This window comes from Sesamum indicum, linkage group LG2, assembly GCF_026168435.1.
Source record: "Sesamum indicum cultivar Baizhima isolate 11 linkage group LG2, ASM2616843v1, whole genome shotgun sequence".
Classification (NCBI taxonomy): domain Eukaryota; kingdom Viridiplantae; phylum Streptophyta; class Magnoliopsida; order Lamiales; family Pedaliaceae; genus Sesamum; species Sesamum indicum.
The window spans coordinates 20,283,151-20,398,777 of NC_142658.1; the positions used below are offsets into that span (position 1 = coordinate 20,283,151).

At 45.1% G+C, this 115,627-nt stretch overlaps 5 protein-coding genes and 1 pseudogene across 10 annotated transcripts; 3 read left to right on the top strand and 3 right to left on the bottom strand.

Moving 5' to 3' along the window:
- Positions 1–57,175: 57,175 nt before the first annotated feature.
- LOC105156728 (stemmadenine O-acetyltransferase-like) lies at positions 57,176–58,315 on the bottom strand (annotated as a pseudogene).
- Positions 58,316–62,671: 4,356 nt separating this feature from the next.
- On the bottom strand, positions 62,672–67,651 carry LOC105156335 (sec-independent protein translocase protein TATC, chloroplastic). Its single transcript, XM_011072430.3, has 4 exons — positions 67,263–67,651; positions 65,624–65,931; positions 64,439–64,729; positions 62,672–63,182 (listed from the first exon to the last, which is right to left on the bottom strand). Exons 1-4 carry the CDS (start codon positions 67,525–67,527, stop codon positions 62,973–62,975), a joined length of 1,074 nt encoding a protein of 357 aa, XP_011070732.1. The 5' UTR covers positions 67,528–67,651; the 3' UTR covers positions 62,672–62,972.
- A 1,600-nt stretch (positions 67,652–69,251) lies between these two features.
- On the top strand, positions 69,252–74,195 carry ORC4 (origin recognition complex subunit 4). The gene is made up of 16 exons (XM_011072431.3): positions 69,252–69,485; positions 70,029–70,119; positions 70,242–70,298; positions 70,426–70,473; positions 71,193–71,243; positions 71,326–71,369; positions 71,474–71,537; positions 71,636–71,722; positions 72,014–72,105; positions 72,193–72,274; positions 72,667–72,752; positions 72,836–72,945; positions 73,164–73,256; positions 73,324–73,388; positions 73,480–73,623; positions 73,863–74,195. Exons 1-16 carry the CDS (start codon positions 69,376–69,378, stop codon positions 73,896–73,898), a joined length of 1,260 nt encoding a protein of 419 aa, XP_011070733.1. The 5' UTR covers positions 69,252–69,375; the 3' UTR covers positions 73,899–74,195.
- A 1,418-nt stretch (positions 74,196–75,613) lies between these two features.
- LOC105156338 (Pentatricopeptide repeat (PPR) superfamily protein) lies at positions 75,614–82,249 on the top strand. 3 transcript variants are annotated; one of them, XM_020691772.2, is made up of 6 exons: positions 75,614–75,896; positions 75,979–78,109; positions 78,252–78,314; positions 78,618–78,686; positions 80,327–80,417; positions 81,260–82,249. In XM_020691772.2, the coding sequence occupies exon 2, from the start codon at positions 76,071–76,073 to the stop codon at positions 78,081–78,083; it is 2,013 nt and encodes a 670-aa protein (XP_020547431.1). In that variant the 5' UTR covers positions 75,614–75,896; positions 75,979–76,070; the 3' UTR covers positions 78,084–78,109; positions 78,252–78,314; positions 78,618–78,686; positions 80,327–80,417; positions 81,260–82,249. The 3 variants fall into 3 exon arrangements, with proteins under 3 accessions (XP_020547431.1, XP_011070739.1, XP_011070737.1); XM_011072437.3 differs by having other exon boundaries at positions 75,614–78,158; XM_011072435.3 differs by having other exon boundaries at positions 75,614–78,109.
- A 1,222-nt stretch (positions 82,250–83,471) lies between these two features.
- Positions 83,472–90,582, bottom strand: LOC105156339 (CDP-diacylglycerol--serine O-phosphatidyltransferase 1). Of its 4 annotated transcripts, none has more exons than XM_088877415.1 (13): positions 90,104–90,582; positions 88,825–89,020; positions 88,480–88,545; positions 88,307–88,366; positions 87,229–87,319; positions 86,639–86,693; positions 86,395–86,474; positions 86,171–86,284; positions 85,979–86,063; positions 85,593–85,684; positions 84,151–84,404; positions 83,954–84,042; positions 83,472–83,751 (listed from the first exon to the last, which is right to left on the bottom strand). In XM_088877415.1, exons 2-13 carry the CDS (start codon positions 88,986–88,988, stop codon positions 83,624–83,626), a joined length of 1,278 nt encoding a protein of 425 aa, XP_088733541.1. In that variant the 5' UTR covers positions 88,989–89,020; positions 90,104–90,582; the 3' UTR covers positions 83,472–83,623. The 4 variants fall into 4 exon arrangements, with proteins under 4 accessions (XP_088733541.1, XP_088733540.1, XP_088733539.1 ...); XM_088877414.1 differs by having other exon boundaries at positions 86,171–86,287; positions 90,253–90,579; XM_088877413.1 differs by having other exon boundaries at positions 86,171–86,287; positions 90,100–90,579.
- Positions 90,583–103,512: 12,930 nt separating this feature from the next.
- Positions 103,513–111,206, top strand: PAPS1 (poly(A) polymerase 1). Its single transcript, XM_011072439.3, has 13 exons — positions 103,513–103,661; positions 103,796–104,400; positions 105,154–105,231; positions 105,312–105,419; positions 106,102–106,164; positions 106,238–106,399; positions 107,269–107,382; positions 107,462–107,524; positions 107,652–107,981; positions 108,929–109,093; positions 109,232–110,101; positions 110,677–110,750; positions 110,840–111,206. The coding sequence occupies exons 2-13, from the start codon at positions 104,284–104,286 to the stop codon at positions 110,883–110,885; spliced, it is 2,190 nt and encodes a 729-aa protein (XP_011070741.1). The 5' UTR covers positions 103,513–103,661; positions 103,796–104,283; the 3' UTR covers positions 110,886–111,206.
- The last annotated feature ends 4,421 nt before the right edge of the window (positions 111,207–115,627 follow it).

The window sequence follows — 115,627 nt, forward strand, 5'->3', positions numbered from 1 at the left end:
TGCCGACGGCCGCGCGCAGGCAGCCACTGCCGACGTGCGCGCGCGCGCCTGTACGGACAGTGCCGACGGCCGCGCGCGCGCCTGTGCGGGCACTGCCGACGTGCGCGCGCAGGCAGCCCGTGCCGACGTGCGCGCGCGCGCGCCTCGGGCGTCGCGTCACCTCAAAATCACATGATTAATTCATTTTTGTTGAAATAATTTACTTTTGAGTTATGAAAATTTATATTTAATTATTTTAATTATTAAAAAAAAAAAAAAAAAAAAACGCTTGCGCGGACGCCGGGCCTCGGGCGTCCACTGCATGAAAATTTTCGCGTCACCTCAAAATCACATGATTAATTCATTTTTGTTGAAATAATTTATTTTTGAGTTATGAAAATTTTTATTTAATTATTTTAATTATTAAAAAAAAAACGCTTGCGCGGACGCCGGGCCTCGGGCGTCCACTGCATGAAAATTTTCGCGTCACCTCAAAATCACATGATTAATTCATTTTTGTTGAAATAATTTATTTTTGAGTTATGAAAATTTTTATTTAATTATTTTAATTATTAAAAAAAAAAAAAAAAACGCTTGCGCGGACGCTGCCGGCGCGCGCGCTCAGGCGGGCACTGCCGGGCGGGCGCGCGCAGCAGCCACTGCCGACGGCCGCGCGCAGGCAACCACTGCCGACGTGCGCGCGCGCGCCTGTACGGACAGTGCCGACGGCCGCGCGCGCGCCTGTGCGGGCACTGCCGACGTGCGCGCGCAGGCAGCCCGTGCCAACGTGCGCGCGCGCGCCTCGGGCGTCGCGTCACCTCAAAATCACATGATTAATTCATTTTTGTTGAAATAATTTACTTTTGAGTTATGAAAATTTATATTTAATTATTTTAATTATTAAAAAAAAAAAAAAAAAAAAAAAAACGCTTGCGCGGACGCCGGGCCTCGGGCGTCCACTGCATGAAAATTTTCGCGTCACCTCAAAATCACATGATTAATTCATTTTTGTTGAAATAATTTATTTTTGAGTTATGAAAATTTTTATTTAATTATGTTAATTATTAAAAAAAAAAAAAAAAAAAATCGCTTGCGCGGACGCTGCCGGCGCGCGCGCGCCTGCGCGGGCACTGCCGGGCGGGCGCGCGCGCGCCTGCGCGGGCACTGCCGGGCGGGGCCGGGCGCGCCTAAATAAAAGAAAAAAAATGGGAAAAATATGAAAACACAATAGAATAATATTTTAATTTTTTACGCATCGTATTTGTATCGTGAAATATTTATTTTATTATATTCAGTTATATTGTGCGTCCCAAATGTTTGAAAAATAATTGAGAAAAAAACTGGAGAGTTCACGTTCGCGCGGACACTGCCGACGTGCGCGCGCAGGCAGCCACTGCCGACGTGCGCGCGCAGGCAGCCACTGCCGACGGCCGCGCGCAGGCAGCCACTGCCGACGTGCGCGCGCAGGCAGCCACTGCCGACGTGCGCGCGCGCGCCTGTACGGACAGTGCCGACGGCCGCGCGCGCGCCTGTGCGGGCACTGCCGACGCGCGCGCGCGCGCAGGCAGGCCGTGCCGACGTGCGCGCGCGCGCGCCTCGGGCGTCGCGTCACCTCAAAATCACATGATTAATTCATTTTTGTTGAAATAATTTATTTTTGAGTTATGAAAATTTTTATTCAATTATTTTAATTATTAAAAAAAAAAAAAAAAAACTCTTGCGCGGACGCCGGGCCTCGGGCGTCCACTGCATGAAAATTTTCGCGTCACCTCAAAATCACATGATTAATTCATTTTTGTTGAAATAATTTATTTTTGAGTTATGAAAATTTTTATTTAATTATTTTAATTATTAAAAAAAAAAAAAAAAAACGCTTGCGCGGACGCTGCCGGCGCGCGCGCGCAGGCGGGCACTGCCGGGCGGGCGTGCGCAGCAGCCACTGCCGACGGCCGCGCGCAGGCAGCCACTGCCGACGTGCGCGCGCGCGCCTGTACGGACAGTGCCGACGGCCGCGCGCGCGCCTGTGCGGGCACTGCCGACGTGCGCGCGCAGGCAGCCCGTGCCGACGTGCGCGCGCGCGCGCCTCGGGCGTCGCGTCACCTCAAAATCACATGATTAATTCATTTTTGTTGAAATAATTTACTTTTGAGTTATGAAAATTTATATTTAATTATTTTAATTATTAAAAAAAAAAAAAAAAAAAAAAAACGCTTGCGCGGACGCCGGGCCTCGGGCGTCCACTGCATGAAAATTTTCGCGTCACCTCAAAATCACATGATTAATTCATTTTTGTTGAAATAATTTATTTTTGAGTTATGAAAATTTTTATTTAATTATTTTAATTATTAAAAAAAAAAAAAAAAACGCTTGCGCGGACGCTGCCGGCGCGCGCGCGCAGGCGGGCACTGCCGGGCGGGCGCGCGCAGCAGCCACTGCCGACGTGTCACGGGCGGACTCTCTTGTCACGCAGCGGAATATATTTTTCGCCCGTGCGGCGTCTCAGGTTTCACCCAACCTTCGACCAGCCTTCGCACATCTCAGAGTTTACCGACTGTTCGTCGCGTGTCTTCGACACTGAAGCTCGCTAGCACGACATCTGAACGCATCCCTGCGCGGCACCGCGTGCCTTTGCGCTCGCCTATCCAAAATGCCCATGTTCGCCGAGGCTCTCGGCACGCACGCCTTAGCGTCTCTTAGCGGCCGGCCCTGACTAGCTAGTCTGCCGCCATGCGTCTCGCCCACAATCTCGGAACCCGCCGATGCATCCCTCGATGGCAAGGAGCATCCTCGCTCCGCCTCGGCATTACGGCGCTCCGCATGCGCCCGCAACGCCCGTCTCATGTCCAACGCACACTCGGGGCATCCTTGGCGCACGCCTTCGTCGTGGCCGTCTTCTATGCCTCTTCCGAGTAGGACCGCATCTTAAGTCCGAGGCCCACATGATATGCCGACATCTTGCTTTGATCCCGCATGGCATGCCCGACATGCCTTCTTGCCTTTCGACGTGGCTACATAATTTGCCCACAGTGCGGCGTCGCCCCACGACCGCTCATCTTAGCCAACGGACCCCCATGGACGGCTAGAACCCGATAGCACGTGCCATGAGTTGGATCACGAGGTCTTGGAGTGCTTGCCTCGATCACCCATTCGCACGAGAGGTGTTGCCCCAAATATCTCGCAGCCCGCGGAGCAACCTTGCACGTCACACGGAACCTCTCGGCCGCATTTGTGCCCAACGTAGGCCGTCCTGGCCCTACGCTGCCCGTCCGGTTCCCATGCCTTTCGGGGACTCTAAACACTCCTTTGAGATGCCTAGAGCCGGCCCTTGGAGGCCCCCAACATGCCCCCAAGAGATGCTCATTTAGTGCCGACGTTGCCTACCGCCACTGCCGTCGTGCACGGGGAGGGCCGGCTGGAGCTCACCGCATCATACCCCCCTTATAATAGGCTTAAGAAAGTTTTACCTATTTCCAGCAGTAGACATTGAAAGGGGTTGAGGAGCGCACCTTTTTCGTATCTCCCTCAACCGATGTCCAAATCACGTGCCGCTTGAACCGTAGCGTAGCCTACGACTTCTACATCATAACTCTTGAATTTCAGCCCCATCCGATCATCCATCGCTGAGGAATTGCCCACGCAATATTCTGAAATTACAGTCTCGCCACTGCACTGGCAGACTCTGAAGATCATCGTCGTTTCCTACCCAAACGGAACCGTCTACCTCTGAAACATCTTGGAGGTGTTCCCAACACTCCAAGGATCTCGCCATAGAAACAGTTTTGCAAATCTCGAAAGATAAAGCACTCTGCTTCACGCATTTCTCTCCTGCTCGCGCGCAGGGTGGCGCCTGATCGTCGCCCTTATATCTCCTTGCCCAAACGTCCTCGGAATGACTTCATACTTGGCGGATAGCATCCCCACACATCAAGGAAGTTCCCATACGAACAGTTTTGCAATCCCCAATCGGTAAGAGTCTCTGCTCGTAGGCCGTTTGCGCACTTGCGTGCCGGCCGGCCTCCCCTAGCCGCCCGCACGTCCTCCGCAAGTCACTGCCGGCCGTCTTGCCCAAGGAGCGGCCAGTGACATTCTCCCCCACTCGATCCGTTGACGTCCTCGTCAACACATACACGAAGGATTGAGGTGTATGCGGTGCCCAATACTCTCTCTCAGTATCGTGCGACACCAGACCGTCCTCCTACTCTTTCGAGCACTTCGGTCGTGAAGTGCCTCTTCAGCACCCCACGTAATCTCCCCACAAACGGTGCCTCTGCCGCACCTGATGTGATCATCTCAACACAAGTGGAAGTCCGTGTACTCGTCGACACCCTCTTCCCAAATCTGTGCTAAGCTCCCCCACAAAACATAGTGCCTCAAACGCACTCGATTCATCACGAAAATTCAAAGCGGAAGTCTGTGCCTCTCTCTGCACTCTCTTCCCAAAGTGGCGGGTAGCTCTCCACAATCGTGCCTCAATGCACTGCATTTCTCATTGTCTGCTCAAGTTGGAAGTCTGTGTACTCCTCTACACTCTCTTCCCCAATGTCGCTCAATCGATAATGGAGTCTGTGTACGCTGCTACACTCTCTCCGAACTGTTGCTCACTGACTGTTTGCCCCCACAGGTAGTGTCTGAATACACTCAATTTACAATGCAAATACCACAGGTCGGAAGTCTGTACACGCACTCTGTACTCTCTTCACGACTTTTCAAATGGGTGGGTAGCAAACTATGCTTCAAGTCCCGTCAAGTGCGCCTCTGAAACTCTGATGTCCCTCAAAACAGTGCCTCAGATACACTCGAATTGATTTGGAACGACTGAAGTGTGGAGTCTGTGTGCACGCTTCACACTCTCTCCCCCACTCGAGGTGTTGCCGTCCTCGGCAAACACACATACCCGCCTCTGCAGTTGATCACACTTGAACCAACTTAAACGCACATGGGCTGATTGCCCAAACTGTCGGAACCACGCCACTCGTGGACCGAACATCTCTGCAAAGAGTCCTCTCTTGACTCAGCACAAAAATAGGGTCACTGCCCCCAAAGATCGCGGGACTGGGATTTCATTCACAACGCAACACAAGGCTAAGATTTCTTGAATCCTCGCCCGGCCGCCAAACTCAAATTCAATTCCAAATCCTAGCCCGGCCGCACCATGCCGCTCATGGTGCCAATGGAGCCCGATGCTCCCCTCAAATCTCAACTCGGTAGTCCCCCTCGGAAATCCATCAACCAAAGAGCCCATAATATGGTGTCCGAATCCCCTCGAAGAACATTCGCAATTCCGCTCAATTATGCTCCTGACAAGCATCCAACCCACGGCTTAGTGGGCTGCTCCCACTCAAGCTCCGGACAAGTTGCCGTTTTTCTCATAACGGATGTTTATGCCCCTCTGGTTCTTGAAGCGTGCCATCTTTCCTCTAGACGCACTCTCATCTACCACAACAGCATTCCATCCCACATTTCTGCTCGGCCACATACGGCTCATACCGGCAACTGCCCACAAAACGAAGGGGTCTCAACATCCACTCCTCGCAACCCCAAGGGTGGCTTGTTCCAAGCACCTCATGTGCAATTGTGCCTAAGCACCTCAACTTTCTGCTCGTCCTTCCCCGCTGGAAGGTTCCTCGAATCCACATGAGAAGGTGGCCCTTCATCCACCACTCTCCACAAAAGGTGGCATCTCGCACACCACAACGGCCTCAACGCCTAGATCACCTCCTGACTTGCGGCAATTCCACACACATGGTTGCTTATCTCGCAATCGTGGCTCTCGCAGTCCACCCGACGCATCGGCATGTCCCCCTCTCGCTCAGGGAAGTCAAGATGAATTCTGAAAATTTGATATTCGTTTCATCCCAAAAAAAATTTCGGACCACGGTTGACAGCTCGCTCAACATATCTGCGACGCTAACCCAACTGCCAACCAATATCATCGAAGTTGGACCGTAGCCGCTTGCCCTTTGAAGCAGCCCAAACTCGCGCAAAAGGACTCTACTCAACATGATCTCTGTGGCAGACATCCCCCAAAATCATACCGTCTCACAATCGGCTCGCTGAAGCATTTTAAAGCCCAAGACAACAAAGCCACACATCTGTGTCGTAATCCGGTCTGATCTTGTCTCAACTGACGATCTCAACTCAGCTGAGCTCTACCTGATGTAGAGGCGTGTGCCAATCCAGATCTTCAACTGGGCACAATTCTCTTTTTGAAGAGCACAGAGCCCGGGTACCGGGCTCTGATACCAACTGTCACGGGCGGACTCTCTTGTCACGCAGCGGAATATATTTTTCGCCCGTGCGGCGTCTCAGGTTTCACCCAACCTTCGACCAGCCTTCGCACATCTCAGAGTTTACCGACTGTTCGTCGCGTGTCTTCGACACTGAAGCTCGCTAGCACGACATCTGAACGCATCCCTGCGCGGCACCGCGTGCCTTTGCGCTCGCCTATCCAAAATGCCCATGTTCGCCGAGGCTCTCGGCACGCACGCCTTAGCGTCTCTTAGCGGCCGGCCCTGACTAGCTAGTCTGCCGCCATGCGTCTCGCCCACAATCTCGGAACCCGCCGATGCATCCCTCGATGGCAAGGAGCATCCTCGCTCCGCCTCGGCATTACGGCGCTCCGCATGCGCCCGCAACGCCCGTCTCATGTCCAACGCACACTCGGGGCATCCTTGGCGCACGCCTTCGTCGTGGCCGTCTTCTATGCCTCTTCCGAGTAGGACCGCATCTTAAGTCCGAGGCCCACATGATATGCCGACATCTTGCTTTGATCCCGCATGGCATGCCCGACATGCCTTCTTGCCTTTCGACGTGGCTACATAATTTGCCCACAGTGCGGCGTCGCCCCACGACCGCTCATCTTAGCCAACGGACCCCCATGGACGGCTAGAACCCGATAGCACGTGCCATGAGTTGGATCACGAGGTCTTGGAGTGCTTGCCTCGATCACCCATTCGCACGAGAGGTGTTGCCCCAAATATCTCGCAGCCCGCGGAGCAACCTTGCACGTCACACGGAACCTCTCGGCCGCATTTGTGCCCAACGTAGGCCGTCCTGGCCCTACGCTGCCCGTCCGGTTCCCATGCCTTTCGGGGACTCTAAACACTCCTTTGAGATGCCTAGAGCCGGCCCTTGGAGGCCCCCAACATGCCCCCAAGAGATGCTCATTTAGTGCCGACGTTGCCTACCGCCACTGCCGTCGTGCACGGGGAGGGCCGGCTGGAGCTCACCGCATCATACCCCCCTTATAATAGGCTTAAGAAAGTTTTACCTATTTCCAGCAGTAGACATTGAAAGGGGTTGAGGAGCGCACCTTTTTCGTATCTCCCTCAACCGATGTCCAAATCACGTGCCGCTTGAACCGTAGCGTAGCCTACGACTTCTACATCATAACTCTTGAATTTCAGCCCCATCCGATCATCCATCGCTGAGGAATTGCCCACGCAATATTCTGAAATTACAGTCTCGCCACTGCACTGGCAGACTCTGAAGATCATCGTCGTTTCCTACCCAAACGGAACCGTCTACCTCTGAAACATCTTGGAGGTGTTCCCAACACTCCAAGGATCTCGCCATAGAAACAGTTTTGCAAATCTCGAAAGATAAAGCACTCTGCTTCACGCATTTCTCTCCTGCTCGCGCGCAGGGTGGCGCCTGATCGTCGCCCTTATATCTCCTTGCCCAAACGTCCTCGGAATGACTTCATACTTGGCGGATAGCATCCCCACACATCAAGGAAGTTCCCATACGAACAGTTTTGCAATCCCCAATCGGTAAGAGTCTCTGCTCGTAGGCCGTTTGCGCACTTGCGTGCCGGCCGGCCTCCCCTAGCCGCCCGCACGTCCTCCGCAAGTCACTGCCGGCCGTCTTGCCCAAGGAGCGGCCAGTGACACGACGGCCGCGCGCAGGCAGCCACTGCCGACGTGCGCGCGCGCGCCTGTACGGACAGTGCCGACGGGCGCGCGCGCGCCTGTGCGGGCACTGCCGACGTGCGCGCGCAGGCAGCCCGTGCCGACGTGCGCGCGCGCGCGCCTCGGGCGTCGCGTCACCTCAAAATCACATGATTAATTCATTTTTGTTGAAATAATTTACTTTTGAGTTATGAAAATTTATATTTAATTATTTTAATTATTAAAAAAAAAAAAAAAAACGCTTGCGCGGACGCCGGGCCTCGGGCGTCCACTGCATGAAAATTTTCGCGTCACCTCAAAATCACATGATTAATTCATTTTTGTTGAAATAATTTATTTTTGAGTTATTAAAATTTTTATTTAATTATTTTAAATATTAAAAAAAAAAAAAAAAAACGCTTGCGCGGACGCCGGGCCTCGGGCGTCCACTGCATGAAAATTTTCGCGTCACCTCAAAATCACATGATTAATTCATTTTTGTTGAAATAATTTATTTTTGAGTTATGAAAATTTTTATTTAATTATTTTAATTATTAAAAAAAAAAAAAAAAAAAACGCTTGCGCGGACACTGCCGGCGCGCGCGCGCAGGCGGGCACTGCCGGGCGGGCGCGCGCAGCAGCCACTGCCGACGGCCGCGCGCAGGCAGCCACTGCCGACGTGCGCGCGCGCGCCTGTACGGACAGTGCCGACGGCCGCGCGCGCGATGTGCGGGCACTGCCGACGTGCGCGCGCAGGCAGCCCGTGCCGACGTGCGCGCGCGCGCGCCTCGGGCGTCTCGTCACCTCAAAATCACATGATTAATTCATTTTTGTTGAAATAATTTACTTTTGAGTTATGAAAATTTATATTTAATTATTTTAATTATTAAAAAAAAAAAAAAAAAAAAAACGCTTGCGCGGACGCCGGGCCTCGGGCGTCCACTGCATGAAAATTTTCGCGTCATCTCAAAATCACATGATTAATTCATTTTTGTTGAAATAATTTATTTTTGAGTTATGAAAATTTTTATTTAATTATTTTAATTATTAAAAAAAAAAAAAAATCGCTTGCGCGGGCACTGCCGGGCGGGGCCCCGCGCGCCTGCGCGGGCACTGCCGGGCGGGCGCGCGCGCGCCTGCGCGGGAACTGCCGGGCGGGGCCGCGCGGGCACTCGGGCGGGCGCGCGCGCGCCTGCGCGGACTGTGCCGGCCTGCGCGCGGGCGCCAGTGCGGGCACTGCCGGGCGCGCGGGCGCCTGCGCGCGCGCGCCTGCGCGGCCTGCGCGGCGTGTGCCGGCCTGCGCGCGCGCGCCTGCGCGGCCTGTGCGGCCTGCGCCGGCCTGCCCGCGCGCGCCTGCGCGGCCTGTGCCGGCATGCCTGCGCGGCCTGCGCGCGCCTGCGCGGCCTGTGCCGGCCTGCGCGCGCGCGCCTGCGCGGTCTGTGCCGGCCTGCGCGCGCGCACCTGCGCGGCCTGTGCGGCCTGCGCCGGCCTGTCCCCGCGCGCCTGCGCGGCCTGTGCCGGCATGCGCGCGCGCGCCTGCGCGGCCTGTGTTGGCCTGCGCGGACCGTGCCGGCCTGCGCGCGCGCGCCTGCGCGGCCCGTGCCGGCCTGCGCGCGCGCCTGCGCGGCCAGTGCCGGCCTGCGCGCGCGCGCCTTGGCCGACCACTGCATGAAAATTTGCACGTCACCTCAAAATGACATGATTAATTCATTTTTGTTGAAATAATTAATTTTTGAGGTGTGAAAATTTTTATTTAATTATTTTAATTATTAAAAAAATAATAAATAAAAGGAAAAAAATGGGAAAAATATGAAGACACAATAGAATAATATTTTAATTTTTTACGCATCGTATTTGTATCGCGAAATATTTATTTTATTATATTCAGTTATATTGTGCGTCCCAAATGTTTGAAAAATAATTGAGAAAAAAACTGGAGAGTTCACGTTCGCGCGGACACTGCCGACGTGCGCGCGCAGGCAGCCACTGCCGACGGCCGCGCGCGGCAGCCACTGCCGACGGCCGCGCGCAGGCAGCCACTGCCGACGTGCGCGCGCGCGCCTGTACGGACAGTGCCGACGGCCGCGCGCGCGCGCGCGCAGGCAGCCCGTGCCGACGTGCGCGCGCGCGCGCCTCGGGCGTCGCGTCACCTCAAAATCACATGATTAATTCATTTTTGTTGAAATAATTTATTTTTGAGTTATGAAAATTTTTATTTAATTATTTTAATTATTAAAAAAAAAAAAAAAAACGCTTGCGCGGACGCCGGGCCTCGGGCGTCCACTGCATGAAAATTTTCGCGTCACCTCAAAATCACATGATTAATTCATTTTTGTTGAAATAATTTATTTTTGAGTTATGAAAATTTTTATTTAATTATTTTAATTATTAAAAAAAAAAAAAAAAAAAACGCTTGCGCGGACGCTGCCGGCGCGCGCGCGCAGGCGGGCACTGCCGGGCGGGCGCGCGCAGCAGCCACTGCCGACGTGCGCGCGCGCGCCTGTACGGACAGTGCCGACGGCCGCGCGCGCGCCTGTGCGGGCACTGCCGACGTGCGCGCGCAGGCAGCCCGTGCCGACGTGCGCGCGCGCGCGCCTCGTGCGTCGCGTCACCTCAAAATCACATGATTAATTCATTTTTGTTGAAATAATTTACTTTTGAGTTATGAAAATTTATATTTAATTATTTTAATTATTAAAAAAAAAAAAAAAAAACGCTTGCGCGGACGCCGGGCCTCGGGCGTCCACTGCATGAAAATTTTCGCGTCACCTCAAAATCACATGATTAATTCATTTTTGTTGAAATAATTTATTTTTGAGTTATGAAAATTTTTATTTAATTATTTTAATTATTAAAAAAAAAAAAAAAAAACGCTTGCGCGGACACTGCCGGCGCGCGCGCGCAGGCGGGCACTGCCGGGCGGGCGCGCGCAGCAGCCACTGCCGACGGCCGCGCGCAGGCAGCCACTGCCGACGTGCGCGCGCGCGCCTGTACGGACAGTGCCGACGGCCGCGCGCGCGATGTGCGGGCACTGCCGACGTGCGCGCGCAGGCAGCCCGTGCCGACGTGCGCGCGCGCGCGCCTCGGGCGTCTCGTCACCTCAAAATCACATGATTAATTCATTTTTGTTGAAATAATTTACTTTTGAGTTATGAAAATTTATATTTAATTATTTTAATTATTAAAAAAAAAAAAACGCTTGCGCGGACGCCGGGCCTCGGGCGTCCACTACATGAAAATTTTCGCGTCACCTCAAAATCACATGATTAATTCATTTTTGTTGAAATAATTTATTTTTGAGTTATGAAAATTTTTATTTAATTATTTTAATTATTAAAAAAAAAAAAAAAAAAAAATCGCTTGCGCGGGCACTGCCGGGCTGGGCCCCGCGCGCCTGCGCGGGCACTGCCGGGCGGGCGCCCGCGCCTGCGCGGGCACTGCCGGGCGGGCGCGCGCGCGCCTGCGCGGGCACTGCCGGGCGGGGCCGCGCGGGCACTCGGGCGGGCGCGCGCGCGCCTGCGCGGACTGTGCCGGCCTGCGCGCGGGCGCTGGTGCGGGCGCCTGCGCGCGCGCGCCTGCGCGGCCTGCGCGGCGTGTGCCGGCCTGCCCGCGCGCGCCTGCGCGGCCTGTGCCGGCCTGCGCGCGCGCGCCTGCGCGGCCTGTGCGGCCTGCGCCGGCCTGCCCGCGCGCGCCTGCGCGGCCTGTGCCGGCATGCCTGCGCGGCCTGCGCGGCGTGTGCCGGCCTGCCCGCGCGCGCCTGCGCGGCCTGTGCCGGCATGCCTGCGCGGCCTGCGCGGCGTGTGCCGGCCTGCCCGAGCGCGCCTGCGCGGCCTGTGCCGGCCTGCGCGCGCGCGCCTGCGCGGTCTGTGCCGGCCTGCGCGCGCGCACCTGCGCGGCCTGTGCAGCCTGCGCTGGCCTGTCCCCGCGCGCCTGCGCGGCCTGTGCCGGCATGCTCGCGCGCGCCTGCGCGGCCTGTGTTGGCCTGCGCGGACCGTGCCGGCCTGCGCGCGCGCGCCTGCGCGGCCTGTGCGGCCTGCGCGGCCCGTGCCGGCATGCGCGCGCGCGCCTGCGCGGCCCGTGCCGGCATGCGCGCGCGCGCCTGCGCGGCCCGTGCCGGCCTGCGCGCGCGCCTGCGCGCGCGCGCAGGCAGCCCGTGCCGACGCGCGCGCGCGCGCCTTGGCCGACCACTGCATGAAAATTTGCACGTCACCTCAAAATGACATGATTAATTCATTTTTGTTGAAATAATTAATTTTTGAGGTGTGAAAATTTTTATTTAATTATTTTAATTATTAAAAAAATAATAAATAAAAGGAAAAAAATGGGAAAAATATGAAGACACAATAGAATAATATTTTAATTTTTTACGCATCGTATTTGTATCGCGAAATATTTATTTTATTATATTCAGTTATATTGTGCGTCCCAAATGTTTGAAAAATAATTGAGAAAAAAACTGGAGAGTTCACGTTCGCGCGGACACTGCCGACGTGCGCGCGCAGGCAGCCACTGCCGACGGCCGCGCGCGGCAGCCACTGCCGACGGCCGCGCGCAGGCAGCCACTGCCGACGTGCGCGCGCGCGCCTGTACGGACAGTGCCGACGGCCGCGCGCGCGCGCGCGCAGGCAGCCCGTGCCGACGTGCGCGCGCGCGCGCCTCGGGCGTCGCGTCACCTCAAAATCACATGATTAATTCATTTTTGTTGAAATAATTTATTTTTGAGTTATGAAAATTTTTATTTAATTATTTTAATTATTAAAAAAAAAAAAAAAACGCTTGCGCGGACGCCGGGCCTCGGGCGTCCACTGCATGAAAATTTTCGCGTCACCTCAAAATCACATGATTAATTCATTTTTGTTGAAATAATTTATTTTTGAGTTATGAAAATTTTTATTTAATTATTTTAATTATTAAAAAAAAAAAAAAAAAACGCTTGCGCGGACGCTGCCGGCGCGCGCGCGCAGGCGGGCACTGCCGGGCGGGCGCGCGCAGCAGCCACTGCCGACGTGCGCGCGCGCGCCTGTACGGACAGTGCCGACGGCCGCGCGCGCGCCTGTGCGGGCACTGCCGACGTGCGCGCGCAGGCAGCCCGTGCCGACGTGCGCGCGCGCGCGCCTCGTGCGTCGCGTCACCTCAAAATCACATGATTAATTCATTTTTGTTGAAATAATTTACTTTTGAGTTATGAAAATTTATATTTAATTATTTTAATTATTAAAAAAAAAAAAAAAAAAAACGCTTGCGCGGACGCCGGGCCTCGGGCGTCCACTGCATGAAAATTTTCGCGTCACCTCAAAATCACATGATTAATTCATTTTTGTTGAAATAATTTATTTTTGAGTTATGAAAATTTTTATTTAATTATTTTAATTATTAAAAAAAAAAAAAAAAAACGCTTGCGCGGACACTGCCGGCGCGCGCGCGCAGGCGGGCACTGCCGGGCGGGCGCGCGCAGCAGCCACTGCCGACGGCCGCGCGCAGGCAGCCACTGCCGACGTGCGCGCGTGCGCCTGTACGGACAGTGCCGACGGCCGCGCGCGCGATGTGCGGGCACTGCCGACGTGCGCGCGCAGGCAGCCCGTGCCGACGTGCGCGCGCGCGCGCCTCGGGCGTCTCGTCACCTCAAAATCACATGATTAATTCATTTTTGTTGAAATAATTTACTTTTGAGTTATGAAAATTTATATTTAATTATTTTAATTATTAAAAAAAAAAAAAAAAAAAAACGCTTGCGCGGACGCCGGGCCTCGGGCGTCCACTACATGAAAATTTTCGCGTCACCTCAAAATCACATGATTAATTCATTTTTGTTGAAATAATTTATTTTTGAGTTATGAAAATTTTTATTTAATTATTTTAATTATTAAAAAAAAAAAAAAAAAAAAATCGCTTGCGCGGGCACTGCCGGGCTGGGCCCCGCGCGCCTGCGCGGGCACTGCCGGGCGGGCGCGCGCGCGCCTGCGCGGGCACTGCCGGGCGGGGCCGCGCGGGCACTCGGGCGGGCGCGCGCGCGCCTGCGCGGACTGTGCCGGCCTGCGCGCGGGCGCTGGTGCAGGCGCCTGCGCGGCCTGCGCGGCGTGTGCCGGCCTGCCCGCGCGCGCCTGCGCGGCCTGTGCCGGCCTGCGCGCGCGCGCCTGCGCGGCCTGTGCGGCCTGCGCCGGCCTGCCCGCGCGCGCCTGCGCGGCCTGTGCCGGCATGCCTGCGCGGCCTGCGCGGCGTGTGCCGGCCTGCCCGCGCGCGCCTGCGCGGCCTGTGCCGGCATGCCTGCGCGGCCTGCGCGGCGTGTGCCGGCCTGCCCGAGCGCGCCTGCGCGGCCTGTGCCGGCCTGCGCGCGCGCGCCTGCGCGGTCTGTGCCGGCCTGCGCGCGCGCACCTGCGCGGCCTGTGCAGCCTGCGCTGGCCTGTCCCCGCGCGCCTGCGCGGCCTGTGCCGGCATGCTCGCGCGCGCCTGCGCGGCCTGTGTTGGCCTGCGCGGACCGTGCCGGCCTGCGCGCGCGCGCCTGCGCGGCCTGTGCGGCCTGCGCGGCCCGTGCCGGCATGCGCGCGCGCGCCTGCGCGGCCCGTGCCGGCATGCGCGCGCGCGCCTGCGCGGCCCGTGCCGGCATGCGCGCGCGCGCCTGCGCGGCCCGTGCCGGCCTGCGCGCGCGCCTGCGCGGCCAGTGCCGGCCTGCGCGCGCGCGCAGGCAGCCCGTGCCGACGCGCGCGCGCGCGCCTTGGCCGACCACTGCATGAAAATTTGCACGTCACCTCAAAATGACATGATTAATTCATTTTTGTTGAAATAATTAATTTTTGAGGTGTGAAAATTTTTATTTAATTATTTTAATTATTAAAAAAATAATAAATAAAAGGAAAAAAATGGGAAAAATATGAAGACACAATAGAATAATATTTTAATTTTTTACGCATCGTATTTGTATCGCGAAATATTTATTTTATTATATTCAGTTATATTGTGCGTCCCAAATGTTTGAAAAATAATTGAGAAAAAAACTGGAGAGTTCACGTTCGCGCGGACACTGCCGACGTGCGCGCGCAGGCAGCCACTGCCGACGGCCGCGCGCGGCAGCCACTGCCGACGGCCGCGCGCAGGCAGCCACTGCCGACGTGCGCGCGCGCGCCTGTACGGACAGTGCCGACGGCCGCGCGCGCGCCTGTGCGGGCACTGCCGACGCGCGCGCGCGCGCAGGCAGCCCGTGCCGACGTGCGCGCGCGCGCGCCTCGGGCGTCGCGTCACCTCAAAATCACATGATTAATTCATTTTTGTTGAAATAATTTATTTTTGAGTTATGAAAATTTTTATTTAATTATTTTAATTATTAAAAAAAAAAAAAAAAAACGCTTGCGCGGACGCCGGGCCTCGGGCGTCCACTGCATGAAAATTTTCGCGTCACCTCAAAATCACATGATTAATTCATTTTTGTTGAAATAATTTATTTTTGAGTTATGAAAATTTTTATTTAATTATTTTAATTATTAAAAAAAAAAAAAAAAAAACGCTTGCGCGGACGCTGCCGGCGTGCGCGCGCAGGCGGGCACTGCCGGGCGGGCGCGCGCAGCAGCCACTGCCGACGTGCGCGCGCGCGCCTGTACGGACAGTGCCGACGGCCGCGCGCGCGCCTGTGCGGGCACTGCCGACGTGCGCGCGCAGGCAGCCCGTGCCGACGTGCGCGCGCGCGCGCCTCGGGCGTCGCGTCACCTCAAAATCACATGATTAATTCATTTTTGTTGAAATAATTTACTTTTGAGTTATGAAAATTTATATTTAATTATTTTAATTATTAAAAAAAAAAAAAAAAAAACGCTTGCGCGGACGCCGGGCCTCGGGCGTCCACTGCATGAAAATTTTTGCATCACCTCAAAATCACATGATTAATTCATTTTTGTTGAAATAATTTATTTTTGAGTTATGAAAATTTTTATTTAATTATTTTAATTATTAAAAAAAAAAAAAAAAAAACGCTTGCGCGGACGCCGGGCCTCGGGCGTCCACTGCATGAAAATTTTCGCGTCACCTCAAAATCACATGATTAATTCATTTTTGTTGAAATAATTTATTTTTGAGTTATGAAAAATTTTATTTAATTATTTTAATTATTAAAAAAAAAAAAAAAAAAAAAACGCTTGCGCGGACGTTGCCGGCGCGCGCGCGCAGGCGGGCACTGCCGGGCGGGCGCGCGCAGCAGCCACTGCCGACGGCCGCGCGCAGGCAGCCACTGCCGACGTGCGCGCGCGCGCCTGTACGGACAGTGCCGACGGCCGCGCGCGCGCCTGTGCGGGCACTGCCGACGTGCGCGCGCAGGTAGCCCGTGCCGACGTGCGCGCGCGCGCGCCTCGGGCGTCGCGTCACCTCAAAATCACATGATTAATTCATTTTTGTTGAAATAATTTACTTTTGAGTTATGAAAATTTATATTTAATTATTTTAATTATTAAAAAAAAAAAAAAAACGCTTGCGCGGACGCCGGGCCACGGGCGTCCACTGCATGAAAATTTTCGCGTCACCTCAAAATCACATGATTAATTCATTTTTGTTGAAATAATTTATTTTTGAGTTATGAAAATTTTTATTTAATTATTTTAATTATTAAAAAAAAAAAAAAAAAAATCGCTTGCGCGGACGCTGCCGGCGCGCGCGCGCAGGCGGGCACTGCCGGGCGGGCGCGCGCGCGCCTGCGCGGGCACTGCCGGGCGGGGCCGTGCGCGCCTGCGCGGGCACTGCAGGGCGGGCGCGCGCGCGCCTGCGCGGGCACTGCCGGGCGGGGCCGGGCGCGCCTGCGCGGGCACTGCCGGGCGGGGCCGCGCGCGCCTGCGCGGGCACTGCCGGGCGGGGCCGCGCGCGCCTGCGCGGGCACTGCCGGGCGGGGCCGCGCGCGCCTGCGCGGGCACTGCCGGGCGGGCGCGCGCGGGCACTGCCGGGCGGGGCCGGGCGCGCCTGCGCGGGCACAGCCGGGCGGGGCCGGGCGCGCCTGCGCGGGCACTGCCGGGCGGGCGCGCGCGCGCCTGCGCGGGCACTGCCGGGCGGGGCCGCGCGGGCACTCGGGCGGGCGCGCGCGCGCCTGCGCGGACTGTGCCGGCCTGCGCGCGGGCGCCAGTGCGGGCACTGCCGGGCGCGCGGGCGCCTGCGCGCGCGCGCCTGCGCGGCCTGCGCGGCGTGTGCCGGTCTGCCCGCGCGCGCCTGCGCGGCCTGTGCCGGCCTGCGCGCGCGCGCCTGCGCGGCCTGTGCGGCCTGCGCCGGCCTGCCCGCGCGCGCCTGCGCGGCCTGTGCGGCCTGCGCCGGCCTGCCCGCGCGCGCCTGCGCGGCCTGTGCCGGCATGCCTGCGCGGCCTGCGCGGCGTGTGCCGGCATGCCTGCGCGGCCTGCGCGGCGTGTGCCGGCCTGCCCGCGCGCGCCTGCGCGGCCTGTGCCGGCATGCCTGCGCGGCCTGCGCGGCGTGTGCCGGCCTGCCCGCGCGCGCCTGCGCGGCCTGTGCCGGCCTGCGCGCGCGCGCCTGCGCGGTCTGTGCCGGCCTGCGCGCGCGCGCCTGCACGCCCTGTGCGGCCTGCGCCGGCCTGTCCCCGCGCGCCTGCGCGGCCTGTGCCGGCATGCGCGCGCGCGCCTGCCCGGCCTGTGTTGGCCTGCGCGGACCGTGCCGGCCTGCGCGCGCGCGCCTGCGCGGCCTGTGCGGCCTGCGCGGCCCGTGCCGGCATGCGCGCGCGCGCCTGCGCGGCCCGTGCCGGCCTGCGCGCGCGCGCAGGCAGCCCGTGCCGACGCGCGCGCCTTGGCCGACCACTGCATGAAACTTTGCACGTCACCTCAAAATGACATGATTAATTCATTTTTGTTGAAATAATTAATTTTTGAGGTGTGAAAATTTTTATTTAATTATTTTAATTATTAAAAAAATAATAAATAAAAGGAAAAAAATGGGAAAAATATGAAGACACAATAGAATAATATTTTAATTTTTTACGCATCGTATTTGTATCGCGAAATATTTATTTTATTATATTCAGTTATATTGTGCGTCCCAAATGTTTGAAAAATAATTGAGAAAAAAACTGGAGAGTTCACGTTCGCGCGGACAATGCCGACGTGCGCGCGCAGGCAGCCACTGCCGACGTGCGCGCGCAGGCAGCCACTGCCGACGGCCGCGCGCGGCAGCCACTGCCGACGGCCGCGCGCAGGCAGCCACTGCCGACGTGCGCGCGCGCGCCTGTACGGACAGTGCCGACGGCCGCGCGCGCGCCTCTGCGGGCACTGCCGACGCGCGCGCGCGCGCAGGCAACCCGTGCCGACATGCGCGCGCGCGCGCCTCGGGCGTCGCGTCACCTCAAAATCACATGATTAATTCATTTTTGTTGAAATAATTTATTTTTGAGTTATGAAATTTTTTATTTAATTATTTTAATTATTAAAAAAAAAAAAAAAAAAAACGCTTGCGCAGACGCCGGGCCTCGGGCGTCCACTGCATGAAAATTTTCGCGTCACCTCAAAATCACATGATTAATTCATTTTTGTTGAAATAATTTATTTTTGAGTTATGAAAATTTTTATTTAATTATTTTAATTATTAAAAAAAAAAAAAAAAAAAAACGCTTGTGCGGATGCTGCCGGCGCGCGCGCGCAGGCGGGCACTACCGGGCGGGCGCGCGCAGCAGCCACTGCCGACGGCCGCGCGCAGGCAGCCACTGCCGATGTGCGCGCGCGCGCCTGTACGGACAGTGCCGACGGCCGCGCGCGCGCCTGTGCGGGCACTGCCGACGTGCGCGCGCAGGCAGCCCGTGCCGACGTGCGCGCGCGCGCGCCTCGGGCGTCGCGTCACCTCAAAATCACATGATTAATTCATTTTTGTTGAAATAATTTACTTTTGAGTTATGAAAATTTATATTTAATTATTTTAATTATTAAAAAAAAAAAAAAACGCTTGCGCGGACGCCGGGCCTCGGGCGTCCACTGCATGAAAATTTTCGCGTCACCTCAAAATCACATGATTAATTCATTTTTGTTGAAATAATTTATTTTTGAGTTATGAAAATTTTTATTTAATTATTTTAATTATTAAAAAAAAAAAAAAAAACGCTTGCGCGGACGCTGCCGGCGCGCGCGCGCAGGCGGGCACTGCCGGGCGGGCGCGCGCGCGCAGGCGGGCACTGCCGGGCGGGCGCGCGCAGGCAGCCACTGCCGACGGCCGCGCGCGCGCCTGTGCGGACAGTGCCGACGGCCGCGCGCGCGCCTGTGCGGGCACTGCCGACGTGCGCGCGCAGGCAGCCCGTGCCGACGTGCGCGCGCGCGCCTCGGGCGTCCACTGCATGAAAATTTTCGCGTCACCTCAAAATCACATGATTAATTCATTTTTGTTGAAATAATTTATTTTTGAGTTATGAAAATTTTTATTTAATTATTTTAATTATTAAAAAAGAAAAAAAACAAAACGCTTGCGCGGACACTGCCGGCGCGCGCGCGCAGGCGGGCACTGCCGGGCGGGCGCGCGCAGCAGCCACTGCCGACGGCCGCGCGCGCGCCTGTGCGGACAGTGCCAACGGCCGCGCGCGCGCCTGTGCGGGCACTGCCGACGTGCGCGCGCAGGCAGCCTGTGCCGACGTGCGCGCGCGCGCCTCGGGCGTCCACTGCATGAAAATTTTCGCGTCACCTCAAAATCACATGATTAATTCATTTTTGTTGAAATAATTTATTTTTGAGTTATGAAAATTTTTATTTAATTATTTTAATTATTAAAAAAAAAAAAAACGCTTGCGCGGACTCTGCCGGCGCGCGCGCGCAGGCGGGCACTGCCGGGCGGGCGCGCGCAGCAGCCACTGCCGACGGCCGCGCGCAGGCAGCCACTGCTGACGGCCGCGCGCGCGCCTGTGCGGACAGTGCCGACGGCCGCGCGCGCGCCTGTGCGGGCACTGCCAACGTGCGCGCGCAGGCAGCCCGTGCCGACGTGCGCGCGCGCGCCTCGGGCGTCCACTGCATGAAAATTTTCGCGTCACCTCAAAATCACACGATTAATTTAATTATTTTAATTAAAATAATTATTATTAATTATTAATTTAAAATATTTATTTAATTATTTTACCTATTAAAAAAAATAATAAATAAATGGGAAAAAGGGAAAAATATGAAGACAGATTAGAATAATATTTTAATTTTTTACGCATCGTATTTGAATCGCGACATATTTATTTTATTATATTATGTTATATTATGCGTCCCAGAAGATTGAAAAAGCATCGGGAAAAAACTGCCGACGGCGACAGACGCCGCCTGTCCGACTACTGCCGACGTGCGCGCGCGCGCCTGCGCGGGCACAGGCATGGCCGACTGGCGCCCGCGCGCGCGCGCCTGCGCGGGCACAGGCAGGGCCGACGGGCGCGCGGACGGGCGCCCGCGCGCGCGCGCCTGCGCGGGCACAGGCAGGGCGGTCGGGCGCCCGCGCGCGCGCTCCTGCGCGGGCACAGGCAGGGCGGACGGGCGCCCGCGCGTGCGCGCCTGCGCGGGCACAGGCAGGGCGGACGGGCGCCCGCGTGCGCGCCTGCGCGGGCACAGGCAGGGCGGTCGGGCGCCCGCGCCTGCTCCCACTCGGGCACTGCCGACGGGCGCCCCCGCGCGCGCGCCCGCGCGGGCACTGACGGCGTGCGCCCGCGCCTGCTCGGGCACTGCCGCCGTGCGCGCGCGCGCCTTGGGCGGCCGCAGCATAAAAATTTTCACGTCGCCTCAAAATCACACGATTAATTTAATTATTTTAATTAAAATAATTATTATTAATTATTAATTTAAAATATTTATTTAATTATTTTAATTATTAAAAAAAATAATAAATAAATGGGAAAAAAGGGAAAAATATGAAGACAGATTAGAATAATATTTTAATTTTTTACGCATCGTATTTGAATCGCGAAATATTTATTTTATTAAATTATGTTATATTATGCGTCCCAGAAGATTGAAAAAGCATCGGGAAAAAACTGCCGACGGCGGCAGACGCCGCCTGCCCGACTACTGCCGACGTGCGCGCGTGCAGGCCTGTCGGCAGCAAACGGGCGCCCGTGTAGGAAACCACTGCCGACGTGCGCGCGCGCGCCTGTGCGGACGCTGCCGGCGCGTGTGCGGAAACAGTTCCCGCCTGCGCGAGCGCGCCGGTGCGGAAACAGCCCCGCGTGCGCGCGCGCGGCTTTGCGAAAACAGCCCCGCCGGCGCGAGCGCGCCGGTGCGGAAACAGCCCCGCCTGCGCGCGCGCGCCTTTGCGGACGCTGCCGAAAATTTGCACGTCACCACAAAATCACATGACTAATTAATTTTTGTCGAAATAATTTATTTTTGAGTTATGAAAATATTTATTTAATTATTTTAATTATTAAAAAAATAATAAATAAAAGGGAAAAATATGAAGTCACATTAGAATAATTTTTTAATTTTTTACGCATCGTATTTGTATCGCGAAATATTTATTTTATTATATTCAGTTATATTATGCGTCGCAAAAGTTTGAAAAAAATTTGGGAAAAAACCGCCGCCGACGGAAGACGCCGCCGGCCGGCAGACCACGCCGGCCGCCGCCGCCGCCGGCCTGCAGACCCCGCCGGCCGGCAAACGCCGCCGGCCGGCGGCCGCGCGCGCACGGCAGACGGGCGCCCGCGCGCGCGCGCCTGCGCGGGCACAGGCAGGGCCGACGGGCGCCCGCGCGCGCGCGCCTGCGCGGGCACAGGCAGGGCGGACGGGCGCCCTCGCGCGCGCGCCTGCGCGGGCACAGGCAGGGCGGACGCGCGTGGGCACAGGCAGGGCGGACGGGCGCCCTCGCGCGCGCGCCTGCGCGGGCACAGGCAGGGCGGACGGGCGCCCGCGCGCGCGCGCCTGCGCGGGCACAGGCAGGGCGGTCGGGCGCCCGCGCGCGCGCGCCTGCGCGGGCACAGGCAGGGCGGACGGGCGCCCGCGCGCGCGCGCCTGCGCGGGGACAGGCAGGGCGGACGGGCGCCCACGCGCGCGAGCGCCTGCGCGGTCACAGGCAGGGCGGTCGGGCGCCCGCGCCTGCGCCCGCTCGGGCACTGCCGACGGGCGCCCCCGCGCGCGCCCCCGCGCGGTCACTGCCGACGGGCGCCCGCGCCTGCGCGGGCACAGGCAGGGGGGTCGGGCGCCCGCGCCTGCGCCCGCTCGGGCACTGCCGACGGGCGCCCCCGCGCGCGCCCCCGCGCGAGCACTGCCGACGGGCGCCCCCGCGCGGGCACTGCCGGCGTTCGCCCGCGCCTGCTCGGGCACTACCGCCGTGCGTGCGCGCGCCTGCGCGGGCACAGGCAGGGCGGTCGGGCGCCCGCTCGGGCACTGCCGACGGGCGCCCCCGCGCGCCCGCCAGCGCGGGCACTGCCGACGGGCGCCCGCGCCTGCGCGGGCACAGGCAGGGCGGTCGGGCGCCCGCGCCTGCGCGGGCACAGTGTCACGGCTGCCCGCACACTAGGCCCCCGTGACGCGCACTTCGGCCACTCAACCGTTCTACATGGCCGACCACTCAGCCTTCATCGACAGACGACGGACAACTGTGTTAGAGTCTTAGGTGTAGGCCTTTTATTGCTTTGTTACTGCCTTGTTATTTGCTTTATGTTGTTTAGATTCCTCAAGGGGACGTTACGCCTCTTGAGTTGCAAATTTCAGCTTTCCTAGTGTCTAGTGTAGGCAATAGGATTTATTTTTTTAAGCCTATTATAGGGGGGAATGAGTTCAAGAAGCTTGGTTTAGTGACGTGTTGGAGTCCCCCTCAAGGCGAACCCCTTGCTCTAGCATCGTTGATCATTGTATACGCATTTTTCAGTTCAATGCAATTTGGTTTTCTGAATCCGCGTGCGCAATTTACTGTTTTGTGATTTGTTCCTCCCGACTCTGATATATTCGACGCGCTGCATTTGTGCCGAGCGGAGGTATTGGCGGACGTAGTCAGCGGACTACTAGCCACACGACGCGCTGTGTGATAGGCGCCTCGTGAGAGGTGGTATCAGAGCCTCGTGCCACGATGGGGCCGAGGCGCACCGCTACTGCTGCGAAGGCATCGGGGCAAGATCCGGAAAGCCCGCGACATGCCGCAGCTTCATCCAGCGAGAGAGCTGAGAACCCGGAGGACGGACACTCCCGGTTGGTGGAATTGGAGACGAAGGTCTCTTCCCTGGAATCTGAGATCACGGTGCTGAATTCGGAGTTGGACGAATGTCGGCAGGTGATTCAGGAGATGGCTGGCGTATTTGGAAACGACAGCATTGCCGATATGCGGCGTGACATGGAGCAGATGTCCATTCAGATTGGATTGCTCCAGCGTGCAGTGGGTAGCACGCCTATGGTTGCTCACGACCCCGGTGCTAGGCTTCGAATACCAGAACCGAAGGCCTATAGCGGTGAGCGTGATGCGAAGGAGGTCGAGAATTTCCTCTTCGACATGGAGCAGTACTTCCTTGCGGCAGACGTGCGGGACGAGGCAAGGAAGGTTGCGACTGCGACCATGTACCTGACTGGTGACGCAAAGCTGTGGTGGCGGACCAAGTTTGCGGAAATCCAGGCTCATCAAATACAGCTCGACACGTGGGCTCTTCTACGGAGGCGATCAGAGAGCAGTTCTTCCCCGAGAATGTGGAGTACAATGCCAGGAGGGCATTGCGAAAGCTTGAACATACAGGTTCCGTGCGGGAATATGTCAAAGCTTTCTCAGCGCTGATGCTGAACATTCGAGACATGTCGGAGGCAGACAAGCTGTTCACTTTCATGGAAGGCTTGAAACAGTGGGCGAGAAACGAGTTGCAGAGGCAACGAGTGACTGATTTGAGTTCGGCTATCATCGCGGCCGAACGCCTGGCCGATTTCAACCAAGAGACTCGGAAGGATAGGCAGGCGACGTCTGGTCCTGCACAGAATAAGTCGAATGGGATGAAATCGTTCAGGAATATCTTCAACAGAGGTGGGGGAGACCAGAGACCCCACGCTCAGAATGGCTCACAGGGCGGTTCAGACAGGAACAGGCCCGAAGAGAACAAGTAGGGAACACCCGAGAGGAGGAGAGGGTGTTTCTTCTGCGATGGTCCGCATGGGTATCGCGACTGCCCGAAGAGACGGGTGTTGAATGCATTGGCAACGACCTTTGCCGACAATGCGTCATCCTCAAGGAGTGTGGAGCCACAAGCAGAGGCAGGTGGTGAGAATGGCACGGAGGAGGATGAGGACAATTTGGGGGCCGTATCCCAATGGTGCAACACAGTCTCTATGGTGGCGGCGAAGAGAGTAGTGCCACCCCTTGCGAAAAAGACTGTCCCGGCTCTTACTGTGGAACAGCCGGAACAGAAAGAAGAAGAAGTTCAGCCCCGAATTCCTCGGAAGAAAGGGTTGATGTTCGTTGATGTGAAGATCCATGGCAAGCCGATTCGAGCCATGATCGACACTGGAGCCTCTCACAACTACCTTGCGAGCGCCGAAGTGGCGAGACTCGGGCTCGTGCTGGAGAAGGGAGTTGGGCGTGTGAAGGCGATCAACTCGGCTGCACAACCCATTGCCGGTGTAGCCAAGTCTGTGCAGATTAAGGTTGGTGCTTATGAAGGAAAGACCAATCTTTCGGTTGTGGTAATGGACGATTTCAAGCTTATCCTTGGGCTTGAATTTCTACGGGATACACGCACAGCTGTTCTACCCCATGTCGACTCGCTGATGATGATGGGAGCGAAACCGTGTGTCATCCCTACCTTGGCCGGACGTACTGGAGAGAGGAATTTGTCGGCCATGCAGTTTGAGAAGGGTCGCAAGCGGAATGAACCATCCTACTTGTGCACTCTTTGCCTTGATGAAATGGAAGAGGTGTCAGGGCCCATCCCGGGCGGCATTAAGAAACTGTTGATGGAGTTTGAAGACGTGATGCCAGACGAGCTGCCTCGGAAGCTACCGCCGAAGAGGGCAGTGGATCACGAGATTGAGTTGGTGCTTGGCACGAGGCCGCCCGCCAGGGCACCGTACAGAATGTCGCAACCTGAGCTTGTGGAGCTTAGGAAGCAGTTGAAGGATATGTTGGAGAGCGGAATCATCAAACCCGCGAAGTCGCCGTATGGAGCGCCGGTCCTGTTTCAGAAGAAGGCCGACGGCTCCCTACGCCTGTGTTGTGACTATCGGGCACTAAACAAGATCACTGTGAAGAACAAGTACCCGATACCGTTGGTGGCAGACTGCTTCGACCGTTTGAGTGGAGCGAACTACTTCACGAAGATAGACTTGAGGTCGGGCTATTGGCAGGTCCGAGTCAAGGAGGGTGATGAGGCGAAGACGACAGTTGTCACGAGGTACGGAGCTTTCGAGTTTCTTGTCATGCCTTTCGGCCTGACTAACGCTCCCGCAACCTTCAGCACCTTGATGAACCAGGTACTTCACGGTTTTCTTGATGAGTTTGTGGTGGTGTACCTGGACGACATTGTGATATACAGCAGAACCTTGGCCGAGCACGAGGACCATTTGCGGCAGGTTCTGACGAGACTCCGCGAGCACGAGCTGTACGTGAAGGTGTCGAAGTGCTCGTTTGCTCGGGAGACTATCAGTTTCTTGGGACACATCGTGGAGAGAGGACGCATTCGGATGGATCCCAAGAAAGTACAGGCTATCGAGGAGTGGAGACCGCCGAGCGATGTTCATGACTTGCGCTCATTTCTTGGCTTGGCGAACTATTATCGGCGTTTTGTGAAGGACTACTCCGCGATCGCACGGCCTTTGACAGACTTACTGAAGAAGACGGAGACTTGGAATTGGACACCCCAATGCCAAGTAGCCTTCAATGATTTGAAGAGAGCGATGATGACAGATCCTGTGTTGGCCTTACCAGATATGTCAAAGCCATTCTTGGTGGAGACAGGCGCTTCAGACTTTGCTTTAGGAGGAGTTCTGATGCAAGATGGCCATCCAGTTGCCTTTGAGAGCAGAAAGTTGAAGGATGCTGAACGACGTTATTCAGTGCACGAGAAGGAGTTGTTGGCCATAGTTCATTGCGTTCGACTATGGCGACACTATTTGTTAGGCTCTCCCTTCGTGGTCAGGACGGATAACACTGCAGTGAGTCATTTCATGTCGCAGCCGAAGCTGACCAGTAGGCAGGCACGTTGGCAGGAGTTGTTGTCAGAGTTTCACTTCGTGTTGGAGTACCGGGCCGGCTCCAGCAACCACGCAGCTGACGCCTTGAGCCGCAGGGCGGACTTAGCGAACTTGGAGTCGATAGCAGCGCTCTCCTCTAGCGCGGCTGCTATCTCTGTGAAGGATCAGGTGCGGGAGTTACTACCGAGAGATCCCGCAGCGCAAGGCCTGATTCGGCTTGTCGAGCAGGGCAAGGCTCGACACTTTTGGATCGAGGATGGATTGTTGATGACCAAGGGAAACCGCGTATATATTCCGAGAGGCGGGGACCTACGGAAATCACTTCTTTTCGAATGCCACGACACACTTTGGGCGGGACACCAAGGACAGGAGCGCACGTTTGCCTTGGTGAAGAGGGCCTACTATTGGCCACAACTGCGGGACGATGTCGAGACGTATGTCCGCACTTGCTTGATTTGTCAGCAGGACAAGGCAGACCATCAGAAGAAGGCTGGTTTGCTGCAACCACTTCCCATCCCAAAGCGTCCATGGGAGAGCGTCTCCATGGATTACATCTCTGGATTGCCTAAAGTCGGGGACTTAGGCTCTATTATCGTCGTGGTAGATCGTTTGTCAAAATATGCTACATTCATCGCAGCACCCAAACACGTTACAGCAGAAGGGACGGCTCATCTCTTCTTCAAGCACATCGTCAAACATTGGGGACTGCCAAAAGATATTGTCAGTGATCGTGACTCCCGTTTCACTGGCGTCTTCTGGACCGAGTTGTTCAAACTCCTCGGGTCCACACTTTCCATGAGCTCGAGCTATCATCCACAGTCCGATGGTCAGACAGAACGCTTTAATTCTATGTTGGAGGACTACCTTCGGCACTTTGTGCGAGGTACGCAGAAGGATTGGGTGAAGCTCCTGGATGTCGCTCAGCTGTGTTTCAATGCTCAAAAGAGCTCTTCGACTAACAAGAGCGCTTTTGAAATCGTCACTGGGCAGCAGCCGCTCCTTCCTCACACTCTTGACATCCCACAAAGTGTGAGATCCCCTCTTGCTCGAAGTTTCTCCCAGGAGTGGAAGCAGAATGTTGATATCGCCAAAAGTTGCCTGGAGACAGCTCAGAAGCGGATGAAGAAGTATGCAGATCAGAATCGCCGCTTCGTTGAGTTCAATGCGGGAGACCTGGTGCTGGTGAAGGTCCCGGATCCGAGATTGTCAAAGTCATCAAGGGGGAGAGATCCTCGGTTGATGCAGAAATATGTTGGTCCTTTGCCGGTCCTTAGGCGTATTGGGACGGTAGCATACAAGGTGGAGCTGCCGCCGTGGTGGAAGATCCACAACGTCTTCCATGTCAGCCAATTGAAGAAGTATTCAGCAGACAGGGAAGACGATACCCGCAATCAACCCAGCCGCCCACAACTCGAATTGAAGAAGACGAAGGCGAAGGTGGCTGAAGCGATCCTAAATCACCGAGTGACGAGTACCGCGAAGAAAGACCACACAGAGTACTTGGTGAAATGGAGGGGATGCAGCAGCGAGGAGAACACTTGGGAGCGAGTGACGAACCTAAAGGCGTTTCTACCCCTTGTCGAAGCGTACCAAGCTTCCGTAGCGCCGGGGACGTCGCTATCTCAGGTGGGGGAGAATGTCACGGGCTGCCCGCACACTAGGCCCCCGTGACGCGCACTTCGGCCACTCAACCGTTCTACATGGCCGACCACTCAGCCTTCATCGACAGACGACGGACACCCAACTGTGTTAGAGTCTTAGGTGTAGGCCTTTTATTGCTTTGTTACTGCCTTGTTATTTGCTTTATGTTGTTTAGATTCCTCAAGGGGACGTTACGCCTCTTGAGTTGCAAATTTCAGCTTTCCTAGTGTCTAGTGTAGGCAATAGGATTTATTTTTTTAAGCCTATTATAGGGGGGAATGAGTTCAAGAAGCTTGGTTTAGTGACGTGTTGGAGTCCCCCTCAAGGCGAACCCCTTGCTCTAGCATCGTTGATCATTGTATACGCATTTTTCAGTTCAATGCAATTTGGTTTTCTGAATCCGCGTGCGCAATTTACTGTTTTGTGATTTGTTCCTCCCGACTCTGATATATTCGGCGCGCTGCATTTGTGCCGAGCGGAGGTATTGGCGGACGTAGTCAGCGGACTACTAGCCACACGACGCGCTGTGTGATAGGCGCCTCGTGAGACACAGGCAGGGCGGTCGGGCGCCCGCGCCTGCGCCCGCTCGGGCACTGCCGACGGGCGCCCCCGCGCGGGCACTGCCGACGGGCGCCCGCGCGCGCGCCAGCGCGGGCACTGCCGGCGTTCGCCCGCGCCTGCTCGGGCACTGCCGCCGTGCGCGCGCGCACCTTGGGCGGCCGCAGCATAAAAATTTTCACGTCGCCTCAAAATCACACGATTAATTTAATTATTTTAATTAAAATAATTATTATTAATTATTAATTTAAAATATTTATTTAATTATTTTAATTATTAAAAAAAATAATAAATAAATGGGAAAAAAGGGAAAAATATGAAGACAGATTAGAATAATATTTTAATTTTTTACGCATCGTATTTGAATCGCGAAATATTTATTTTATTATATTATGTTATATTATGCGTCCCAGAAGATTGAAGAAGCATCGGGAAAAAACTGCCGACGGCGGCAGACGGCGGCAGACGCCGCCTGCCCGACTACTGCCGACGTGCGCGCGCGCAGGCCTGTCGGCAGCAGACGGGCGCCCGTGTAGGAAGCCACTGCCGACGTGCGCGCGCGCGCCTGTGCGGACGTTGCCGGCGCGTGTGTGGAAACAGCCCCGCCTGCGCGAGCGCGCCGGTGCGGAAACAGCCCCGCGTGCGCGCGCGCGGCTTTCTGGAAACAGCCCCGCCGGCGCGAGCACGCCGGTGCGGAAACAGCCCCGCGTGCGCGCGCGCGCCTTTGCGGAAACAGCCCCGCCGGCGCGAGCGCGCCGGTGCGGAAACAGCCCCGCGTGCGCGCGCGCGCCTTTGCGGAAACAGCCCCGCGTGCGCGCGCGCGCCTTTGCGGACGCTGCCGACGTGCGCGCGCGCGCCTTTGCGGACGCTGCCGAAAATTTGCACGTCACCGCAAAATCACATGACTAATTAATTTTTGTCGAAATAATTTATTTTTGAGTTATGAAAATATTTATTTAATTATTTTAATTATTAAAAAAATAATAAATAAAAGGGAAAAATATGAAGTCACATTAGAATAATTTTTTAATTTTTTACGCATCGTATTTGTATCGCGAAATATTTATTTTATTATATTCAGTTATATTATGCGTCGCAAAAGTTTGAAAAAAATTTGGGAAAAAACCGCCGCCGGCCGGAAGACGCCGTCGGCCGGCAGACCCCGCCGGCCGCCGCCGCCGGAAGACGGCGCCGGCCGGCAGACCCCGCCTGCCCGACTACTGCCGACGTGCGCGCGCGCAGGCCTGTCGGCAGCAGACGGGCGCCCATGTAGGAAGCCACGGCCGACGTACGCGCGCGCGCCTGTGCGGACGCTGCCGGCGCGTGTGCGGAAACAGCCCCGCCTGCGCGAGCGCGCCGGTGCGGAAACAACCCCGCGTGCGCGCGCGCGGCTTTGCGGAAACAGCCCCGCCGGCGCGAGCGCGCCGGTGCGGAAACAGCCCCGCGTGCGCGCGCGCGCCTTTGCGAAAACAGCCCCGCCGGCGCGAGCGCGCCGGTGCGGAAACAGCCCCGCGTGCGCGCGCGCGCCTTTGCGGACGCTGCCGACGTGCGCGCGCGCGCCTTTGCGGACGCTGCCGAAAATTTGCACGTCACCGCAAAATCACATGACTAATTAATTTTTGTCGAAATAATTTATTTTTGAGTTATGAAAATATTTATTTAATTATTTTAATTATTAAAAAAATAATAAATAAAAGGGAAAAATATGAAGTCACATTAGAATAATTTTTTAATTTTTTACGCATCGTATTTGTATCGCGAAATATTTATTTTATTATATTCAGTTATATTATGCGTCGCAAAAGTTTGAAAAAAATTTGGGAAAAAACCGCCGCCGGCCGGAAGACGCCGCCGGCCGGCGGCCGCGCGCGCACGGCAGACTGGCGCCCGCGCGCGCGCGCCTGCGCGGGCATAGGCAGGGCCGACGGGCGCCCGCGCGCGCGCGCCTGCGCGGGCATAGGCTGGGCGGACGGGCGCCCGCGCGCGCGCGCCGGCGCGGGCACAGGCAGGGCGGACGGGCGCCCGCGCGGGCACAGGCAGGGCAGTCGGGCGCCCGCGCGCGCGCGCCTGTGCGGGCACAGGCAGGGCGGACGGGCGCCCGCGCGCGCGCCTGCGCGGGCACAGGCAGGGCGGACGGGCGCCCGCGCGCGCGCGCCTGCGCGGGCACAGGCAGCGTGGTCGGGCGCCCGCGCCTGCGCGGGCACAGGCAGGGCGGACGGGCGCCCGCGCGCGCGCCTGCGCGGGCACAGGCAGGGCGGTCGGGCGCCCGCGCGGGCACAGGCAGGGCGCCGGTGCGCCCGCGCGCGCGCGCCTGCGCGGGCACAGGCAGGGCGGTCGGGCGCCCGCGCCTGCGCCCGCTCGGGCACTTCCGACGGGCGCCCCCGCGCGGGCACTGCCGACGGGCGCCCCCGCGCGGGCACTGCCGACGGGCGCCCGCGCGTGCGCCCGCGCCTGCTCGGGCACTGCCGCCGTGCGCGCGCGCGCCTTGGGCGGCCGCAGCATAAAAATTTTGACGTCGCCTCAAAATCACACGATTAATTTAATTATTTTAATTAAAATAATTATTATTAATTATTAATTTAAAATATTTATTTAATTATTTTAATTATTAAAAACAATAATAAATAAATGGGAAAAAAGGGAAAAATATGAAGACAGATTAGAATAATATTTTAATTTTTTACGCATCGTATTTGAATCGCGAAATATTTATTTTATTATATTATGTTATATTATGCGTCTCAGAAGATTGAAAAAGCATCGGGAAAAAACTGCCGACGGCGGCAGACGCCGCCTGTCCGACTACTGCCGACGTGCGCGCGCGCAGGCCTGTCGGCAGCAGACGGGCGCCCGTGTAGGAAGCCACTGCCGACGGGCGCGCGCGCGCCTGTGGGGACGCTGCCGGCGCGTGTGCGGAAACAGCCCCGCCTGCGCGAGCGCGCCGGTGCGGAAACAGCCCCGCGTGCGCGCGCGCGGCTTTGCGGAAACAGCCCCGCCGGCGCGAGCGCGCCGGTGCGGAAACAGCCCCGCGTGCGCGCGCGCGCTTTTGCGAAAACAGCCCCGCCGGCGCGAGCGCGCCGGTGCGGAAACAGCCCCGCGTGCGCGCGCGCGCCTTTGCGGAAACAGCCCCGCGTGCGCGCACGCGCCTTTGCGGACGCTGCCGAAAATTTGCACGTCACCGCAAAATCACATGACTAATTAATTTTTGTCGAAATAATTTATTTTTGAGTTATGAAAATATTTATTTAATTATTTTAATTATTAAAAAAATAATAAATAAAAGGGAAAAATATGAAGTCACATTAGAATAATTTTTTAATTTTTTACGCATCGTATTTGTATCGCGAAATATTTATTTTATTATATTCAGTTATATTATGGGTCGCAAAAGTTTGAAAAAAATTTGGGAAAAAACCGCCGCCGGCCGGAAGACGCCGCCGGCCGGCAGACCACGCCGGCCGCCGCCGCCGCCGGCCGGCGGCCGCGCGCGCACGGCAGACGGGCGCCCGCGCGGGCACAGGCATGGCCGACTGGCGCCCCCGCGCGCGCGCAGGCAGGGCCGACTGGCGCCCGCGCGCGCGCGCCTGCGCGGGCACAGGCATGGCCGACTGGCGCCCGCGCGCGCGCGCCTGCGCGGGCACAGGCAGGGCCGACTGGCGCCCGCGCGCGCGCGCCTGCGCGGGCACAGGCAGGGCCGACGGGCGCCCGCGCGCGCGCGCCTGCGCGGGCACAGGCAGGGCGGACGGGCGCCCTCGCGCGCGCGCCTGCGCGGGCACAGGCAGGGCGGACGGGCGCGCGCCTGCGCGGGCACAGGCAGGGCGGTAGGGCGCCCGCGCGCGCGCGCCTGCGCGGGCACAGGCAGGGCGGACGGGCGCCAGCGCGCGCGCGCCTGCGCGGGCACAGGCAGGGCGGTCGGGCGCCCGCGCGCGCGCGCCTGCGCGGGCACAGGCAGGGCGGACGGGCGCCCGCGCGCGCGCGCCTGCGCGGGGACAGGCAGGGCGGTCGGGCTACCGCGCCTGCGCGGGCACAGGCAGGGCGGACGGGCGCCCGCGCCTGCGCGGGCACAGGCAGGGCGGTCGGGCGCCCGCGCCTGCGCCCGCTCGGGCACTGCCGACGGGCGCCCCCGCGCGCGCGCCCGCGCGGGCACTGCCGACGGGCGCCCGCGCGCGCGCCCGCGCGCGCGCCAGCGCGGGCACTGCCGTCGTTCGCCCGCGCCTGCTCGGGCACTGCCGCGGTGCGCGCGCACGCCTTGGGCGGCCGCAGCATAAAAATTTTCACGTCGCCTCAAAATCACACGATTAATTTAATTATTTTAATTAAAATAATTATTATTAATTATTAATTTAAAATATTTATTTAATTATTTTAATTATTAAAAAAAATAATAAATAAATGGGAAAAAAGGGAAAAATATGAAGACAGATTAGAATAATATTTTAATTTTTTACGCATCGTATTTGAATCGCGAAATATTTATTTTATTATATTATGTTATATTATGCGTCCCAGAAGATTGAAGAAGCATCGGGAAAAAACTGCCGACGGCGGCAGACGCCGCCTGCCCGACTACTGCCGACGTGCGCGCGCGCAGGCCTGTCGGCAGCAGACGGGCGCCCGTGTAGGAAGCCACTGCCGACGTGCGCGCGCGCGCCTGTGCGGACGCTGCCGTCGCGTGTGCGGAAACAGCCCCGCCTGCGCGAGCGCGCCGGTGCGGAAACAGCCCCGCGTGCGCGCGCGCGGCTTTGGGGAAACAGCCCCGCCGGCGCGAGCGCGCCGGTGCGGAAACAGCCCCGCGTGCGCGCGCGCGCCTTTGCGGAAACAGCCCCGCCGGCGCGAGCGCGCCGGTGCGGAAACAGCCCCGCGTGCGCACGCGCGCCTTTGCGGAAACAGCCCCGCGTGCGCGCGCGCGCCTTTGCGGAAACAGCCCCGACGGGCGCCCCCGCGCGGGCACTGCCGACGGGCGCCAGCGCGGGCACTGCCGGCGTTCGCCCGCGCCTGCTCGGGCACTGCCGCCGTGCGCGCGCGCGCCTTGGGCGGTGTGCCGGCCTGCTCGCGCGCGCCTGCGCGGACTGTATCGGCCTCTGCGCGCGCGCCTGCGCGGCCTGTGCGGCCTGCCCGCGCGCGCCTGCGCGGCCTGTGCCGGCATGCGCGCGCGCGCCTGCGCGGCCTGCGCGGACCGTGCCGGCCTGCGCGCGCGCGCAGGCAGCCCGTGCCGACGTGCGCGCGCGCGCGCCTTGGCCGACCACTGCATGAAAATTTGCACGTCACCTCAAAATGACATGATTAATTCATTTTTGTTGAAATAATTAATTTTTGAGGTTTGAAAATTTTTATTTAATTATTTTAATTATTAAAAAAATAATAAATAAAAGGAAAAAAATGGGAAAAATATGAAGACACAATAGAATAATATTTTAATTTTTTACGCATCGTATTTGTATCGCGAAATATTTATTTTATTATATTCAGTTATATTGTGCGTCCCAAATGTTTGAAAAATAATTGGGAAAAAAACTGGAGGGTTCACGTTCGCGCGGACACTGCTGACGTGCGCGCGCAGGCAGCCACCGCCGACGTGCGCGCGTAGGCAGCCACCGCCGACGTGCGCGCGCAGGCAGCCACTGCCGACGTCCGCGCGCAGGCAGCCACTGCCGACTTGCGCGCACTGCCGACGTGCGCGCGCAGGCAGCCCGTGCCGACGTGGGCGCGCGCGCGCCTCGGGCGACCACTACATGAAAATTTACGCGTCACCTCAAAATCACATGATTAATTCATTTTTGTTAAAATAATTTATTTTTGAGTTATGAAAATTTTTATTTAATTATTTTAATTATTAAAAAAAAAAAAAAACGCTTGCGCGGACTCTGCCGGCGCGCGCGCGCAGGCGGGCACTGCCGGGCAGGCGCGCGCAGCAGCCACTGCCGACGGCCGCGCGCAGACAGCCACTGCCGACGTGCGCGCGCGCGCCTGTACGGACAGTGCCGACGGCCGCGCGCGCGCCTGTGCGGGCACTGCCGACGTGCGCGCGCGCGCCTCGGGCGTCCACTGCATGAAAATTTTCGCGTCACCTCAAAATCACATGATTAATTCATTTTTGTTGAAATAATTTATTTTTGAGTTATGAAAATTTTTATTTAATTATTTTAATTATTAAAAAAAAAAAAAGGCATGCGCGGACGCTGCCGGCGCGCGCGCGCAGGCGGGCACTGCCGGGTGGGCGCGCGCGCGCCTGCGCGGGCACTGCCGGGCGGGGCCGCGCGCGCCTGCGCGGGCACTGCCGGGCTGGCGCGCGCGCGCCTGCGCGGACTGTGCCGGCCTGCGCGCGGGCGCCAGTCGGGCACTGCCGGGCGCGCGGGCGCCTGCGCGGACCGTGCCGGCCTGCGCGCGCTCGCCTGCGCGGACCGTGCCGGCCTGCGCGCGTGCGCAGGCAGCCCGTGCCGACGCGCGCGCGCGCGCCTTGGCCGACCACTGCATGAAAATTTGCACGTCACCTCAAAATGACATGATTAATTCATTTTTGTTGAAATAATTAATTTTTGAGGTGTGAAAATTTTTATTTAATTATTTTAATTATTAAAAAAATAATAAATAAAAGGAAAAAAATGGGAAAAATATGAAGACAAAATAGAATAATATTTTAATTTTTTACGCATCGTATTTGTATCGCGAACTATTTATTTTACTATATTCAGTTATATTGTGCGTCCCAAATGTTTGAAAAATAATTGGGAAAAAAACTGGAGGGTTCACGTTCGCGCGGACACTGCCGACGTGCGCGCGCAGGCAGCCCGTGCCGACGTGGGCGCGCGCGCGCCTCGGGCGACCACTGCATGAAATTTTTGAGTTATGAAAATTTTTATTTAATTATTTTAATTATTAAAAAAAAAAAAAAAAAAACGCTTGCGCGGACGCTGCCGGCGTGCGCGCGCAGGCGGGCACTGCCGGGCGGGCGCGCGCAGCACCCACTGCCGACGGCCGCGCGCAGGCAGCCACTGCCGACGTGCGCGCGCGCGCCTGTATGGACAGTGCCGACGGCCGCGCGCGCGCCTGTGCGGGCACTGCCGACGTGCGCGCGCGCGCGCCTGTGCGGGCACTGCCGACGTGCGCGCGCGCGCGCCTCGGGCGTCCACTGCATGAAAATTTTCGCGTCACCTCAAAATCACATGATTAATTCATTTTTGTTGAAATAATTTATTTTTGAGTTATGAAAATTTTTATTTAATTATTTTAATTATTAAAAAAAAAAAACGCATGCGCGGACGCAGCCGGCGCGCGCGCGCAGGCGGGCACTGCCGGGCTGGCGCACGCGCGCCTGCGCGGGTACTGCCGGGCGGGGCCGCGCGCGCCTGCGCGGGCACTGCCGGGCGGGGCCGCGCGCGCCTGCGCGGGCACTGCCGGGCTGGAGCGCGCGCGCCTGCGCGGGCACTGCCGGGCGGTGCCGCGCGCGCCTGCGCGGGCACTGCCGGGCTGGCGCCCGCGCGCGCACTGCCGGGCGGGGCCGCGCGCGCCTGCGCGGGCACTGCCGAGCGGGCGCGCGCGCGCCTGCGCGGGCACTGCCGGGCTGGCGCGCGCGCGCCTGCGCGGGCACTCGGGCGGGCGCGCGCGCGCCTGCGCGGGCACTCGGGCGGGCGCGCGCGCGCCTGCGCGGGCACTCGGGCGGGCGCGCGCGCGCCTGCGCGGGCACTCGGGCGGGCGCGCGCGCGCCTGCGCGGACTGTGCTGGCCTGCGCGCGGGCGCCAGTGCGGGCACTGCCGGGCGCGCGGGCGCCTGCGCGGACTGTGCCGGCCTGCGCGGCCTGCGCGGCCTGTGCCGGCCTGCCCGCGCGCGCCTGCGCGGCCTGTGCCGGCCTGCGCGCGCGCGCCTGCGCGGACTGTGCCGGCCTGCGCGCGCGCGCCTGCGCGGCCTGTACCGGCCTGCGCGCGCGCGCCTGCGCGGCCTGTGCGGCCTGCCCGCGCGCGCCTGCGCGGCCTGTGCCGGCATGCGCGCGCGCGCCTGCGCGGTCTGTGCCGGCCTGCCCGCGCGCGCCTGCGCGGCCTGTGCCGGCTTGCGCGCGCGCGCCTGCGCGGACTGTGCCGGCCTGCGCGCGTGCGCCTGCGCCGGCCTGCCCGCGCGCGCCTGCGCGGCCCGTGCCGGCCTGCGCGCGCGCGCAGGCAGCCCGTGCCGACGCGCGCGCGCGCAGGCAGCCCGTGCCGACGCGCGCGCGCGCTCCTTGGCCGACCACTGCATGAAAATTTGCACGTCACCTCAAAATCACATGATTAATTCATTTTTGTTGAAATAATTTATTTTTGAGTTATGAAAATTTTTATTTAATTATTTTAATTATTAAAAAAAAAAAACGCATGCGCGGACGCAGCCGGCGCGCGCGCGCAGGCGGGCACTGCCGGGCTGGCGCACGCGCGCCTGCGCGGGTACTGCCGGGCGGGGCCGCGCGCGCCTGCGCGGGCACTGCCGGGCTGGAGCGCGCGCGCCTGCGCGGGCACTGCCGGGCGGTGCCGCGCGCGCCTGCGCGGGCACTGCCGGGCGGGGCCGCGCGCGCCTGCGCGGGCACTGCCGGGCTGGCGCCCGCGCGCGCACTGCCGGGCGGGGCCGCGCGCGCCTGCGCGGGCACTGCCGGGCTGGCGCGCGCGCGCCTGCGCGGGCACTGCCGGGCTGGCGCGCGCGCGCCTGCGCGGGCACTCGGGCGGGCGCGCGCGCGCCTGCGCGGGCACTCGGGCGGGCGCGCGCGCGCCTGCGCGGGCACTCGGGCGGGCGCGCGCGCGCCTGCGCGGACTGTGCTGGCCTGCGCGCGGGCGCCAGTGCGGGCACTGCCGGGCGCGCGGGCGCCTGCGCGGACTGTGCCGGCCTGCGCGCGCGCGCCTGCGCGGCCTGCGCGGCCTGTGCCGGCCTGCCCGCGCGCGCCTGCGCGGCCTGTGCCGGCCTGCGCGCGCGCGCCTGCGCGGACTGTGCCGGCCTGCGCGCGCGCGCCTGCGCGGACTGTACCGGCCTGCGCGCGCGCGCCTGCGCGGCCTGTGCGGCCTGCCCGCGCGCGCCTGCGCGGCCTGTGCCGGCATGCGCGCGCGCGCCTGCGCGGTCTGTGCCGGCCTGCCCGCGCGCGCCTGCGCGGCCTGTGCCAGCTTGCGCGCGCGCGCCTGCGCGGACTGTGCCGGCCTGCGCGCGTGCGCCTGCGCGGCCTGTGCGGCCTGCGCCGGCCTGCCCGCGCGCGCCTGCGCGGCCTGTGCCGGCATGCGCGCGCGCGCCTGCGCGGCCTGTGCGGCCTGCGCCGGCCTGCCCGCGCGCGCCTGCGCGGCCCGTGCCGGCCTGCGCGCGCGCGCAGGCAGCCCGTGCCAACGCGCGCGCGCGCAGGCAGCCCGTGCCGACGCGCGCGCGCGCTCCTTGGCCGACCACTGCATGAAAATTTGCACGTCACCTCAAAATGACATGATTAATTCATTTTTGTTGAAATAATTAATTTTTGAGGTGTGAAAATTTTTATTCAATTATTTTAATTATTAAAAAAATAATAAATAAAAGGAAAAAAATGGAAAAAATATGAAGTCACAATAGAATAATATTTTAATTTTTTACGCATCGTATTTGTATCGCGAAATATTTATTTTATTATATTCAGTTATATTGTGCGTCCCAAATGTTTGAAAAATAATTGGGAAAAAAACTGGAGGGTTCACGTTCGCGCGGACACTGCCGACGTGCGCGCGCAGGCAGCCACTGCCGACGTCCGCGCGCGCGCCTGTACGGACACTGCCGACGTGCGCGCAGGCAGCCCGTGCCGACGTGGGCGCGCGCGCGCCTCGGGCGACCACTGCATGAAAATTTTCGCGTCACCTCAAAATCACATGATTAATTCATTTTTGTTAAAATAATTTATTTTTGAGTTATGAAAATTTTTATTTAATTATTTTAATTATTAAAACAAAAAAAAGGCCTGCGCGGACACTGCCGACGTGCGCGCGCAGGCAGCCACTGCCGACGTGCTCGCGCGCGCCTGTACGGACAGTGCCGACGGCCGCGCGCGCGCCTGTGCGCGCACTGCCGACGTGCGCGCGCAGGCAGCCCGTGCCGACGTGCGCGCGCGCGCGAGGCCAGTGGCCGGGCGGGCGCGCGCGCGCCTGCGCGGGCACTGCTTGGCGGGCGCGCGCGCGCCTGCGCGGACAGTGCCTGCCTGCGCGCGGGCGCCTGCGCGGGCACTGCCGGGCGCGCGCGCGCCTGCGCGGACCGTGCCGGCCTGCCCGCGCGCGCCTGCGCGGCCCGTGCCGGCCTGCGCGCGCGCGCCCGCCTTGGCCGACCACTGCATGAAAAATTTGCACGTCACCTCAAAATGACATGATTAATTCATTTTTGTTGAAATAATTAATTTTTGAGGTGTGAAAATTTTTATTTAATTATTTTAATTATTAAAAAAATAATAAATAAAAGGAAAAAAATGGGAAAAATATGAAGACACAATAGAATAATATTTTAATTTTTTACGCATCGTATTTGTATCGCGAAATATTTATATTATTATATTCAGTTATATTGTGCGTCCCAAATGTTTTAAAAATAATTGGGAAAAAAACTGGAGGGTTCACGTTCGCGCGGACACTGCCGACGTGCGCGCGCAGGCAGCCCGTGCCGACGTGGGCGCGCGCGCGCCTCGGGCGACCACTGCATGAAATTTTCGCGTCACCTCAAAATCACATGATTAATTCATTTTTGTTAAAATAATTTATTTTTGAGTTATGAAAATTTTTATTTAATTATTTTAATTATTAAAAAAAAACGCTTGCGCGGACGCTGCCGGCGTGCGCGCGCAGGCGGGCACTGCCGGGCGGGCGCGCGCAGCAGCCACTGCCGACGGCCGCGCGCAGGCAGCCACTGCCGACGTGCGCGCGCGCGCCTGTATGGACAGTGCCGACGGCCGCGCGCGCGCCTGTGCGGGCACTGCCGACGTGCGCGCGCGCGCGCCTCGGGCGTCCACTGCATGAAAATTTTCGCGTCACCTCAAAATCACATGATTAATTCATTTTTGTTGAAATAATTTATTTTTGAGTTATGAAAATTTTTATTCAATTATTTTAATTATTAAAAAAAAAAAACGCATGCGCGGACGCAGCCGGAGCGCGCGCGCAGGCGGGCACTGCCGGGCTGGCGCACGCGCGCCTGCGCGGGTACTGCCGGGCGGGGCCGCGCGCGCCTGCGCGGGCACTGCCGGGCTGGAGCGCGCGCGCCTGCGCGGGCACTGCCGGGCGGTGCCGCGCGCGCCTGCGCGGGCACTGCCGGGCTGGCGCCCGCGCGCGCACTGCCGGGCGGGGCCGCGCGCGCCTGCGCGGGCACTGCCGGGCGGGCGCGCGCGCGCCTGCGCGGGCACTGCCGGGCTGGCGCGCGCGCGCCTGCGCGGACTGTGCTGGCCTGCGCGCGGGCGCCAGTGCGGGCACTGCCGGGCGCGCGGGCGCCTGCGCGGACTGTGCCGGCCTGCGCGCGCGCGCCTGCGCGGCCTGCGCGCCCTGTGCCGGCCTGCACGCGCGCGCCTGCGCGGCCTTTGCCGGCCTGCGCGCGCGCGCCTGCGCGGACTGTACCGGCCTGCGCGCGCGCGCCTGCGCGGACCGTGCCGGCCTGCCCGCGCGCGCCTGCGCGGCCCATGCCGGCCTGCGCGCGCGCGCCCGCCTTGGCCGACCACTGCATGAAAAATTTGCACGTCACCTCAAAATGACATGATTAATTCATTTTTGTTGAAATAATTAATTTTTGAGGTGTGAAAATTTTTATTTAATTATTTTAATTATTAAAAAAATAATAAATAAAAGGAAAAAAATGGGAAAAATACACTGTCGACGGCCGCGCGCGCAGCCCCTTCCGCCGTGCGTGCGCTCGCCTGTGCGGGCACTGCCGACGTGCGCGCGCGCGCGCGCGCCTGTGCGGGCACTGCCGACGTGCTTGCGCGCGCGCCTCGGGCGACCACTGCATGAAAATTTGGACGTCACCTCAAAATCACATGATTAATTAATTTTTGTTGAAATAATTTATTTTTGTAGTATGAAAATTTTTATTTAATTATTTTAATTATTAAACAAAAAAGGCCTGCGCAGACACTGCCGACGTGCGCGCGCAGGCAGCCACTGCCGACGTGCGCGCGCGCGCCTGTACGGACAGTGCCGACGGCCGCGCGCGCGCCTCTGCGGGCACTGCCGACGTGCGCGCGCGCGCGCCTCCTGCGACCACTGCATGAAAATTTTCACGTCACCTCAAAATCACATGATTAATTCATTTTTGTTGAAATAATTTATTTTTGAGTTATGAAAATTTTTATTTAATTATTTTAATTATTAAAAACAAAAAAAAGGCCTGCACGGACACTGCCCACGTCTCACGAAGCGCCTTCCGCAATGCGGAGAAAGGGGCACCGTGTGGCTAGCAGTCCGCAGACTACTTCCGCCAATAGCAACACACCACCGAAAACCCGACGGGCACTAGCACAGCACACCGACAGGAATAGCAACAACAATAGCAACAGCAGCAAGCAACAGTAAGCAAGGTGCAGTACGAAAGCAGTAAATTGAGCACGCGGTTCAGAAAGTAGATTTCATTGCATTGAACAATTGCATATACATTGTACAACGATGCTAGCGCAAGGGGATCGCCTTGAGGGGGACACTAGCACGTAGACTACACCAAGCTTCGAGAACTCATTCCCCCCTATAATAGGCTTAAAAAAGTTTTTCCTATTGATAACAGTAAACATTGAAAAAGCTGAACATCGCACCTCAGGAGGCCTAACGTCCCCCTGAGCAAACAAAAGTATTTACATCGGTACATCAAGTACAAGACAAAAGACCAACGCCTATAACTCTAAGACTGCGGAAGCCTAGCGTCTGGGCGAAGGTTGTTGGTCGGCCGAGTAGAGCGGTTGAGTGGCCGAATGTGCGTCAAGGGTGCCGAGTGCGCGGGCGGCCCTTGACATTCTCCCCCACCTGAGATGGCGACGTCCTCGGCGCATGGGAAGCATGATACGCTTCGACAAGAGGTAGAAACGCCTTGAGGTTCGTCACCCGCTCCCAAGTGTTCTCCTCGCTGCTGCATCCCCTCCATTTCACCAAGTACTCCGTGTGGTTGCGCTTTGCAGTACTCGTAACTCGGTGATTTAGGATAGCTTCAGCCACCTTCTCCTTAGTCTTCGTCAATTCAAGTTGCGGGCGGCTGGGCTGATTGCAGGCATCGTCCTCCTTGTCTGCTGAATATTTCTTTAGCTGACTCACATGGAAGACATTATGGATTTTCCACCAGGAAGGCAACTATACCTTGTAGGCCACCGTTCCAATACGCTTTATGATAGATAAAGGGCTAACATATTTTTGCATCAACCGAGGATCTCTCCCCCTTGATGACTTCGATAATCTTGGGTCTGGGACCTTCACCATCACAAGGTCTCCCGCATTGAACTCGATGGAGCGGCGGTTTTGATCAGCATACTTTTTCATCCGCTTCTGAGCTTTCTCCAGGCAACTTCTGGCGATGTCAACGTTCTGCTTCCATTCCTGGGAGAAGCTTCGGGCGAGAGGGGATCTCACACTTTGTGGGGAGTCGAGAGTGTGAGGGAGGAGCGGTTGCTGCCCAGTGACAATTTCAAAAGCGCTCTTGTTGGTCGAAGAGCTCTTTTGAGCATTGAAGCACAACTGAGCGACATCCAAGAGCTTCACCCAATCCTTCTGCGTACCTCGCACAAAGTGCCGAAGGTATTCCTCCAACATTGAATTAAAGCGTTCCGTCTGGCCGTCAGATTGTGGGTGATAGCTCGAGCTCATAGAAAGTTTGGACCCGAGGATTTTGAATAGCTCGGTCCAGAAGACGCCAGTGAAACGAGAGTCCCGGTCACTGACGATGTCCTTTGGCAGTCCCCAGTATTTGACAATATGCTTGAAGAAGAGATGAGCCGTCCCTTCTGTCGTAACGTATTTTGGGGCTGCAATGAAAGTAGCATACTTGGATAATCGGTCCACCACGACGATAATAGAGCCTAAGTCTCCCACCTTAGGCAATCCAGAAATATAGTCCATGGATACGCTTTCCCATGGTCTCTTTGGGATGGGCAATGGTTGCAGCAGACCCGCCTTCTTCTGATGGTCTGCCTTATCCTGCTGGCATATCAGGCAGGTGCGGACGTAAGTCTCCACGTTGTCCCGCATCTGCGGCCAATAGTAGGCCCTCTGCACCAAGGCATAAGTACGCTCCTCTCCCTGGTGTCCCGCCCAAAGAGTGTCGTGGCACTCCGAGATAAGTGATTTCCGCAGGTCCCCACCTTTCGGCACATATAGGCGGTTTCCTTTGGTCATCAGCAATCCATCTTCCAACCAAAATTGCCGAGCTTTGCCCTGCTCGACAAGCTGGATCAGGTCCTGCGCTGCTGGATCTTTCGACAATAACTCCCGCGCCCGATCCCTGATAGAGGTGGCAACTGCGCTAGAGGAGAGCGCTGCTACCGACCCCAAACTCGCCAAATCCGCCCTACGGCTTAGGGCATCTGCCACATGATTGCTGGAGCCGGCCCGATACTCCAGCACGAAGTGAAATTCCGACAGCAACTCCTGCCAGCGTGCCTATCTACTGGTCAGCTTCGACTGCGACATAAAGTGACTTACCGCAGTGTTGTCCGTCCTGACCACGAAGTGAGAGCCCAACAAATAATGCCGCCATAATCTTAGGCAATGAACGACGGCTAGTAGTTCCTTCTCATGCACCGAATAGCGCCGCTCGACATCTTTAAGCTTCCTGCTCTCAAAGGCAACTGGATGGCCATCTTGCATTAGGACCCCTCCTAACGCAAAGTCTGAAGCATCTGTCTCCACCACGAACGGCTTCGACATGTCCGGTAAGGCCAGCATAGGATCTGTCACAATTGCTTTCTTCAAATTGTCTAAGGCGACTTGGCATTGGGGTTTCCAATTCCAAGTCTCCGTCTTCTTTCAATAAATCCGTCAGGGGCCGAGCTATCTCGGAGTAGCCCTTCACAAAATGCCGATAATAATTTGCCAGCCCAAGAAATGAGCGCAAGTCATGAACGTCCTTCGGCAACTGCCACTCCTCAATAGCCTGAACTTTCTTGGGGTCCATTCGTATGCTTCCTCTCTCCACAATGTGCCCCAAGAAACTGATTGTCTTCTGAGCAAACGAGCATTTCGACACCTTCGCATATAGCTCGTGCTCGCGGAGTCTCGTCAGAACCTGCCGCAGATGGTCTACATGCTCGGCCAAGGTTCTGCTGTAAATCACGATGTCGTCCAAGTACACCACCACAAATTCATCCAGAAAACCATGGAGTACCTGGTTCATTAGCGTGCTGAAGGTTGCGGGAGCGTTCGTCAGGCCGAAAGGCATGACAAGGAATTCAAAAGCTCCATACCGTGTGACCACTGTCGTCTTCGCCTCATCGCCCTCCTTGATTCGGACCTGCCAGTAGCCCGACCTCAAGTCTATCTTGGTGAAATATTTCGCCCGGCTTAGACAGTCAAAGCAATCCGCCACCAACGGTATCGGGTACTTATTCTTCACTGTGATCTTGTTCAACGCCCGATAGTCACAACACATACGTAGGGAGCCGTCGGCTTTCTTCTGAAATAGGACCGGCGCCCCATACGGCGACTTAGCGGGTTTGATTATTCCGCTCTCCAACATGTCCTTCAGTTGTTTCCTAAGCTCCACCAGCTCAGGCTGCGACATCCTGTATGGTGCCCTGGCGGGCGGCTTTGTGCTAGGCACCAGCTCGATTTCGTGATCCACTGCCCTCTTCGGCGGAAGCTTCCGAGGCAGCTCGTCCGGCATCACGTCCTCAAACTCTTTCAGCAACTTCTTTATTTCGCCAGGGATGGGCCCTGACGTCTCCTCAATTTCGTCAAAACGAAGGGTGCACAAGTAGGATGGTTCGTTCCGCTTGCGCCCCTTCTCAAACTGCATGGCCGACAGATTTTTCTCTCCTGTATGCCCGGCCAATGTGGGGATAATACAAGGTTTGGCCCCCAGCATCATCAACGAATCAACGTGCGGCAAAACCGCTGTACGTGTGTCCCGTAAAAATTCAAGCCCGAGGATGAGCTTGAAGTCGTCCATCACCACGACAGAAAGGTTGGTCTTACCCTCAAAAAGACCAACCTTAATCAGCACAGATTTGGCCACACCAGCAATGGGTTGTGCGGCCGAGTTTATCGCCTTTACTCGCCCAACTCCCTTCTCCAGCACGAGCCCAAGTCTCTCTACTTCGGCGCTCGCAAGGTAGTTGTGCATAGCTCCAGTATCGATCATGGCACGGATGGGCTTGCCATGAATCTTCACATCCACAAACATCAGCCCTTTCTTCCGAGGATTCCGGGGCTGTGCTTCCTCTTCCGGCTGGCTCGCAGTAAGAGCCGGGACAGTCTTTCTTGCATGTGGTGGCACCAACTTCTTTGCCGCCACTTAGGACAACGTGTTGCACCATTGGGAGATGGCGCCCAAGTTGTCCTCCTCTTCTTCTGAATCATGCCCACCACTCGCAGATGCTTGTGGCTCCATAGTCTTTGCGGGCGACGCCTTGTCAGTAAAGGTCGCCAGCGCGTTCAACAGTTGTTTTTTCGGGCAGTCCCGATATCTATGCGGGCCGTCGCATAGGAAGCATCCACTGTTCTTCTGCGGCGCCCCCTGCTTTGTCTCCTGGGGCCTGTTCTTGCCCGAACTGCCCATTGAACTACTCTGAGCATGGGGCTTCCGATCTCTCCCACCTCTGTTGGAGTTACTCTTGAATGATCTCGCCCCGCCCGGCTTATTCTGTACAGGACCAGGCGTCGTCTGCCTGTCCCTCCGGCCCTCTGGGTTGAAATCTGTCAAGCCGACCCCAAATCAGTCACCCGTTGGCGCTGCAGCTCAAGACGCGCCCACGATTTCAGGCCCTCCATGAATGTGAAGAGTTTGTCCTTCTCCGACATATCCCGAATGTCCAGCATCAGCGCCGAGAAGGATTTCACATACTCCCGCACGGAGCCTATGTGCTCCAGCTTTCGCAATGCCCGCCTGGCATTGTACTCGACGTTCTCCGGGAAGAACTGCTCTCGAATCGCTTCCCGAAGAAGAGCCCAGGTATCAAGCCGCAACTGATTGGCTTGGATCTCCGCATATTTGGTGCGCCACCATAGCTTGGCATCACCCGTCAGATACATGGTCGCCGTCGACACCTTCCTTGCCTCATCTTCCACATTTGCCGCAAGGAAGTATTGTTCTATATCAAAAAGGAAGTTCTCGACCTCCTTCGCATCCCGAGCACCACCATAGGCCTTCGGTTCAGGAATCCGAAGCCTAGCACCATGATCCTAAGCAACAACAGGGGCGTTACTACTGCACGTTGGAGCAGACCAATCTGAATCGACATCTGCTCCATGTCGCGCCGCATATCGGCGATACCGCCACCTCCAAAAGCACTGCCCATCTCTTGGACAACCTGCCGACATTCGTCAAGTTCGGCACTCAGCACCGACACTTCCGTTTCGAGGGAAGAGACCTTCTCTTCCAAATTCATCACCATTTCAGTCAACCGGGAGTTTTCATCCTCCAGGTTCGCAGCTCGCTCGCTAGGCGACGCTGCTCGTCGCGGGCTCTCAGCATCTTGCCCCGACATTCTCGCAGCAGAATTTGCTTGGGTCACAGCAACCCGCCTCGGCCCCATGAGGTACCGAGGCTCTGATACCACTTCTCACGAGGCGCCTTCCGCAATGCGGGGAAAGGGGCACCGTGTGGCTAGCAGTCCGCAGACTACTTCCGCCAATACCAACACACCACCGAAAACCCGACGGGCACTAGCATAGCACACCGACAGGAAGAGCAACAGCAATAGCAACAGCAGCAAGCAACAGTAAGCAAGGTGCAGTACGAAAGCAGTAAATTGAGCACGCGGTTCAAAAAGTAGATTTCATTGCATTGAACGATTGCATATACATTGTACAACGATGCTAGCGCAAGGGGATCGCCTTGAGGGGGACACTAGCACGTAGACTACACCAAGCTTCGAGAACTCATTCCCCCCTATAATAGGCTTAAAAAAGTTTTTCCTATTGACAACAGTAAACATTGAAAAAGCTGAACATCGCACCTCAGGAGGCCTAACGTCCCCCTGAGCAAACAAAAGTATTTACATCGGTACATCAAGTACAAGACAAAAGACCAACGCCTCTAAGACTGCGGAAGCCTAGCGTCTGGGCGAAGGTTGTTGGTCGGCCGAGTAGAGCGGTTGAGTGGCCGAATGTGCGTCAAGGGTGCCGAGTGCGCGGCCGGCCCTTGACACCACGTGCGCGCGCAGGCAGCCACTGCCGACGGGCGCACGCGCGCCTGAGCGGGCACTGCAGACGGGCGCGCGCGCGGAGCCCCTACCGCCGTGCGCGCGGGCGCCTGTGCGGGGACTGCCGACGTGCGCGCGCGCGCCTCGGGCGACCACTGCATGAAAATTTTCACGTCACCTCAAAATCAAATGTTAATTCATTTTTGTTAAAATAATTTATTTTTGAGTTATGAAAATTTTTATTTAATTATTTTAATTATTAAAAAAAAAAAAGGCCTACGCGGACACGGCCGACGTGCGCGCACGCGCCTGCGCGGGCACTGCCGACGGGCGCGCGCGCGCCTGCGCGGACAGTGCCTGCCTGCGCGGGGGCGCCAGTGCGGGCACTGCCGGGCGCCCGCGCGCCTGCGCGGACAGTGCCGGCCTGCGCGCGCGCCTGCGCGGGCTCTGCCGGCCTGCGCGCGCGCCTGCGCGGACTGTGCCGGCGTGCGCGCGCAGGCATCCCGTGCCGACGCGCGCGCGCCTTGGCCGACCACTGCATGAAAATTTGCACGTTCAAATCCACTGTTCTCCAACAAAAACATTATGTATACATGAGCATTGCGTCTTCACGAGCACATCCTGTACGTCTTCACGTGCGCGCGTGCAGGCGGAAGGCGGCAGACGCCGCCTGCCGACCACTACCGACGCGCGCGCCCGTGCGGACGCTGCCGACGTGCGCGCGCAGGCAGCCCCTGCCGACGTGCGCGCGCGCCTGTGCGGACACTGCCGCCGTGCGCGCGCGCGCCTGTGCGGACACTGCCGACAGCCGCACGCGCAGCCCCTGCCGCTATGCGCGCGCCTGTGCGGGCACTGCCAACGTGCGCGCGCGCGCACCTCGGGCGACCACTGCATCAAAATTTAGACGTCACCTCAAAATCACATGATTAATTAATTTTTGTTGAAATAATTTATTTTTGAGTTATGAAAATTTTTATTTAATTATTTTAATTATAAAAAAAAAAGGCCTACGCGGACACTGCCGACGTGCGCGCGCAGGCAGCCACTGCCGACGTGCGCGCAGGTAGCCACTGCCGACGTGCGCGCGCGCGCCTGTACGGATAGTGCCGACGGCCGCGCGCAGGCAGCCCGTGACGACGTGCGCGCGCGCGCGCCTCGGGCGACCACTGCATGAAAATTTTTACGTCACCTCAAAATCACATGATTAATTCATTTTTGTTGAAATAATTTATTTTTGAGTTATGAAAATTTTTATTTAATTATTTTAATTATTAAAAAAAAAAAGGCCTGCGCGGACACTGCCCACGTGCGCGCGCAAGCAGCCACTGCCGACGGGCGCGCGCGCGCCTACGCGGGCACTGCCGAGGGCGCGCGCGCGCTTGTACGGACAGTGTCGACGGCCGCGCTCGCAGCCCCTGCCGCCGTGCGCGCGCGCGCCTGTGCGGGCACTGCCGACGTGCGCGCGCGCGCCTCGGGCGACCACTGCATGAAAATTTTCACGTCACCCCAAAATTAAATGATTAATTCAATTTTGTTGAAATAATTTATTTTTGAGTTGTGAAAATTTTTATTTAATTATTTTAATTATTAAAAAAGAAGGCCTGCGCTGACACTGCGGACGTGCGCGCGCAGGCAGCCACTGCCGACGGGCGCGGGCGCGCCTGCGCGGGCACTGCCGGGCGGGCGCGCTACTGCGCGGACGCTGCCGACGGGCGCGCGCGCGCCCGCGCAGACAGTGCCTGCCTGCGCGCGGGCGCCAGTGCGGGCACTGCCGGGCGCGCGCGCGCCTGCGCGGACAGTGTCGGCCTGCGCGCGGGCGCCTGTGCGGGCACTGCCCGCCTGCGCGCGCGCTGGTGCGGACAGTGCGGGCCTGCGCGGGCACTGCCGGCCTGAGCGCGCGCGCCTGCGCGGACTGTGCCGGCCTACGCGTACTGTGCCGGCGTGCGCGCGCAGGCATCCCGTGCCGACGCGCGCGCGCGCACGCCTTGGCCGACCAATGCATGAAAATTTGCACGTCACCTCAAAATGACATGATTAATTCATTTTTGTTGAAATAATTAATTTTTGAGTTGTGAAAATTTTTATTTAATTATTTTAATTATTAAAAAAATAATAAATAAAAGGAAAAATATGGGAAAAATATGAAGACACAATAGAATAATATTTTAGTTTTTTACGCATCGTATTTGTATCGCGAAATATTTATTTTATTATATTCAGTTATATTGTGCGTCCCAAATGTTTGAAAAATAATTGGGAAAAAACTGGAGGGTTTACGTTCAAATCCGCTGTTCTCCAACAAAAACATTATGTATACATGAGCATTGCGTCTTCACGAGCACATCCTGTACGTCTTCACGTGCGCGCGTGCAGGCGGAAGGCGGCAGACGCCGCCTGCCCGACCACTGCTTACGTGCGCGCGCGCCTATGTGGACACTGCCCCCGTGCGCGCGCCTGTGCGGGCACTGCCGACGTGCGCGCGCGCGCGCCTCGGGCGACCACTGCATGAAAATTTGGACGTCACCTTAAAATCACATGATTAATTAATTTTTGTTAAAATAATTTATTTTTGAGTTATGAAAATATTTATTTAATTATTTTAATTATTAAAAATAAAAGGCCTGCGCGGACACTGCCGACGTGCGCGCGCAGGCAGCGACTGCCGACGTGCGCGCGCGCGCCTGTACGGACAGTGCCGACGGCCGCGCGCGCGCCTGTGCGGGTACTGCCGACGTGCGCGCGCAGGCAGCCCATGCCGACGTGCGCGCGCCTGGCTTCGGGCGACCACTGCATGAAAATTTTCACGTCACCTCAAAATCACATGATTAATTCATTTTTGTTGAAATAATTTATTTTTGAGTTATGAAAATTTTTATTTAATTATTTTAATTATTAAAAAAAAAAGGCATGCGCGGACACTGCCCACGTGCGCGCGCAGGCAGCCACTGCCGACGGGAGCGCGCGCGCCTGCGCGGGCACTGCCGACGGGCGCGCGCGAGCCTGTACGGATAGTGCCGACGGCCGCGCTCGCAGCCCCTGCCGCCGTGCGCGCGCGCGCCTGTGCGGGCACTGCCGACGTGCGCGCGCGCGCCTCGGGCGACCACAGCATGAAAATTTTCACGTCACCTCAAAATCAAATGATCAATTCATTTTTTTTGAAATAATTTATTTTTGAGTAATGAAAATTTTTATTTAATTATTTTAATTATTAAAAAAAAACAAAAAGGCCTGCGCGGACACTGCTGACGTGCGCGCGCAGGCAGCCACTGCCGACGGGCGCGCTACTGCGCGGGCACTGCCGACGGGCGTGAGCGCGCCTGCGCGGCCACTGCCGGGCGTGCGCGCGCCTACGCGGGCACTGCCGGCCTGCGCGAGCGCGCCTGCGCGGACTGTGCCGGCGTGTGCGCGCAGGAATCCTGTGCCGACGCGCGCGCGCGCGCGCCTTGGCCGACCAGTGCATGAAAATTTGCACGTCACCTTAAAATGACATGATTAATTCTTTTTTATTGAAATAATTAATTTTTGAGTTGTGAAAATTTTTATTTAATTATTTTAATTATTAAAAAAATAATAAATAAAAGGAAAAAAATGGGAAAAATATGAAGACACAATAGAATAATATTTTAATTTTTTACGCATCGTATTTGTATCGCGAAATATTTATTTTATTATATTCAGTTATATTGTACGTCCCAAATGTTTGAAAAATAATTGGGAAAAAAACTGGAGAGTTCACGTTCAAATCCGCTGTTCTCCAACAAAAACATTATGTATACATGAGCATTGCGTCTTCACGAGCACATCCTGTACGTCTTCACGTGCGCGCGTGCAGGCGGAAGGCGGCAGACGCCGCCTGCCCGACCACTGCCGACGCGCGCGCCCGTCCGGACGCTGCCGACGCGCGCGCAGGCAGCCCCTGCCGACGTGCGCGCGCGCCTGTGCGGACACTGCCGCCGTGCGCGCGCGCGCCTGTGCGGACACTGCCGACGGCCGCGCGCGCAGCCCCTGTCGCCGTGCGCGCGCGCGCCTGTGCGGGCAATGCCGACGTGCGCGTGCAGGCAGCCCGTGCCGGCGTACGCGCGCGCACGCCTCGGTCGACCACTGCATGAAAATTTGGACGTCACCTCAAAATCACATGATTAATTCATTTTTGTTGAAATAATTTATTTTTGAGTTATGAAAATTTTTATTTAATTATTTTACTTATTAAAAAAAAAAGGCCTGAGCGGACACTGCCGACGTGCGCGCGCAGGCAGCCACTGCCGACGGGCGCGCGCGCGCCTGTACGGACAGTGCCGACGGCCAAGCGCGCAGCCCCTGCTGCCGTGCTCGCGCGCGCCTGTGCGGGCACTGCCGACGTGCGCGCGCGCTCCTCGGGCAACCACTGCATGAAAATTTTCACGTCACCTCAAAATCAAATGATTAATTCATTTTTGTTGAAATAATTTATTTTTGAGTTATGAAAATTTTTAATTAATTATTTTAATTATTAAAAAAAAAAGGCCTGCGCGAACACTGCCGACGTGCACGCGCAGGCAGCCACTACCGACGGGCGCGAGCGCGCCTGCGCGGGCACTGCCGACCGGCGCGCACGCGCCTGCGCGGGCATTGCCGACCGGCGCGCACGCGCCTGCGCGGACAGTGCCTGCCTGCGCGCGGGCGCCTACGCGGGCACTGCCGACCTGCGCGCGCGCGCCGGCTCGGACAGTGCGGGCCTGCACGGACTGTGCCGGCCTGCGCGCGCAGGCAGCCCGTGCCGACGTGCGCGTGCGCGCGCCTTGGCCGACCACTGCACGAAAATTTGCACGTCACCTCAAAATGACATGATTAATTCATTTTTGTTGAAATAATTAATTTTTGAGTTGTGAAAATTTTTATTTAATTATTTTAATTATTAAAAAAATAATAAATAAAAGGAAAAAAATGGGAAAAATATGAAGACACAGAAGAATAATATTTTAATTTTTTACGCATCGTATTTGTATCGCGAAATATTTATTTTATTATATTCATGTATATTGTGCGTCCCAAATGTTTGAAAAATAATTGGGAAAAAAACTGGAGGGTTCACGTTCAAATCCGTTGTTCTCCAACAAAAACATTATGTATACATGAGCATTGCGTCTTCACGAGCACATCCTGTATGTCTTCACGTGCGCGCGTGCAGGCGGAAGGCGGCAGACGCCGCCTACCCGACCAGTGCCGACGCGCGCGCGCGCCCGTGCGGACGCTGCCGACGCGCGCGCGCAGGCAGCCCCTGCCGACGTGCGCGCGCGCCTGTGCGGATACTGCCGCCGTGCGCGCGCGCACCTGTGCGGACACTACCGACGTGCGCGCGCAGGCAGCCTGTGCCGACGTACGCGCGCGCGCGCCCTGGATGACCACTGTATGAAAATTTGGACGTCACCTCAAAATCACATGATTAATTCATTTTTGTTGAAATAATATATTTTTGAGTTATGAAAATTTTTATGTAATTATTTTAATTATTAAAAAAAAAAGGCCTGCGCGGACACTGCCGACGTGCGCGCGCAGGCAGCCACTGTCGACGGGCGCGCGCGCGCCTGTACGGACAGTGCCGACGGGCGCGCGCTCGCCTGTACGGACAGTGCCGACGGGCGCACGAGCGCCTGCGTGGGCACTGCCGACGGGCGCGCGCGCGCCTGTACGGACAGTGCCGCCGTGCGCGCGCGCACCTGTGCGGGCACTGCCGACGTGCGCGCGTGCGCCTCAGGCGACCACTGCATGAAAATTTTCACGTCACCTCAAAATCAAATGATTAATTAATTTTTGTTGAAATAATTTATTTTTGAGTTATGAAAATTTTTATTTAATTATTTTAACTATTAAAAAAAAAAAGGCCTGCGCGAACACTGCCGACATGCGCGCGCAGGCAGCCACTGTCGACGGGCGCGAGCGCGCATGCGCGGGCACTGCCGGGCGCGCGCGCGCCTGCGCGGACAGTGCCTGCCTGTGCGCGGGCGCGTGTGCGGGCACTGCCGGGCGCACGCGCGCCTGCGCGGACAATGACGGCCTGCGCTCGGGCGCCTGTGCGGGCGCTGCCCGCCTGCACCCGGGCGCCTACGCGGGCAGTTCCGGCCTGCGCGCGCGCGCCGGCGCAGACAGTGCGGGCCTGCGCGGGCTGTGCCGGCCTGCGCGCGCAGGCAGCCCGTGCCGACGTGCGCGCGCGCGCGCCTTGGGGTATCATTGCATGAAAATTTGCACATCACCTCAAAAATAACATGATTAATTCATTTTTGTTTAAATAATTAATTTTTGAGTTGTGAAAATTTTTATTTAATTATTTTAATTATTAAAAAAATAATAAATAAAAAGAAAAAAATGGGAAAAATATGAAGACACAATAGAATAATATTTTAATTTTTTACGCATCGTATTTCTATCGCGAAATATTTATTTTATTATATTCAGTTATATTGTTCGTCCCAAATGTTTGAAAAATAATTGGGAAAAAAACTAGAGGGTTCACGTTCAAAACCGCTGTTCTCCAACAAAAACATTATATATACATAAGCATTGCGTCTTCACGAGCACATCCTGTACGTCTTCACGTGCGCGCGTGCAGGCGGAAGGCGGCAAACGCCGCCTGCCCGACCACTGCCGACGCACAAGCGCGCCCGTCGCCCCTACCGACGTGCGCGCACGCTTGTGCGGACACTGCCGCCGTGCGCGCGCACGCCTGTGCGGACACTGCCGACGGCCGCGCGCGCAGCCCCTGCAGCCGTGCGCGCGCGCGCCTGTGCGGGCACTGGCGATGTGCGCGCGCAGGCAGCCCGTGCGGTGTACGCGCGCGCGCCTCGGGCGACCACTGCATGAAAATTTGGACGTCACCTCAAAATCACATGATTAATTCATTTTTGTTGAAATAATTTATTTTTGAGTTATGAAAATTTTTATTTAATTATTTTAATTATTAAAAATAAATAAATAAAAGACTTGCTCGGACACTGCCGACGTGCGCGCGCAGGCAGCCCCTGCGACGTGCGCGCGCGCCTGTGCGGACACTGCCGACGTGCGCGCGCGCGCCTGTACGGACAGTGCCGACGGCCGCGCGCGCAGCCCCTGCCGCCGTGCGCGGAAGCGCCTGTGCGGGCAATGCCGACGTGCGCGCGCGCGCGCCTCGGGCGACCACTGCATGAAAATTTGGACATCACCGCGAAATCACATGATTAATTCATTTTTGTTGAAATAACTTATTTTTGAGTTATGAAAATTTTTATTTAATTATTTTAATTATTAAAAAAAAAAAGCCTGCGCGGACACTGCCGACGTGCGCGCGCAGGCAGCCACTACCGACGGGCGCGCGCGGGCCTGTACGGACAGTGCCAACGGCCGCGCGCGCAGCCCCTGCCGCCGTGCGCGCGCGCACCTGTGCGGGCACTGCCGACGTGCGCGCGCGCGACTCGGGCGACCACTGCATGAAAATTTTCACGTCACCTCAAAATCACATGATTAATTCATTTTTGTTGAAATAATTTATTTTTGAGTTATGAAAATTTTTATTTTATTATTTTAATTATTAAAAAAAAAAAGGCCTGCGCGGACACTGTCGACGTGCGCGCGCAGGCAAGCATTGCCGACGGGCGCGCGGGCGCCTGCGTGGGAACTGCCGACGGGCGCGCGCGCGCCTGTACGGACAGTGACGACGGCCGCGCGCGCAGCCCATGCCGCCGTGCGCGCGCGCACCTGTGCGAGCACTGTCGACATGCGCGCGCGCGCGCCTCGGGCGACCACTTAATGAAAATTTTCACGTCACCTCAAAATCAAATGATTAATTCATTTTTGTTGAAATAATTTATTTTTGAGTTATGAAAATTTTTATTTAATTATTTTAATTATTAAAAAAACAATAAATAAAAGGCCTGCGCGGACACTGCCGACGAGCGCGCGCCTGTGCGGACACTGCCAACGTGCGCGCGCGCGCCTGTACGGATAGTGCCGACGGCCGCGCGCGCAGCCCCTGTCGCCGTGCGCGCGCGCGCCTGTGCGGGCACTACCGACGTGCGCGCGCGCGCGGCTCGGGCGACCACTGTATGAAAATTTCAACGTCACCTTAAAATCACATGATTAATTCATTTTTGTTGAAATAATTTATTTTTGAGTTATGAAAATTTTTATTTAATTATTTTAATTATTAAAAAAAAAAGGCCTGCGCGGACACTGCCGACGTGCGCGCGCAGGCAAGCCACTGCCGACGGGCGCGCGCGCGCCTGTACGAACAGTGCCGACGGCCGCGCGCACAGCCCCTGCCGCCGTGCGCGCGCGCACCTGTGCAGGCACTGCCGACGTGCGCGCGCGCGCCTCGGGCGACCACTGCATGAAAATTTTCACGTCACCTCAAAATCACATGATTAATTCATTTTTGTTGAAATAATTTATTTTTGAGTTATGAAAATTTTTATTTAATTATTTTAATTATTAAAAAAAAAATTCCTGCTCGGACACTGCCCACGTGCGCGCGCAGGCAGCCACTGCCGACGGGCGCACGGGCCCCTGCGTGGGCACTGCCAACGGGCGCGCGCGCGCCTGTACGGACAGTGCCGACGGCCGCGCGCGCAGCCCCTGCCACCGGGCGCGCGCGCACCTCTGCGGGCACTGCCGACGTGCACGCGCGCGCGCCTCGGGCGACCACTGCATGAAAATTTGCACGTCACCTCAAAATCAAATGATTAATTCATTTTTGTTGAAATAATTTATTTTTGAGTTATGAAAATTTTTATTTAATTATTTTAATTATTAAAAAAAAAAGCCTGCGCGGACACTGCCGACGTGCGCGCGCAGGCATCCACTGCCGACGGGGACGAGCGCGCCTGCGCGGCCACTGCCGACGGGCGCGCGCGCGACTGCGCGAGCACTGCCGGGCGCGCACGCGCCTGCGCGGACTGTGCCGGCCTGCGCGGACAGTGCCTGCCTGCGCGCGGGCGCATGTGCGGGCACTGCCGGGCGCGCGCGCGCCTGCGCGGACAGTGGCCGGCCTGCGCGCGGGCGCCTACGCGGGCACTGCCGGCCTGCGCGCGCGCGCCGGCGCGGTCAGTGCGGGCCTGCGCGCGCGCGCCTGCGCGGACTGTGCCGGCCTGCGCGCGCGCGCCTGCGCGGACTGTGCCGGCCTGCGCGCGCGCGCCTGCGCGGCCTTTCCCGGCGTGCGCGCGCAGGCAGACCGTGCCAACGTGCGCGTGCGCGCCTTGGCCGACCACTGCATGAAAATTTGCACGTCACCTCAAAATGACATGGTTAATTCATTTTTGTTGAAATAATTAATTTTTGAGTTGTGAAAATTTTTATTTAATTATTTTAATTATTAAAAAAATAATAAATAAAAGAAAAAAATGGGAAAAATATGAAGACACAATATAATAATATTTTAATTTTTTACGCATCGTATTTGTATCGTAAAATATTTATTTTATTATATTCAGTTATATTGTGCGTCCCAAATGTTTGTAAAATAATTGGGAAAAAAACTGGAGGGTTCACGTTCAAATCTGCTGTTCTCCAACAAAAACATTATGTATACATGAGCATTACGTCTTCACGAGCACATCCTGTACGTCTTCACGTGCGCGCGTGCAGTCGGAAGGCGGCAGACGCCGCCTGCCCGACAACTGCCGATGCGCGCGCGCAGGCAGCCCCTACCGACGTTCGCGCGCGCCTGTGCGGACACTGCCGCCGTGCGCGCGCGCACCTGTGCGGACAGTGCCGACGGCCGCGCGCGCAGCCCCTGCAGCCGTGCGTGCGCGCGCCTGTACGGGCACTGTCGACGTATGCGCGCAGGCAGCCCGTGCCGACGTGCGCACGCACGCGCCTCGGGCAACCACTGCATGAAAATTTGGACGTCACCTCAAAATCACATGATTAATTCATTTTTGTTGAAATAATTTATTTTTGAATTATGAAATTTTTTATTTAATTATTTTAATTATTAAAAAAAAAAAAAGCCTACGCGGACACTGCCCACGTGCGCGCGTAGGCAGCCACTGCCGACGTGCGCGCGGGCGCCTGCATGGGCACTGCCGACGGGCGCGCGCGCACCTGTACGGACAGTGCCGACGGCCGCGCGCGCAGCCCCTGCCGCCGTGCGCGCGCACACGCCTCGGGCGACCACTGCATGAAAATTTTCACGTCACCTCAAAATCAAATGATTAATTCATTTTTGTTGAAATAATTTAGTTTTTAGTTATGAAAATTTTTATATAATTATTTTAATTATTAAAAAAAAAAAGGCCTGCGCGGACACTGCCGACGTGCGCGCGCAGGCAGCCACTGCCAACGGGCGCGAGCGCGCCTGCGCGGGCACTGACGGGCGCGCGCGCGCCTGCGCGGACAGTGCCTGCCTGCGCGCGGGCGCCTGTGCGGGCACTGCCGGGCGCGCGCGCGCGCGCCTGCGCGGACAGTGCCGGCCTGCGCGCGGGCGCCTACGCGGGCACTGCCGGCCTGTGCGCGCGCCGGCGCGGACAGTGCGGGCCTGCGCGGGCTGTGCCGGCCTGCGCGCGCGCGCCTGCTCGGACTGTGCCGGCGTGCGCGCGCAGGCAACCCGTGACGACTTGTGCGCGCGCGCGTCTTGGCCGACCACTGCATGAAAATTTGCACGTCACCTCAAAATGACATGATTAATTCATTTTTGTTGAAATAATTAATTTTTGAGTTGTGAAAATTTTTATTTAATTATTTTAATTATTAAAAAAATAATAAATAAAAGGAAAAATATGGGAAAAATATGAAGACACAATAGAATAATATTTTAATTTTTTACGCATCGTATTTGTATCGCAAAATTTTTTTGTTTTATTATATTCAGTTATATTGTGCGTCCCAAATGTTTGAAAAATAATTGGAAAAAAAACTGGAGAGTTCACGTTCAAATCCGCTGTTCTCCAACAAAAACATTATGTATACATGAGCATCTTTCTTGATGGCGCTTCTCAATTGAGCTACCAAATCATGATATTCTCCGTTACTAGCATCGGCCAACGCTGTCGTTGACACGAAGCAGTTGCCCAATACATTCTCCAAAACAAGAGGCGGGCTTGTTCTTCCCCTCAGGTTCACACCATGGGATGCAGCAAATGTCTTTTTCGTCTCCGGGTTTTCAGATTTCGCCACATCTATGAAAGGCTTCCAGATAAAAGCTGAGACGACTTCCACTCTTGTCGGGTTCTTCACATTTGATCCAGATGGAGAGGTACCCGCCGCCGCCGCCTGTTTAAGAGCTTCCAGTTTTCCTTATTGAACACGAATCTCTTGGTCACAATCTTCTTCTCCTTTGACGTGAGCTTTCGCAAGAAAGCTGGAGAGTCAGGAAATTCCCTGGGTGGGAAATAGTTGGCCAGGTCGAGAGTGAATCGAGGAACTTCAGCTTCTCCTCTGCACGAGGCCGCCCATGCGTTCAGAAATGTCATTATAGACGCCAAGTCGGCCAGCTTATGTGAAACACAAACTCCAATCGCGATTCCTCCACAGTCAAAGAAAGTGATTTTCACTGCGACAAGGGCCGCCCCTGGACGGGCGCCGGCAGTAGCATCTGCACCGCCAGGGATGAGGTGCTTCAACTGCTCGACGATGGGCTCTTGTAGAACATCACTAAGCAGAGCTCGAACTCGAGCTTCAATGAACTCAGCACCGGCGTCATTGCAGTCAACAACAGACCTATCTTCAACAATCCGTCCTGCTAATGGATAGAACAAGGTTAAAGTATTGGACAGTGATTGTTTCCACTGCTGAGAACTTTGGATATGGTTACTGCTAGTCAAGCCTCTCGATTCGTCTGCTTGATTGAAGAAAATCATGGGAATATAAACTGGGGGTGATATTTGATCAAGGTATGAAAGTTTTAGCTTTATGAGGTGAGGGGGAGTTTCAGATGAGGGTTTGACACCAATTCATCAGACAATATATGGTCACGTGTATTTAAAGAATTGATATACACCACAATTTATTAAATTATTATACAAAAGGTAGGCAATTTGTGCTTGTATTAATTTGAGTCACGTTGTTATTTGAATCAAATATTAAAAAAATAGCCATGAATATAGCACGATAATTGAGTTAATATTTCGTAAATTATTGCCATTTTTCAAACACGGCGGGGCTACAAAAGCTGTTCAGACCTACTCATTAATGTACATGTACCAAATAAATTAATACAAAATACTAATCCCATCTTAACAATTTTAATTTATGAGATATATTATATCATTGATTAGTCTAAACTGTAATTAGTTATTAAATTTGATTGGAATATTCTTTATTTCAATACAATGAAAATTTAAAATATTACTTTTACTTTTAACTTCAAAAAATATTTGAATTTTGATTAGTTATTAAATTTTAATAAATAGAACTTTTTGTCATATTTTTATAAGTCTTTTTAAAATTAAATGTTCGTTCTCTTTCTTTCTTTTTTTTTTATTATTATTAATGTCTATTTTGAACTTCTATACTATGATCTAAATGTTGCAAAAAAATATTCCACAAGAATTATCATTTTAAAATTTTTATTTTAATAAATATTGAGAGAATTTGTCTCTTTTGTAATTGTCCACAAGTTACAATGTCAAGATGATAGTAATTTAAAAAATGATACCTTTAATGATATTTTTTATATTTAATCATATTTCATAATCTTTTCAACCAAACATATATACTATCGTATATTCTTCTATTTATATAGCTTATATTTTTTTTTCTAATTACTATTATAAATTTTAAATATTTTTATTGAAACAGTTATTAATCGTGACTAAAACTCTTTATTATTATTTATTTTATTAAAATTCTATTTCAATTCAACTACGTACATAATCAACAACTATCATTATAAAAACTAATTACAGAATTATTTAATTAGTATCATAATAATTTATTTAATTCCTTAATCCGTACAGCAACTTGTACACCTCCGCTGTTTCATGTAAATTAGTTGGAGGAGATAAAGATTCCACTAAAAAATATATATCTCTCGATTTGAATCTTTGAGAAAAAACAAAAGAACTCCCTTAAAATAATTTTTTTATACAAAAAAAAAATCCACCAAAAATAGTTTTAAATTTTAATTTAAAAAATGCATCCCATCAACTGTATATTTATAAAGATTGAACTATTAATTTTTGTTTCAATTTGGGACAAAGTTACCTTGGTTTTATTTCACTATGAGTTCTTTTATTTATTAATATTTAATTTTAATATTGATTTTTTAAATTTTTATTTATTGTTTGTAGACAAAGTTCTAAATTCATGTTTTGAACTCCGAGTTTCAATTTTTTTTTGTTTAGTTCATTCTACTAAAGAATTAATATTATTTCTACTAATATGATTTATTTTCAAAATTCAATTTAGTTCGTTATTTATTTTTCACAAATTATCTACTTCTTTATTTTTATATTTTATATATTATTGGATATATGTAAAAGATGATCTCTACATATTTAATAGAATGTCTTAATTGTGTGAAAGTAATTATCATATAAATACAAACTTTGGTAACTAAAATATATTGTATGTGTAGAAAAATATCATTTTTTTTAAATAATAATCAAAATAGATAGAAAATTTTGTTTTTAGGTAAAGAAATATATGCCATTCTATACCAATAATCCAAAAAATAAAGTTACGTTACGTGGAAAGATATGGATCCAGATGAATGATTTAAGAAATTTTTTCAAATGATTGTATATCAAACGAATGTAAAATCCATTACTATTATACAAAATACAGTTCAATATTGAAATATTTGAAATAATTTTTTATATAAAATTATTCAAACAAATAAAATATATTTATTATTAGGAATTTGTCAAAAATGTTCCTAAAAATAATAGTAAAATTTACATAATTGTAAAAACATCTCTCTATTTTCAAGTTCAATTTTAAATTAGTCTTTTATGAAAATATTCAAATAGGTTATGGGTTTGAAGATATGCGTACAATGTTATTTTTACTGTTGTCCAATATAATAGTAAGTGTTGTTTGAATTTTATTTGTCGACATTGTTGATCAACATAAAATTGATGTAATTATCTCGTTAGTTATTGATATTTGACAAAAATAATTGTAATCGAGTTACTTGACTAATAATAATCCATCGCTTCAAATAATAAAAATAGAGCCTTTTCTTCTTCTTTTTCTCCCAACAAGATATTAGCCCTGTTCAATATTAATTCTTTTCATGTGTTATTTTTAAATTTGTTAGAAATAGTTTGGTAGGTATGTTTCCCATATTGCAGATTAAAATATATTTTTTTTAATAAAGTGTCTTTTCACAAACAAAATTGCGAGGCTCTTATAAAATTAAAGTGGATAATAACTTGTGGAATGGAACACCAACCTTGTTGCATGTCGCATTTTTTGATGTCCAATTTCATATGAGGGCATGTGCTCCTTTGAGTCCTCTTTCTCTAAAGAACTGATCGTATAGACACACCTCTCATATCGATAAGTTTCTTTTATAATTATATACAAATTGAACAATAAATATTAGTAAATATGGCACATTTTATATATGTGCATAATTTTTAAAAATGAGTTCAAATAAATATTTTTAGAAATTGTATTATTAATTTTTGTAGAGTTAAAAAATACCTAAAATTATATATTAAGATAATAAGTTAATATAAATATTTTGATATTTATAAAAATATTGACAAACAAAGATAATAAATAATATTAGAGAAATAAAATTATACATGAAAAAAATAACTACCAAATGGTATTTATGAGAAAACCACGTTAAATGAAGGAGTAAGAAATTAATTTTAAAATTTGAAAAAAAATGACAGAACAAAATTAAGTGAGACACCAAAATAGTCCTCTCACTTAGTAATAAGGATAAAATCTATAAAATCCCTCTGTGTTTTAAAAAGTTTGCAAAAAGCACCTTCCTGTTTTCAAAATAAGCTAAAAGCTCCCATATATTTTGTAAACTCAGTTCAATCGCCCCCTCTCCGTTAAATCCAACTAACGGTGTTAATTTTTTAGAAAATGACCGTTATACCCTTACTTAATATATATTATTTCTTATTCTAATGATCGTTGGATTTTTTTGATCAAATATTGATCGTTAGATCTAATCAATTAATCTCAACCGTTAGATTTTGAAAAAATAAAAGGTCTAGATTCAACATATTATTTAATTTATATTATATATAAATAATTTAAAATTTTAAAAATATATTATTATTATATATTAAAAAAAAATAACTAACTACCCCACCCACCCCCTTCCCCCCACATCTCGTCGCCGGCGACGAGATTTCGATTAAATCATCATATCTTCATAAATTCTTTACCAAATTGAGTGAGGCTGGTCTCCTTAGAATCGTTATGAAGAGACAAGTCTGATGGTGCTAGTTTGAGACCGAGATTCGATCGGACGGAGACGAATCGACGAAAAATATGTTCGGCGATCGTTGCTTGAGCCCACTTTCTATGGTCGACGAAAACTCAAATTGAAGGTATGGAAATGTTCGTTTTGAAGAGAGGATTCTAATGGTACCATTGGGCGTCGGAAATTCATCCGGACGGCGTCGGAAAATTGTTTCGAAGTTTCCGGCAAAAGTGGGCGAAATACCAGATTTTCTTTCTTTTTTTTTTTAATTTTTTAATTAATTTTAATTATATTAGTTAAAATATATTTTAGTAAATTAAGAATATTTTAGATAATTATAATAATTAAATATTTTGGCTAATTAATAATAATTATTGTAATTAAATATATATTTTAATTAATTAAAAATAATAGTTAAATTTAATATTTAATATTTCAATTTAAATTTAATATGCCAAAATTTAATTTATTTTTTAAGGTGATAAATGACAAAAAGAATACACAAAACAAGCAAAAAATCCCTTTGTGTGTTATATAGATCCATAGAGGGGTATTTTGGTCCAAAAAATCATTAAATATCAACCTAAATCGCAGAAAAAGACTACCAAACGCAGCAGACGCGCGTCTTCTCCACTTCCCGTTAGTAGCTGACAGAATGGTGGTTTTTTGTTGACTAAAACAAAACATGAGGGGGGTTTTATCCTATTTTGAAAACAGAGAGATGCTTTTTGCAGACTTTTAAAAACACAGGGGGGTCTTATGCATTTTGTCCTAGTAATAAAGAATAGATATTATACGTTTTATATAATTAATTTAGAGTTATTCAGATAGAATTCGAACAAGAATTTTTGGTCGAGCTCTTTTGACAAACATGAATTTCTCTCTTGTGATTGTGTAATTGCTGCGTAGGAGATTTGATCTGAAGGTCTCCAGGTGAATAAAACCTTTCACAGCCAACTGGGGACTTAAAGTTATGCCAAGAATTTCCTTACAAATGAACAACTCTAACATCTGAACTCCACACTAGTAGCTTAGCATAATTACTTGTATTGAAGCAGAAAGCAATTCTACGGAACATAATACAATTATAAGCGGAGTTGGCTGCCGAGTAAACTCGTCTTTAGAAAACATACGCTAGCAGTAAGCAGATATTCCTGGGAGTTGTATACTGGGATTTGGGCAAGTTGCTCTTTGTATGACCTTAAAAATGTGGATCATCGGCCGAGAAGCTTGACCACCCAGGCACCACCCAAGTAGAGACCCATAAGGGGACCCGCTAGGAGCATTTGAGTGAGAGGATCTGTTGATGGTGTGAGTATAGCAGCTGCAATTACTGAACCTACCACCACATATCTCCATACCGACAACATTTGTTCTGAGGACACCAAGCCAAGTTGTCCAAGAAGTACCTGTATTACAGGAACCTGAAGAAGGAGAACAAAAGAAAGTCAATTTTCCAAAAGTAGAGTGGAGAAATTGTGATCTGATGAATGCATTTGTGAGCAGAAAAATATTTGACTTTGAGATCTGAAGAATTGGAAATGATCTTAAAGGCCATGGTAACTGTTCCCATTTCGTCTTCCCTCCAGAAACATCTACTGGATATCAGACTGTCAGGACTTTCTTAATATCCTTTAAACCTCTGGCTCAATCTCCAGCCTCTAATCTATTATTTTGTTCTTTTATAAAAGATAATAATGGATATGCTATCATAAGTATGACAAGAGTTTTGAGACAAGAGCTTTATGAGAGCCGAGTTCTGAGACAAGAGCTTTATGAGAGCCATCAATAACAGAAAATGTAGCGATCACATGACAATTATTGCCGGTTAGAAGTGCTTCCACTAAGGAACCGACTTCAGCATGTCTGATGCTACATTTACAAACAAAAACTCATTGAACTGGGAATACAGAAATATTCTCCAACAACTAAGAACCCTCAAGCCTGAGCAAGTAGCTAAAATAAAGATTCAATGTGAGAGCAATATTCTGGAAACTGTTTCTGTTTTTTAACTACAAATACCCTCAATGTATGCATCTCCCTCTCTGAGTTAACTTGGCAACCACCATCAGCCTCCAGCAGTAAACAAAAAGACTAATCAATTCACATGCACAAGTAGGATGATGTTCTTGGTTCTGGATATTCATCAGGCTTAAAACCTCCTGAGTTTTCTAACCTTGTTGATGCCCTCAATTCCCTCAGAAACAAACAGTAAAAGAGTGAATAAAGAATAACTGAACTTTCTCTATCTCTTTGCTGGGAATGAGATGGTCCTTAAACAAACTAAGGAAATTCAACAACCACCCTAAAGAATAAAATAGTAATTCAATCAAAAGAAGAGTAAAGAACAGATAAAATCAAAGTTCATCAGAAGAGGTCTCCTCAGCAACTTCTGAAAACCTAGCTACTTCAAATTTAAGGAAATCAGCAAAAGTATGAAACGACCAAGAGCATATAGTAGATTCACAGAATGAAAATACTTAATATATAAATGCCAACCAAATCACATGCTCATTTTTAATATAAATATCTGCCAGCAATAAATGAACATCAGCAAAGTGGAATTCTGGATAAAGGTGAGAATTCAGGACATGTTTTGACTATGATAAAATCACTAACATTAGAATCCACATGCTGTCATAGGCAAGGGGAAACGATACACGTTAAAAGAAAATTTTACCTGGAAAGACAATCCAGTACTAAACATAAGCACAAGCACAAATTCGAAGTATTGATCAATTGACCACAGAGATTCAACCACCCCTTCCGCGTAACTAACAAAGAATGTCAAGGCTGCCGGGGTAAGAACATAGTAAGAGAAGATGATGCCTGCATAGAAAAGGACTGAGGAACCTAGGACAATTGGCCCGAGAAATCTTCTCTCTGCCTTTGTCAAACCTGGAAGAATAAAAGCTATGATCTCATAGAGGATTACAGGGCTTCCGAGTAAAATGCCACAGTATCCTGATACCTGCACAAAAGATTCTATTACAAAATGCCCAAAATGTATTCTATAAGAAAAAATATATTATTTTGTAGGGGCACTGGGCCACATCATTATCAACAATGCAAGGTAACCATTTTGTTCTAAGTTAGCCAGACAATGGTGAAAAAGTCACTAGAAATTTTCAGTGTAAAAAATTGCTGTTTTTTTTTTTTCAATGAACCATAAGAAAGACCCTAGGAGGTCTACTACTTTAACTATAATTAAACTTCCTGAAATATATAAATTGTTAAGGAGAATAAGACACGTATCTTCTAGATAAGAATGAACTAGCAATAGTGTTTTGTGGCAGTCAAATTTTGCAGCTTATGTTCTACAGGTTGGAAAAATGGAATGTGTTTCAACAATCAAAACTTTGAGTTAATAAATACAATTTGCAATCTCTCAACAACAAAGGAAAATGCAAACAGGCAATAGTAGACATAACAGGAGACTGAGATCAGATACAATTTAACTGCTGTCAAGTCAAGATAGAGTTATCACATATCTCTTACCACATCTTTTGAACCTCGTCTTACCTGACTGTTAGTCTGGAACTACAAAGCTACTGCAATGATTTTAGGGAGCACCACTCATGTGTAAGGTTCACTTGAAGAGTCACCATTTTGATGCACAAACATCATGGCATGATGAGTAGCTTTAGATGGTAAAATACTATTCAAAATTGCAGGTATGGATAATACAACCATACAAGAAAAAATGATGCAAAATAGAATGGACAAGTTTCAGCTGAACCGACTCTTGATACTTTCACTAAATGCATAAAAGTTCCAATCGCAGTCTTTTTTAGTGGTGCAGAAAGTAGAAATAATGATTCAACGAGTAAACTAACTTAAGGAAGAAGTTAGGATGGGCTCAAACCTTCAGGGATGTGAAGAAAAATTCCCCAGGTGCCAGCTGTAGAAAACGCACCCCTTGTGCACTAACTGGAGCTTCAAGAAACATAATGAGTTCCTTAGAGAATGCAAAACATCCAGCCATGGCAGCTCCGACAGCCAAAACCGACACAAAGATTCTTCCTCTCAATTCCTCTAAATGGTCATATATACTCATTTCTTTATCATCAGGGAGGAGCTCTTTATTAGGATAAAAAAAATCATAAATAAAATTTCCTCCATCATCCGATTTATTGTTCAGAGAAGGTTTTTCCAATGCCCCATTACTAGAATCTGAAATTTCACAAGAGATATAATTTAGAAGCAGAAAGAACATTAGTAAAATATGAAAGGAAAATGGAAATACTGTAAGACGAATACAGAGGTGTAATATGTGCAGACCAAAAGTTACAATTCTCTAGTCTTAGCCTGATGCAAAATGGAGAAGCAGTGTGCACTTTAGGAAAAATGCAGGCCAACAAGCTCGGCATGAGGACACTGTTAAGGAAGATCCATTAAACAAATAACTCAAAAGGGAGGCATTAAAGTTTTGTGGCCTCCCTGAAGTACTTAACCCTTCTTAATCGCCTAAAGATAGCATTACAATCTGAGATGGGTGGGCAGCATGTATAAGACAAAGAAAAAGTGCAACTGTGGTGTTAACAGGAGGACCTTCTAATCAGATGTTAAATTAACAAATTCAGTTCCTTTAGATGTGGCCTGCTAGCCCATAGAAAAAACGAGTGCTAATACAATAATCAATAGAATATTGTAATTCACTTGAAAGACACCACAAACTTGCTTGTTACCTTAGAAAGACTTTTGAACCTAGTTGAGACGTAGAAACATATGCAGGGAGCTCATCTTATATACAAAAGACAAAGGTGCATTGCCAGTTCTCAATAGCCAAACAAAAAGAACTTATAATTTTTTGATAAATAAGATAATTACATATGCACATATGAGAAATTTCAAATGGTCGCACAATGACTTATGATCCAACACAAAATCATTTAAGACCATAATCACTGGCCTGGAAAACATTGTCTTTTGTGACGTATGAAAAGTAGTGCAGCAACTAAGTTTACACTCAAATTATCATAATAAGAAAATCTCTCTTCTAAATCAAATAAGAGTTGCAACTTATATTTAGCAAAGCATTTATCCCAAGCTTCACAAATTAGTAAAGCAGTTGCAACTATATTTAGCAAAGCATTTACTCGCAAGCTTCAAAATTAGCATGTATTCAACGTTTATGCTTCAATTTTTGCTGCACCAACTTTACTTACTATTTCCACCTAAAACAAAAATTATATTTACCTCTAGATACCAGAAAACACCACAATCAGAAAACTACCGATATCTGTGTTTGTCTCCAACAAACAGATGAAAAGCTAAATCGGATTACATCACACGCCATATATATATCCAAGTTCGCGCCTATTAAAAAAACAAAGATGAAAAACCCTCATAATTATGACCAGACAACACATTTACCATCAGCAATCAACTACCAACTCCTTCGAGAAAACTAGAAATATACTCTAAGATCAAGCCAAACAAAGATCATGAAACTCAAAAATATTTCTCGAACAAAATCAATTGAGAAAAGGGTTTTACTTTACCAAGTCCATCTCCAACAGCCGAGACAGCTCCATTTAAGCTGCCACCATTGATTTTGGGCTGCTTCTCAGCGACGTCCTCAACTGCGGAGCAAACTGTTGTACTGAATTTCTTGAAATGTATCTCCTTTGAGAGGCCCAGTACCTTGGATCTTCTTTGATCAATGCTTATGATTGTCCTCGGTTTGCTTTTTGTGTTCAAGCATTTGAAACAAGGGGCGGTATGCTTGAGCTGTGGACTGCCGATGAGGGCTCTCGTGCTTCCCATTGCTGCTGCTTCTCTCTCGGTGTGTGTTGTGCGTGTGAAAATATTGCGTTGATCCGAGCTCGCACCAGAACGCACTGAATGCTGATCATGGTCTTCTGAGCTTGACGGGGGATATTTTGGGGGCGAAAACACAGTGCATTATAGTGAGTACCGCATGATTTTTCTATTGTGCGCTTTTTCGGGTAGGTGAATTATATTACTAATATTTAAAAGGAAGCATATTTCGCTTATAAATGATATTTATGACAATGTGATATCAATTATTTTATTATATCAATAAAATTTAAAATGATTTTTTATTTTTTTAATATAATATACTAACTTATAACGTATTATCATAACAACTATACATAATTTTTATCGAATCTCAAAAAAAAAAAAAATATTCTATACTGGCCTTTTTATTATTTGAATAAAAAACAGACTTGCAATAATTATATTTATGTATAAAAAAATAATAATAATAAAATTAGTAAAAGTTTTTTATTGTTATAAAAATTGGAACGAAGTGTTTGTTACGTGCTAAAATTGGAATTGGATGTTTGGATGTATGGTTTGAAAATGATTTTGGTACTGCAACGTTTTTCACATTTTCGATTGTGAAGTGCGTTATACGCGCCGCCTACTACTACTAATGGGCTGATGAAAGAGTTGGGCCCAATATTCTTAAATTGAGATGCTCCTCTCACTGTGAGGGTGCACACGGTACTATTTCAATTTTTTTAAAATTAATTTTAAATTAAATTGTCATTCATGATTTTATAAAATAATCTTTTTTTAATTTTCACTTTTAAAACTAAAATCAAATGTCCAATTTTATGTGATTTTGAGTGGTTTTAATACTTATAAAAAAATAGGAGGTCAAGATTAACAAAGATAAAAGAATGAGACAAGCGTTTGTATGTAGTAATTAAGAAAAACCAACATTATGTACCATAAACCACGAACACTTTCCATGATTTTAAGTAGATTAAAATATAATAACATATATAGTAATCCAACAAGAAAACACTTAATCCAAAAAAGATCAAAGATCGATTATGGACATATTAAATATATTATTAAGAAAGCATATCAAATTTAGTTGTGTCCTTAATCAATATTTGATAAATAGTACTAGGTAATAGTCTATGTATCAAATTTAGTTGTACTCTAATGAAGATTTCTTTCAAATTAGTCGTATATAACCGTTGAGGTTGCACAAAAGCTTGATCCTTCCAATTATGAGAACGACAAAATTATTATCAATAGATTCACTAAAAATTTAAAGGCATAAACTAAGAGAGAACAAAGAAAAAAGACAAAAAGACGGAACACAAATGAGGGCGGTATGAGAGAGAAGAGAGGAGGAAAAGGGGGAGAAAAAATACGAGAGGAAAAATGAATAAAAATATGGGCAATCGTCAAATGTGCTCAAAATTTGAATGGATTTAAAGAACTAAACATATTTACTTTTGCATAAATTCAAATATAAATTTTACAAAATGGGCTTTGCAATATGGATCTTTAATAATATACGAAATTTGTGTTTATATAATTTGAATATGAAATCCTTTTGAAAAATTAATTATTTAACAAGTAATTATATATAAGGTTTTAAAAACTAATTAAATATAATATATATATATTATATTTAAATTGAAAAAATTGGAATTTTCTTTTTGGCTAAAAAGAGAAAAACTTGCACGCATGTATGTATAGTATAAGTATAGTGTATAGCATCACCACCGGTCCACCGCCACCTTAATTTTCCCGCCATTTCGTACTGACCTCCATCCCCTAATCAATCAATCTCTACATTTTCATATCTCAGAGTAAAGAAAGAAAGCCGAGACGGAAGAAGAGGCAATGGGCCGCCTCAATCCAGCAGAGCAAGCCAAAATCATCCTCAGGAGCAGGATTTCCAGTCCCTCTTTCGTCTTCTCCTTCTTCTCCCAATCCCCCGACTCCAACTACAGGTGCATTCCTTTTTCATTTTTATCGTGTGTTTTTTTTTGCTGGAAAGATAGCGCAGGAGCTCTGCGCAAGGATTAAGTTGGTCAGGGAGTCCATACAGTTATTTGATTTTAATTCTTTCAGTGGTGTATTTATTCCATTAATTCGTGAGTATGCGGAAAGTGTGATGTTGAATTTGGTGATTTTCAGTTTTTCAGTGTCAACCCAAGTGGGGAACCCTGTTTCAATTTTACATTATGTGACTTGATATAAAGTTCTAATCTGTTTGTTGATTCAGCGTCTATGTTATGATTTTACCCGGGAATTGGATCCGTTTATTGGAAAATCCTTCTCAGTAATGGGAAGTCATATAAGTTACCAAATTGCTTGAATTTTTTAACAGTTTCGGTTAAGTTTCTATGAAGGTTAGCTTCAGCCATTTACATTATGTATTTTCCTATCACTATATTTTTTGCACCCTCTTAATTTTTGTTTCATGCCTCACGGTGGAAGATATAGGCATGACGAGGAGTTGACTTTTTGATTCATTTTTCTTTTTGTTTCAGTAAATTGAAATATATAATATCAAGTTCGGTAACTGAGGCATGTAACAATTCTGTTCTGCTTCTTGGTCCTCGAGGTTGTGGAAAAGTTGCGGTGTGTCCCATTTCTTCCTTTATATCTTTACTGGGTGAAAATTCAGTGATTTTGTAATTTTTGGATTGTATATTTACATTATATTGTATGTTCTTGCTATTTGTCCCCTTTATTTTGGATAGGTGTTAGAGATAGTTCTTGAAGAACTATTGAAAGAGCATCCAGATATGATCTCTGTGGTACGACTTCTATATTTACATATTACTCCATATAATAGTGTTTGTTTTCCACCTTGGAAAAGCTTTAAACTATTTTTTTGACACCTTTCTGGATCTTTGCATGATTTCTATTTTTGTATTATTTCAGATTAGACTCAACGGACTTCTGCACTGTGACAACAATTGCGCCTTGAAGGTCGAACTGCCAATGCTTCCCCCTTGCTGCTATACCGATTGTATGAATATTTTGTTAGTTCAAATGCAAACAACAGAAAGTCTGGGCTATGCAACTGCAGCTTTGGAAACTGAACTGACCAAATCGTTAATTCAAATATTTTAAACTGGATTTAGCTTCCACAATGCACATTTCAAGACACACAAATGTAGCTTATTTTTCCTTTTTTGCAGTATCCCTTCGTTTTCTATAACGACAACCCTCAAAAGTCGTAATTCAAGATCCCGAGAGTTTTTTTCAGAAAGGTTACAGATAATTGTATATGCAAAGCGAACTATTAACAAGCACGAGTAAAATTTGCCTTTGCCCAAAATACTCAAGATTTTCCCAGATTCCAGAAACATGAAAGTTTGGTGAAGAAATTATCCAAAGCAATTTATATAACTGCCATACTGCCTTTGGTTACAAAAGTCACTATAGTGCCTCTGTTATCCCACAACTGTAAAAACTATTGACTTCTGGTTTTTTCCTTGTTCTTATTTGGAATAAATTTTAGATGCAGAGGCCCGTAGGGAGTTAAGGCAAAATGTCACTATCTTTTTTGTGCTTAACAATTTCTATGTACAAGGGGATGGCTTTATCATGTGAATAAAACAATGTGTTATTTATGTTAGTGCCTTAAGTAACGCGTCCAATTTCCAAATGTGATACTTCTTTAACGTACATAAATCATTGTGCAGGAGATAGCCAGGCAATTGTGTTTGGAGCATCACTTGATGTTCTCTAAAATGGTAATGTCATTTGTGCTGGTTTAAGTTGCAATATTTAATTTGATCTTACCAATTTGCTGCTCTTTCTTGGATCATTTGGCAGGCGTCATATGATGATAACTCCCAATTCTTGCTATCCATGTTGCGGTAAGTTGATTGGTTAATGCTTCCAGTATTTTTTGGAAAAGAAAGAGGTCCTGAGATCTTGATATTTGTTTTAACGATGCTAGTTTCTCCATTCATTTTAACAGGGAGTGTGGATTAGCACATAAAACAATTGTTTTTGTGCTAGATGAGTTTGACCTTTTCACACAGGTAATAGCATGAAGTGCTGAAAAAATTACCTCAAGATAGGTTGAGTTTTGGGGGTCTGTTTCTGCACAAAAGGCATGAGTAATTCTTCTTCGGTGCAGGGAAAACAGCGTCTACTTTATAGTTTGCTTGATGCAATGCAATCTATCACATCACAAGCTGTTGTAGTTGGAGTGAGTTGCAGACTGGTATGCTGCCTGCACATCTAATTTGATGCATTGTCTCTGAGATTGGACACCACTTACCTGATTTTACCGTAAAACTAGTGATTCTAACGAAAGCCCATGCTTAATTTCTGTGGCTTATTGTAGCACCAAGTGCACATGTATCCAGCTTTATCCATATGGAACCCTATGTGCCGTTGTGCCTGTTAGTGATGCATTGACTGCATAACATGATCCAGTTTGAGAAATTTTATTCATTTTGAAGTGGGTCCTGAGCTTTCAGAAAAATGCTCAAACCTTGTTTCTGGTTTGTAGGATGCTGATCAACTGTTGGAGAAAAGAGTAAGATCTCGTTTTTCGCATAGGAAGTTGTTGTTTCTTCCTCCCTCAAGGGAAGATTGCCAAAGGTGAAGTGTTTTTCTCCTGCCTCAAACGCGTGTGCTTGCTCTTTCTCAAGAGCTCTGTTTATCATAACTTATGCTGTTGATGTGCAGGCTTGTAGAGCACATTCTACTATTGCCAACAGATTCAAGTCTTCCAAATGATTATACAGCTGCTTTTAATGCAAAACTTCTTGTATCCTTCGCTGAAAGCATCATCAACGTTTTCTGAAAAGTTGGCTTTTTCAAAAATAAAATGAATTTTTGTTAACTGCAAAATTTCCTGGAATTGTTTTACTATGCAGAATCCGAGAAGATATGTCGATTCAAACATATGTTTTTATCAGATATAAGTACAGATGTTATATTATGAGTTTTGTTGTCTTTTTATTGCCTGATCTCAACTAGAGAGAACCAGTCCTTTCCTCCACCAAATTCACAGACAAGTTTGCGATGTTTACCTCTTCTTGAACTGTTTAACAACAATTCTGCAGAGAGAGAAATTACTTCGACAAGTTTGCAATTTTTCCCTCTTCTTGAATCTTCTGCATTCAGTAGACATGGTCAGAGGTCCTTAACATTTCACAGAATATTCTAGCAGATGAGAAATTCAAAGGAATCATCGATACATTATGTTACTCTGATTCAAGTGTTGGCCATCTATTGAGATTTCTGTAAGTGTAAGTCAGTATGTTTTTGAAGTGGAATATGTATAGTATTTTTACTTTCTGTTCAGTGACATGATGATTGCCAACAGGTTCTCTGCTATTTGTCATATGGACATGAATTCTGGTTTCCTATCTGTTAAGAATTTTAAATCAGCACTTCGAAGCATGCAAAGACAGCCAAAGCTGGAGGCTTTAAAAGGTGAGTACATAGTCCCTATGTAGACTTCATCTTTGCATCCTAACAGGCAGCTACTGCAGTGGTATTTTATTCACTTACCTTCTTTCATGGACGTTTCTCTTTTTTGATTCTATACATTTGAATTCTTCATCCTTGTTTAATCCTTTAGTGGGCAAGAACATTAGAAACACCAACATGAATTCTATGCTGAAAAATTGCAAATTCAACTGTTTGTGCAGATTGCTCAGTTCTAGAGCTTTACATTCTGGTTTGCATGAAGAGGTTAGAAGTCAAAGAGCTGGAATTATGCAACTTTAATTCTATAATGAAAGGTGTGCTTAAATTTCACTCTTGTCTCTCCTCTGTGGATTCCTCCCTGACACATCATCGCCCTTGCAGAGTACAAAAGCATCCATGACACCTTCCAAACATCCGACTATTATGCACGGAATGTATGCTTACGGGTAAGTGTGAAACTTCTTAAACTATTGATGGATCTGAAACTGAAGAATGCACTTAACTTCTGTAAGCATGTGAAATGATTTGAACTTTTAGGCCTTTGAGCATCTTTTGGAGCGTGCACTGATCTCCTTTGAGGACAATAAAGGGCATGGCCAATCTGCTGAGTTCCGACCGGTGAAGCTTGTAATATCATGGCATGAACTACATCAAGGGCTGAAATCCCATCGCTCTTGTCCAGTGCGTTCCATTTTCCAGAAATCCAAAATCTAACATGCTAATTAATCTTCTCACCCATGGTTCATTTGTGTGAATTCTGATTTCTATACATTATAATGCTACCTGTAACTCATGGAATTTGAACATGTTATGTGGGGAAAAATGATTTCTGTAGCATTCGTGTTATCTAACAGATCTTTCTTGGGATTATTTAGCATACCTCAAAGATATTAACTCTAGTGTGAATTACATAACCACAGGCAATCTTGCATAAATTAATGGATCGCGAAGGTTGAACTGCTAAAAGATTGACTCTGGCAGTGGTTTAGGTCAGCTGCAGCTTGAAGAATTCTATAGCCTCCCCAAAGAAAACAATTGTGTCTGCTGAATGTTAGGACGGACAACTCTGATCCGATGGCACTGATAGTAGTTACTGAGGAAAAGGTTTAGTTGACTTGTATGTTGACGAAATGATCTGTATTTCTTTGGATTTCCATTCTTTTTCTTGCTTGTAGCTTAGTCATGCAATTCTTACCAGTAAATGTGCAAATGTTGCTGTAACATAACTCGTGAAAAGATGATGCTTTTCTGCAGCCTGCCCCCTCATTTAATTCGGTTCCATGCTCCCTCGCACTATAGCAGTGAAGTATGGATCGATCTCTGGTTCCAACTTGTTCTTAACAAGACTAAAATTTGAACAAGATAAAGATGTTGTGGGAAGTATGGTTTATAAGTGGTGGTGCAAATAGGAGACACGAATTGCAACAGTTATATTTCTTGAGAAGCGATTAGGTACACTTGAATAGCCCTTGATGTTACACTGAGTATTACTCGACTTCTAACTTCCAGCCGTCCTCCTTTTTTCTACGAAGTGGAGGGTACTTATACTATTGGATGCATTCAATGCGCCTAGGCGAAAATATAATTTCATCCTCCAACATATGGTTACTCTGATAATTAGCTAGGTGAATACAAATATATTTTCTCTCATGAATCTTGTTTGCTTGTAAACAGTCCATCTTGCTCTTGTGAGTTTTTTCGTCCTCCATCAATGAGGTACAAATTTTCAAGTATGGCCTGAAAGTGAGATTGTTTTTAGCAGGTGAGTGAAGATTGTTACTGAATGAGAACTACAACAATGTTTTCATACTACAAATTATGCAATAGGGACACTGCCAATACCATAAGCATAATTACATAAAGAAATATAGATAGTTACATATTTATGTAAGATTTTCTATACAAGTAAACTTCTCCTAGTACATTTCTAGTAATATACATATTTATGTAGGATTTCTGGAATATACCGTATTTATGCTTAAAATTTCTTAAAACATCAAATTATTTAAGTACTTAATACAATTCAAATATGATTTTTTTTAATATATATCTATATATATAATATGTTTATCATGAAGTTGAACTCGATTCTATCGCCTTCGATCATCTCTTTACGATTTAATTAAATCAGCCTCACTCGAAATGCTTGTGTAAAATAAAATATTAATAGTATGTTAAAATTTGGGTCGAAAAAGACGAAAAGATATTGTATGAGTAATTTTTTTAGTTTAAATATTATTTTAATTGAAATTTCATTTAATTTGAAATAGTAGCAAACCTAAGTTGTATACTTTTCATGTTGAATTCTCTCAAAATTGGTAGTCGGGTGGTCCGCCAATGATTTTGGGTTGTGCATTCTTTGTTATATAAAAGAAAAATTGGAAAACAATCCTTAAAAATAAAACACAAGTAAATTACAAATAGATTCTTATAATATTTATTATAATTATAAACTGAAATGTAAATACTTTAAATTTAATAAAAAATTAAGAAATATCTTTATAGATAGACTCTCATGATAGAATATTTATTAAATAATTGTTAATATAAATAAATTTAATAAAATAATTATAAAATTTTAAACAATGACAATAATTAATTACAAAAAAAATTGAGGAATACCAATGTAATTTATTAAAAATAAAAATAAAAAAGTGCCGGACATAATTTCTCAAATTTCTTACAGCGAACACGCTCCTCATTCTCTCGCCGCACGGTGGTAGGCTGCACCACCACTAACCTCACGCCTCCATTTTCAATCCTCTATGCAATAACCCTTTTCCGTCTTCTATTCATATGAATTTATTCTTTGATTTTCCGCTCAATTTTTTGTGCTTGACGTGATTTATCGCAGAATGACCCTTTGCGTAATCTCTTCAAAGTCTTTGATTCCCACTAAAAATCTCAGCTCCTTGTACTACTTCTGTTCTCTCAACATCGATTTCAGTTTGAAGGTGCGCTTGATTTTCTTCTCTTCTCTCGCTCAACATTTTCATTGCTCTTCGGAGTTGAATAGCCATAGTTTTAAGCCTGCAGGGGACATTGGCAGCAATGGGATTGTGACAAGAAGGGATTGTACCATTAAATCCTCATATGGGCTTTATCAAAATCTAATCTTGAAAACAGCAATGGAAAATCCGGGGGCGTTTAGAGATATTCATTGGGTTGTTCCGGATTATTTTAATGCTTTGGTAATTGATTCTGATTTATTTCTGAGTGTTGTAAATTCAATGAGAAACCGCCCCAGAATGGTGTTAAAGATATTCCGGTGGGCCGAGGGCCAAAATGGGTTTAAGCATTCAGAGTTTGTATTTTGTAGTGTTCTTGAAGTATTGGTGCAGAATGGTTTTATGAGATCTGCTTATTGGGTTGTGGAGAGGGTTATTAATGTCAACATGCATAGCATTGTTAACGTCTTGATTGATGGGTATTTAAGCGTTGAGGTAACATGTAAGGTACTTGATTTGCTATTATGGTTGTACACTAAGAAATCAGACGTTGAAAGGTGTTTATGGGTATTTGATAAGATGGTGAGGAATGGCTTTTTGCCGAATGTGAAGAATTGTAACAGGATTCTTAGGTTGCTTAGGGATAGAGATTTTGTTGGTAAAGCAAGGGAAGTATATGAAATGATGGGTCCTTTTGGGATTAAACCAACAATTGTTACGTACAATACGATGTTGGATTCGTTTTGTAAGGAAGGGAATGTGCAACAGGCGCTTGACTTATTACTGGAGATGCAGAGGAGGGGTTGCTGTCCAAACGATGTTACCTTTAATGTTTTGATTAATGGGTTGTCAAAAAAAGGTGAGTTTGAAGAAGCGAAAGATTTAATCGGGGACATGGAAAATAAAGGATTGAAGGTTTCGGCTTATGCATATAACTCTTTGATAAGTGGGTATTGTCGGAAAGGAATGCTAGTTGAGGCACTAGGGCTTGGGGAAGAGATGATACTGAGAGGAGCTTTGCCTACTGTTTCTACATATAATGCCTTTATGCATGGCTACTGCAAACAAGGGAGAGTGGGTTATGCCATGCAGTGGATTCCTGTCATGATGAAGAAGAATTTGGTGGTGGATATAATATCCTTCAATATTCTGATATATGGCTACTGTCTATTGGGTGATATTAGCGGGGCTCTCTATTTGTTATCTGAGCTTAGGAAAAGGAATCTCAATCCAACTGCAGTTACATATAATACAATCATGGATGGGCTCTCCAGACATGGGGATTTAGAAGGCGCTAGGCGGTTGAAAGACGAAATGATCAATTATGGAATTTCTCCTGATATTTTCACCTATACAATTCTGATAAATTGTTCTTATAGGACAGGGAACCTGTGGATGGCAAAAATGTTTTATAATGAGATGCTGAGCAAAGGATTGGAGCCTGACCGAATTGCATTCACTACTTGCATAGCAGGAGAACTGAAGCTTGGTGACTCGTATGCAGCATTTAAACTGCAAGAAGAGATGCTAGCAAAAGGATTTCCACCGGATGTCATAACGTATAATGTGTTTGTGGATGGCATCTCTAAGTTGGGTGATCTTGAACAAGCTTGTGAATTGTTGCAGAAGATGATTCAGGATGGAGTTGTGCCTGATCAGGTTACCTATACAAGCATCATCCACGCTCATTTAGAAGTTGGGTACCTTAGAAAAGCCAGAGAGTTGTTTCATGAGATGCTGAGCAAAGGCTTATCTCCAACAGTTGTGACATACACTGTATTGATTCATGCACATGCTGGCAAAGGAAGGCTAGAATTAGCATTTATATATTTCTCAGAAATGCTGGAGAATGGTATTTTGCCAAATGTGATCACATACAATGCTTTGATAAATGGCCTTTGTAAATTCCGAAAAATGGATGAGGCTTACAGATTGTTTTCTGAGATGCAATCTAAAGGAATATCTCCAAACAAATACACCTACACCATAATGATAAATGAGAACAGTGACCTTGGCAATTGGCAGGAGGTTTTGAGGTTGTATAAAGAAATGCTAGATAGAGGAATCCAACCCGATTCTTGCACGCATAGTGCAATGTTCAAACATTTAAGAAAAGACTATAAATCATTTGCAGTCCAAGAACTTGAGTGTATAATTCAGGATGATAGAGATACAGCTGAAGCAATTACTTGAAGCACGTTTCAACCTTGGTGAATCATGTGAGTTTCTGGTCGTTCAATTTCGCTTTGTTCTCAAGGTTTTCAGTAGGTGCGAACAGATCATATGATATTGACCCATTGATTTTTGTAAAAGACCAATTTTTTGGTTTCTCACAATCTTGTTTGTGATATCTTATTGTAGAAGCTCCAGGTTTGCACTTAAATTCATTGTGTTTGAAGTGGGTGCGATAATCATGTTGCTCAGGTATGATAAACATCATGCTTCCCCGTCCCTTTTGTGGCTGATACATGGAAATCTAGATTCTCATACTTCACTCTTCGCGTCTTTATGTATGTGTGTGCATTGCACTCAGTGTGGCATGTGCCAGCTCATGAGTGGTCTTTAGGGGTTGTATATGTCAAATTTACTTCTGTGATTAATAATCACCAAAGTACCATTCAATACTTCCTCTGTTTAAATGATTTGGTATATTTTCAATCTTTAGTTTATATTGTTTGTTATTAAATATCTCCGCTCCATATATAGTTTCCTTTTGTTTCATGACAGGGGACTACTGCACCTTGTGTTAGCATTTACTTCACAGGCCACATCTTTCTTGTCTGTTTCCAACGAGAGGTAGGTTTATCAATTCTCTTTTTTGTATTGGTCTTGGTCACACTTGCAGTTTCCCAGTTTCAGAAAAGTGCAGTTTACTCTCTAAAGGTTCATGTTCAACAAAACCAATGTCATCATATTTGTTGCAACTTTATGTAAACTGACAAGTTTTGTTAATGAATGGATTAATACACCCATGACTAGTCGGTGATACATGCATGTGGTGTTAGTGTGAAACTAGGGCGCCTTGTTGCAAGAAATAATGCATGTTTCTACTGTAATTTTCAGACACATGGAAAGTTATATGGAAAACTTAAAAATGATATCCTTCTTATATTTGTTTACATACCCTCAGATACATTGTGTGTTCATTAGCAATGGGTGCACTGGTCCATTCTTTAATGCATATGATCATGTCATCATAAAATAGAACTTCAAGGCGTGATGGCATGAAATTTAACTTCTCTAAACATCTGACTAGTCAGTTCATGGAAAGAGGGGAAGGAAGGGGAAGCTGCTCTACTCTCAAGGGGAGTGTATGCAACCTACCCTCACTTATTTGGTAAAAGTAGAGGGAGAACGCAGTGTAAGAATGCACATGGACTTAGTTGCAAAAAGAATTGGTTACTTGTAAAAGGGCATCAGCAGTATAATGATGAGGGTGATCTAGACTCTGAGTGCTCACTGCATTCATTCCCACTCAAGTTGGCTGGGAAAGGGAAGTGGGTCCAGGAACCACTTGATTTCGGCCAACTAATCATAGGCTAATTATTAAAGTGTTTGAAGAGCTTTTATTTCTGCAATCATTGTTTCAGTTAATATATAAAAAAAATTATACTACTTTTTTTGTGAAAATATTATGTATTAATTTGTAACAACATAATTGGCAGGTGTTAGATCTGGCAGAGCACAACAAATCTCCTCTCAGAAGTTCTACTCTGGTTTAAATTTTTGGTTAAGAGTCATAGTATCATCAATTTATTGAAATTTGGCTCACATGCGTTGGGCATTAGATAACTTCAGAAGGGTACTTAAAAAGGTTCATTTTGTTATGAGTGTCAAAGGTCAAATGGCAAAAGATTTTATGGTTAGAACTGATGGCTGGTGAATTTTCCAGGAGCATTTTTAATACTTTGAAATTCCATATAATATGTGAACAAAACAAGTGTATAAAATGTTAGAAATCTAACATTATCATGGGCACCATTGAAATGCATATGGTGTCATCTACTATGGGTATGAATAGACAGAAATTGCTATGTACAGGAACTTTTGAATAAGCATAAGATCAGAGTTAGAACACAACAATAGGTTAAAAGTAGGAGAGATATATATGGGCACTCAGGTGATGATTCCCTACCTTGGAGTAGGAAGTATAGACTGAGCCCATTCGACATGCATACCTGAACCAAAATTATTTGTTAGCAAAGGTAGCTGAAGTCTTGCACAAGCTAACTTATATTATTGTCTTAAATCTAGGAAATACTGTTGGTATATGCTCTCCGATGTTATTCAGATGTCAAACTTTTATGTTGTAAATTTAGATGGACAAGAAAATATCTTGCTAGGAAGATGAAATTGATCGTTTGGATTTCCAGGGCATATGCTTCTGTTTCTGCAGTGTTGTACTCTTTTGAAAGGTTTACCTTTCGTAATTACAGGAAATTGATATGAATGCCACCGGAAGACTGTTGGTGGTGCTCAAAGTTTTAGGGCCTGATATCCTCAGCGATCAAAGGGTGCACAAAGCTGGTAATATGCATTTCGTCTTTACATTCCATGTTGTTCCACTAATGATACTATCCTCCAGAAAGGTGTTGGCATTGAATATTTGGCTTATGGTTGCACTTGATGGAGCATTGTTATCTGGCTTTTAGCTTATGATTGCACAGAAGGCTGTTCCATAAGTCGCTGCTATGCCTTTGTTGCTCGATTACATTTACCTTCTTATTGAGATCCCTCCTAACTCCATAGCTTATAAAAGTCCAGCCAATTCATTGGCCCCATGTTTGAGGATTTTTCTATGGTCTGCAATGTTCCCTAAGTAAACAAGAAGTGATTCAGCTGATGTTGGCGATGAGTATTTGATCGTAAATCTATTAAGTTTTGTAGCTGTTGTCAAAATTGTTGTGGCCAAGTTGGCCATTGTCAAAATGGTCATAGTTTTGTACGACCGTTACATGCTTATAGAAAGTTTTGTTTCCTGTCACAAAATGAATATAGTAAAAGCAGGTACATTTCCACCAGGGCACGTCTCAGGGTGGTAAGGACATAAGAATCTGTCAGAGTCCGGAACCCATCAAAACGTATTATTGCCCTCTTAAAAGTCTCTATTAGTAAATTAACAAAGAAGAATTCCTTCGTTCATTGCATCCTGACTTGGAAATTGGGATGTGAGCATTCTAATAAATTACATGTTTGATAGTTGAAATGAAAAAATGAAACCACTGTTAGAATTTTGTGTCGTAACTTAATGATGTGACTTCATTTTGTGGCTTACACATGAATCATCTGCTGCTTGTTATATTTAAACAATGGTAATCTGCAAAACCTCTCTCTGCGCTTAGCTGTACTAATATACCGTTTATCTGCAGCATCAAAAGTGTAGGCCAAAGCTCAGATTTGCTCGTCTTTGGAACATCTAAGGCGTTAAATCATCTGGCAGCTCTGCCCATGATGATGTGGAATATGAAAGAATTGAGAGATCTTCAAGTCATGGGAAGCGACCTGCAAATCTCAGAGGGTGCTATCTTACCAAATTTCTTAACACTTCCACGTATTAGCACTTGGAATTTAACCAAAGAAGTTCGAAGAACAATGCCAATACAGAAGGAATTAGGCATTCAGATCAAATCAGCACTAGATGCGGCTGAACCTCTATGTTTGCTTTGACCATCTTGGGAAGTGACCTGCCAGATCCCTGTTCTCAGGGTGCTCCTTTACCAATTCTCTTAATGCTTTTAGGTATTAGCGCTTAAGTTGAACGAAAGAAGGTCCTCGAAGAATCCCAATACTAAAGAAATTTGGAATTCAGATTTGAATTAGCATTATTAGATGCTGGCTTACCCTTCAGTCATATTTCGCATCTCCATGGACTTTCAAGTCACTCAAAAGTAATTATGAATCTGAACCTCCACTCCGAGGTGGTTGTCCCAGTTCGATCTCCTGTTCTAAATTTCCTATTAGGTCTAAAAAAGTTAACCAAGATCCATAACTATTCCAGAATCACATCAAATGATGGCAACTCGGGCTAAAGTTCTTTGTGTATGCTTAAAGAGTCAACATGGATGGCCATGGAGCTCTGAGGGTAAAGCCTTTCTTTTGCAGGAAAATGTGAAACCAGCACAATCTACACCAACCAGTAGAGGAGGTTCAGGTATTTGAATACACACTATATGAGGTTTTGAAAATCCTCCGCAGGTCTATGTTGGAACTTCAGCTGGACTTGTGACAGGATAAATATTGTTAAACTCACTAGGGCTCTTTTTGGCAAAATCTCATGTTTGTAATTTGTCCACAAACATCTCATGTGTTTCTGCATGATACAATTCAATGGATCATAAGTGTTGGTCTTGTCCAAGCAATTTTCGCCTGTTGCAGTCATGTATAAACTTAATTTTGAAAAGCTCGAGTGTTGGATTTCATCCAAGAACAAATAGTAGGGATCAGGGTTGGTACCCAGGGACGTGTTACGCGCATCTTTATACATCAGCAGGCTCTGTGGTGACTGTCAGATATGTCTATGATCAATAACTGGAAATACAAAGAAAAATTCTGTCCAAGGGAAAAGTACCGAACATATTGTATCAAATCTTGAATCTTCAACCAAAAAACAAAATGGCTTCAACAAAACAAGGAAACAAGCCACATCACAAATTTCTGCATATAAGCAGACATGAGAAGTGGTACGTATGACAACACAATGTGATCAACCATCAGCATATCGCCTACAACAGGGACTCGAATAGGACATCAACAAGCAAGTTATCTTCGAAGTAGCACCTGTAGCATGCTTTGTGCTTAAGTATGTTTTTATATTGCACAGTGCTTCACAACCATGCCAAACCAGATTCCCGGAGAAAATGGAACACAGACCCAACATCAAAATTTACAACCAGGTAAGGCAAACCAGAAAGTTTTCTTGCCACAAATGGCAAAGAAATAGTGATGAAAATCACATCAGATTATCTAGTAGATGTGTTCAATTGTGCAGATAAACCCAAAGCACATCCAAATGCACATACAGATTACCAGCTAACTTTTGCGAACATACCTGTACAAAATCTGTACAATTACCTGAATTGCTGCAAGACTTTATTTCCTGTACAGATGCAACCAAGCTCATCTAGAGACGATCAATAAACAAGTTTTTATTCCCAAATATCTTCCCAATTCACACACCGCCATTTTTTTAACAAGTACTGAGTTTGTCGTAATGATTTCATACAGCATCAAAGTCCAAAAGTTTCTAAGTAGACGAGCTTTTAAGTGGACAATGGATATATGTGCCACTGAAATACAAGAAAAAGGTTGGACCATCAAATTCAACAATCCTCTAGAAAGATGCAATGATACTGGACACTTTGCAAACTATAAGCATCTACATCTTAACAAAGCTATTCAGCAAAATTAGTATTGAGAATATGGATCATCACGTATCAAATCGCTTAAAATAGAGAAGGCAGTGCCCCAAAATGTTGACAGAACTCGCCACAAGACGTGCCATGAAAAGATTTTTTTTAATATTATATATAATCAGATTATAGAATAGAGAAAGAAAAGTCATATAACTGGCAACACCTAATATAAAAGAATTGAGCTTCTCTAGATCAATAAATTTGACACAACCTAAAAGAGAGAACATTTACAATTACAAATGTGGTGGGCATTTACAACAAGTTAATTACGCAAAAGAAAAAAAACAAGAATTTCAAGTGTGGGAACTACAAAAAATGAACCTATTGCCTCTTTTTCTTCATTGATCTGTGCAGTTGCCATGACCATGCACCCAAGAAAATCACAAATCCAATCCCAACTGATGTCCAAAATATAACCAACCACCTAGGCATGGCATTGGGGAATAGTCCTGGCAGACACAAACAACATTCAGAGAATCTCTTATGAAAAGTCAAATTTAGGTTTAAATGTTTCAGCCGAGTAGATATCTTATCGAATCAAAACATATGTAGAACATTAAGTAAAAATCTGGAAAATAAGGAAAACATGTCAAACAAAAGCAACTAATGACAACACTAAAAAAGCTGGATAACAGCAGATAGAATACGCACCATGTCCAAACTTGATACAAATGAGAAGTTCCACAATGCAGATAGCAAGCGAAAGCCAACAAAATGCTCCCACCTTTTTTACAATTTTTCTGGAGAAAATAAAGTTATCAGACGAAAGAGGAAAACGAAAAGATAATCCCACGGAATCATCAAAACACTGTATTTGTACCATCAGAAGCCTAGAGTATGGAAAATACCTGTCTTGTAAGTAAGAATTGTACTCGCGAATTGTTGGAATTGCGATAAGCCACCACAAAACCAACCTATATATTATGAGGGGATTCCGAGGAGGAATCCAAAGGCAAAACTTCAGAAAGAACGTATTTAGTTCCACAGTCAAGAAAACAACGCAAAGGCTGAGAACTTGAATAAATCGGAATGGACCGAGAAAAGGGTGCCACTCATCTTTATCCCACCTTGCAGGTGTAAATTGACCAAGTGTTCTTTTCACCTGAAAAGACAAAAGGAAGCAATGAGTTCCTATTACTAGACCACACCAACAGGTACAAGTCCAAAAGTACACTCCTTCCGAAAAGCAAAAATACTCCAGAAAGCAGCCAGAATATAAGCACCTTTTTGTGAAGATACCAAATTTCACCAATTCAAACTGAATCAGGAGAAAAATGAAAACAATATAGAATATATCAGACAATGAGCTGATAGAATATATCAGACAATGAGCTGAAAGCACAAAAATCTCAGTGCATCAGTATTTAGGGAGGTAAGTCTAACATTTAGCAAGGCTAGGACAAATGAGAAAAATCATAATAGTTTTAACCATCTGAAACAGAATCAAGTATGACGTACTCTCCAAAGGTGCTTGCAAATAAACAATCTCCCACTGGACTACAAACCAAAGATTGTATTGTTCATTCATGGCTATAACTGATAGAAGGAAAGGATACAGCTTCAGATTAGTGAATCATTGAAAGAAAAAAAAGTATGCCTCACTAGCATAAGCTGTTCTTAAATTTGGAATACAGACATAAATGAACCCTTCAGTACAGCATGTAAAAATATAAAACACTTTCTCGCTACACTATTGAACATCCCTAGCTCCCAAATTGAATAGAAGTGGAGAACTTTTTGTGAGAAATCAGAAGGTGATTACGTATTGTGTTTATCCCTTAAACTGAAGGTTGCTAATGCCGGTGGCATTTTGAATAAACTTTAAGATATCTTTGGGATCATGAGCATTCAGCCATTGGAAACGGGAGGATGTAGAAAAGAGTCCAAAATTATTTGGCATCTGGGTATGTAGCAGCACTCAGCGGAGCAACTGCTTACATCATATAACACCTAAAAGAAATTTGTTTAGACATAACTCTGCTTGCTTAACAATCATTTACACCCCGAGACTAAATGAACCAACAGGAAGATTCATAGAAAATCCAAGCGACTACACTTTTTAGGAATTTCCTATGCAAACTTCTACTGAACAAATGAAGAACACTCCTTTTAAAGCTTTCAGTAGATGTTTTGAATCTTTTGATTGTGGACAAACATTTTATTACTTGCCACAGCATTGTTACAACACACCGCCCCATTACATCAGCAAAAACAAGCTTAGGTTACGCAAACAGCAGCAAATTAATCAACAAAGCGGAAAAAAGAAAAAATTGTGGCAAAACTGACGTACTTTACTCATGATGTTAGGCTGCCGGCTTATACCAACCCACTCATAAGTTCTACCATCAAAATACCGAACAGTACGCATTCCTGCCCAGATACCTGCAACACAAAGAACAACATATTCATGTTGTTCCAAACCCACCCAAGATAGGATTTCCACAGCAAATTCAGCAAGCAAAATCAAGGAGTGAACAGGACAAGAAGGATTTGGCAAGAGAAGAGAGCAAGAAATGTGATACCCCAGGCAAGGGTCAATATATGATCATAAAAAAAAATTTAAATTTAATGATCCAGGCCAATAACAATATCAACAGTCAACAAGTAAAAATAACTTGTTCATGACATTCATTATCCATGCATCATAACAAGAAAAGAGATGCTCAAAATTCTTACCAAACCAATTGCAGATTAATATATCAAGAATTATGCTATCCCACCAGCATTCATTGAAATTTGGCAACATGTGACGGAATGTAAGCTGAAAACACCAGTAATAAAATCACCTTAGTGAACAGAAGAGATATATCTTTAGCACTTGCTCTTCTTAAAACAGAGTGAAGAAGCATGCAGAAGATAAGAGCTGACCTCCATCAACTCAAAACCAATAGAAAGTACCCACAAAAGTGGCTGATTACGGATCATTATAGCTTTTCCCCACCATCCAAGAATATGTGCCACAACAAACTCATCAAAAAGAGTCTCCTAAGACAAATAAGTTCCAGACTTTCAGCTGCTAGGGCGCTTGTCTATTTATGCCAGATGACATGAACAATGCATACTAAACACTGAGAAATAAAATGGTAACATACATAAACATTCTTAAACCTGCTCCTTGGATGTTCGGGCACGTATATTCGGCAATCAGCACCATATGATCTTTCTGGAAGTTCTGCATCAGAGAAGTTGCATGTAAATAAGAGCAACAATGATCAGAAGATAGGGCGCCAACAATCATCCATCTTGATTAACAAGGATGACCGACGTGCATGGCCTTAGCCAAGACATAGAACCTGCATTATTTGATGGAATAAGTAAAAGGTCCAAAAGCCCTACCAACACCAAGATCAGGATGTAGGAGTTTCATAAACTGCCTTGCATCATCACGCTCCTTGAAATAAGAAAAGTTGAGAAGTGCATCAGAACAAATCTATACAAAGAAACTGATACATACAGGCTTGATGCATGGAGCAATGGACAAATAATTCACTGAAGAACGAAGTACCAATCAGGCTACATACAAATGCACATCGATAATAAAGCACTGTCTTGGAGAATCATACGGTTTAATGCAGCAAAGTGATTCTAAAGATTATCACAATGAATTATGCTATATTACTCGGTTACTTCGTAAAACATCTATAGATGTGAGAAATTAACTGCACCTACAAGAAAGATCAGGGCTCGTTTCACATGCAATTTCTTGCTCACCACTAAGCAAAACTCAGTATGCTGAATTCCATAAACTTATCTGAAAATAGATGTGGTAAGCATTCTAATTTTCTATGGGAAAATATAAATCTATACGTGTCCATGAAAGAATACAAAATAAAATTTTACTTGAAAGTAAACTTGTCTTCTAGAATAAGCAATAAATTGAAGCTGAAATTGGCAAAAGAAACATAAGTGCTTGCTAAGAAACTAACCTGAAAAAGCAGAAATGTTAATGCAACAAGATAAATGACAGCCATTCCGTGTACAACACGCCAAATTGCAGGATGCGGCCGGATAAGTACCCTGAAAACAGATGCAGAAACAGGCTAAGCAAATAGATAAACAAGTCAACAGAGAACTACAAGTTTTGTTGGCATATTCATGAAGTTATTCCATGCATAATCACATATCCCTTAATGATGCAAAACCACTGCTCAAGCAATTCATCTTTGACAGAAACAAATCCCCTGGTGGCCTGCACATACTATCTTTATCTTCCGATAGTCGAAATTAGGCCATGGCACCATTGCAGAATAATTTCAACTTTCATAGGATACAGGGAGGAAACAACTGCACCAAACAGTATTTGAACAATAAGAGCAGCAGATTTTACATACTAATGAAGAGGCAAAAGTATCTTAAATTCACCAATGGTAGCCACCAAATGACTGTTGACAAAATGACCAGAGAAAAGGGAAAACACCACATCTCATGAGAATAGAGATGAAGAAAAAGATTGGATAAATTTCTCCCCTTTCTAGCTAAATTGAGTCCAAAATGCCATTAGCAGATCTTTTTGTTCCTTCACCATTCATAACAAATAAAGTTTGACAAGAAAATGAAAGTCCCCACAAATAATTAAGTTTGTCTCATCCCTAAAAATGTAATCAGCTAAAGTTGAGACAGGTGAAATTCTGAAACATGTTCTTATTTGAGTGTCTAGTTTGCAGAGAAAATAGTTATGGCTCCATTTTGTTCAATGTGAGTGCAAACTACAAAGTACAGGGATGACCTCATAACAGTGGCTTGTCATAATGACAATACCGAACATCACACTCATAAGATTTTATGACTTTTGAGAAGTGATCTTTTGACATCTGGTGAATAGCCAAGCAACTTGAATAGGTTGCTTAGTTCCAGTTGTCCATAACATACTGTTCATTGATCGTGTGACAATTTCCTCAACTTAAAACATGCTAAATCAAAGGAAAGACACATCAGTAAATTTAATTCGCCCAAGAAAGATTAACACATATGACAAGTGGACAAAAAAGGAGGAAAACAACTTACGTGGAAGGAGCTTGTAACAAGCAATAAGCAAGGAAAACAGCAACCATAGCCCATACACCCCTACCAAAGGCATTATGCAACAGAGGTATCGAAGCTTCAATAAGCCCATAAAGGATAAGAAGAAAGGGAAAAAAACCTTTGATATGCAATTTGGTAAGGCTTGTACTACACACCTTTTCACAGAGCTCACAAGATCACTTTCTGAACTACGTTCAGGATCCAGTGCTCCACTTGACCATCTGGGAAGAATTTCAAATAGAAGGTATTAGAATACCGCTGGACATTTCACATATAATTCCACATGTGTTACAGATGCTTCTCATCTGTTGCACTTTATCTTTTCACAAGAATGTGTTTTTGAATGCTAGAAAAGTTGAGTGAAAGCTTACGACAATCAACTTATAAAAGAAAAGGAAGAACTGAGATAATATAAGTCAATTAATCAATCAAATCCATTAATATTTGAGCCCAAAAGCGTATGTATAATAAAGCAAAACACGCTACTAAAATGAACTTACACAAGAAAGCATGCACCAATTAGTAATAATGTAATTGTACGAGGCTTGTACGCCCATGCGGTCCAAGGATCAAACTCATCTTCACTGCTTGATGTGCTCAAGTCACCATTTTGATACGCAACACGATCCTTCCGTCTAGCTCTCCGATTACCATTATGTTCCATAGCCTAGATTATCAGATATCCAAGATTTCTGACTGTGAGAAAGAGATGAAACAAATGAGAACGTCTATAACCTTGAAGGGCATCATTACTAGATAGAACACATTAGAACTTATCCCTTGTAAAGAAGAAGCAACAGTGCAAATAATATACCAGAGCAAAAACTAATTTGAGCTCATTAAAAGTGCTCTAAAAGGCAACTCAACAAGAAGAGAAATCACAGAAAAAAATCACATAAAAATGAACAGCATTTATAGTATATGAACTGAATTTTCCACACCATAAAATAACTCACACTAACGTCAAAGCTCAAATTGTTTATCAGGCTCTACCATCATTCCAGATTGTAATACCAACTAAAAGCAACACAAAGCGTAACAAAATCCAAAATCAGCAGAATATAGAAACTGACAGTAGGAAATTATTTGTATCCAAATGATCCCAGTAAAAGTCCACCTCGCCAAATATGCGAAAACTAAGCAAAAGAATTCTTAGATCAAATCAGTAACAGTGGACAAACCGAAGTAACTCAAAGCCCAAAATAACAGAAGCTTCAAAATTCTTTGTAATATCATTCAAACTTTCACCAAAATCTAATTCACAAAATGGCGATACCAAGCATCATCCACAACCTTACAGCTTCACAACCTTGAATAAACTTCTCTAATCCATAAGCAGTAAAAAGTACCGCTCTGAACAGTACCAAGTCTGTGTTGAATTAACAAGTCTTAACCAACAAGATTAAAATTAATAAACAATAAATCAAGGGCAGTAATTGCCAGAACTAAATATGAACCAAACATGACTCGGAAAAGTCATTCCGCCCATGCAAAGAAAAAGTAGCAAAAACCACCACCTCCAAAATGAAGCGCCAATTGAAGAGTTCAAAGTCTTTTCAAATTGGAACTCGACCAATTCGCCAAAATAACATGGACCCAGCATCCACAAACTCTAAAGAGTACGTCAAGTGCATGCGAAATCACAATATGTCCGAAAAGATCAACAAATAAAAACAGCGGAACACAGAAGTATTCACAGCCAGAGTAACCAGTAATAACGTGAAAACCAATTCACACATACACACAAGTGTCATCAAATTATATCTTTTCCTTACTCACGTAGAGGAAACACTGATAAGCGATCCCCAAGCCGCAAGATTCCGCGGTACAAGTGCCTTAGCAATCAGATCAAATACGGGAGAGGGCTATCGAGATTTGAGAGAAAACAGAAGAAGAATACTGGTTGATATTACAAAACGATAACTCACTCCAGAAGAATAACTGCGTCTGCGTGCGTTCTTGAATGAAATCAACACGTGTAAATGTGCGTCTGCATATATCTACAGAAGTCAGCAAAAATTCCTGCAGATGGAGAAAAAGGGAGGGAAAAGAGAAGGTCCCCTTTATATTTCAATGGCATCAGGCGGTGAAAAGGCGGTCATGTGTTAAAATAGTACGGCGGTCAAAGAGAAAACTGCAGAGAGAAAGAGATAGAGAGAGAGAGAAACAAAAGGGAGACTCTGAAAATTTGGGGCTATCAACTTTTCTTTAAAGGGTTTTGTAGTGTAATCAATTAAACCCCTGGGGGGGTTTTGGGGTGGGGTGTTGGGGGGGTGGGGTGGGGGGTGCCAGTACAATACCAGGCTGCTCTCTGGTGACGATGGCGATGAAATAGACTAGAGTGGGGATATTCGATAATTTCAGAGGAATACATTAATGTGCGCCCATCTATATCTATTCGCCTTAATTGTCACCCACAAAGGTACAACACGGCCATGCTGGTTATTAAGAAATGACGCTTTTACCCTTTATTTGTTTCCTTATTTATTTTTTCCTTTTCGTTTAATAATGCGTTTGGAATTATGGATTTGGATTCAAAGAAAGTATTTGGAGAAAAAAATTTAAATGACGATATTTAAAAAGAATTTAGAATTTATCAATATTCAATTAAACATAACTTGAAATTAAATTCTTTAAATTTAGACTTATCCAAATAAATTCAAATAATTTGTTTATTCATCGAATATAAACACCATTATTGAACCAAAGTAAGGAATATTAATGATCTTACAAAAAAAATTCTCAAATTTTAAGAGATATAAAAAAGAGGTAAGAATAATGAAGAGAAAACGTATTCACTGTATATTTTTAACTTTAAAATACAAAAACTTTCACATAAAGGAGGGATGTCCGGATATATGAATTATCAAAGGCATTCTTTTTTTGTTATGCTAAAAATATTACAAAAAATTTGCTGAAATGCTTGAGAGTTGTGAGGAGTGTGCGAAAGACACTCGAAGATGAGTTCTGTCTTACCTTTTCTAATTGTGCCTATTTATAAAATTCTAATGAACTTGTGCGGATTTGATGGTTTTTGAACACATGATTGAATTTGCTGAAATTTGTTGGTGACTGTCAATTATTTTTTATAATAATTCACGTTAATAGAGAAGTACAGTTTAATAGTGATTATCATTCCTTCATTGAGGATACAATTATCAAAACAAATTTTCCAACCCTATTGTGATTCTTGATTTTGGGGAAATTTACATCCAACTCCCCTAAATTTTGAATTTTTGCAAGAGCCCACCTTTTAGTTTTATTTTATCATCATAATTAAAATGAAATCTTCTTTAAAGACAATCACATGCTTGGTAGGTTATTGGAGTACAACACTTAATTTAATATCATATCTATTAGGTGGAATTTGGTGGTTATTAATATTATTGGTGCTATGATTTTGATTCTATTAAGATGCTTAATCAATATTAATAATATGTATTATGTGCATAATTGTAGCTTCATATTCTGCTACATTATTTAATAATTATTCATATTTTTTTATCTATATTTTCTATTATACGCGATAAAATATAAGTATATTATTTATTTTACAAAAGATGATTGAATACATAGTGATATAATTTCATAAAGTATGAAGGAATTTTTAGTCAAATTTTTTTTATCAATGTTAACTTGCAGCAATAACAAACGTTTAGAGGATTTGAATTTTCTTTTTATTTTTTGCAGTTCAAATATAATTCGTTGATATTCAAATTAAGTTCAATCCCACATAAATTATTATCTTTCATGAAAATTACTTTTGTGGACCAAATTTATCGAATGCCTTATTCCCTTAAGCTCAAATGTGTATTCTAGCAATTTTCGGGGGACAAATCAATAATTTGGATAAAAATTCTCTTACGAGAGGTTTCGTGTTCAAAATCTTGAGTGCGTGTGTTTTGGGTGCATGAGTGTTAAAAAAATAAAAATAAAATAAAAGAAAAAAAATAGTGGACCATGGGCAAAAAATACAGGACTCAATGTGCAAATTATGTAATTAGGGTTTTCCCAGAACCTGAACCACTACAGGCATTTTGTTGTCTATGCTAATAATTTTGCTTCCATTTTATGGTGATAAAAGAAATTACATTTTTATACTCTTATGTTGACAAAATTAAGTTTACACCACTATAGTAATAGATTAACATACATCTATACAAATATATATAAGAAATGTCATTTATATTTACAAATGACAGCTAGTGGCATCACTGCACCAATTTTTAAATATGATAGTTATACCCCTAATTAATTATTTTTAAAAATCAACAGTAATTATTTTTTTTTTTAATAAAAGTGACTCCTTATCAATATAACATCACTAAGCAAATTCTTTTATTGTGTCGACAATATCTTAAATTAATTTTCTTTTGTTACTTTCTTTTTTTAAAAAAAAATATTTGTTAAGTTATATATTTTATTTCTATGGTATATATCTCACTTTGTATGAGTTATTGTAATTTGTTACTGTTATTAGTCCTATTGATATATTTATTGAATCGACGTATTACTAAAAAAAAAATAATAACCCAACCAATAATATATTTTGTACAAATGAAGATAAATGGTCTTTCTATCTTTATTCTTTAATAGTCACGAGTTATTACAACAATCAAATACTCAAACTTAAAGACCAATTCAGTATATCGATAATATATTCAGACAAGACAATATATATATACACTATAGAATTAATCAATGCCTATATTTATGGGACTCGAACCCACAAATATATATTTTGATTGTAGAATTTCAATCTTATCAATCAAATAAGACCTTGTTGGCTATCTTTATCTTCTTCATTCAAAATAATTAGGATAAATTACAACGAGACTTTCCCTAATATTTGTCATAACTACAAATACCTTCTCGTTGTTGAAAATTTATAAATATCTCATGGAATTACTAAACGTCTAGCAAGTGCCTCCTATAATGAACTGTCACGAGAAAATATTTATACATTTATAATTTTTTAAACAACAAAAAAATAACTATAATTATGACAAATTTAAGAATATTGGTAGAAATTCACCCAAACAATTACTTTAAAAGGCTTGGTAAAATGAATGAAAGAAATAGAACATAAAATTCGTTAATTTAAAATCAATTCACACATGAGAAAGAGACAAATGTGGTTGGTTTGGGTCAAAAATTGCAACTCTTTAAAACATTATCATCTTGAGAAAAAAAGAGGAAAGAATGGAATAAGTCCCAACACTCAATCTTTATTGCAAAATGGGCCCAAAAATATTTATAAAACTAAAAAAAGGCATGTGAAATGATAACACAATTAAAGCAATGATCCAAAATCATCCTAGAGATTCCAGGCAGCAGCATAAGACAATTTTTATTCAGCAACCCATCAAAATCTTGTGCCCACTTTAATCATAAGCCTACATGTTCCCTTTTTCTTTTAATATATATATATATATATATATATACGGCATTAGGTCAAGATATTAATTAAATAATTTATTGTATTTTTTAGCAGTAATCAAATTATATCTAATAATAAATTATGAAATTTTATAGAAAAAAATATAATTTTTTTATATAATTAGGTATGATAATTTTAGTCCTGTTCAAATTAAAAATCACAATTTGATCCTGTAATTCTAGTCAATTTGGCCAGTTGGGGCATAAAAATTCCACACTATCAATCATGTCAACACCTAAATTGGGGCTTCTGACGAATTTGATGACATGAAAATCTATTTTTTGTAAAAAAAGATGATTTGGCAAAAGAAAATAACCACTTGATGATATGACAAATTTTTTAAGTTGTAATTTTCTATTTGCCAAATCATTTTCTTTAAAAAAAAAAAAAAAGTTGGACTGCTATGTCATTAATTTTCTGGAAGTCTCAATGGACATAATTGATGACGTTGAATTTTTTGGTTAAATTGGCCGAAAAGGACTAAAATTGCCACAACTTTTAAAGTTACAGGACCAAATTGTGAATTTTAATTTGAACAGAATTAAAATTGTCATCCAAACTTACAGGAATAAAATTATATTTTTTTTTAATTATAATAAATTCATAATATGACGTAAATGTATATATTTGATAAGATTTTAACTCATAATATCGTACTTGTAAAATTATAATAAGATTTCATTTTTATCGTTAAATTGAAGTTCTGATTCAGATCATATTTATCTATTAATCTATATATTTAAAAAAATATTTTATGCATATGATGAATATATATAAATAAAATACGATACAATATTTATAATAAAAAAAAAATTGAAATTGCGAGCGGAAGTGTCCAAAAAAGATTGAAATAATGGATTTGATGAGTGTAGATATCGTTGAAAGTGAGTGTAATCATTTTAACTCGATCTCCAATATATAGACTTTGGCCAAAATAATCGGACAAGATAATTATGATTATTAATCATGGAATAACTTTAGCCCATGTGGTCTTAAGCACGGAGATGGTTGACCAACCACAAGGACTAATTAAAAACTAATGACAAATTATATCCACAGTTCTTGAAATTAGATTTAATTTTTTTAAAATAAAAATGATGAACTATTATTTTTAAAATAAATTAATTATAATCATCAATATCGAATATTTATACTTATCAGCAATCAATACCTATAACAATCATATATTAATTATCAATATCATATACTATATACAATCAACAATATCCCACACATTAAAGAAGAACATGCCTACTATTAAAGTAGAATAATATCTTACACATTGATAGGGTTCGAACCCATGACATTAAAGTCATAGGGCCTCAGCTTCGCTAATTGAATTAGGCATAATTACACAAATAATTCTTACCCTTTATAAAATTGTAAGTACATTCTTGAGGTTGTAACTGCAATTATAAGTATATCCCTATATTCAAGGCAAAATTTTACAAGTACACCCCCTTAGAGCGGTATGCTTATTACTTTGTGAATTACATAGAGTGTTTGTATAATTAAATATAATTTTAAAGAAGTGTCAAAGCAATTTACTCTAAAAGTAAATAATTGGTATTGAAAATTATCCTACAATGATTGCGAAGATTAATTTAAAAAATACATCGAAGAGGGCCAAAATAAATGATCTTACATATAACGCAATATTGCTACATCAGTATTGCTCACTTTGTGCTAACGAAGTCTTACTTGTTCGGTTAGGTCAAGGTTGTGAGTTCAGATCCCATGAATATAGATACATGTCTGGTTTGTTGTTTCTTTGTCTCATTTAAATATATTCACTAATTTAAATTATTAACGCGTTGAGTCAAATTTTTAATATTAGAAAATAAGAGTCATTTCGAAATATTTTGATAATTAGAAATAGGCAAATTCGATTTGAGACGGGGGGAATATTTCGTAAGAGTAATAATGAGTTTAGGGCAAAAACATGAAACGCCCATGAATGGTTTGTAGTAACATAAAATAGTAAAGGCAAAAGAGGATGGAAAAATATGAGAGAATCCCCATCCGCAAAATTTCCCAACTATATTAGACAATGTTAGAGGTGCACTTTTCTAATAAGGCCATTTGATTGACTAAAATTGGACATTTTTTAACTTTGTAAATTGTATCTGTTCACGTACTATAATTCATAAATGCCCAACAGATTTAGGAAATTCAAAAAAAAATAAAATAATCAAACTTTGTTCACCATATATCTCAACGAAATAAGAGAATTAGCATTTTTCGTCTCATAATTTTGGGTTTTTTTATTTTTTGTCCTATTGATACGAAATTCTTACTTTTCGTCCTATAACTTTTGAAAAGTAGTAAAGCCACGCGATTGTTAAGTTTGCATGGGATCAAAAGTGAGAATTTTGAATGAGACCAAAAGTGTAAAGGCCCTAACAGCCATGTACTAATCAAGTGACATTTTTTGTGAAACTATCTAACATAAAGGTGACGTGAGACAAAAGTACCGTTTTTAGAAGTTATGTGACAAAAGTAAAAATTATAGCCAATGGGATCAAAAGTAGAAAAATTTTAAGTTACGGAATGAAAATTGTTATTTTCCTACAAGAATACATGAAAAGAGTATTATACTTATCATTAGTGTAGATCTTAAGAAAATAATTAATTATGACGAGTTCAGTTTAAAGAGCAAAAACTTTTCAGTAAACAGAAGTGGACGTTAAGCATCCGATGATGCAAGAACAATTAGGCCCCATTTACTTTGATGTATAAGTCTGTATAAGAAAATTAGAATAGATTAGTACAATTATTATTTTATTATATGGGGGTTTGGTATAAAATCAAAGTCTTGTATTAATTATTATTACATCTGAATAACTAATACCACTTAGGGAGGTGGTATAAAATTAGTCACAAAGTTGCACCAAATGTGAATGACCATTGTATCCTTAAAATTTGAATTCTTAATAATAATAATAATTATTATTAACAAATTGATATAAACAATAACAACCCATTGGTATGTAATTTAAGATATTGAGACAATGTTAGAAGTACACTTTCTAAATATGATGAACTGATTGACTAAAACTGGACAGCTTTAAATTCTCCAAACTGTATCTATTCACGTACTAAACAAGAACAATAAATGCTACCTAACAAACAGAATGTGGGCATTAAAAATTGGATGATCCCATATGATAAGACCAAACCACAACAATTACCCAATTAATGTTGTTACATTGTCCCCACAGGACAACATTTCCAACCCCATAATGTTGTTCACATTTTGACCAAACTTCTTATCTATAAACTATTTTCAAATTTTCAAATATCACAAATCTATTCTCCATAATCAACTTGTTTTTCTTTTCTTGATATAGAAAATTTTTGAACCACTTTGACTCTGATCATTATCACTGATTAAACATGTTTTTAGGACTTCAATCACATTTTTAAAGGTATTTATAAATTACCCATCAATACAGTCCTCATACCGATAAATGAAGTCGGATACACATCCATTTGATTGAAACTGATTCATTTTTACTAACTGAACCAAGGGGAATTACCCAAAATCAACTTGTGTTATAGAATAGCTTTGGGGCATTACATCATAGGAAAAATTATAATTTTAGTTTTGTAATTTAGAATGGTCAGTGGTGGCATTTTTTGCCATTACAAATTGATTTTTGCAAGTCAGTCTTGTAATTTTGTAATTTTAGTTATTTTCGACCAATTTAACTGAAAAATAGCATACAACTTGCACACGATCTAATTAAGCTATAATTTAATTTTATAAACTAATTCATGTAGGACCAAAAATATCAACCCTCTAAACTACAAAACTAGAAATGATAACCCCCAAATTATGACTAAAATTGCAATATAATTGGGTCATGTACAAACTCATGCAAATTTTTTTTGCTAAATTGACTAGAAAAAATTAAAATTATCAAAATTATAAAATTACAAGACTAAATTATAAAAATCAATTATTACATAAACAAAAATACTACATATAAATTACACAACTAAAATTATATTTTTCGACATTATCACACGTTATGGTTTCTTATGCCCCAACGATCCTCAAATTTTTAAGAAATTTTCTTTTTTTAGAAAAAGGTGAATAAAAAAAGAGGGGTCGCTCTAAAGTTTAGTGTCAATTCAGTTGAAAATGTGAGACTAACTTTAGGGTATGTTGCTAGCTGTGATTTTGACATTAATGGTGACCATACCAACACCCCACCGAACACATACACACTGTAATGACAAATCTTGTGTCATTGCATTGTTGGATTAGGTGGATGATGTGCCCTTTTTTACCTAGTGATGCTAACGTCACACACGCAGTATTCGGACATTATGTTAAATTAATTTGAAATCTCCAAAAGTCAGAAAATTATTACGCAGTGTAAAAATTCTTGAGATTTTTTATTTTTAATTTTTAGAGATATAAATTTGAACAGTAATTGATGTTAGACAATATTGACTCTCATTTTATGTTGGTATTAGGGGAAAAACAAAATTTATTTGACTTATATAAACTCATTGTTTATTTCATGTAGCGTCAAAAAAATTTTATTGCAATATGCGAATTAACGTTAGAGCAACATTGTTGAATCAATCTTTTGAAATTTATATTAAGAAAGAAATATACTTTTTCGCTGCGGTGAATAATTAATTTTAGTATTTATAGTGAAAATTAAATATGATAATGTGTGGAAGAAAAAAAAAATGAAAAAGAGGGGAGAGTCAAGGCAAGAAATTGTTTATTTAGGAGGAATGAGGACAGGGAAGGAGCAAGACCTTCCCGAGCTGTCTGGAACTCATATGGTCAGATTCGATTTCTCTCAACATTATTTACCTAATCAATTGCATGATTCCGACAGCCAGATCAATGTCGTATTTCGAGGACATTTACTATCTTTTTTTTTATTATTTTAATTTAAAATTTTCTTCTCAATATAATAGTAGTATGAGGAGTGGTCCATCAAACTTGATTTGACATCTTATACAATAATTTTTTTCTTCCCCGAAAAAGACAATTTAATAGTTCAGATACAAGACTTTCTTATGATAAGTCCTTCATTCAAATCTTGCCTATATAAGTGTGTTGAGTGCGTGAATATTTTTTTAAAAAACAAATTCTTTATAAAGAAATTAGTAATACAAAATGCCAATCGGTGTTGGGGGGGTTGATGTTGATCATGGGCCATTGGATCTTGGTTCATGTTGTATTAATCTTGGGCCATCTTGTACTCAGTTCGGATCCAACGAAAGTACCATCATGCACCATGTTGTTGCAACTCAGATTGCCCAAAACCCAGATGAAACGATTTTGAGCTTATCCGTTGTGTTTTCTTCATCCTCACAAAAGTTTAAAATCCAAACACAGCATAATAAGAGATAACAAGGGGATTTTTGGTTAAAAGTTGTCAATGATTAGGACATAGACGTGCTGTGCAGGATCATGGAAAGGAATCATAAGTGTAAGAAAATAACAAAGTTACAGTAGCAGCACATGTTCTCAATTCACACTAGCATCCATACATATATATTAAAGTGAACATTACTCCAAAATGGTATAGTGTGCCTTCAACTTCACTAACTAAACCTTTTACATGCTAAAATCTGGATGTCGTTGGACGACTCATTATTATTGTTGTTCAAGCACTACATAGTTTAGATCGAGGGGGAAACGAAAAAGGCGAGGGCCTCTGCAGTCGAGTGTCGATCGCAAACTCAGCAACTGAAAAACAAGGCAAAAACATCACCAGTACAGTAAACACGGCATTTGTGCACTTAATATGTGTAGCCCTTGACAAACATTCCCTTCTTAGCCTCATCGCTCTCGCCCTCGGCTGAGTACTTCCCGAGCTGTGCCAAGGAATTGGCCTTTGCACGAGGTTGATTCATTGCGTTGAGGTTCAGTGTTGCCTCCAATTCAGATTGTTCGCCAGACAAGAACTAAAACAAAAACAAAATGGGGGTTATTTGAATGAACATAGATATTCTGAATGAATTCACCTAAACAAACGACGTGAGGGATTACGACTAAGAGTAACAAAGTGGACTGTGTTGACAATGTTGAACTCCCTTCCGTCAGTTTTTACTCAAGTGTGCTTTTAATAGGCAACAATACTTCCTTGATGAAAGTAACTCCGATTATAACTAGGCCTCCCATAGAACGAAAAGCTATATAGTTGCGGAATTAAAATTTTGTTCTGCCAAACCTAAAGCAACAGCAAGCGGAATGTGAACATAATTAATATTGGGTAGAGTTTTATCCAAAAAATGTTAAAAAAGGTTGCAACGTTTGTCCTAGTTTGGTTTTTCCGTCAATACTTAATGAAAATAGGCAAACTCCCGTTAATTGACTCAACTACCTCTTAAACATCCCTCACTTACAGCAACAGTAAAAATGAGGCAGGTGAGTCAACTAACAGGAGTTTGCCTATTTTCGCTGAATGTTGATGGAAAAACCAAATTGAAAACAAAGGTTGCAACTGTTTTTAACGTGTTGGGACCAAAAAGGTATCGATCTTTTTTTGTGGGACCAAAAATGAAATTTAGCCTTTGTGTTGGGTTATACAAATCTGGAAAAAAGTTTTAAATCATGATCGCATCCTCAGAGACAAATAGGTTCCATTTTATTAACTAAGTCCAACCTAATCGAGGGTTCGATCAATCGAAATTTCAGTACATTGAAATTGTATCAAAAAATGAAAAATATCTTTAATATATAATATTAATTTGTTAGTTATAAATTATTTGTTACTCAATTAAGTATAATAAATGATGTATGTATTAGTTATAAAATTATTTTTCTATAAATATATATTAACATATTTAATATTTATATACTATTTTTTATTATATTTATATATCTTTATAATATAATATGATATATATATTTAAGTTTGGCACAGTATAAGCCTACAAATCTTTGGCCGTCTCTTTCTCCTTTCCTTCGCTTTAGTAGCGAGTGCTACTAGATCTGGTGGGACTTGGATATGATAATATGCTTTTGCTCCTGACAGTTAAGCTAACGTAAATACTTCATTTAGACTCTGAGGTAAGTGGGGATGGAGTCCATTCGTCCTTTGGTAGGCATCGATAATCTATAGCGTGGAGTATCCTTACACCTATTCATTCGGTTCTCACATTTACTCTCTTTGTGTAGGGTAACAACGGCACGACAAGATCATTTCAGCACCTCTATTCAAAGGAAGATTAAGCAATATTTCAAGAGGTGGTGTCTGTAGCCTACTGATTGAATTCTTATACTTTTACTTTTCTGCCGATATTTCAACAAAAATGAAATTAAACTATAAAAAGTATTCTATATACGTTCAATTTTGCTGATTATTCATTTATTCTCCCTCACTACAATCAATAGAAAGCCCATCAAGTGGTTTCTTCAATCAATATGGGCCTTCCGCCGCAGATTATGTAATAGAGAGCTATGACATACTTCTATTTTTGTCGGTAATGGGTTGGATCGAAATATTCGGATCCGGATCCAATTCCATCGGGTTAAATTTGATAAATTGAATCGGATAATTTTAGAAATTTTTGTTCTCAAGTTATCCAGAACTTGATTCAAATTGGGTAGAGAAAAGTACGGGATCGAATTAGTCAAGTACCCGATTTTATTTCAAAATTAATAAAAAAAGTTATATACATATATTTTAAAAAAATTATTTATTGTTACTAGTAAAGAAAATTATTTATGAGTTATGATCTATTTATCAAGTCACTGATACTATGATTTGAATTATGATGTTATACTTTTTTCGAACATTAATAAGTTGGTATCAGAATTTGGTACTACATTTTTGCATAATGTTTTAAAAAAATAAAGTCATACAATGCATATAAATTATAATTTATAAATAGAAAAAACAAGTTTCTAAATATTTTTTTACCATTATTTTTCTTCACAACAAGATCAAATACACTATTATTGTATACAAAGAGAAAAAATCAAACCAAAAAAAAAAAAATCATGTGAATTTCTATCGGCACAACCATCAAGCATGTGTGTATCTCAATCCCTGTCAATATATTTGTCTTGTAATGTAAAGTGGTTTATATACATATCAATCATTAAATTTTTCTGAAAATTTTCTTTTTTCTCCATTTTTTAGAACTTATTTTCATAAATTTTCTATTATTTTAATTTATCTTATTATTATTTTTTGTTTTGTAAAAAGTTGGGGGCAAAAGTGCAAATAATCTCATATGTTGGGGGACTGTCTGCATTTAACTCTTATAATTTTATCGAACTTAAAATCGCCTTCCAACACATGTACACAAGCGATGGAATATTATATCATTATTTTTTAAAAAATATAAAATGCAATAAAATTAAAAGATTGAGGTGGAAAAGTATTAAAAAAAAAGTTGAGGATCAAAGTGCAAATAACCCCATACGTTGGGGCACGTGCATTTTACCCTAAAAAAATTAATTATTGGAGGGAGTTTTTTTTTTCTTTTGTGTGTGTGTGTGTGGAGGGAGCCTTTTTATCCACTACACCTCGGGAAAAGGAAATATGAATTAGAATTAAAACAAACCTCATCCAAGACTAATTAATAAATTAATTAATTGTGGCATGGAACACAATTATATGATATGATGTTAGTAACTAATGATACAAACTCGATATATGCATATATTTTTAATTTTTATTACAATTAAATAAATAAATGCTTTATCAATAAATATTTGTTAAAAAAAAATCAATATAGTTATTTATGAAAGAAAAAGTTTCATCAATTATGATAATACCTGGGGATAATTACACTCTCATTTTCTAAGTTACACGAGATCATCTAGATATGCAAATTACATTTAACACTATATGAGGTTTGTTTTTGTCTAACAAATAAGTCACTTCGTTAGTTAAAATTCACTGAATTTATTGATATTAAAAAAAAACTGAATAAGTCACTTCGTTAGTTAAAATTCACTGAATTTATTGATATTAAAAAAAAACTGAATAGAGATTGATATTTCTCATTGATTGACTTATTACTGATTTATTGCATCTTTAAAAAAAAATTAATGACTAAACTACCCTTATAACGGTGAAGATATAAATACTCACAATCATTAATGTATGAAGATGTATAATGATAATTTGGTCATAAAACGATTTATTTGACATACAATAGATCAATAATAAGTCGATCTATGACGAGTATCAATTTTTATTCTCTCTTTTTGTTAATATCAATAAATTCGGTAAAATTTGATAATGGAGTGACTTGTTTTCTAGAGGACGGCAAATCTCAATAAAATATAATTTTTTAAATTATAAGGAATCTACCTGTGATTATAATAAAGAGATAATTACACCCTTCTCCCATGAGGTCTAATGCAATTCCATGTAGACCTCATATAATTTGAAAAATTATATTTAGCACTCCTAAAATTCGATTCTGCTTAACAAATAAGTCTACTTGTTAGTTAAAATTTACTGAATTTATAGATATTAATGAAAAAAAATTAAATAAAAAATGATATTTATTCTAAGTAAATATATATGTTTATTTATTAATAAAAATTAAATTAATAAATATGTTAATTGGGGATAAATATAAATATTTTTGTTAATATTATCAAATTTAATGACTAATAAAAATACTTATTTATTAGGTGAAATAAATTTTAAAAATATTTAATATAATTTTTTAAATTATAAAAAATCTATATATAATAATATTAAATTTTAAGGGAGGAGGCCGTAATTATCCCCTTAAAAAATGTAAAGGAATGAGAGCGTAATTGCCCCTATGTTCTATACCCTTCCTTTATTACCCCTCAATTGTCCTTATATTTCTATTTTATTTTTTCACCGCCCCACTTTTCTGAATATCTCTGATTACATCCGCCTTCCCTCAGTCGCCGACTATCCATCTGTAAGCCTTCTCTCTCATTTTCTCTCTCCCTCTCTCTGTATCTATGTATGTATACTCACGTATGTTGTTAAATTGATTATTGGATGTAATTGATTTTCAGTTGTGGTAACACCAGGGTTTTGATTGATTTTTAGGGATTCCGACTGTTTCCAGAAGACCCAAAAACCTCATCAAGAACGAAAGGGGAAAAATTCAATTACGGATGTCGGGCCTTGTTCGATGTATTTGTTGGGTTTTTCAATTTCAACTATAGTATATCTTTAGAGAGAGAGAGAGAGAGAGAGGAAGTAGCAGGGGAGAGGAATATAGAGGGAGAGTTGCGTGAATTATTAGCAGTTCACTTTCCTCTATTCTGGTTGTATTTGTTCCTGCTATGTAGCATCTCTCAAATTCAATAAAAAAAAATCAAGTAATAGTGCTGTTTATTTTTTCGAGTTGATTGATTGCTTTCTATAATTATTATGTCTTTTGTTTGTTGAGAGTTGATTGTTAACTGATACTGCAAATAAAAGGAGAGGTTTCTTTTTGTTATTTTATTGTTATTTTGTTTTTCTATTTTTGCTGGTTTAAGAAGGAAAAAAGAACAAAATTATACATTGAATTTTTGAGAAGAGGATAGTTAATGGGTAGTCCTGGAACGAGTAATTTGGCTACTGCAGCTCGTATTGGATTATCCGAGCCAATTTCAACTGGAGGCCCCAGTGAGTTTGATGTTATTAAGACTCGTGAGTTGGAAAAGGTTGGTTTTCATATCTTTTTCATTTGTTTACATATATTCTGCTGAACTTTTGCTTCAAATTTGTGGTAGTTTTTGTTATCTTATAGTGGAGGGCTAGACAAGTTCTTGAAACTAGTTATGTAGTTTTGTTTGCTAAGGCTGGCTGTTATGGCTTTGAAATGGAATCAGAACGTAATTGTCAAGAAAATGAAAATTCTTGTTATTGAATTTCATAGATGATGCATTTTAAGTGTTGGAGAACCAGAACCTTTTGTCCACTCAGAGTGGAATGAACATCACATTTGGCACAATTTTGTGCGCATTAAGGAAGAAGTAATGGCATTTTTCTTTAGTTCAAGGTATTGATACTTGCTAATAGTTTATTGAACGAAATAATAAAAAATATTTTCCAGCACCTTGATGTTTGTCCTATTACAGTTCTATGTTATCAACAGTTTTTGCTTCCAACTTCTGTCAACTGCTTTATGTCTTGAATGTGTTGCTAGTTTTAATTCTTGGCAACAATTGCCTCTGTTCTAGGATTTAGCCATTTGCTTAACAACCAGTTCAATCGTTCCTTTTCTAATGTCAAACTAGTGCTGCAACTACAACTTGATTTTGGCAGAAAAGTTTGACCAAGTCCAGCTAATTTTATTTTCATCCTTTTTTCTTTAGGGACAACTGTTGATAGAACTTTTAACTTTATATTTTCTACGCCTATGAAATGTGCAATGTTTCGAAGTAATCAGTTGCTTACTGTGAATGGGCTATCAGTTTCTTGTAGATGCGGGATTGTATGAGAGTCATGAAGAAGCTATAAAAAGGGAGGAAGTTCTTGGTAGATTGGACCAGGTCAACTATTATGATATTAAACTATGTGCTTGTTCTACATCACTTGATGTATGATTTACTGATCTTAGAATATTTCACAGATTGTGAAGACGTGGGTGAAGAACATCAGCCGTGCCAAAGGTTATAATGAGTCGATGATCAATGAGGCGAATGCAAAAATTTTCACATTTGGCTCCTACCGGCTTGGTGTATGGATTTTCTCTCTTCCTTATTTTCCATTTTTTATCATTTGAATTCCTTTTCCTCGCTTAACTTCCTTCATATCTGCCTTTGTATTATCCGGACAGCCAAGTGAGGACCCTACTCTTCTGATTAATCTTTTGATGCTTTTAGTATATCTTTATGACTATTTTTCTTTTTGCAAGCTCTAAGTTTACCCATTCTCTTTTGCATGGATGTTGTGTGATTTATAATGTTATTGTCAAGGAAAAGAGAAAAGAAAAAGTTAATTGTCCTTATTTTACTTAAGCTGCTGTTTCTGTAATTATGTTATTGCCTTTTGAGTTTATCTTGTTGATGATGGCCGAATAAGAGCAAGGCATTGCGGATATAACTTTAAACACTTATGATTTCAGGAGCTGATGTTTTATCTGTTTAATCAGTTAGCAATACTGTTCTTCTTTCAATTGTGTAGAGCTTGAGGTTGATTTGGTTGGGGCTAAATAGAAAAGGATAGCTAGGTTGCAGTTACATAACCTTGATAATTTTTTGAAAACTTGAATAATTTCATACAAAAGCCTAACATAACTAACCCTGGAAAAGATGGTTACTTATAACATATAAATTTTCTCACATATTAATGGTGAAGATTATTGGTTTAGCCAGACATGGTTTTGAGGATTGAGTATTAGTTGTTATTCTATTTTGTAGGTACACGGCCCTGGTGCTGATATTGATACCTTGTGCGTTGGACCGAAGCACGCAACTAGAAATGTAGGCCACTTGCTTATATCCTGTTGAATTTGATTATTGTTGGATGAAAGAAAGTAACTTTTGTGATATACAGGAAGACTTCTTTGGCGAACTTTATAAAATGCTTTCGGAAATGCCTGAAGTACAAGAGCTGCATCCTGTACCTGATGCTCATGTTCCAGTGATGGGGTTCAAGTTCAATGGTGTTTCAATAGATCTACTTTATGCAAATGTGTCCCTCTGGGTTATTCCTGAAGTATGGACCTTTTGTTTTTGTAATAATGAATATTTAGTATGTATATTTTTCTTTCTTATTTCATGTACCCTATTCTTCAATTTCATATACCCCTGATGACTGATGCAGCTCTCCCTTACCTGTGTAAATATTCTTGTCTTTTTTTCCTTTTCTTTGTCTTCTGATGCATTTGCAATTTTTTTTTTTACTTACATTTATTGGGTTGATTCTGTTTTTTGTTAGATACTGATTTCCATTTGAAACTTCTTTCCAACTTATATTTTGTTGCCAGTTATTTACTGGTATATGGTCAAGGTTGTAGTGCAGCATATCTTATTAGTTTAATTTGGTTGTTGGGTTTTGGTCATATGCTGTGTTGGTTTATCCATCCCACTTTCACAGCAGGTTATTGTCAGGCGAATTTTCTTCAAGGAGAGTTCCTTTGCCATTTGGAAAAATAGTTAGAAAATGGCCAATGTTGATTGGATGCATGTTATATGGTACATTTCAGGTTGCTTTTGAAACAAACCCTGTTTGAAGCAATTCAAATTTTGTCCTAAAAATTTGGATTCTGTTCCTCATTTCCGTTCCAGAACTTGGCCTCGACCTTATTATTTGATGTGCTACCTTATAGCTGTTTTGAGTTGATACCTCGAAAAGCTTTCCCTTATCTTTTAGGCATCTCCGTTCCCCTCCCCTTGACCTCCCCAAAATGTTAATCTCTATTCTGAATACCAGGTTGAAGCGTATGTGTCGCTTATATATCTTTGGCCATTTATGTAGTTTAAGTTTAAGCAGTAGTGGATTGGTTTTCAGAATTTTGACTATTGAAATGTGTTGTTGAAGAATACCATAACCTTTTTCCTTCTCTGTTCCCGGTTTGCTTATAGGACTTGGATATTTCACAAGAATCCATTCTACAAAATGTGGATGACCAGACTGTTCGTAGTCTTAATGGTTGTAGAGTGACTGATCAAATATTGCGTTTGGTTCCAAATATTCAGGTGTGTGAATAGCACACTTAAATGTCAAATTATCCGGTTTGAAAATAATTCTAATTTGTATTATTCTTTTTTCTCTTAGAATTTTCGTACTACACTGCGATGTATGAGGCTGTGGGCGAAAAGACGGGGAGTTTATTCAAATGTGAGGAAATTAAGACTGTCGCTTTATCTTTCCACTCTTTTTCTTGTATACATATAGCATATATAAGCATTTCTGTTTTCTTTTGTTAAGTTGTATCTTTCATTAAGCTGCTTTTCCATACGCCTAGGTTACTGGTTTCCTTGGCGGTATTAATTGGGCATTGCTTGTTGCCCGCATTTGCCAGCTGTACCCAAATGCTTTGCCTAGCATGTTGGTATCTCGCTTTTTTAGGGTATACACTTTGTGGCGGTGGCCAAATCCTGTTATGCTATGTCCAATTCAAGAAGGATCTTTGGGACTCTCGTTTTGGGATCCTAGAAGAAATTATAAGGACAGGTCGCACCTGATGCCAATAATAACTCCTGCTTATCCCTGCATGAACTCTAGCTACAATGTGTCGACAAGCACATTGCGGGTCATGATGGAAGAATTCCAAAGGGGGAATGAAATATGTGAGGTACCCTATTCTTTAGTCATTAATTTTTGTAGTTAAAATTGGTTATGTTCTCCTAATTGAACCCTTTACTTTTCCCCTAAAGCTTGGTGTTGGTTCTCCTTATCCTCCGTGAAATGTAGGTGTTGTAGACTCAGCATAGGTGTAATTGCGTGCTCGTGGTTATTTTGGGCATTGTTGTACACTTTTATTACTGCAAGTTGGTTTCGTTTTATATCAAGTTGTCATACTTCTGGTTTGATTGGCTTTTCCCTGGAGGGCCACATTTGTCCAATTTCATTTGAGCTGAATAGTGATGCTTTTCTTTCTATGTAAATCAGAATCACATTTCTGTATATAACTGGATCCCTTACTAAAAAGAAAAACAGAAAACATTAGTACATAAGATGGAGAACTGTGTCTAGATTTGGCACTAATAAAGATACCAATATCTTATGTTTATTCCTGAACGTTTCTGTATAGGTAAGGTTTGGAACCTAGTATTAAGAACATTTATCCCATAATTTTCTCAGGAAATAAGTGTCGTTGGGTCCATTAGTTGATGTATTGTGGCTGTTTCACTTTATCATGGTTATCATGCCAAACACCCAGTCTAAAATTGGTATCAAATTCCAGAATGTAATATTGATTGCTGTGTTTTCAGGACGATCTGTTCTCTCTAAGTCCTTTCTGTCTTTCCTGATAGTGAAGTTTCGTTGTGGCAGAATCTTTTCTTGGAGCTGTACATTTTCTGGAAATAATTTCCTTCGTCTATGCCAGTCACTTATTGTTGTTTGAATGTAGCTTCGACTCATCTATTTGATGGAATGTCTGTGCAGTTGATTATAATCTGTGTCGGGATATTTCTTCTTTCCCTGGTTCTAAATTTTTTGTGCTTCCAGATTATTTTTGTTGTATACAGTTGTTTTACATGTCATTTCTGGTAAATTAACTTGATTGTCTTATGGTAGGCAATAGAAGCAAACAAGGCTACCTGGGATGCACTTTTTGAGCCTTTTGCCTTCTTTGAAGCATACAAAAATTATCTGCAGATAGATATAGCAGCAGAGACCGATGATGACTTGATGAATTGGAAAGGTTGGGTGGAGTCCAGAATACGCTTGCTTACTTTAAAGGTTTAAAGGATCTTTTCTATTTATTTATTTATTAGTATTTTTTGTTCTAAGTTGTTGAATCTTATTTTATTTTATTTATTTATTTTTTAATTTAAGTTTTCGGCTGTTGAACAACTTGCTTTGTTTTCAATAATCCAGATTGAAAGGGACACAAATGGGGTACTTCAGTGCCATCCTCACCCTGGTGAATTTTCAGATAAATCTAAGCCATTTCACCATAGCTATTTTATGGGTTTGCGAAGGAAACAGGGTAGCAACCCTCAAGAAGGTGAACAGTTTGATATAAGGATGACAGTTGAGGATTTTAAGCGTGATGTATATGCTTACTCATTCTGGAAACCGACAATGTGGATTAATGTATGTCATGTTAAACGAAAAGACATACCTAACTTTGTCTTCCCTGGTGGAGTGCGGCCTCCTCCCCCTCCCAGAACCGCTGCTGACAGTCGCTCAGTACGAAAATCACTTCGATCCAACTCTCCTCAAGCAGAAGCTGTTATGAGCAGGAAGAAGAGAAAACTAGATGAAATCAACAGAGGAGTTAGCTTGACGGAATCCTCAAGCACTGGCGTATGTATTAGTGATGCAACTTCTTTGGATGAAACAATGGGAAGGAAACAAATTGGACCTGATTTTAATGCTACTGCAAATGGAGGATTTTCTGAGAATATATCCAGTGATGGCCCTGAAATTCCAGGGTTTGGGAAAAGCAAACATGATGGTGTGCCTACATCTTCTTCAGGTGCTTTGTCAGGTTCATTGACGATGGAGAAGCCTTTCACCGAGCACTATTCCTCTCAGATTATTAATCCCCAAGGTCCTTCTGAAGTCCTTGATGGTCTTGTAGAAGGTGTACAGGTGAAGAGTGAAATTCAACAGGATGGTGAGGCAGATGGAATTAAACCATCGTCTTCGTTCACATCAGAGCAAGCTGTAGGAGTAGTAGGAGCAGGGAATGAGGCGACTTGCTCCAAGATTCAACAGAATGGTGACCTGGAGGAGCTTGAGGTCGTGTCATCTAACTTTGTTTGCTTGTCCCTGTATGCTGTGATGATTTTTCTTGTTTCTGTGTTCGATCTTGGATTATGAAATGCCAAGTTGTGGTTACTTCCCTCTCTCTCTCTCTCTCTCTCTCTCTCTCTCTCTCTCTTCAATTTGTAGAAATCTTTGTTTGTAGAAATGCAGTCTATAGCATGTGCATGCATGGTTTCATATTTTGGCAACAAGTTATATTTAATTTTGAATAGAATTGCTCTAGACTTCCAATTATGCATCACTTCTTCCAGTTTTTTCATATCGTATACTGTATTCCAGAAAATTGCATCGGTAGCATAAAGTTTAGTTTAGACTACCACATGTATAGGCCCCTTGTGAATGTCTGTGGCATGAGGTGAATATGTTGTAATGATGTTTGCATCAAGTCAGTTGGTGATGAAGAAATTGCATAGCAATTGAGAAGTATGATGATTGTGGATCTCCTATGACGTGTCTTGGTTTGTTGTTACTATCTCTTATGTGTAAGGGAATCTTGATTGACTTCTTACCTTCTTTTTCCACTGCTTATGCTCTTTGCTTGCTTATAGCCCCTTGAATTGTCTGCGACCACTACAATGGTGTCCACATCAGCAACCGTGCCAGCTCAGAAGCCCCTTATTAGGTATCCATCTACACATACCAATTATTATCCACCATACAGTTTATACATCACGTCCTGGCTGGTCAGTGATTCATGCTGGTTATTTGCAGGTTCAGTTTCACCTCTTTACCAAAGGCAACTGGCAATAGTGCATAAAGCTGTTTGTTCAAAACATACGGCTGGAGTCTCAATCTTGCCCCTCAACCGGGGCATTGCTTTGTTGGCCTAAAAGGTTGAGGGAGAAAGAACGGGATAAAGATTCAGCCCAAGTTACCATATGATGTGGGTTATGGTCTTGCATATGTAATAAAATGTTGAGATATTCTTCCTTTTGCATCTCACAGTTTATCTAATCCGACTTCAGTGCACCACAATAGGGTGATCCCAGGAGTGTTGTATATTACTCGTATGCATCGAATATAATATGGAATCTGTTCCTTATAGAATTTTAATGCAATCACATCGTCTTTCCTTGGCTGTGTTTGAATCTACGATTTTTATTGTCATGCTTGGAAGTGTTATGGTACTGATTGATTGCTTTCCTTGCACTCTCGTTTTTGAGATATTGTATCTTCAGAGACAAATGTGAGGGATAATATTTTAGAGAAGTGAGAATTATGTTCCAGAATGCATTTGGATGTGAGGTGAACGTAGATTTGGATGGATAGAGCGATCATATTATGCTATTGATGTCTTCCGTGGAGTGGAAGTGAGAATAAGCATTTTGATGTCTTTCTTTTTTCTGAACTTAGAAACAGCTAGTATTTTATTGGAATAAGTATACCAGCGTCCCCTGAAGTTTAGAGAATTAAATTTAGTACTTGTGATATTTATAAATACTGATTCGATCCGAGTTCTCTTATGTTAGGTAAAATTTATTGAATTTGTTAATATTAACAAAATATTCAAATAAAATTCATGTTTATCCTTGAAGGATTTACTATTAACTCAATGCGAGTCAAAGAAAATTTTTTTCTGATCAAATTCTCTTTATGCATTTTCACACATTGAGGCTTGTAAGGAGAAGTCATAGCAAGTTAAAGAAATTTTTTTTTGACCAAACGATTTTTATACATCTGATGCATGTATGGAGGCATATCATCATTCGTATGAGGGTAGCTTGGTCAGAAAAGATATATTTGACATGCAATAAGTCAATTAAATTATGTATGATTTATCATTCAATTTCTTTGATGGTATAAAAATTTTCAGTAAATTTAACTAGTAGAGAGATTTATTTGTTTGGTTGAAACAAGCATAAGGATAGTGAATATTTTCTTCTAGAAATTTTATATTTAATTACAATAAACTTTCATGGAAGAATAATATAATTATCCCTATTTTATATCAAAAGAAGAAACAGCTTTAGTATAGAAGAAAGTATCTTGAGATGGAATCACAGAATATGGTAAAATCTGCTGCATTCTTTTACAACTCTTGTTTGTGGGTATTGGTGTGTTTGACATCGCATTAATCCACAGATTCACAGTGCGCTAACTCCATTTTGTCTTGTATCATAGATTTCAATTTTTTCTCTTTTTATTACATCATTGTAATCCCTTGAAGCAATTTCGCTACATTTCGTGTGGGCTACTGCCTACATGGGTAGCATGAAATCTTCCACGACTGGCATAGTTAACAGCTCAATTCTATGAACGCACGACAGCGTTTTCATATTCGGGCATTTGTACCACTGAATGAAGGTATAAAACGTCATAGCAAAAACAGATTTAGACTCTCTACTCTCTACCAATGTCCTTCAAGTGTATTTTTTTATTTGAATATGGAAAATATCCTCCTAGTTTATGACTCGATTGTTATAAAAACAAAATTCTTCATTTTTTTTAAAATGTAAGAATTTATAAGATGTTTCAAATTAGATTAGCCAAAGCTCTTCCAATAGAAAAATCAACTTTGGAATAAACAAGAATGTGCATGATTTTAAGCGATAGTAATAAAATCTTTTAGTCCGAAATCACTGAAAAAAATCTATATGTCTTTATTTATATTTACTTCTTATAGTTTATTAATAGAATAATAACATTATGTTGGATAAATATGATAGCATTGATGTAGACAATCATTCCATATTGGTTGCAAATAGTAGTTTATAAACTCCAAAATCTCATTTTCCTAGCGAATTGCATTTTTAAGACAAAATCGTGAGGCTCATATAATGTCAAAGTGACGATACTTTATGCAATGGGGTACTAATCGAATCGTAAAGCACATTCTTTAATGTCGTCTATTGGAACGAGGCTATGTGCCCCTCTCAAATCCCTTTGATGATGTTGGAACTTGAGTCATTCATAAACCTCAAGGCTTCCTCTCCTTACTTAACAAGGTGCCTTTTCAAGATAAAAATTATGAGACTCAAATAAAACTAAAATGAAAAACAATTCGCACTATGAGGTATCAATCGAGTCGCAAGCTACATCAAGTCAAGGTGGATTTTAGATTACAAACTATATTCCATCATGTACTCCATGCAATATACACACGCCATATGCATAAAGATGACATCAAGTATTTTATTTAAATTTTTTTTATACACATATCATATGTATATTAAATAAAATAGAATTTTCGACCAAAAATTCAATCCAACACCAAGCACAACTATTAACTTTTCTATGTAATTGTCGGTACGATAATTCAGTTGGTTTGATTCATTACTTCATAAATAGAGTTGACAGGTTTGATTGTCCCGTAGAAATGTTTGTGAACCAATCACGATTTAAATGTAAAGAAACTTCAATTTGATTGACATCTATCTTACTTGGTAGGGTCTAGTGATATGCATTGAGGCTCTTCCTATGAAATTTCAAAATGTTTTAAAGTTGTCTGATTAGGAAAAAAAAAAAGTATAAAGTAAAATGACATAATTTTAATAAAAAAGTTCTTTATTTTCATGTAACATTAAATACAACGAGTCAGGACAGCACGATCCCCTAAACTTAATAAGGTGAACCTGACCTTCTATTATGGGAGACTTTTTTTTTTTAAATTTAAAAGTATTTATGGAGGAATAAAATATAATTAACTCAGTATATTAGAATAATCAGTATTGTATCGCTATCATGTCCAGCTAATCATCACAAAATCTATCTCGAATGTTCCAGTCATAATTATTTATCCTGAAATTATGATTAGAGTAATAATTGGGAAATGGTGATTATTTTCAAGTAGTTAAAGTGGCAGAAGATGATGGATGTGTGTGTAAGGATCTCTCTCTCTCTCTCTCTCTCTCTGGGATCTGCTTGTAATTAATTGGTTATGGTCTGAATTTCTTGACTTGGTGATTCCCATTATTACAACTTCAATTAATCTTCCTCCTAATCACTTCCTTTTAGGACTTTAATTAATCATATTTTTTCCCTAAGTCAGGCTTGGCCTGTGCCTACCCTTACCTACATTCATATGATCATGTACCTCTAAACATGTCGCTTTCTGTCAAATGATGACCTGTCATCTTGACTCAGATATTCGCTATTTGAGTTGGGGTCAATGTTTTTTTTTTTTAATTTGGATGATGGATTAGTATGTAGAACAAATTATTAGATTTTTTGGAGTTGCCCTCAATTAAAATTCTCCAAAATTTAAGTCGATTCGTTTAAATTATATCAGGGTTGTACAGCTAGCTAGATTTCGCAGTTATAAATGTGTACTTATCTTATGAATACCCCAGTATTTATAAGCGTCAATGTGTGCAAAGCCTGCTCTCGAATGGGTTCAAGATCAATATCTACATGTAATAACAGGTTATGGGTCAGATGGTCAAAAAAACGCAGACTCTCGTTCTATTTTGTAATTTGTACTGTTTTTAGGGACAATTAGGTCTTTCTAAGGCCTTTTAACAGTTTAACCCCCATGAAAACACATATTAAAGGTGTTAAGCCTTTACATAAGATTTTCTTCCTTAATTAAGGAGTAATTTCTTGCCATCCCAACATAATTTTTCGCTTCCCCTATTTTAAGTTTTTTTAATTGAATTTCTATCGCAATTCCTATTGTATTTTCTATATCGTTTTATATATATATATATGTCACTGTATAATTATTTTTTAGATAAAATTGCTGACATGATCTTTATACACATAGTGTATATGCAAAATGAAATAAAAAAATGCAACATGAATTGTAATAAGAAATCCACTCAATTTTGTAAAAATCCTGCAATCATATATCAAATTATAAATAATTGATTGGAATTTAACTAAAAAAATTGTGATATTTAAATGAGATCAAATAATTATAGAAGATAGTAGAGGAAAATTATAAAAATTAATATTATAAATATAACACATTTTGTAATTGTGTGCAATTAGTATATTAGGCTCATGATAAGTGATAATGATCGGAGTTGAAATTATCTAAATTTTTATAATAATTAAAAAAGGTAAAAAGCTATGATGCATAGATACGGACACGGTGATACAGACATGATACGACACAGACATGACAACACAACAAATATAGAAAAATTAGGACATAATACGACACTGATACAATCATATATAATATATATATTTTTAAAATATGAATAAATTAAATATGCAATATGAACAATATCAAGATAAACTTTTAATACTCAAATTATTTTAAAAAAACAATAAAAAAAATACAAAACGTGTCGGACAAACCTCCAAAATGTGTCAAACATGCTACCGTGCCCTTTTATATATATATTTGTTCAAAGTGTGTCCATATATGATTATACACTTAATATTGTATTAAGTAATTTTTTAAAATGTCCGTAGCTTATAGGTCGAAAGAAAGAAATGTAAACCTAAAAATAGTAATAAGGAGGACTTTAATTAAATGAGGAAAGTATTGAGTTGGGGTTGGGGGGGGAACTAAAAATAGACATCATCATCAAGAATTCACAAAATCACTTT

Coding starts and splice junctions, on each gene's coding strand:
- LOC105156335 (XM_011072430.3), bottom strand. CDS start 67,527: ATGGGAAGCACGAGAGCCCTCATCGGCAGTCCACAGCTCAAGCATACC. Junction 65,932..67,262: donor GGCTGTTGGAGATGGACTTG/GTAAAGTAAAAC, acceptor GTGAAATTTCAG/ATTCTAGTAATGGGGCATTG. Junction 64,730..65,623: donor TTTTCTTCACATCCCTGAAG/GTTTGAGCCCAT, acceptor TCTTTTGTGCAG/GTATCAGGATACTGTGGCAT.
- ORC4 (XM_011072431.3), top strand. CDS start 69,376: ATGGGCCGCCTCAATCCAGCAGAGCAAGCCAAAATCATCCTCAGGAGC. Junction 70,299..70,425: donor ATCCAGATATGATCTCTGTG/GTACGACTTCTA, acceptor GTATTATTTCAG/ATTAGACTCAACGGACTTCT. Junction 71,370..71,473: donor TTCTTGCTATCCATGTTGCG/GTAAGTTGATTG, acceptor TCATTTTAACAG/GGAGTGTGGATTAGCACATA.
- LOC105156338 (XM_011072437.3), top strand. CDS start 75,798: ATGACCCTTTGCGTAATCTCTTCAAAGTCTTTGATTCCCACTAAAAAT.
- LOC105156339 (XM_088877414.1), bottom strand. CDS start 88,988: ATGGAACATAATGGTAATCGGAGAGCTAGACGGAAGGATCGTGTTGCG. Junction 88,367..88,479: donor CTTGTGAGCTCTGTGAAAAG/GTGTGTAGTACA, acceptor TGCCTTTGGTAG/GGGTGTATGGGCTATGGTTG. Junction 86,475..86,638: donor ACATCCTGATCTTGGTGTTG/GTAGGGCTTTTG, acceptor TCTCTGATGCAG/AACTTCCAGAAAGATCATAT.
- PAPS1 (XM_011072439.3), top strand. CDS start 104,284: ATGGGTAGTCCTGGAACGAGTAATTTGGCTACTGCAGCTCGTATTGGA. Junction 107,383..107,461: donor GTTTGGTTCCAAATATTCAG/GTGTGTGAATAG, acceptor TTTTTCTCTTAG/AATTTTCGTACTACACTGCG. Junction 110,102..110,676: donor GTGACCTGGAGGAGCTTGAG/GTCGTGTCATCT, acceptor GCTTGCTTATAG/CCCCTTGAATTGTCTGCGAC.